This window comes from Prosopis cineraria, unplaced genomic scaffold (genome assembly GCF_029017545.1).
Source record: "Prosopis cineraria cultivar Desert tree isolate PC_DT_omini unplaced genomic scaffold, ASM2901754v1 PC6, whole genome shotgun sequence".
NCBI classification, from domain to species: Eukaryota; Viridiplantae; Streptophyta; class Magnoliopsida; order Fabales; family Fabaceae; genus Prosopis; species Prosopis cineraria.
In genome coordinates this window covers 10,100,033-10,244,211 of record NW_026555337.1, presented here as the reverse complement: position 1 = coordinate 10,244,211, position 144,179 = coordinate 10,100,033, and the positions used below count along the sequence as shown (strand labels likewise).

General features: G+C 29.7%; 3 protein-coding genes, 2 long non-coding RNA genes and 3 pseudogenes across 9 annotated transcripts; 5 read left to right on the top strand and 3 right to left on the bottom strand.

Annotated features, from left to right (window-relative positions):
- Positions 1-7,795: 7,795 nt before the first annotated feature.
- On the bottom strand, positions 7,796-23,188 carry LOC129313021 (probable LRR receptor-like serine/threonine-protein kinase At1g53440; annotated as a pseudogene).
- An 8,626-nt stretch (positions 23,189-31,814) lies between these two features.
- LOC129314377 (uncharacterized) lies at positions 31,815-36,161 on the bottom strand. Of its 4 annotated transcripts, none has more exons than XR_008594095.1 (4): positions 35,003-36,161; positions 33,079-33,195; positions 32,374-32,689; positions 31,815-32,259 (listed from the first exon to the last, which is right to left on the bottom strand). XR_008594095.1 is itself a non-coding variant. In XM_054957806.1 (3 exons), exons 1-3 carry the CDS (start codon positions 36,082-36,084, stop codon positions 32,668-32,670), a joined length of 1,221 nt encoding a protein of 406 aa, XP_054813781.1. In that variant the 5' UTR covers positions 36,085-36,161; the 3' UTR covers positions 31,815-32,667. The 4 variants fall into 4 exon arrangements, 2 of the variants coding, with proteins under 2 accessions (XP_054813781.1, XP_054813783.1); XR_008594096.1 differs by having other exon boundaries at positions 31,815-32,256; XM_054957806.1 differs by having other exon boundaries at positions 31,815-32,689.
- Positions 36,162-39,093: 2,932 nt separating this feature from the next.
- On the top strand, positions 39,094-39,891 carry LOC129312984 (uncharacterized). The gene is made up of 3 exons (XM_054955789.1): positions 39,094-39,285; positions 39,366-39,591; positions 39,665-39,891. Exons 1-3 carry the CDS (start codon positions 39,094-39,096, stop codon positions 39,724-39,726), a joined length of 480 nt encoding a protein of 159 aa, XP_054811764.1. The 3' UTR covers positions 39,727-39,891.
- Positions 39,892-49,760: 9,869 nt separating this feature from the next.
- Positions 49,761-52,385, bottom strand: LOC129313845 (uncharacterized). The gene is made up of 5 exons (XM_054957250.1): positions 51,176-52,385; positions 50,579-51,025; positions 50,386-50,466; positions 49,995-50,105; positions 49,761-49,903 (listed from the first exon to the last, which is right to left on the bottom strand). Exons 1-5 carry the CDS (start codon positions 52,383-52,385, stop codon positions 49,761-49,763), a joined length of 1,992 nt encoding a protein of 663 aa, XP_054813225.1.
- A 5,055-nt stretch (positions 52,386-57,440) lies between these two features.
- Positions 57,441-75,552, top strand: LOC129313844 (probable LRR receptor-like serine/threonine-protein kinase At1g53430; annotated as a pseudogene).
- Positions 75,553-98,580: 23,028 nt separating this feature from the next.
- Positions 98,581-106,365, top strand: LOC129313438 (uncharacterized). 2 transcript variants are annotated; one of them, XR_008593947.1, is made up of 5 exons: positions 98,581-98,694; positions 98,816-99,005; positions 100,015-101,649; positions 101,950-102,144; positions 106,154-106,365. It is a non-coding gene; the product is annotated as an uncharacterized LOC129313438 (long non-coding RNA). The 2 variants fall into 2 exon arrangements; XR_008593948.1 differs by having other exon boundaries at positions 98,604-98,743; positions 98,927-99,005.
- LOC129313439 (uncharacterized) lies at positions 103,111-105,515 on the top strand. The gene is made up of 2 exons (XR_008593949.1): positions 103,111-103,552; positions 105,096-105,515. It is a non-coding gene; the product is annotated as an uncharacterized LOC129313439 (long non-coding RNA).
- Positions 106,366-111,294: 4,929 nt separating the features above from the next.
- LOC129313437 (probable LRR receptor-like serine/threonine-protein kinase At1g53430) lies at positions 111,295-122,013 on the top strand (annotated as a pseudogene).
- The last annotated feature ends 22,166 nt before the right edge of the window (positions 122,014-144,179 follow it).

The following is a 144,179-nucleotide window of genomic DNA, read 5'->3' as shown; positions in this document are numbered from 1 at the left end:
TGATGACTTGTATGACATGATTTTAACATGAAACGAAAAATTAGATATGGTGAGATTCTTATCGAGAGGGAGAAGCCGAGATAGAGACGTGTTTTAGCATGGTTAGTGATAAGGATGAAGGGAAAAGTTAAACCGGATACTCCACAAGTTTCTGTTTTAAAAAAGTTAAAGCTAGTGCATCTGTTGAGCAAATGTTCATGATTAAGATGCAACACAACCCAATGATAATGCAAAACTACTAATTAAAAAAGATATTACAAAAATTATAAATTATAAATAAATTGGACCTGGTCAATGCAGATATACTTAAACAATGCAGATATTGCTTCTAGAACTATCATTGCATCGAATAAAAATAACTTTTTTGTTGTTTTACCATTCATCATCAAGTATACTAAGAACCTTAGTGTGTGTGTGTGTGTTTGAGTTCATAAACATCTGTAAACTTAGCTTATCCATTATGCAATGTTAAAGTAAAATGAAATAACTTAATTGTGTGAATGAGATGAAGTTTTTAATGTATTTTTAAATTTAAAATTAAAGGAGTAAATTGAAATTTTATATAAAATTAAAGGACTAAAAATATATTAATGCCTTACATTTAATGAAAATTATAATTGGTAATAAATTAAAAAATAAAAAATAAAACTCAGTCACTATATTAAATTTACTGCAATTACTTGTTTTCCGATGCTCGTTCATTAGAGCAATCGAAAGGAAAAAGGGAATACAAAATTCCGGTAAAGGAAAAACGGAAAAACATTTCTAAATAGAAATAAAAATCTTTTGAAACGAGATAAATTTCAAAAGTTGTTTGGATTTGAATTTCTCTCAAATATCCCGTTTCAGATGTCCATCTAAAACTACTTGAATTGTACTTTCAACTAAGGAAAAAAATACAACTTCCAGTTTGTCAAATTAATTTTTGATAAAAATATATATATTCAAATATAAATATCGTTATAATAATAATTGAATTTTATTTAATTGACTCGTATCAAATGGATTTTTGATAAGCTAAATTTTAGTTAATAGAAAACCAAACAGACATTAAATATTAAGAAGTAAGAAACATGAATGTGAAAAAATAATAAGCCTTCATCTTCTGGTATGAGAATAACTTTTGTTGGACTGTTTTTGAGAGGCTGTGAAGGAAGAAAAAGAAGGAGAAGAAGAATCACACAATAAAAGAAAACGCAAGACAGAGAGAGTAATTAAGAAGGATGTGGCAATGCAAAATACAGGAAAGGCAAACAAAAAAAGAAAAAGAAAAAGAAATAATATTCACACATATATAAGTTGAGTATCTATCTAAATGAGTTTCAACGTCATAAAAATCTTAACCGGCCCAAGCACATGTTTGATTCATAGTGAGGCAGGTTATTATTAAATTAATATATCTTTTTAACTCATGTTTTGCAATAATATGAATATAAAAATGAAAACACGCACGCATTGCATGATTATCAAGGTTTTATTTTATTATTTTGATGTATAAAAAAGTAAAATATTTATCACATGTCAAGAAAAGAAAATTCTGAACCAACTAAAATTGGTGCTGGATGATAGAAATTCTCGTCACTTAAGCAATAATTTAGTTGAGAGAGGCCTATCAATTACTCTTAGCACCCTAGATAAGTACGAGGAGTAAATTTTTACATTAAAAAATAAAATACTTTAGTAATAAAAATATAATTTTTACCTTAGGTCTTGAGTTTGAGTCCTAATATTTTTAAGCAATTGAATGCTTTTATGATTCTAATATTTTTAAACATTATATATAATTTTAAATAACTACCATTTTGATTTTTAAAAAAATCATCAATGACAAAAAAATTTAAATCCCCCTTTAAATTCACGTTTGCATCCGGTGCTGGGCGAATTGATGAGCGCATCGTATTTTCATCATTTGAAAGAGATTTCAATTTCAATATTATATACAGCCATTTAATCTTTCATATTTATCTCCTCTGAAGAGTCCACATGTGTGGGATGTTGTTTTCATTTTCCAATTTTTTTCCTCAAACTTCAAATAAAACACTGCTATAAAAAAAAAGTATATGGGAGCATCTATATTAGAACGTTTTTATATAAAAATATTTTAAAATTAAGAGGTGAAATACACTGAAGCGTTTCCTACAAAAGTACAAAACGCTCCATCATGGTATATACATGTAATTTATGTATAAGAGCTTTTCATAGATTATCATTGATCATCTCTGCATATAATTTCCAAGGACGAATAGAGAAATGTAAAGCTTTTCACTAACGTTTCCAGCTGCATGAGTGAACCTAGTCGGCCATGTCATTTGCATATTGTGGATAAAAATCCAAAATTGCAGCTTTTTGAACAATAAAGGGAAATATTCATTCAAATAAAACTCATTACTCAATTTCACCATCAAATCACGAAATAAAGTTTGTTTTCCCCACAGCTTTGAGAGAGATTCTCTCAGAAAGACTTATGGATCATCATCAAATCACGAAGGAAGAAAAGTTGAGGAATTATTTCAAAAACACCAATGGTTATGAAATTCACGTCGGCAGCTTCACAAGCGAAATGTGATTTATAAGTGAAGTGAAGTTGCCGTGCTTGATCATTCTTACATACTTCATACAAGAAAGAAAATGAAGCTCCTAATCTAATCCGGACAGCCAATATTGTATTTTGTATCAAGAGACTTAGATCTTTTCATTATAAAGAGAATGATATTGTTTCAATGATCTGAAACCCCGGTAATTTATGCCATGGTTTCATAATTTAGATTTCATAGATTATGATGAGCAAACAATGCATTTGAAAATATATATATATATATATATATATTAAAAATAGAAATTCAAAGATGAATTTAACTGTCAACAAAATAAACGATATTTAAGAACTCATAATTCATTATATTAAGAGATCAATATTTCAAAAACAAAAACAAAAATAAAAAGCCTTTTGTCAGCAATTTTAAAATTAAATAATGTTTAAGTCACTTGACCAGGTCCAATTTAAAATCATTAACTATAAGAGAATGTAATGTAAATCTAATTTTTTTCTCATTTAAATATGGTTAAGATTAGAAATTTATCTTATTTTTAAACAAAGATAATGATTTAACCACCATTCATTGATTTTAGTTAGGTAATTAAATGTGTCTTATAATAAAAATTGGAGGGAGCACTTCATAAAGTTAATTTAAAAAAAAAAAAGATAAGGACTATGACAACTGATTGAAAAAGACAATAGCAAACACCAACAAGCATTTGGTTCAAGAAGCCTAATCAGACATTGAGTTCAAGTCCTAACCATAGATATTTAGTCGAAACTTAAAGTGTGTACATCAACTAATTTACTACCCAAAAAAAAAAAAAAAAGACGAGTCAATGAGGGCAAAGGGGTATGGACTGTGCAGATTTAAAAATTTTAATGCGTAATTTTTAATTTTTAAATCTAACAAATTTACCTTTTTTCCCCCACAAAAATATACTCCTACCATTAAAAAATATAAGCCATTTTTGAAAAGGTGAATGTTAAAAAATGTATTTTTAGTGTTTCAAGGTGTAATTATTGTGTTTTTTCTCAAAAAGTGCCCCTAATAAATAAATAAATTTTATATTTAATGTAAAGTGAAATACCCTATTAAATAGAGATGAATATGAAAAGATGTTGTTAATTTTAAAATAATTATCTACTTTATTAGGGGTTAGATTATGTTAGAAATGTATTATATTTTTAAATAGATGGAGTAATTAGTATATCATTTAGATTTAGATTTAGATTTTATATTTATCAAAAGTAAAAAAATTGAAGGAAAAAAATCTGAAAATGAAATAACGTGAAATCTGAAGTTGTCCAGTTTTAATTTAAATGATTCCCAAGGTCATGATAAAAAGCATATGCTCATGAATCATGAATCATGAATCAAGCTTCAGAATGCTTTGTCATCTTTGTTCCTTTAATTTACTTTTTCAAGGGTTTATCATCTCGTTTATTTGGTCAAAATATAAAAATGAAAAAAATATGAAAAAAGAATCGAGCAATGATTAAATTAAAGTATATTATATATGTGTAAGTGGACCACCACTTAGAGTATACATTGGAGAACTTCTATGATTATATGTTTCGGAATCTCGCTTATACTATTTTGTGATTTAGAAATCAGGCTCAATTACTAATTTGACTATGGCTTGGATATGATTTAATTAATCCAAAAAATTAATTATCAATTAATATTTTTATTTAGACTAATCACAACTAATTAACAAAGGCATTACAAAAATTATAAGTAAATTCTGCAATGTTTAAGTATTATAATAGAAATATAAAATGGTAATGTAATACTCCTTCAGGTCCTAATTATAGGATAAAATTAATTAATTTTGTGATTTTTAAGAAATGATAAACTTAATGTTATTTTTTTGTGTGAATCATTATTATTAATATGTCAACATTTAAAAATATTTTATCAATATTTAAAAATTTAATATAAAAATATTTTGTGATAAAACGAATGGTGTTAGGATTGAAGGATTGAAAAAACACTTTATGAAATTATGTGAACAAAATAAAACCTTGTGTCAAGTTAAGAGATTAAAAATATATTTTAGCCCATTTTTATCATCTTTGCAACGCTTCCCCTATCTGTATACAATAGCAGGTATTGTTTATGTACTCTCAACACACCCGGGCTACTCATTCTGGTGAAACTTGCAAATGTATTTAGGCGACAATAAAATTTTTAGTCTCTTAAGTTTATATTGCTTATAGATATAGTGTATTAAGTTCAATTTTATCTATTTAACTTCTTAAGTTTATCTTGAATATCGACATGATAGCACTGTTAAAATCTACTGACATGTATATTGATAGCAGCTTTGCATATTAATACAAAAGTATAATTATTTAGGCAGGAAAAAATAAATTCAAAAAATTTTAAAAATAAAAAAACAAAACACAACGTAAGGGATTAAATGAATAAAAATTAAATTGATTTGAGAGATAATTTGTGTTCTTATTTAACTACATATACAAGCTAAATTATTAATATATTTTACACGTTAGATTAATTTGAAAGTCAATTTATATTTTAAAACTTGAAGACTAACAAGATGATTTAAGAAAATCAAAGGGGATTGGATCAAATTAAACTCGAGGGACTAAAATTTTTATTATCTTTTTATTTGCTATTATATATATAGGTTTGTTTTGTCTTGAAATTTTTACACGTTACCAAGGCTTGAGGAATTCAAAGTGAAGAAGCATCCAAATATGAAAGGAAAAGATTGAAGAGTTTAGTTCTTGTTTAATACCTGGAAAAATGATGCTTTTTAAAAAAGAAAATGGAAAATGCACTCATGATATGAGTTAAGCATTGGATCTACAATTCATGAAAGCATTGAAAGCAAAGAAGCATCCGAATACGAAAAGATAGAAAAGTTTAAAGCTTGAAATCACAAGCTCCATTATATGTTGTTGCAATCTAAACTTTGGTTGGATTGTTTCGAGAGCCTGTGAAGCAGGGGCGGAACCAGCTTTAAAAATCAGGGAGGGGGCAATTTTTAAAACAATAAATGTATTTTTTAAAAAAATTAATTTGATTAGTTAAAATATATTATTATATTAGTTATTAGAGGTATAATTACATAAATATTTCAAGAAAATTGAAAAAAAAACACAAGATACCATGTATCAAAATAACTAAATATAATATATATTTCTATTAAAATATATTCCCTTCAATCTTATTTATAAGTCACTCCAAGCATTTTTACTGAAATTAAAAAAATTTTAAACCCTATTAACTTTATTTAAAAATTCAACATATTTTTTTACTTTATCCTTATTAAGTATACATATTTTAAAAATAAAATACTCTAGTATTTAATATCATTCCCGACATTTTATATGAGCAATGTAAAAATAGACATAATATTCATTAAAGTATTTTATAAATAGGATCAAAATAAGTATTATCTTTCTGCCTTATATATAGGACCAAAGAAGCACAAAAAAAAAATATATACATATTGCATTATATAAATATAATACCTTAATTAAAAAAAGATATATGATGAGGTTTTTTTTTTTTGGGAGGGGGGGTTGCAAGTTGCAAACGCCACCCCCCTCTTATATTGTTTGAGGGGCTGGGGGTTTTTTTTTTGGGGGGGGGGGGGGGGGACGGCCCCTCGAAGGACCAACGTAGAAGGAAGAAGAAGAATGAGAGGCAGAATCACACACAATGGGAAAACGCAAGAGAAGATGTTGCAAATTGCAATGGGAAATAGGGGGAAGAAGAAAGAAATGAAAAGTAAAGTCAAGATTTTTCCAAGTCTTCTGCTTTATTAAAATAAGCTTTTGGCCACAAAAGGTACAAAAAGAAAAAGATAGCTATGAATAATTGAAACTAAGAAAAAAGAAATGTTTCACGGGTGACGTGACTTCTTAAGAGAGAAAAAATATATATAAATTATAATAATAAAAATCATATAAAAGTTATGAGAAGTTTTTGTGTCATTTATTTATTTTAAGATTGTTGTTTTTCTTTTGGACCGAGAAGATTGTTGTTTCAAAGTGATATTTAGAATGATCATATTCAATTAAAAAAATAATTTAGTTGTACTTTTAAAATTATAATTATTTTAAAATAATGAATGGTATTAACTAATAAAAATTTGGAAATTCTAAAAATAATTATAAAAGATAAAAAAGGTTAAAATTCACACACCAAAAAAGAAGAGAAAAAGAAAGATGACAAGAAAATGATAAAGGTCATGAGGAACAAACATCATCCAATTTTATCAAAACTATAGAGATTGAAAACATTGAAAAAATTACAAAGATTAAAAATAAAAATATACTTTAATTCTTTTTTTAGATTATCCCAATATTTTTCTATGTGGCTAGGATGACTGGGCCGCTAATCTTATTAATCAACAATGGATAAATCTATCATCAGTCCATATTTTCAAACCAACAGGTTGAGTCTAATAAAAAGATATATTCTCTCACAACACAGGAACCAAAGTTTAAATCTCCATTAAAAAAGATTCTTACATTTAATGTCTAATAGTGTCTCAAATAGAATTACCTTCAATAACAGGATATTTATGGGTAATAAAAATAGACTCCAAATAAATTGATTTAATTCCCTTTTAACTAGTTGAACCAAATGCTCCTAATAATGCGTTTCCTTTTTTTTTTTTTATATTCAATATACGGTTCGCTTTCAAGGTATTCAAATTGCAGCTTAAATTCACATAAGCTTGGTGCAATTTTTCTTTCATTTGTTTTAATATTTCTTCACATATTGTAATATGGTTCAAATATATAAAAAAATTATTTTTTATATTTCTCATGTAGTGCACAGAAAAAAGTATAACTCTTTTTAAAATCAATTTACAAATAATTTTATTTTAAAATATACATTTACTTTATTCCAAAACAAAAATATCTTTAACTTTCGTCTAAATTATATTTTGATTTTTATTTAAATATTTTTTATAAATAGGGTTCACATTTAAGTTATATAATTTTGGAAGACTCTGTCTATTCCATTCTCTTCAAGCTAAAATATAAGTGAAACTGCTTGTCCATATTTTATATTTTTTATATAATGTTATTCCTTGATTGTTCGAATATTTCATTTAATTTGTTTTCAAAATCTCAAAACTTGCAACTTTGCTGGTATAATGCTCCTATTATCCATCGCCAGAAAACTAAGCATAAAGGTATGAATTTAGCATTTCACATAAAAAATCCAATAGAAATATATATATATATATATATATATATCACAAGCTTGCATTGCGTAAACTATACATTATATTTAAACTCCAAACAGAGCAACCACAACAATACACAAGTCTTATCCTACAATATGGGTCGACTATATAGATTGTATGGCACTGTTATATTCTATCAACAACCTACTCTTTTATGAAAGATTATTGTAATTTCATGCAAATTTTCTAACCTACAATATGATCAAGCCATACATAGTTGGAATCGTGAAGAAACTTACTAGATGAAGAGAAATCTTATTACATGCATGGAAGATAAACAGAGGAATCAATCCATTTAACCATCCATTGCTTCAACTCTTTCCTCCACACTCTCGTGTGAGATTGTGGAAGAATAATTTAATGCTTGGTTATGACTGTCTTGTGATAGCATCTCAAAGGCATTGAATCTTGCATCTTGGCCACTCTCACGGCGTGTGATTATTGGTGCTTCAATCAGCAATTTTCCTTCAAGCATGCTAACCACGAAGGACATAGGTGGTCTGAGAGTTGGAGATGGGTTAGTGCATAGAAGTGCCACCTCCAGCATTCTCATGGCTTCTTGTGACGAGTAGTTTGAACCAAGACTTGGATCTACCAACTCAAGAAGGTTTCCTTGCTCTTGAAGAACATAGGCCTTCAATTACATGCAAGGCAAGTGTGTGTTCATTAGAAGTTCAATGAAACCATAAATTTACATAGATGTATCATTGATTTTGTTTGCTAGAAAAAGAGACAACGATGTCAGTAGATTAACTTAAAAAAAAAAAGTTATTTGTCCTAACAAAATTGATTAAAGCATTAAGAATGAGGCACTATATATAGAAAAAAAAAATTATATTTGAAGGACTAACAATATCATAGAAAAATTAAAAATATTCAGAAAAAATTGTGAATTTATTTAATGTTAAGAATACTTTTTATTATTATTATTATCAAGAGTTTACATATTAATTAGATTTTGGTCTTACGGAAACCGAAGAACTCTTTGATACAAAACTGGAAGGAGGCAAAACTTTTATATATATTGAGCATCAAAGATGCAAAGTGTAAGACTAACCCAGTCAAGAAGATAAACAAATTCTTCTTTTGGTTTGTAACTTGTGTTGCTTTTTCCACTAACAATCTCTAAAGCAACAACTCCAAAGCTATAAACATCTGCTTTGTCAGTTAAATATCCTTGCATATTCAGGAGCCATATAACCATTGATAAAAAAACATGTAATGTTAGTAGCTAATCAGATCAAAGTCATAAAATAAGTAATGTGCAAAGTCCAAAGAGAAAAAACCTATTGATAATAAGGGACTGTTTATTTTATGTTTATAAAAATAAAAAACATTGTTTGGGTAAGTGCTTTGGATGTCAATGTTTTAAAATTGTTCTCATTTTTTATTTTAAAAACAAAGAGAAGGAAACGACTTAGAATTGTTTTCTTTTTTTCTTTTTAATTTTTAAAGTATATTACATTTGACCATTGTAAATTATCTTTAAATATGACCAACCACCATTATAGGTCATCATCATTAACCATTGTCTACGACTACTTTAACTTTAAAATCATCTTCAAATTAATATAATTAAACATATTTTCATTTTGTTTTATTTTGGAAAACAATTTTTAAAATTTGGTTTACAAAACAATTTCTAAAAACAAAAAATGAGAACAATACAAAGCCTTTATAATATACCGAATTTGATCATTGATCTATTGAAAAGGTGCAATAAAATACTTACATTGTTCCTGGTACTCTTGTGCTAATATGAGTATTCTCTTCGTCATCAACTTGGCTAAGCCAAAGTCTGAGATCTTGGCATTCAAATCCTTATCGAGCAAGACATTTGTTGCCTTGATATCCCTATGCACAATTTTTAACCTTGATTCCTCATGAAGATAAGCTAATCCTCTTGCTATCCCCACACATATTTTCATTCTTGTAGGCCAGTCCAAGTGTAGCTTTTGCGCTTCATCACCTAACATTAGTATCAATTACATCTTAGTTCCAGAACCAAGGTGAAGAAAACTTCTAAATTCTATTTCATTTGTTATCTTTTTCATATAATATACATACTATATATGATAATTTTTATTATAGAGAATCCAAATTCTTACCAAAAAGTGCCTTAGCAAGACAATTGTTCTCCATGTACTCATATATCAACAACAACTGGTTTCCTTCAACGCAGCAACCATAAAGCTTGACAAGGTTTGGATGTTGCAAGCCAGATATGGTTCCAATTTCATTAACAAATTCACGATTCCCTTGCTTTGATTTAGATGAAAGTTGTTTTACAGCTATCACAACAGCATCTGATAATACACCCTGTAATTTAACCAATTGTTTAGTTATGGTTAAATATATAAATATGATAAGTCAAAAATTATTTACCTTGTACACCGGTCCAAAACCTCCTTCGCCAATCTTATTTTTTAGGGCAAAGTTATTAGTGGCATCTTGGAGTTGCTTTAAAGAGAAATAACCTGTTCTTAGATTTAGGAGTTCTACATCAAAGAGTTATACAAATATAAAAGCAAAATTAATCCATTAGTGAAACTATAGATCAAAACAACCACGATCAAAACATATCTTCAACTATATTATACTAAAGGATCAACTAATATATTAGCTTTATTATTTTAGATTTTAATCTTACGTTTGTCTTCTGACTCTTTGCCGCCTAAGAAGCCCATCCTTCGCAGGACAAATAATATTAATATGAGGAACACGAATGATCCAACTACAATTCCAGCAATGGCTCCCACAGAAAGCCTAAGTTTGAAGTCTACATGACAAAGCATTAATGCTTACGATTCATATCAAAATCAAAAGGGTCTTCATGCACTTAGCTCAAATTTGAGATTTGACTAACTTGGGGTGACTGAGATTGCAGATATGAGAGGTCCATGTACATCGACAAGATTATAAGGAATAGTTGTAGTTCCTTTCCCAGCCCAGTATAAATGGATCTCTAAGGTGTTGTCTTTTACATCAATGTCATATTCCTTGACAATGCTATGACCAACACCACCAGCTTCCCTCATAATGTTGAAATCACGCAAATATTTCTTCCTCTATCAAGATTTAGGCACAAAATATTCAGCGTTTTAGAACTTCTGTTAACAAAGACATGAAAGCGTGATGAAGCATTATGAAGTAGCAGTCCTTTTAGAATTCATATTTATGATCAGGGACAAAGAGAGTTTATGATATGGACCTTGTTTAATTAGCCACATATATAGTCATCCGTTGAAGAGGTGTATGAACATACATGCATGGCAGTGATTGGTGATATTGAGACTTACTTGAATTAGAACATCAAAGATGCGCCTTCCAGGGCTGGTGAAATTATGGTCATTAGAAAACATGATCTCAGCAAAGTACAACTTGACTTTGTAATTTCCATTAAGCATGCAGAGGCCATGGTACTTGAGAGACAACGGGGAAAGGCGAGCTGTTTGGTACAAGTCTGAGTCTAGACCAATAATGTTAAGAGAAGATGTGTTTTTTGCTATGTAATCAACATCATATGATGTCTCTAAGTCATCATAGAGATAAGATCACGGTAAGTACAATCCTGTGCTGCTATAAGCCCATTTATCATTATCACTACCAAAAAAGAATGAGATACCCCCTGGAGTTGTGTCGTCGTCATATTTATTCCCATCATGTTCCACTTCTGGTCCTCCACAATTTATGAACAATGAATGGTCTGCATATATACAGGATGATGATGATGAGAAGATTTAGATCATGATCTCTTCTCTCATAAGAATATATATATATATATATATATATTTGTATATATCACATGTCGTTGATATTTTAGTTTAAACACTCACATTTGGGTTTTCCTTCACAAGGAAGGCCCATTTTCAGGCAAGTGCGTCTGCAGCAAGATGAACAATAGTTTCAACAGATGAATCAAAAGTGTCATAGAATAACAATTGAAACGTACGGCATAGCCGTAAGCATATATAAATCTTACTTGGTGTTTGAAGATGCCAAGCTTGAAGCCAAGTTTCTGTGCGCGATAAAAATAATGTCTTATTGTTGCATAATTAATAATGCCTTTGAGAAAAGGAAATTAAACAAGTATAGAGCCAGAGAGGAGCTTACATATTAGTGAACTGATGACAGGTAGATGCGGATGCCTCTGAAAAATTGTTGTAAGATAGATCACTGCAAGTGCAAGAGAAAGTCAAAGTGGATTAATTACAAATGATGGAAAATTTAAGGACTAAAGAAGTGATTTATGGAAATTAATTTTAATAAAAATAGTAAGGGTCAAATGCCAAATCAGCTCTTAAACTATAGGCTCAAAAACGTCTAAGGTCCTAAATTCATTTTTAATTGATGCAATTTTTCCTTCAACTTTTAAAAATAAAGCAATATCTCACTGCTAACAAAATTTAATATTGACTGTTAGTTGAACAGAAAATGATAGAAAAAAATTTAAAAATTACACAAAAAAGACAAAAAGTTACAGTAAAGGACTTGAAAATTACAAAAAATGATCAAGAAAATTTTATTGCTATTTTTTTTTGTAATTTTTGAGATCATTTTTTGTCATTTTTAGGCTGACTAATGGTCAAAGTCAACTTTTGTTAATAGTAAGAGCCAAATAGCACCATTTTCAAAAGTTGAAAAGGAACACTATATAAAAATGAGTTTAGAGTTTTGGACATTCATGGATTTATAGTTTAGAAACCAATTTATTCTTTTATCCAAATAGTAATGAGAAAGAAATTTAAAACAAAAGGCATGTACTGACTAATATTTATCTTTGTTTTCTTGTATCCATTCAGGAATTTTTCCACTCAGTTGATTTTCAGTTAGAAACCTGCATGCAAGATTAATAAAGATCAAGTAAAAAAGTGTAATTAAGTTCCATGAAAATTGAGTTATATGCTTACGTAGAATGCTCCCTTACATGTACTTTAGGGAGGTCAAGCCACTCATGGTTTTTGGGATTTCACCGATCAACTTGTTGAAGCTCAAGTCTCTGCAATTAATACAAATATTGTTTCATAAAAAGTAACTGAAAAATGAAAGAGAAAATAATAGTAATAATAATATATAAGTGATCATGTCTAAATTAAGAATTATGCTGTCGATTGAGGATTCTGGATTGGCAATGTATGAGGATAAAGCAACTTACAGAGTTTCTAAGCTTTCAAATTTACCAATGTAATATGGAATGGAGTCATTGATGGAGCGGTTTCTCAACACCCTGAGAGCAAAAGACAGTATGAAAAACAATAAACTTCATTCAAAGTAGTTCATTTGTAATATACACATTTTTACATTGCAGAAAATGTTTCTCAACTTACAAATATTTCAAGGAAATCAAATTCTCCAAATTAGGAAATTTCACTGTCGTTGGTACATGCAATTCAGATATCATCCTGAATCAGAAATAACACCAAAAGCATAATCAATTCAGAGGTTTGTGATTTTAAATTTTAGAGTAAGTAGGCAAGCGTGCGTATGTGCGCGCGTCTCTCTTTTCCATCAGAAAAGGATTATGGATAAAACTTTTAAGAAAATAAATGCCATGGAAAGCTCACGAATTATAATGTAAGAAGAACTTACAGATAAGTCAAATTTTTTAACCGAGATATGGTTCCATTAGGAATTGGGCCTTCCATCGATGTTCCTTGCAGAGACCTTGCCCAGAAATAAAAAAAGTCAAAACAGAAATTTAGAAAATTAAAACGTGGTAAAGGAAAAACTGAAAATGCCGAATCCATTTAGCTTTTTTAATATTTTTGTTTAGTCTAATTTAACTGCCGGAATAAGAATCACTCCTTTTATTATAAATTATAAGACATTTTTGAAAGAGATTCAGCAAATCAAAATATAAAACATTTTGAGAAGATTAAGATTTCATTGGATAAGCTTATTTTAATATTACCCTTTCTATATCAATTTAATAATTAATTAGGTGTAGATTTAAGGTTTTAAGTGTATTTAATAAAGTTTATTAGTATATTATATTTTTTAAAAAAATTATCTTATAATTTGAGATCAAAGAAGTATTTCATTTGTTTACTAACCTGCTCTAACATGTATAATATCTCATCAGTTCAATTTTCTTTCTCATTTTCACTCCACTCCCGTCACTATTGATCATTTAACCATTTGTTCAAGTTTTGATTAATTTTCATGAAATTAAGAATAAAATTTCACTAAAGTAGTACTTACTTTGTCTCAAATTATAAGATACTTTGAGAGAGTTTAAACATTTCAAAATATAAAATACTTTGTCAAAAATAAGATTTTATTAATGACACTTTTTCAATAGAGAGAATGACATCCAATGATCTCTTAAAAGAATTATTCACAAATAGGACCAACAATAAGTTACCATTTGAGGAAAAACAAGTCTTTGATACCATTTTAACAATAAAAAATTATATTTCGCATTGGTTTTCGTTTCTGAATAATTCTCTTAGAAGTTCATTGGATATGATTCCCTCTTTTTAATATTACCCTTCCCATTTATTATCTCTCTTTAATATTATTCCATAAATAAATTATTAAATGAGGAATATTTTTGAAATTTTATTTTTTATTTTAAAAAGGTAAAATTATAAAATGTATTTAATAAATTTTATTAGTATATATTATTATTTTTTAAAATGTCTTATAAATTAAAACGGAAGGAGTATCTCTTCTCAAAAAGAAGGAAAAAAAATCATGATATAGGGAGTAAATTACACTAACAAATATTCAAGATTAGTCCAATTCCCAATAAAATTGGGTAATTTTCCCGATATATTGCTCCCATCTAAGGCACTACAAAAAACTAATGTTATGAGAGAGATTTAAGGATTTAAAAGAGATGAAAAAACATGGAACTGATCATAGGAATGTCAATTATGTCACTTACAGTCCTTCCAGTTCTGTCAGAACACCAAAACTTTCAGGTATTGCTCCTGACAAATTATTTCCAGAAAGAACCCTACAAATTTGTAAGCAGAAAACACGTCCAAAAGCATATGAAAAGTGAAAAACTATATGTTAGATTTGAATTCGATGAATTACTTGAGTCCACCTACTCAATGAATATATCAATCATAGCTATTAGATGTCATCAATATTTAAAAATTATCAAGATATATTTTTTTATAATATTTTAAATAACCATCACGATCAAATCACTCTTCACATATGCGATTCCTAATTTGGAATCTAGTACAAAATCTCTTATATAAATGCCATGTGAAATGCTCGTTCATGCCGTACGTAGTTACAATATAATGCAAGTAAAATAAAAGGCATCATTGTAACGTAACATATTCTTACAATCTGCGTAAATTCTTCAATTTTCCGAGACTAGGAGGAAGAGCTCCTTCTAACAGATTGTCTTCCAACACTCTGAAGAAAGCAACAACACCATAAAGCCATTTCTCAATTCAGAGACTTATAAGCTTATTCATGATTTGCACTTACAGATCCTCCAGCGTTGTAATATTGCCAATTTCCCCAGGGATTGGACCACTGATTTGATTACCTCTACAATATCTAAAACACATTTAAGAGAAAAATATATAATGCATTCAGTCAAATTGTTTTGATATGGTTCATACATTTTGATCAGTACACTTACAATTTAACAAGGGAGAGTCTAGCGAAGCTCCTTGGGATGGATCCATTTAGATAATTGTAAGACAAGTCACTACAACATATCAAAGTTAGGTGTCAAAACATCAATTTCTCATCAGGCACACTACAAATCTATCTTATCCATATATAAACCAATAACGATACAAAAAATTGTTAAGTTAGAGATAGTAATTAGAGACAGCATAGTTGTCATATCTAATAGAGATGGCATAAGAGACTAATTATATTTTTAGATACAGAATTAATTTTAAAAAATATTTTAAAATATAGAGATAGATTTAGAGATGGATTATATACATCTCTAAAAAAAAGTGTTGCCAAAATTTGTCTTGAATTCTGTCATTATTCATTAAAAATTTAATTTTAAAATAATAAAAGTGTTAGAGACACATTTAGAGATGAATAAATTTTATCTTTAAATTAGTCATCTCTAAATCCATCTCTAATACTACTTTTATATTTGTTTAAAAAAATTCAGAGATTGAATTTGAGACAGATTTTTTTTATGAATTTAGAGACAAAAATTTAGCCATTTCTAATTCTCTCTCTATTTTTTTAAACTTCATAGTTTTATTTTTATTAATTTAGAGACTATTGAGATTAATATGTTACAGATGACATTATTTTTGTTTCCCAATGCATCTCTAATTTAAGGTTGAGACAAGATTCATGTCTTTAATTTTAAAATTTTTGAATTATCAATAATTTTAATACATGTTTAAAAGATATTAAGATGAAAATTAATTTTAAAAGATGTAGAAACATTTCATCATTTTTCAGTGAGCTTTACACTAAATGCGAGAACAACAAAAATTCAAGGTTTATGTTCATAAATATTTATATTCAAAATTTATAAAGTTTTTGAAAATATTTTGCATGTTATTTAAATCTCTCTCCCCCCCTTTTTTCTCGAAGTTTAACTACCCTCATTTATTTCTAAACTCATATTTAGTATTTATTAATTTACTCTTTAACTATAATTGATTGAAATTTGTGTTTCTTTGGTGTTATTCATATTTTCCTGTACTTTTATAATATTTAATAATTTTTACTAAATGAAAAAATTATTTTGAAAGAGGTCACAAACAATATTTTATAACAAAATATTAAAATAAAAAATAAAATAAAAAACCCCAAATCATCTATGAAATTGAATATTGAGAAGAATTAATAAAAAAACTTATGTGAAATTACTATAAGTAATATTTATATGACTTGAATTAATTCTATTATATATATATATGAATAATGTTCATTTTTAGCATAGGACGGAGGGAAAAAATAATTTTGGGAGTATATAAAAATAATTATTTTTATTGATATATAATATAACATAAAATTATATAAATCAAATAATATTTGATTTGTTATAAATAGAAAAAAGTATTTGATTTGTTATAAATAGAACAAAGTATTAATATTATATATATATATAACATATTTATAGAATTTAGAATTCTAAATCTGTTCCATATTGAATAAATTGATAAAAATAATTTTTTAAAAAAAATTATTTTTAAATCTAAAAAGTAATAAAAAAATATATTTAAATTAAATAAGTGAAAATAATAGGGAAAAAAACAATCATATGTCCTTACAGTTTTATTGAGTTTTACTTTTAATCCTTTTAGTTTTTTTAGTGCTTTCAGTTTTAACAAGATTGGGTTATACTTGTTACTCAATCTCTATAGTTTCAATATTTTCGCTCTCCAAAATAAAACTATAGAGACTAAAAATAAAATCCAATAGAACTATAGGAACCAATAATTATATTTTTTTAAAATAATATAAAATATGTGTATTTTTAATAATATATTTTTTGATAAAGTATTTCTAATAATATATTGATATGTGTGTGAGCGTGCACATAAGATTAAATAATATATATTTAATTTTTTATATAATGATGGCAACAATTTCAATTCAACTTAGTTATGTTTGGACGAGGCACATGTAAAATGAATATATGATGTTGGGATGGATCTATTCAAATGGTTGTAAGCCAAGTCATTGTGACATATCAAATTAGTTATGTTTCATATCACAAAACAGAACATGCCAAATGTCAAACTCTTATGGGCGCGCGCGCACAAACAAGATCTATATATGTTGTACAGAAAGGAGTGCCTAAATCATATATCACTCACAGAGTATTCAGTTTCTCCATGTTGCCAAAACTTTCAGGTATTATTCCTGAGAAATTATTTTCAGAAAGAAGCCTGCAAAATTGTAAAAAAAGAAAACAAATGAAAATCAAAGCGATGTGAAAACCTATCTGTCAACAAAACTTGTGTTAGTTAGTTATAATCCAACTAAGATAAAAAGAAAATAATTTCTACATAAAATATTCTTACAAATAAATCAACTGCTTCAAATTTCCTAAACTAGAAGGAAGAGGTCCATCCAATCGATTATTTTCCAAATCTCTGCAAAAATAAGAAAAACCATAAAGCCATTATTTCTCAACAGAGCATCAATTTCAAATAATTGGGTACATAAAATATTCTTACAACCTGCTCAACTCTTTCAAATTTATTTCCAAGACTTGAAGGAAGAGTTCCTTCTAATTGATTACCGGACAACACTCATCAGAAAGAAAAGCAAAACCAGAAAACCAATAAATACAAGTTACATTACATCAAAATTATGTTTCAGAAACCAAAACTTATCAAGAATGGGTTCCTTCTGCTTGGTCAATATAACAAGCTGCAATGCAATTAATCATACTGAAACGGAAGCAAAACCACAAACCAAATCAGATTGAGATTGACATAGAAAACAAATCATAGAATTGAAATTTCATCCTCACAAATCCATACACATGGCAAAATGGGTATACCGACTCTAATTATTGTTATGAAAAATTGGAAATCAACAAATTTTTATATGAAAAATAAAAAAAAATTAATTTGTTTTTAGTGCCTACACAACCCAGCTCTAACGACACATGTAAGATCTAATCATAGTAGATAAGGATCTAGTGTATGTGATGATAAACTAAACCGCCTATCAGAAAAGACAAAAGTTGTGTACCTGATCTTGCTATAGTTATTATTAAGCTATAATGAGTTATATCCTTTGAAGTTATGCCACTTATGGTTGGAAGAATACAGTTAGAAAATGATCTACCCTATTTGGTCCTAGTGCCACTTAAGCACAAGATCTTGGATTCAAGTTTATGTTAATATAAAAAATACTTTTAGAAAAGTTACCCCCAATTAGATGGACAATACTTCAATCTAACATAGTTAGATAGCCATATAAAAAAAATCTACCCACTATAGTCTCACTGAGACTAATGATTCACAATTTAACCGCTAATCTGATTCACATATCTAGTCCATCAAGTATATGATCACTTAATAATAGGGTTTTAACTTTTCAAGGACCACCAATTCACCAGTTTTAGCAAATCACAAAATAATTATGTGAAAATGACAATTAAGGACACCATAAAATCATTAATTACAATTAGAGACCCTGGATATTGAAATCTCAATAATGAACCATATTCCTTACTTGAAATTAAAAATATATGAGTTTAAAATCAAGAAAAGATACTACTAAAATTACTATTATGAGTTAGAACTATTTTTAATCATAATTAGAAAAATCAGGATCATATTTGGGAATGTGTTATTTCCCAGTATGAAACTAAAAATCACTTGTGAAACTTTTAAAAAACACTTACAAATATATGATAGTTACTTAAAAATTTATCAGTCACTTAGAAATATGAAACCAATTACTAGTAAATTTTGCACTTGTCAATTATAGGTAAATCACTTAAAAATTCAAGAAAAGACAATGTAAAATTACTATTATGGGTTGGAACTATTATTAATCTCAATTAAAAAAAACCAAGATCGTAAGCATGGGTTAGGACTACTAAAATTACTATTATAAGTTGGGAGTATTGTTAATCTTATTCCAAAATGTAGATCATGATTTTCCCAACTTAAATTAACAATAGTCCCAACTCATAATAGTAATTTTAGTAGTATCTTTTCTTAATTTTAAATTTATATATTTTTAATTTCAAGTAACGACCATGCTCCATTAGTGGGATTTAAATAATTTAGGGTCCCAAATTGTAATTAATGTCCTTATTTGTTATTTTCCCAATAATTAATGTGAGCCCAAATATAAATTACCAAATTCCAACACTTAGATCACAAATTACCACATCAATTATTCTTAGGAGTGTGTGTACACGCTTAAATATTTATTATATCACTCACATAGTTTCCACTTTCTCCATATTGCCGAAACTTTCAGGTATTGACCCTAAGAAATTATTTTCAGAAAGATCCCTGCAAATTTGTAAAAAAAAAAAAAAAACACATCCTAAGTGAAAGAAAAATTAGAATTATAATAATGTCTAATTTTAAGTAGTTCCAACTCAAAATAGTAGTTTTAATAGTGTCTTTTCTTAATTTTAAAGTCATATATTTATAATTCCAAATAAGGACCATGCCCATTATTGATATTTAAATAATTCAAGGCCCCTAATTGTAATTAATGATCTTATGGGGTCCTTATTTATCATTTTCTCAACAATTAATGCGAGCCCAAATATAAATTACCAAATTCCAACACTGAAATCACAAATTAGCACATTTCAAACATCAAATTCTTGGGAGGAGGGTTGTAAACATTTATTATATCACTCACATAGTTTCTACTTTCTCCATATTGCCAAAACTTTCAGGTATTGACCCTGAGAAATTATTTTCAGAAGGATCCCTGCAAATTTGTAAACAAAGAACACATCCTAAGTGAAAGCAAATTAGAGTTATATTACTTATTAGAAAAATCAGACGAGACATCCTTCCAAATTTCAGGCCATAAGGAGTTGGGGGTGGCATACGCGTGCTGGCCCCTTCTCGGCCCAACAGTGGGCATTGTCTGCACTTGCTGGAGGTTGTTTTCAACCTCCAAAGGGTCGATCCATGGATCTAAAACAGATTATTCGGATCCGACACTATAAAACAGAGATTTTAAGCATTTCTCGAGCATCAACGGATGTTTAATTTTATGATGTGGAGAAGATTTATAATATGCTCCTATCATTGATTTGAAGCATAAGCAAGGAAGAAAATAATTACCACATTTCAAACTTGACAATCTTAGGCATATATACACATTTATTATATCACTCACAAATATTCCAATTTCTTTAGATTGCCAAAACTTTCAGGTATTGTCCCTGAGAAATTATTTCCAGAAAGATCCCTGCAAAATTTTAAACAAAAAACACAAATTAAAAGCAATATATAAACCTATCTATATGTTAACAAGACATGTGTTACTTAATTACAATCCAACTAAGATAAAAAGAAAATAATTTCTACATAAAATGTTCTTACAAAAAAATCAATTGCTTCAAATTTCCCAGAGTAGAAGGAAGAGGTCTTTCTAACCGATTACCTTCCAAATCTCTGCAAAAGTAAGCAAAACCATAGAGCCATTATTTCTCAACAGAGCACCAAATTCCAAATCATTTGGTACATAAAATATTCTTACAATTTTCTCAGCTCTTTCAAACTTCCAAGACTTGAAGGAAGAGTTCCTTCTAATTGATTACCGTATAACACTCTGCAGAAAGAAAAAGAAAAACCAGAAAACCAATATATAATACAAGTTACGTTACATCGATCAAAATTAATTACGTTTCAGATTTTAAAGATCAAATTCTCAAGCATTTTTTTTTTTCAAAAGAAAAATTATCACTCACAGTTCTTGCAGACGGGTAAGATTCCCAAACTCATTCGGTAAAACTCCATGTAGATTCATATTCTGCATTGTGCTGTCATAATATTAAAAAGCTTATCAATAAAATGCTTACAACAAAGAGCGGGAATTTAAAATAAATTCGGTTATAATGTGTTTGAACAATAATTTTATTGTGATGGCATGACCTTATAATTAATATTATAGTCATATATCCCCATGTCGTATATCAACTAGTTGTAAATAAAGAAAGGAACATACACAATAATAAATAGTTAAGAAAAGCGGTGCCAATTGTGCATGCAATTTGTGAATTTTTAGGATACTCTGTTTTTAAATATAAGAAAAAATAATCAATTCACATAGTTTAAAAAAGTCAGTTAAGTATAATAATTATGTCTAAAATAAAAAAATGGACTCAATTATCTCTGTAATTAATGAAACGTACAAATTTACCTAGTGAAAATAAACACTAACTTTATGAGGGACAATTTAAAAAGTATGACAAATGCTTTTTAAAATTTATAATTTTGTTTATAAATAAAAATAAGATATATATATATATACACACACACACACGCACATGCACGCACACATATATAATAGTTTTTTTTTTTAATTCGAAAATGGAGTTGTAATCTTGAAGAGTTTCATTGTATGTTTAGTCATTTGGTGTCTGCACGTCCAATTCTTAAACAAATGAATTGAAAATATGTAACCTTGATGTATGTCCTGTCAAATTGACTTAAGTTATTTTAATAGAAAAATAGACCAAATGTATACATTATTTCATAAAGTTTAATATGGGGTTAAAGCCACCCAATCTGGGATGTGAAAAGAGGGGGAGAAGAAAGGAAAGGAAAGAAAAAACAAAAAACATGAAAAATTAAGATCGTGGGCGTGCAGCCTGAGATTCTAAAAAAAGTATAAGCCCAGGTGAAAAAAAGGGTCAAATAAGTGATTTAGAATGAACAATTTAAGCAAAGGCAAAAAAAAAACTTAGAGATAATGACATTTAAAGCCGTTTTAAGAGAATTTATCACAATAAGGCTCATGGATATTGTCTTGTAAAAAAATATTATTATTATTAAAAGATTAACCTTATTAAATTTCTAAAGAAACCGAAAAAAATCTTCCAAGTGAAAACCAAGTGAAACCGACAACGAAAATCATCCAAAACATGATTAAATAATTTATAACTTGTACTCTGAACCCAAGATTTTCATTTTATAATCACAGCAAAAAAATCCATATTATAAAACCTTAAATAGTATATATACATACATATTTGTAACATGGCAAATTTTTCCACTTTCGAAACTGCAATTACAGAAAATATTGTCATTGTTGCTCCTTGTTGCATCAGTACTCATATTTAAGCCAGCTCCATCTATACAAGAACGTTGAGTCACCTTCCAATTCAAGTTCTTTATCTTCGATGATATTGCTCGTAGAGCTTTCACTGCATCAAACAAAAACCAGTTTTTTTTTTTTTTGGTTTTTTACCATTCATCATCAAGTATAATAAGAACCTCAGTATGTATGTGGTTTTTTAATGTTCATAACCATCTGTAAACCTTTTTCGTTATGCAATATCAAAGTAAAATGAAATAACTTAATTGTGTGGATGAGATGAAGTATTCATTATAATAATAATTGATTTTTACCAAACTAACTCTTGTCAAATAGATTTTTGATAAACTAAATTTTATCTAACAGAAAATCAAACAGACACTGACTATTAAGATGTAAGAAACAAGAATGTGAAGAAATAATAAACCCTCATCTTCTGGTATGAGTTGAGCATTCGATCCATAGTCCATGAAAGTGCTCAAAGCGAAGCATCCAAATAGGAAAAGGTAGAAAAGTTTAGAGCTTGGAATGGCAAACTCCATTTTCCAATAGTAACTTTGGCGAGAATTTTTTGAGAGGCTGTGAAGAAAGAAGAAGACGGAGAAGAAGAATCACACAATAAAAGAAAAGGAAAGAGTTTAAGAAGAATGTGGCAATGGAAAATAGAGGGAAGGCAAAAAAAAAAATGGAAACGCAAGTCAACATTTTTACAAGTCTTCTGCTTTAGAGGCAAAAGAAAAGAAGCTTTTGGCAAAACCAAGAAATAAAAAGCTTTGAATATATAATTGCAACTAAAATAGTGCATGCTTCATAGGTGATGTGACTTCTCCAGAGAAAAATTAGTTTTAATTTTAAATATTTGGTATATCAATTACCAATATGTATAAAACAGACACATGTATAAGTAATTATGAGTATCTATCTATTTATATAACTATAGTGAGTTGCAATGTCATAAAAATCTAAACCAGTCCAGTCCAAGCATGCAATAGTTTGATTCATAGTGAGGCTCGTTATCATTAAATTAATATATCTTTTTATGTTTTGAAATGATGTGAATATAAAAATGAATACATACACGCACACAAGTATAAAAGTGAAATATTTATCACATGCCAAGAAAAAATTATGAGCGAACTAAAATTGATGAGTGGTAGAGGTTTTTGTCACTTAAGTAAGTAGTTGGAGGTTTGAATCTCAATTTTGTTTATGTAATAATTTAGTTAGGAAAAATCTACCAATTACTTAGTATCTTGGGTAAGTATGAGGATTAAGTTTACAATAAAAATTTAAATATTTTAGTAATAAAAATATAGATAAATAATTATATGTGTGTTTTCATGTGGACTAATATTTGTCTATATTATCAATAAAAAGAGTTACATAGATGAAAAATTATTAAAAATTATGAGGAAAAAAATAAAAGAAGGAATATTGATTGAGCTTGAAACTCCTCAGTTTAAGCTAAAGAATACTTGATTCAAATGGTCATGAGTTGAGTTTGAGTTTTTTTATATATATATAGTTGTATTAAATAAATATGTTAAAAGTTTCTTTGAAATACTGAGGTTGTCATTGATAATATTGTCCATTGCTAACAAAAAAAAAAGTAAAGAAATATTAGAGCTTTCCACTTGCATTTCCAGCTAGATGAGTGGATTTGGTCGGCCATGTCGTTTACATGTTGTTGATAAAAATATGATGATAAAACTTTTAGTCTTTTAAATTTATTTTAATTATTGATTTAATATTTTAAATTTAATTTTTAATGATTTGGTTTTTTGTATTTTCTACCTAAATAATTATTCTTTTGTTCATTAATCAGTATGGCTGCCATAAATATTCCGTTAAGAGTGTAACCGCTTTTTAAAACAATAAAGATCAAATCAATAATCAAATTAAACTTAAGGGACTAAATTGATAATCCCTCTATTAAAAAATATATGGCAATTTTTAAGATGTTGGATGTTTAAAAATATAAATATTTTAAATTTTTTAAGGTGTAATTCTTATCTTTTTTTTTTCAAAAGTGCCCCTATTGAATAGATTACTTTATATTTTTTTTAGATAAAATATTTATTAAATAGGGATAAATATGAAAAGATAGAGTTAGTTTAAAGATAAGTAACTACTTTATTGGGAGTAAGATTTGGTTAAAATACCTTATATTTTAAACGGAAGGAGTAAAAATTAAAATTTGAAAGACCAAATAGATAACTCAAACAAATTTAAAAGACTAAAAATTGCATTATCCCAAATTGGAAATTGCAGTTTTGAACAAAGGAAAAGATATTCATTTAAATAAAACTCAGTCAAATTCATTAATATTACAATGACCCCTCAAATAATTCAAATAAACTTTCTAGATTCCCTCTCAAATTCTTATACCTGACTCCAAATAATCCCACCAGCAAGATGCCAATAACAGCAAAATTTGTTTTTCCCACAGCTTTGAGAGAGATTCTCTCAGGAAACCTGATCATCGAATAATGAAGGAATAAAGGTGTTTGGGCTAAAAGGTTGAGGAAATTATTTCAAAAACCCCAATTGTTATGAATTTCATTGGGAGCTTCACAGGTGAAATGTGATTTATAAGTTAACTGGAGTTTCCATGCTTGATCATTCTTTCATACTTCACTCAAGAAAGAAAATGAAACCCCTAATACAATCTGGCGGCCGAAATTATATTTTGTATCAAGAGGCTTAGATATTTTCATGTTAAATTGAATAATATTGTTTCAATGATGTGCACCCGCCTTATATCCTAGCAGCATGTAAGTTTTCTTGTAAGTAAAAAATCAGGGGTTCAATCTCACTTATAATCTCAAGTCATTAATAAATGTGTGCTCTCTAGTTAAAAAAAAAATTACATGCTTCTCTCTTGTTGAAGAAATATGGTTTTTTTTTTGTGCAAAAGAATTTTTATTAATACTTCATAAAGTTAATTAAGAAAAAAACAGAAATGGAATATAACCTTCGATGGAAAAAAAAACAAAAATACCAACAAGCACTTTATTTAATTAACATTGTATAATCTAAATTTAAAAATCTCTTTGAGTTGTAAAAATACAGAATTATTTGATGGTAAAGTTTTCACCTGAAAAGATGTTGATATGACTTAATTTAAATTAATCAAAACTTTAGTTTTGGAAATCAAATAATTTACTGCCAATTGGAAAAAAAAAAAAAAGGCGAGTCAATGAGGACAAAGTGGTGACAGGTAATGGTGCCGCTGGAGCACTGAGAAAGCTATGGCTTTTGAAAAAGGGGTTCATATTGCATGAATTTAAAGTTTTCAATTCATATTTTTTAACTTTCATATTTTTTAAAAGAGAAAAAAGATAATTAGAATATCATTTATATTTAGATTTCATATTTCTCAAAAGTAAAAAAAAATAAGAAAAAAATCCTGAAAATGAAATAACGTGATTTGAAGTGGTCAAGTACTTTTAATTTAAATAATAATCCCAAGGTCATGATAAAAAGCATATATGCTCATGAATCATGAATCAAGCTTCACAGAAGGCTTTGTCATCTTTGTTCCTTTAGTTTACCTTTTCAAGGCTTTTATCATCCCTGGTCTAGTCGGTCAAAATATAAAAATGAAAAAAAAAATGAAAATATTACATTAGCATAGTGCAATGATTAAATTAAAATCTATTATATATGTGAGTAAGTAGCTATATATTGATCAAGTGATATCACGAATTCGACCTCGTAACCAGCTCGTTTAGCTCAGTGGGGTTATGACCAGAAGGCCAGCCTCATTTTCATTTACACTCCCTTGTAGGATTTCAGACAGCCAACAAGTTCATTTAGGTTATGGTTCGTGCAAAAATAAAAGATATTTTAACTACCAAATAAATCATTATTTTGACCTCACACAGTAAATCACCTGAGTTCAGAGACTCCTCCCAACAAAAAAGGTTTGAGTCATTATTTTCTAAAAAGCGTGTATTTTTATATATTTAAAAGTGATATCAATCTATAATAAAAAGATGCTATTCATAACTCGGTTAGTTATGATAAATTTATTATGTGTTCATGTGAAATTTAAACTTACTATTACACATAGGTGTGTTACAGCCTTTAGTTATTTTTGGAGATTGGGATTATAAATTTATATTAAGAAAGTTAAAACCATTTGATGATGACTTGCATGACATGATTTTCACATGAAACAAAAAATTTGATACGGTGAGATCCTAATTGAGAGGGAGAAGCCGAGATAGAGACGGGTTTTAGTATGGTTAGTGAAAGTTTGATAAAACTGATGAAGGGAAAAGTTAAAGCGGATACTTTTAAAAAAGTTAAAGCTAATACATCTGTTGAGCAAATGTTCATGATTAAGATGCAACAAAACCCAAAGGTTTCTTGTCTTCAAGTTACAGCAAGCACCGACAGATTCATACATCTATACTAATCTTACCGGTTCAAAATATATATAGTTTTTTTTTTAAAAAATTTACATACCAAAAAATCCTTATTTCCATAAAGATATATATGATGAGTAAAATATACATTTACATATATACCTAGGTTAACAAATATTAGGAGTAGAATGTGAAAAAAAAAAATTTACATGTATTAAATTGCTTATATTTTGAACTAAGATTAATTGAGAGAAAATGTTTATATTTTAAAATGGAGGGAATAATTAAGAGCAATATATTACACAACATATATATTAGAGTCGCCACTTGGACGATAGTGAGTTGGTGCCAAAAACCAATAGAGGAATTAAGAAAGAAGAAGAGGTCATGTGAAAGTGATAAGCAAGGACAACATGATTGCAATTAGCAAAGTGGCCTTAGCTTAATTATAATGAGCATCTATATTCATTCACTTGGCCCTGTCTCTAATAATATCAAAATGTGTAAGTAGCTAGACTACCACTTAGGGTATCCATGGAAGAACCTCTATAATTAATTAATTATATGTTTCGTTTTTTTAAAAAAAAATGTTTCGGAGTCTCTCTCGTACAATTTTGTGATTTGGAAATCAGGATAAATTATTAATTTTACTATGGCTTGGATATGATTTAATTAATCCAAAATGTAATTATCAATTAAACATTTTTATCTCTACTAATCACTACAATTTAACAAAGATATTACAAAAATTATAAATTATAATAAATTCTGCATTGTTCAAGTATTATAATAGAAATCAATGATTTAAAAGCATCGGATGGTTGGACCTTCGACTAGAGCCATCAACAACTCGTTTGAATCAAAAAATTATTTTCATGATTGAGCCACATTAGACTAGAATTGAGCCGCCATTGAGTAGAAAACTTGAGTTGAGCAGGAACCTGAGCAGTTTTTTAAAAAACCAAACAATTTTAAATATAATATTAAAAAAGCCTTAAAAATTTTAAAAAATAAAAAAATTTAAAAATTAGATCCTAATAAAAACTAACTTTATTTTTAGACAATTCACATATATAAAATATGATTTGAGACTATTTTTTATAAATATGTTAACAATTATAGATATAAATATAAATACTTTTGGATCTATTTATATTTAATTCAATCAAGATTCACCTATATTTGACAAGTGATAAAATTATAATTTATAAGATTATTAATTTAAATTCATGTTATGTTATTTTATTAACATATTATAGATTTTTTTATATTTATTTTATATATACATTTAATATTATTTTTATTTAATTATTACATCATATGTTCAATTATTGGTCCAACCGATTTGGACCATGCAAACTGTAAATCAGTATCTTTTTCAATTCAATGTCTAATTCAGTTCTAAGAACATTGATAGAAATATAAAAAGGTAACGTGACAATCCTTTGGTCCTAATTAAAGGATAAAATAATTAGTTTTGTGATTTTTAAAAAATGATAGTTAAAATTTTTAAGCTTGTAAGAAATGAGACTTTGTAATTTCACCCTTCACTCTTCACTGAAACTAACAGCCACAGTAAAATGTTCCTAGGAATTAAAAATTTGTCAACTACTTGGTGCAGTTAAGAAAAAATTAACATTGAAAGAAAATATTAACCATTATATTTTGACCCTACATTTAAGAACAAATACAATTTTAGAACTTTTTTCTATAATAAGGAAAAGCTGAAATATAATGACAATAGCCATAGGAATAGAGTATCTATCTTGATCTCCCGCCATTATTCTGGCTTATCAAGTCAGATTTTAATTATAATTTTATGCCTTATAATGAATTTTTATATATATATTCCCTTCTTTAAAAATTTTTTAAGGAGTTGAATGTTTAAAAATATAAGAAATTTTTTAAAAGTACCTCTATTGAATAAATCACTTTATATTTATTTTAAGGTGAAATATTTTGTTAAAGAGAGGTAAATTTAAAAAAATAAAATTAGTTTGAAGACAAATAATTACTTTACTAGGATAATATTTAATTAAAATATCTTTTATTTTTAACAAAGGAAGTATAAAATTGATTAGAGTATACTTTTGATCCTCTAATTTTATATAAAAAAAATTTTATCTTTTAATTTTATAAAATATCTTTTTTACTCTCTTAACCTTAAAACCTGTTACTTTCACATAGTAATTTTTTGTACCAATCATTATTATTTTAAAAAAATTAAAGTTAATATGTCAACATTTGAGAATATTTTATTAATAGTTAAAAATTTAATATAAAATAATTTTATGATAAAACTAATGGTGTTATAATTAACGAATTAAAAATACATTTTATAAAATTAAATGACGAAAATGAAACATTATCTAAATTAAAAGTATACTTTAACATATGAAATTTTTATCATCTTTGTGATTCTTCCCCTGTCTATATACAATAGCAGATGTTGTTGATGTACTCTCACTACACCTACGCTACTCATTCTGGTGAAACTTGCATATGTATTTACACGATAATAAAAATTTCAGTCTCTGATATAGTATTTTAAGTTTAATTTTTATCTATTTGATTCCTTAAATTTGTCTTGACTACTCCCTCCATTTCTAATTGCAGGAGAAACCATCACTTTTTGCTTCTTTATATATATATATATATATATATATAAAAGCAAAATTACCTATTTCAATAGGCATTATTACACATTTTCTAAAGCACCCATCATAATTTACATTAATAAAAAATAATTAATACATGCTCATGTTAATTATCATAGGACATTTTAGTCTAATTTTTTTATTTTTAAATATAATTATTATGATTAATTAACTTTTTTAAATTGCGTGATACAATTTTTCTCTTATATATATATATATGTATGTATGTATGTATAAATGGAGGAAGTATCAATTTGATCTTTATTATTTACATACATGACAACACTATTAAAATATAATGAAATGGATAGGAGAATATTAATAGCAGACATGTAAGTTAATTAAACGGAGTCTAATTATTTTACTAAGAAAAAATTCAAAATTAAAAAAAAAAAACAAAACAAAACACAACATAAGGGATAAATTAAATTTATTAGAGAGCTAATTTTTTTATTAAGCTACATATATAATAAATGTAAGGGATTAAATCAAATCAAACTTGAGGGACTAAAATTTTTATTATTCCTTTATTTACAATTTATATATATATATACGTATCTATGTATATGTATATGTATATATTTATTTGGTTGTGAAATTTTTACACATTACCAAGACCCAAGTAATTCAAAGCGAAGAAGCATCCAAATACAAAAGAAAAAATAGAAAAGTTTAGTGCATGTTTAGGACATGAAAAAATAATGAAGAAAATAGAAAACGCACCCATTTTATTTTCTTTATAGATGTATACTTTTATTTTTTTATTTTTAGAAAGCAATGTTTCACATATCAAACTTGCACTTTAGTTTTAAAATTAAAAGAAATCAAGAGAGAAATTAATGAAATTGAAAAAAGTGCCATACTTTGTTGATACGAAAGCTTCCAATATATAGATAAATCAAATAATAATTAATAAATATCTCAATAATATCTAATGAATATAAAATATTCTCTAAATCTAAACAATATATCATAATAAAAATTAATGGCAAACTCAATTTATGAAAATAACTTTGGTTGGATTGCTTTGAGAGGTTGTGGATGAAGAAGATGGGCGTTGTAGTGGAAAATAGGGGCCAAAAAGAAAAGTAATAAAGCAAGTCCGAGCTTGTTACATGTCTTTTCCTTTTTAAGAACAAACTACAAAAGCTTTGGTCGTTGCAGCTAAGTAGTGGAATGAAGCTACTTTCTTTTTTATTTGTCAATATAATTGTCTTTTTTTTCCCCAAAAAAAAAAACTAATTGGTGGAATGCTTTATAAGTAAAGTGATACTTTCCATCTGTTAAAAAAAGAAAAAAACGTGACACTTTCCAATCTTATAATTACTCTCCCCCTAATATTAAATTAATTCATAATTCCTTACACGTGCTAGTATGAGTGAAAACTCAACGGGCTTATGAATTCATCCTTACCCAACTTACCCGGCCCAGCTCTTCCTTGCCTTACACCGGCCTTACAAGGAAGATGAGTCATCTTCGAAACTCTTCTCCGAAGTCACCTGGCTCTTGAAACTCCCATAACTTGGTGGTCAGGTCAACTCCTGCTATTGGTTCTTATTGTTTATGGGTTTAATTCACGCCATCTAGCTTTCTTCTTTATATGGCATCTTTCTTCTGCCTAATCTGATCAGTGCAATCCCGTTCAAGAACTGAAGAAAGCAGGAAATTCAGTAAGTTGGGCTTAGGAAGGCATCTCTGGGCTAATCCTGCATCTGAATCTACATGTACAGATTAAATTAAAAATGATAAAATAGTAAAATCAGTAACACATCAGCAACTCATCAAAGACTAGGAGTTTAATTAATCCATAAATGTATTCCACATCAACAGCGTTATTTGCACATCAGCTTTTTCTAGGGCTATTTTTATTTAGATTTCATATTTTTCAACATGAGAAATGAAGTCTCATTTTAATCTATGATCCCTTATTCATGATCACAAACAGATGCTCATCAATCATGAATCAAGCCACAGCTCACAAATCATTTTATCATCTTTGATACTTTGTTTTTTTGGTTAAAATATAAAAATGAAACATTTCTTCAAGCATGTCCGACAAAATTGGAAAGACACAGAAAAGATTAACATAACCCCACACAAGAATGACTCGTACAAATCGACAAAGTGTAAATATAAAACAGATGATGAAAAGAAACACAATGATTGCTTTAGTGGATTTAAAATAAAAAATAAAATAACATAAAGCTTTGTAACTTGCATGATTTTGGTAGGATTGAATTTTAGCGAATTATAAAAATGAAAAAAAAATAAAAGTGGTGTAAACAAAACACAATGATTCTTTTCTTAAAATGAACCCTTGCTTTGACATTATATTTGCCTCAATCTTAATGGTATATTGTCCCCAAAAAAAAAAAATCCCGTGGAAACGGGTAGACAAAAGGGCAAAAATTAATAACAAATTATAAGCCGACATGAAGCATCTATTCACGTTTGCAGGCGAGTGGTTCTGAACAGCAGCTCATCAACAATCAACTTGCTTCATGGTTTGATAATTTTCATCTCTTGACACTCGCTTAAAAGAATCAGCCAACAGAGCATACTTTCACCCCCATGGCCCATCAGAAAAATAAAGGAATTGTAATGCTTCCCTGTTCGGAAAAGCAATCTTCGAAAGGATTTGCAAGGCCCGATTTCACTTGCAACCAGCCAGCCAATAACAGATGAATCCCTAGAACTTGAAGGCTGTGACACATGTCATCACACGTTCTGTATATATCTAACTTCTTCAGATAGAATTGTGAGAAGAGGGGAAAACAAGGCAAATCAATTTTAGTTATATACCTAGAACCAGAAGCATTATCAGAAGGTTAGACTCAGTTTCATGGAAGAAAGTTTACCTAGTTATTGAAGAAGGCTGTGATTCATCTGATCACATGTTCTGTATATATCCAAACTCTTCAGATAGAATTGTGAAAAGAGGGGGAAGCAGAAGCATTATCAGAAGGTTAGACTCAGTTTCAGAACCTCCTTTAGCAACCGATTGATTGAATTGTTTACTTTATCAGGAACAACCAGCCCAGGATCCACTAAAGACATGGAATAAGAGCAAATGACCTTCATTGTCACAGCCAAATCCAAATTGTTTTTATCAGTCCGCCAAACACTTCGATTCACAAACTTGCATGAATCTCTCAGCACACATTTACGGCAAACCTGATGGAGAATGAAATTGTAAATTATGAAGATAAGCAATTACAGCTCTATAAAGTATTTACACACACACACACACACACACTCTTCATCTGAACCACAATATAAGTCATTATTACCTAATTTACGTTGTTCAAAAAAAGTTGGTTAACATTTCAATTTTCTAAAAATTTTCACATCTTTCTAGTTGTGCCCTTGAGTGTAATAAATACAACATCTGACTTATTCAACACACCTTCAATAATTACTCAATAAAGTAAGGATGTTCTTGAAAATATATATAACACCTATCCGATGCCCTACATTTTGGAGCAAGCAAAGCTTATAGAAAACAATTTATATTGTAGTTCGGAGGGAGTATACAGAAAGTATTTATGCAAGATGTGTCTTACAGTGTTCTCTGGAATCTTAAAATAGGTTCGCAGTCTTTTAGAAGCAAAGACTTGTGACCTGCCAGTAGAGGGGCAGCCAAACATTGCCACCTGTTCAAGTCACTTCCTGACAGCCATCTGCAAAATCCAATTTCATTTCAGCAAATATAAATAATTCCAGAGTCAACTGTTAAGGAAAGGAAAAAAGGAATAAAAAGAAAAGAGAAAAGGGTACCATGCAAACAAAAGGCTCCATGGAAGCAAGTTTACCTAGTTATTGAAGCACATAAAATGCAAATTGAGTAACTTGCCTGTTCACATAGGCAATGACAAATCGGGCAAAGATGCATATGGAACTCAATTTACTCAAGTTTGCATTATGAATTCGTTTTGCACATAAATAATCATGTCAACAAAGTATAGTGGCATTGTGCAATATATATCGCCAACCTCACTAAGTGGTGGGATAAAGTTTACTGCTACCATTGGAGGATCAAAATCACACTCCTTATAATCTAACAAAAGCTTACATTTTTTTTTTCCTTTGGCTCACAGATTAATCATTTCATTTTGATTCATATATTCAAGCTTTTTTCCAGCAAAGAAAAGAACAGCCAGTTCTGACCATCCCTACCAAACATATTGCTTCACCAATGATTAATAATTTAGTGAACAGATATAAAATCTACAGATTCTTTTGATATGACATGAACTCAACCAAAAGAAATAGCAAAATAAAATGCAGAACCCTTATTGGCTACAAGTGTAAAATACTACTAGAAATAATGTTCGTAGAAGCCTTATGCCATGGTCTGTGAAAGACCATACTAACAATGAAACGAAAATGTCCTAGAAGGCCAAACCACCACATCACATTAGAAGTGGTACCCATAAATGTACAAGTTTCTTAGAGTGTAAGAAAACTCTAATCATTTATGCTTGTTTATTGCCAAGAACCTGCAAGCATTTTGTTTCAAGACTCTTCACTACAATGACCTGGTACTTAGGCTGAATATCAGTTTATTAGATCAATGTGAAATTGAAAGCTACAAAGCCAGTGATTAGACATCATTATGGCAGCTTCCTCCTTCAACAGAGTAATTCACCTAATTTGTACAAAAAAATTAATTTACCTAATTTCATGCAAACAGGATAATATAACTTCTTTATATTTCCTTCATTGGTTGAATAATCAGAACAACACTAACAAATTGTCTAGAGAGTCACTAGCAGAAATCTAGACTTACAAATCTCAAAGAATTCAATTTGCGACATCATTGATCAGTAGATCTATATTCATCTAATTATTCTGAGGCAGAGTAAGTTTTGTGGATATTTAGCCAAAGCCAGAGGAAGCAAAAGTATCACAAAGAAAATTTAGAAGTTAAAATAAGAAAAAAGAAAAAGAAAACAAATAAACTCAAATTGATAGTTTCACAAAAAAAGTTCCAACAAATAAAATGAACATCAAGAACAAACATACTCAAACTATAATTCTTTAAAGGACAGGCAAAAAATTAAGAGGGAACCCTGAAATACCCATATTTCTGGCTTAAGACAAGCATTGAAACCCTATTCAACATCAAACATGTTTCGATAAGTCAAATAGTAGACCAGTTATACACAGAAAGTAAAAACAGCCCACCAAGAAGAGTGGAGTATGGCAACTCTTAAGCTGCCCACTATAGGTTTAGGTTAACTTTAAACTTCTAAAATCCAAACCTAATCACCATAGCGGAAAGAATTGACAATCAACATCTACATTCAACTGAGTAAACTTCAAGCATTAGAACATAAAAGAGAGTAATGCTGGTAACTAAAGAAAGACAAAAACTGTAAAAAAAATAAATCATGCTCATATTCTTCAATATGCATCTTCTCCATAACTAAAACAAATGTAGGTGTAACCATGCAACATTGGATGAGCAGAACAATGTTATCTTACTTGGAGATTTCTTGCTTGTCTTTGCCTAACTTTTGCGCAGCAGACAATGTATAATACCGGGCATAATCATTATCGAACCAGCTAAGATCAAACTTTTTACTCTTGACAAAGTTGGCGTCTCTAAAATACCCTTCTTTGTATAAATAAGACAGGAATAGTTCCATGTCCAACGAAACCTTCTTCGAACCAGTTGGCTCCCTCTGTTTCACTTCCTTATGCGTTTCAACAGGAGCGATTGCAGGACTAAATCTCCTCGAATAAGCTTCGTTCGATTTCTCCCCTTGACTAAACAAATCAAACAATCTCTTCGGCTCAGGTTTCTTCGGTTGCTCCCCCTTAACAACCTCCTCCTCCTCTTCTATGAATTTAACGTTCCCTGTCCCGGGAATCTTCAATTTCAACTTCGGCTTCTTCTTTTCGTCTTTTACCCGTCCTACTTCACTTTTCTCGTGCTCCGTTTCCTCCGACAAACTCACGGCTTCACTATGTGTTGGTTTTCCATGGAGCTCCCCCACAACGACCTCCTCTTCTTCTATGAATTTTATTTTCCATTCCACGGGTTTCTTCAACTTCTTTTTCCGCTTCTTCTTTTCGGCTTTTACACGTCTAACTTCACTTTTCTTATGCTCTGTTTCCTCCGACAGACAAACGGCTTTACCTTGTTTTGATTTTCCTTCCACCTCCTCCTCCTCTTCTTGCACGAATTTTACGTTCGATTCCCCGGATTTCTTCAATTTCTTCTCCGGCTTCTTCTTCTTGAGGCGTCCAACTTCACTATCCTTATGCCCAGTTTTCTCCGATAAACCCGTGGCTTCACCTTGTTTCGATTTTCCTACGAGCTTCCTGTAATCGATTCTCTGTTCTGAAGGTTCCTGAAAGAGAAAATGCAACGTCTTTATGCCATGCGTTGGGGCTGATTCTGCGAGGGTTTGAGAAGAAGAGGCGAAGGGTCTGGGCTGGAAAGGAGGGTTTTTGCGGGAGCAAAGAGGGTTTGAATAGACAATGTGGTCAAAAAAAGCGAGATTGTGCGGTTCCAGGAGGGAATGGAAGCGGCGAGAGAGGAGGGTTCTTGCTAAAGCCATGGATGGGGTTGAGCGGACTGAGCAGTGAAACACAGCATTTGAAGAACTAGGGTTTAAGGGGATTCCGAATGTCCTATCCCCTCCTCACCCTTAAAGCCGAGAATAAAACCCGATCTAAAGAACCGGACTTAAAAATTCTGTTTAAATATGATTTGGATTTAAAAAAAAATTAAAAATAATTAAGTTTGGCAACTTGATCTTAGTAAGCTTTGTAGAGAAAATACTTAAATTCAAACAACCTTTCAAACTCTATTATATTATGATTTTTTTTTTTATGAAACATGCATTTGAAGTTAAAAAAGACTTGTTCGCCTGAAACATTGATCATATACATATTATATTATTATTATTAAATTTAATTTATTTTAAAATTTATTTAATATAATTTAATAAATATCAATATATAGTATAATTTTTTATTTTTTATAATTATTATATTTATGTATTTATAAAAAATAGACTTCTTTTTCATCAAGATTTAAATTTTTTTATTAAACTTCTACATGTATGTTGTTTAATTTTTAAAATATTATAAGTATTTTTATTTTTTAAAATTTTAGAATGTTTTAATTAATTTATAATATTTAATTTTTTTTAATTTTTTTTAGAACAAGACTTATGAACTCTGTCTTGAACCCTTTAAATAAGAATCAAACTTTAAAATAGAGGTAAAAAAATAAAAAATTAAATTTAAAAGCTCATGCCCTTGTGAGTGAGGCCTTAAGGGTGATTCACTTGGAATTTCCAAATGAAATTGGAGAAAATTAGGCCATGTTTGGTAGGTTGGAATTGTGAAGATGGAAATGGAATTGGGATAGGAATCTGAATAAAGTGATGTTTGGTAGATATGAATTATAATTCTTGGGAATCCTAATTCTATGGAAAAAAGCTGAATTGAATTCCTTATATAAATCTATGGAATTGGGAGCAATTCTATAGAATTGTAATATTTAAGACACTTTTGCCCTCATACAAATTTCAAAAAGACAAATTTGCCCTCAAAAAAATAAAACCCTCACCTCACTCACACTCACGCTTGGTCGCGGCAGAGCGAGAGAAAGCAAGATTTGTTGCAGACCGAGAGAAGGCGAGAGCTGTGGTGAGATCGAAGACGAGCCGGACGACAAACGACGCGGTCTGGACAAATATTTTGGATTTCGCGACCAAGGTATGGGTATCAATCGACTTCCCTCCTCCATTCTTTTTCATCCGTGATTTTATATCCTTCGGCCGCCTCCCCTGTCTAAGCTAGGTTCTTTTCTGGGTATCAATCGAAGCTATGAAGCTAGGTTTGAAACTTGAAAGTTGTTTTTCCACCCTGATATACATATAGTGACAAATAAATAGAATATTTTAAATATTAGTGGGACTTCAGGTTGTCATAGGCTTCGGTTTGATGCAGAGACATCGTCTTGATTATATTTAACATTAACTAGACTGCATTATTTGCCCTAAAAAGAAACACGTTGTAGATTGCATTATTGAGGGAACCCGTTATTGTACATAGATGTTTCAAGTGTGTATATTTTGGAGATCTCGCAAGCTTTTCACAAGCTGTGCCTTGCTGAATCTTTCCCTTATTTTTTTGCTGAATCTTTGAATTTTGTTTCTTCTCTTGTGCCTTGCATCCTATAACTCATGTGTGAGTTGTCTTATCCTTTCATCCTTTGTAGATATTCCCGTTACAAATAAAAAAACAAATAGACTTGTCAATAGTTTGACCATAGATGCAACTATACTCTTCCCAAATAACCTGCTCTACACTGTACATCTGTTCTGCTCCTATTGGTACGTTATCCTCAATGGTTATAGTTAATTAGAATTAAACAAATCAAATGCCACGGAGTTGCTTCCCAGTGGGTGAATTGTCTAGTTATTTATTCTTATTAGGCTACACATAATATAAATCAAACAGACTTTATCAATGAAGTCCAGAAGTACGTAAATGCTTTAATGATTCACTAATATGGGTTTAACTCGAAGGAATATTGAGGGTAAGACCATAATGACAGCATGAAGGCTGAAAGAGCATTCATTAATTCCTTGTCTCATCGTGTCATCAAATTTCTGTAGATTCATAAAGTATGCATGCAGTATAGGCAAAAAGAATATTAAACTCTGAAATAAAGGACACTGGGGTCCATGTGCCCTGGTATGATACTCTTGAGCTGGGAACTTTGGGAGCCGATTAGCCATATACATTGCTGCTTCTAAGTATGACTCATTCCTTCTCGTTGTCCCTTCCTTTTCCAAAAACTGAATGGCCATAGTCTGTTATGCTTCCCAAGTTCCTCTGTTTTCGGTCTCCAGCTTCCATTTCTCAGATTGAAGCTGTACAAGGGCAGGAATCTCTGGCCATAGTCTGCTATAAACTCCATGGCTCTTAGTATGAACTCAAAATCCTCTTTGCTCATGTAATAAGGAAAATTGACTCTGGTCCATCCAGGTTTGACGCTAACATAACCCTATTCGTGGTATTCAACATTTTTCTTTACCAACAATGTGTGTTTAATTTAAAATGATTTACTAGAGTTTCATGATTTTCTAGTCTATTAAATATGGGCTTTATGTTAGAATTTTATACTGTTTTTGTTGCCTATAGAATTTTATACTGTTTCTAGTCTATTGAAGTGATATTTATTAGATGTTTTAGAATTTTTTATCCTGATATTTTAAAATTTATAACCTACAATTATGGATCCAGAAATGAGAGATGTGATAGTTCATTTGATGATTTGGTGGATGCATGTTCTTCACTCTATGTATCAATGTTTCTTTGCCATTTGTACCACTATTGCCTTGCGTAGGAATCGCATTAGTCGAAGGCCATATACGGTAGACTTCTATGCTAATAGAGTCCACTTACGAAACTTGGTGTATAACAGTGACATTACTTGTTATAACCAGCTTAGAATGAATAGAGCCACATTCGACAAGCTATGTCTTATGCTTGATGTCATAGGAGGTTTGAAACCAACCAAAAACATGCTAGTTGATGAGCAAGTGGCAATGTTCTTACATATCCTTGCACATCATTTAAAAAATAGAGTTATACGATTTTATTTTGGGAGGTCTGGTGAAACTATTAGTAGGTATTTTAATTTGGTCTTAACTTCTATGATGAAACTGAATCGAGACCTCCTAAAGAAACCTGAGCCAATTGCTGAGGATTCAATAGACGAAAAATGGAGGTGGTTTAAGGTAATCTCATATCTTAATTCATAACTTTTATTAATGATATAATTTATCTATTCTTTTAATTAATTATTTGTTATTTTCAGCATTGTTTAGGTGCTCTTGATGGAACCCATATTAAAATGAAGGTGCCTATGGCTGACAAAGCGAGATATAGAAATCGAAAGGGGAAAATAACTACTAATGTGTTGGGAGTTTGCTCTCCGGATGGACAATTCATATATGTCTTAACGGGTTGGGAAGGCTCAGCAGCTGATGGTAGAGTTTTGCGAGATGCTATTAGTCGTAGGAATGGTTTGAAAGTGCCTCAAGGTAATGTTAATTTATTTTTAAGTAATGATCAATGTAGTAATGAGCTTAAAGTTAATTTCTTTTATTCTTGTAGGCCAATATTACTTGGTTGATGCGGGGTATGCAAATTGTGAAGGATTTCTTGCCCCATTTTGAGGTCAGCGATACCACTTAAGTGAGTGGAGGGATGGACGGCAGCCTTTAACTCCACGTGAGTGCTTCAACATGAGGCATTCATCTGCGCGTAATGTTATTGAACGATGTTTTGGAATGTTGAAACTACGATGGGCTATTCTTAGGAGTCCTTCATTCTACCCTGCTCAAGTCTATAATCGGGTCATCATAGCGTGTTGTCTCCTTCATAATTTGATCCGTCGACAAGGAGATGATCCACTGGATATTGAGATAGAGGCATTGGAGACAACTACCAATGATATGGAGATACCTTATATTCAAACAATTGAGACATCAAATGCATGGGCTAACTTTCATGATACCTTGGCAAATGAAATGTTTGTTGAACTTATGAGTCATAGGGGTAGTATGTGAGCATTAGAAGAGACACCTAAATCTAGATGTGACTTGAATTCTAGTTGAATATTTGTGGATGTATGTTTTGTGTAATGACAACATTATAAATGGTTTTATTAGGTGATGTTTGCCTTCTTTGCAATATTGTGATGTATGAGATTTTATCTTCATAGCAATTGATTGTGTTATGGTATGTTAAAACTAATGATAATTTTTGCTGTTTAAGTAAGATCATGACAGGTGGCGATTCCACAAAGTCAACCCATCATGTCTGGACACCTGAGGAAGACTCTCTTCTTGTGCAATCCTTGCTTCAGCTTCGTGATGATGGGACCTTGGTTGCAGATAATGGGTTTAAGGCTGGAGGTTTAAAGAAGTTGCAAAGAATGATAGAGGAGAAGTCACCTGGATGTGGGATACTAGCTGTACCTCACATTCAATCTCGTTTGAAGACCTTGAAGACTAGTTGGCAGGTCATATATGATATGTTATATGGCTCAAACACATCTGGATTTGGTTGGGACCCTGACAAACAATGTGTCACAGCAGACAAGGAAGTGTAGGATGAGTATGTTAAGGTAAAACTTTACTAGAAAAATATTTTTTATTTCAGCTTTATACTTATAATAAATATTGATGCAGATTTGAATTTGTAAGCTTACTAGCTATTGATATTTTTATGTGATTTTATGTTTGTAGAGCCATAAAAAAGCTGCTCATTTCAAGAACAAACCCTTTCCTCTCTTTGATGCACTATGCTCTATATTTGGAAAAGATAGAGCTGTAGGAAAAGGGTCACTTTCAAGCAATGATGTGCATGAGGTTGAAGCTTATACAGAGTTTGATACAATAACTGCTAATGTTGATGAAGATACTGTGGATATTGGACTAGAGATGGATTCATCAATTACATTCTCTGACCATCCATCAGAAAACACAAATGTTGGCACTTCTAAGTCTAAGAAAAGGAAAAGAACTAGTCAAGATCGTGATGAGTTTTTGACTGAGGCACTTAAAGAGATGTTAGCAGCTACTTCCCAAGACATCAAGGATTCCTCTGCCCAATTAGGAGCTCGTTTAGACAAGTTGGCTCGAGAAGCAATGTTAGATGCACGAAGAGAGGCTCTATATGATGAGTTGTTGAAGGTTGAAGATCTTACTGACAATGAGCGCACTGATGCATATCTTAAAATGATAGGTGATGATAAAATTCTTGTTGGATTTCCTAACCTACCAGATAAGGCTAAGGCAGCTGTGGTTCGCAAAATACTTTATGCATAAATGTGTTATGTATGCTGCTTCTTTTTGGGTATTATAGTGTAGCTAAGTCTACATTGTAAACCATGATGGATATATTTTTTTGGCTCTGTCATGGTTGGTAGCCTTTTTGATTACATAGTTGTGGCTGCCTTATATATAGGAAGTCTGATTGTAAAGTGCTCAAGTCTACTTCTTTAGTTCATTTTTTGGTTTTGCCATGGTAGGTAAATTGTGCATTGGAAGATATGGCAAAGAAATTGAGTCAGACATTTTGTACAAATGCTACTTATGTGATAAATAGTTAACTTTATCCTTAGTGACATGAAAACGTTATAATATGGATACAAGATAGTATTATATATAATATTTGTATATAATTTATATATTTATAATATTTTTTGTAAAATATTTTACTAGATATAATATGTTGGTATAAGAAGTAGAATTGATTTGTTTGACATTTTTCTTCTAAATCTATGTGTTAGTGTATTTATTTTAAAGTAGAAGGGATGGGAATCATTGTCAATTTTATTTTTAAGAAAATGTTCCCTCTGATGATAAAACTTTTTGTTTGGCCCAAGCTAGTGAATAATAGTTATCGATATAATCTATGATTTATATAATATTTCATTAATATATAAAATACATAAAAAAATTGGTACACAATTAAGTTTTTATTATGTTTTATTTTAATTTTTATATAGGGGTATTTTTGTCTTTTAAGTATAATTCCATTTCCATGTCTTGCATACCAAACAAAAGTAATGTAAGGATTCCATCTAATTTTTCTGACATACCAAACATACTTTTATAATTCAATTCTATTCCAATTCTGATTCCGATTCCAATTCCAATTCCATCAAAAACTATTCAATTATACCAAACGAGGCCTTAAGGCTTCCTCTTATTAGGTCTTCGTGTTGGGTATTGATCTAAGTCCACCAAATTCTTAAAGTCCAACTCATGTGTGGTTGAATTAAATACCTATAGGTGAGGATGTACAAAAATCAATCCATGCCAGGATTCATCCTAACCTATGGTGGGCTCAATATGCATACTCGATCATTGGGTCATCTGAATATTCTGGCCGAGTTTTGGCCATAACCCGAAAACTATTTTAAAAGTAATTTTAAAATATGAAAATAATTTTATCAACCTATGAAAAAATATAATTATGATTATTTCAATACATTTTTTTATAAAAATAATATTGGAATTTAAGGTGATAATTTTTAAAATTATATATAATTAACAATTATCAATTATGTTTAGGTGATATAAAGTTAAAAAATTTTCAAATTTTTGAAAATATTAGAAAAATTGAAATCATAAAAATATCCATAATCAACATAAAACAACATAATACAAGAGAAATATATAAGTAGATCGGATGTATCACGTTATTTGTAATATGTCAAATTAAAATGTTCCAAGTAATCTAAATAAAATTTTATATGACATTTTTTAAATTGATTTTATTTTTATAACATAATGCATACTTAATTTTTTTTTCTCTCCACTATTATTAATATTAGAATCAATTTATATTAAATTAAATATCATCTAAATGTTATGTTTTTATTAGACAGACTGCAAATGACATGATATACTCAATTCACCTAAGTATTTCTCACAATACATAAAAATATTAAGTAAAATAATTAGTTTTAAAAAAATGAAAATAAAAATAAAACCTTAGTCCTTTAATTTATACAATGTTTCATTTTGACTTCTTAATTATAAAATATCTTTTCAATTATTTAACTTTAATAACATTAGTTTCATCAACTAACAATTGTTACAATCAACTTTTAAATATTGATAATATATTATCAGACGTTGACATATTACATTTATTTTTTTAAAATAACCATAATTAGAATAAAAAATAATCATTTAAAATTAATGGTGTTGGGGTTAAAGGATTAAAAATATACTTTATAAAATAAATAGGTCAAATTAAAATCTCACATGAAATTAAAGAATTAAAAATATATTTTAACAATAAATAAATAAATAAATAAATATATATATATATATATATATATATATATATTTGACCTTAACTTGGTGTCTTGCCCAAAACTCAGCCCAACAAGCCTGATTGCCTTAGGCAAAACTAGGCTACCATGTCACATGCACATTTCATAGAGATTAGGGAGAGCTTGTCATTCTTGTGTCTAACCTATTTGGATCTAAATTAGTCAAAGTTCGAAGGATTTTGAATATCGGTTGCACGTAGGTAAAAAGTAGCAGCAATTTCAAAAACATTTACCCTTCCTTTAGACAGGGAGAAAAATTCCTAAAATAGTAAAAATAGGCAATGCCAAGTTTAACAAGTTTTCTACAAAATTAGTTGGGCTTTTTCTAAAAACAAGTAAATATTGTTGGCCCATTCAAGAATTTGAGCCCAACAACACTGATTGGTCCCCCAGGGGGGTCCCTGCTATGAGTCCTTACAATTCACCTCTAAATGTTTCCTGGTTTTTTTTTTTAAAAAAAAATCTAAGGGTTCCTTCCGCCAATTTATTATAAAAATTAAAAACTCTACCCAAAAAATATAAAATTAAAAACATAAAACTTCTATTGGTATTGTATTGATATTAAATAATGTTGTAAATAGCCCAGTGGTTAAACATGGATCTTCTTTAGAGACGAGACTTTATGGTTTTGGGATTGATGATATACTCTCACAAGATACTGTGTTTTTGTGTGTGTGTATATAATTTTCTTAATTTGTAATATCAACAAAAAATCCGTTATGCTATTATAATTTGCAAATTATCTTCTCATCAAATGACATGGTGATTACCAGCCTGTATTGGTCCTAGTAGAAGAAGTTACTATCATTTAAAACATAAAGAAATTGGATTTTCTCCTCTGTAAAGAAAAGCAGAGGAGAAACCAGTGCAAATTTGAACTGCTACATTAAATTTAAAATTTAAATTTAATAATTTTTAAAGATATAAATTTAATTTGAAAAGTTTGAATTTGCAGTGCAATGTAGAAAAAAACACATCTCAAACACAAGGTTTCATGTTTATTTTCGCCAGAGGCTTTGGAAACTACCATTTTGCCCCTAATTTTTTAGTTTTTAAAAAAAGTCAAAATGAATTCACGCATGCATCTATCCCCTAGAACCTCATTTCCAATGCAAAGTGAAAGAGAGGAAGCTGAAACCCTCACTCTCGGACCTTCCTCCACCGTCTTCAACTTGTCGCCAACTGCTAGAGTTCCGAATTGCGAGTTCTCCCTCTTCCCAACTTTTCGTCGTCTTCTATGTTCTCTACTCTGTCTCCTCTATTTTCGTCTACGCTATTAGTGGTGCATGAAGAGCTAAGTTTCCAGAGCTGGAGGTTCTGTTCGCAAGCTCTTCTTCTTCCTGGTTTAGCACTGTCGACTCCTTCCTCCTCCATTTCTCACGAGATGAAAGCGGGCAGCTGTAAAAACATATCATCAGCTGTAAAAACACTAAAATGTTACTTTGCTTTCAGACTCTGATCACAGGAACCACCGCGTTCCTTCGCATTGCATTTCCTTTTCAATCAATGCAGGTTACCTTCGCGTGGACAACTTTGCATCAAGAACTTACATAGCTTAGTAAGTTCAAGGAAATTGTGGTAAAAAATATTGGGAACTCACACTTGCTAACATTCACATCGAGGATTCGCTTTCTAGCCAAAAAGAAAAAAAGAAAAAGAAAAGAAAAGAAACATTGGGGATTGACACTTGTGAAGGGCATGACATTCTGAGTTACGCGAACTAGTATATTATATTTACTGAGTAAGCGACTTCACTTTCCATATTTTTAAAAAATAAAAGTGAAGTAGGCGTTCACATGTAACCACCTTCCCAGTGAATTATTTCAAAAACAAAAACAAAAGAAAACTAATTTACTCAAATGAATTCCCACGCAATCGCCTCCTCTAAAAGCTTGATTCCCACATACACGGTTTCTTTTTATTTTGCTTTAAAATGATCTATTTTTGTGGGGGGGGGGGACAAACTCGGTTCCATTTTCCACGTTTTTTAAAAATAAAGGCAAAAGCAATTACATTGTTTGATTCGAGTGAAGAAAGTGGAAAGATTTTGCTCTCATTTCCTTCTTTGGTTATTGAAAATAAAAGGGGGGGGGGGAGGGAAAATTTTCTCAAACATTTTATCTCCCTCCCCTCTAAAATGGGGAGCTATGAAAGGAAGGGTATAATTTTGTTATATTATGACTAATTTACTCATAATATATATTCATAATCCAAAAATGCCCCTCCCCAAATAAGATGAACACGACTTCTTTTTTTGCATATCCCTTCCTCTGTACCTTCAAGAAGATATGGACTGTTCAAATTTAATTCGAATGGTTTATATTTAATATCTTTATTTTTTGTTTTTATTTTATAGTTATTACAATAAAAAAATTATAAAAAAATTTAAAAATATGATCATCAATCTGGGTAGTCCAATTTTAATATGAATTATCCAAATTTAATGTTAAAAATTTATAATTTTTATTAGTTCACTATTCAGATATAGTATGGACAATGTATATTTTAAATTTTTATTATAATATTTTTAAAAAATATTTTTTCAACAGCATGTTAGAAGATTATCTTTTCTTTTTGGCAATCTTTTAAAAGATTATCTTTATTTTTAATGTCATATTACTAAAATAAAAGTTTATTAAAATTATAAGAAATAATTTTAATATTGCATGTGTTACAAGTTCTAATGGCCCCATTTCATATTATATTATACATATATATATATATATATATATAATGCCAAGCTTATTATTAAAAGTTGAATGCATTTTTTTATCCTTATTTTTTAAAAAAATCACAAGTATAATTTATTAAATATTTATAAAAAGTAAGGAAAGATAATTTTAATAAGATAAATATATAATTATTCATATGTAATTATTTTTTCTCCCCTCTCTCTTCTACCACAAACCAAACAAAGTCCCTGCCTTCCTCTTCATTAAAGTCCCTTTTTTTCCCTCTCCATTAAAGTCTCTGCCTTCAACCAAACTAGATTCCAACATACACGGTTCCTTTTTCCCTTGCATTGGAATGTACGCTAAGGCTTTACTTTTCTTGAGGTCACACTCTAGTTGCTATTTTTTTGCTTTTTATTATTAGTGTGTAATACTTTTTTATATCAACAAAATGATCTCTTTTTGACAAAAAGAAATACGCGATTTCATTTTCCATATATTTTAAATAAAGGCGAAGGCAATCATATGGTAACGGCCTTCACATTGAATTATAAAAAGAATTCATCATGGATTTAAATTTAAATTTAAAATCTTATAATTAAAAAGAATCCATCTTCAATTTGGATTTAAATTTCGGTAGTATTAGAAAATTTAAATTCACAGATAACAAAATAAATGAGATGAAAAATGAAAATGGAAAGACATGAGAAGATTAGAATAGCTAGACCATTAAATAATTAGAATAAGATGCAAGAAGGATTTAAAATTAATTGACATAATGGTTTATAACATTATGTTAATTTTAACTATATGTGTTGGTTGTTTTCATATATATTGTCGTTAATTATAACTATAGAATAAGTGCTTTAAAGTATTTTTATTTATATTATTTCATACTATATGAGATTTGAAAAAATAGTTTATGTATATAAAAGTTATTTCATACCATCATATTTTTTTTTTATCTTAAATTGATTATATATCCAAGAGTGTTCAAAGTGTTATTTTTCATAACCTAAATATTTATAATATATAAGACTTCTCATATGTGTGCCATGACATAATCACTTCTATATATTTATTTCCATGCTTATTAATATTTGGATTAACCACTTCATTCATGGCATATTATTGAAGGTTATTAAAAATAGAAATATGAATGAGCATAAAGAGGAAGCCATTAAAGTTATCTTTAACAAGCTTCACTCAAAAATGAAGAACATAAAGATAAAGACAAAGATGATCTTAAGTGAATGAAAACATACAAACTTCAATCCATCATAGCTTTGGTCTTGATAAGTATAATATTTTTTGGCTTTTTAATCTGTATGTTAAACTTATTGTTTGGTATGAAGCTTCTTTCATATAAAAACAGACTTGTAAAGCTTTCCAAAAACATCTATTTAGCATATAAATATATTATTATATCTTTTGTTGAAGAAAAGAACCTGAAACATAAGCAGGGCGAAGGGATCACAAACAAAGTGATTTTGTGGGTGCAAAGGATCACACGCAGTGTATAATATACAAATTCATTTGGTATGAAGTTTCTTTTATATAAAAATAGACTTGTAAAGCTTTCCAAATACATCTATTTAATTCAATATAAAATTTATATGAAATAGTTATGGGTTTTCAAAATTGGTTTTTGAAGCTTCCAGACCTGCAGAAATTTGTTCTTGATCTTTGCTCACTATTTTGCTCATATCTCTTTATATACATTGCATTTTCTACTGGGTTTTATCTCTTTGGAAACTAGACATCTAGATATTTCCAAGCATAGGTCATTTGCCTAATTAGATGTAAATTGAAAGAGTTATAACTTTTAGAAATTGACCCATACTTTCTTGTCATCTATACCGATATAAACTGTTTATTCCCATATAAGTCATCATTGGTTCATAACTTCTTCATACCAATACATTAGCTTCACACCCGTTTGTCCATTTTATACCCCTATGTCTGCGCTTGTTCAATTCATACCAGTATTTTTGCCTTATACCTGTATATTGACATCATACTGCTATGGATATTCATCCTTAAGTATAACTTTTGTTTATTCATCCTCATACCGATATCTTGCTTCCATACCGGTATAACCCATTCTTATCATTCTTATTCTCTTTTACTTGCATATATTTTCATTGTGGTATGAATGATTCCTCAGGGTATATTTTTTACACACTGGTATATCGCTTGAGCTATCACTGTCTTTTATGTAAAGACATTCCGATATATTTTCTACATACCTATATGTTGTTCCTCAGTAAGATTTCATATTCATATCGGTATCACTCACTCGTACCAGTATATTTTTGAAGATTTTAGCCTTATTTCTATTCCTTTTATAGAGCAATATAGAGCAATTCGAAGCTTACTCTAATCTTAATTCTTTCAACTTCCAAGTGTTGTGTTCATTTTTTTACCAATCTAGAATTCCTTTTAAGCACAACCATGTGTTAGATTAAACACTTATCCAATCTTTTAATTGATCATTATACCGATATAACTTTGCTCTACCAATATTCATCTTAAATGTTATCTAAGCATTAATATGCATGAAAGCCTTTGCATTTGCTTTTGGATGTAGCATAAACTTGTCAGAAAAACTACCATTTTCTACTATCCTTTTGGGTAATAATACCATCGTAAAGCTACAAACCTACACTTACATCTATAATGTTGAAGATTGAAGAGCAATGAAAAATTGATTGTGCCAAATGAACACTCCATAAGATGCAACAAACAACTGAATGATTCTAGTGGATACTTCATGGATACAACTGTAAATACGATTCATTTATGAAGATGAAAAAAAAGGAGGAGCAGCCATCAATTGTATTCAATTTTTTCAACCACCCTATGCTATTATCTTATATGATTGTATCTCAATATATTTATCTAATCAATGAGTGAGTTTGTTTTAGGATCACTTTGTGATAAAAAAAAATTCTCTATTATTTATTTAAACAGACTCAAGATCAGGGGATATATCTTAAGTGGGTGCAAAAATTATCTCTATAAGAAATAGAGAAATAGACTTGTGAGTTTGAAAAATTATAAGTGGCTTCACCGGTGTTCAAATTGAGCTTGTGAGATTTTTATAAAGGAGAGTGAGACAAACATTGAGACTAACATTGTATTGTGACTTCACAAGTTTGAACTTGTGGTTATAGTGAAAAATCTCAAGAGATTCCTAAAGACTAGACATAGGGTAAATGGATTGGACTGAGTTGGGATAAATTCCCTGTATATTGCTCTTTATTTCTCTCATTTTCATTAGCTCTATTTATCCTCTCATCATTCATCTTCAAAGTTTTTGAAATTAAGAGCTCTAAACAAAAAATTGAAAGATACTCAATTAATTCCCTCTTGGGCGGCTATCATATCTTACAAAAAATGCAACAAAAAAAAAAACATGAATTTAGATTTGGGAATCATAAATTTTATGCAAGGTACGTAAAACCGGACCGGTCATTGAACCGGTCATGACACTGGGTCACGGGTTAGTGGTTCAATTAGGGTTGAACCGGGGTTGAACCGGTGGCAAACCGGTCATGATTAAAATAATACAATTTAAATAAAAAAATATTAATTATAAGAACATTCAACCAAATACAATACTTCAAATATCTATCCTTACAATGACAACCTTTCTATCATATGATTAACATGTCCATGGTAACTAATATTGACCAACACCAAAGTCATCATTAACTTCATTCAAATCTCCAGGCATTGAGACATTAGGACTGGAATGAGAAAAACCAGAACCACTAGCAACATCAGGCAAAGATGGGGGCTCTTGAACATTCATATATTCATCACCTACAATACAACAAATAGAAATTAATACTAATGAATGGCATTTCAAAAAATTCATATACTTGTATTAAACATGATAGTAAATTTAATAAACCTTCATAATCCCTCTCAAGGATTAATGGAGTAGCTATGGTTTCATTGTGAATGACACTTTCAAGATTTGCAACTTCTTGAGAATCAAACTCAGGAGCTGGCTCTTCCTCTTCTTCAGCCACCCAAAAGTCAATTTTGTCAATTGATTCATAATCAATTGGATCATAACTTTTATTTTTCCTCAATTGACTCCTTGAAAAAAAATAAAATAATCAAATATGATAAACAATAATAAAATTCATATTCAATTATAAATTATAAAAGCATTGCCATTTAAAACTCTAATTTTTACCTATGCTTCAATCGCAGATTATAATTTGTAAAAACTAAATCATTCAATCTTTGATGTTGTAATCTATTTCATCTTTTGGTATGGATGCGTTCAAACAAACTCCAATTTCTTTCACAGCCAGAAGAAGAAGAAGTTTGGCTAAGAATACGCATTGCAAGAGTTTGCAATTCTGGAACAGAACCTCCATAGAATGACCACTATTCATCTGCAAATAAAAGACACTTAGTTAGATGTTAATCATATAATAACTAGAATTACCATGGACATGTTAAATAATAAATATGAATACTCACAAGGATCTAATTTCTGAGCTGCTCTTTCACATGAAGTTTTGTCAAAAGATTCTTTACGATCACGATACAAGCTCAATTGCTTCATCATTACAATATAATCAATTTCTTCACTTTCATTTGACTCAAACACATCAAGCATTGCATCCATTAACCTTCTCTTGTGAACAAAATTCTCATCATACAAGAATGCAGGATTCAACAAATATGCCGCTGCATGAAGATTTGTCTTAAAGTGCTTATCCCATCGAGCTTGAATAATGCTTGTGTAAGGCTTGTAATAATCTCTCTTATTGTTGAATGTTGCCTTAATTGCTTTTTTTGCCCTTTGCATGCCTTCATAAACATAAGGCAAAGAAGGCTTCTCATCTGAATCCACAATTCTCAACAACTTTATAAGAGGAGATACAACCTTCACAATTTCTAAGCAATCACCCCAAAAGCCATTATCTAATATGATGGCAGTAACAATTATTCCAGCTTAAGTCTTTGACAATTTGTGATCCACAAAGTGCTTATCAGTCACCAAAGCTTGCAAGTCATGCTTATGCATATATATGCTATGCAACGTAATAAATGTAGTAGCAAATCTTGTTGCACCAGGACGTACAATTTCTTTCCAACCCGATATTTTCCTTAGCCATGACAAGATCATATGATTATAAACAAAAACAGTTATCTTTGATGCCTTAGTTGCAAGTGCTGACACATTGTCCAAGCTTGCTATATCTTTTAAAGTAAGGTTCAAACAATGAGCAGCACAAGGTGACCAATAAATATTTTTATATTTTTCCTTAATCAACTTGCCACATGCTACATAATTTGCAGCATTATCAGTCACTACATGAACAATGTTCTTAGGACCAACCCACTCAATCACTTCACAGAACAACGAGAATAAAGTCCTAGCATCTTTTACCAAATCTGATGCATCAACAGATTTCACAAAAACCATTCCATGTGTAGAATAGACTAAGAAATTAATCAAAGTTCGCTGCCTCACATCTGTCCAACCATCAGCCATGAGTGTACATCCAGTGTTTTTCCATTTAGCCCGATGACTCTCAATAAGTAATTGACATTCTTTTTTCCAATCTGTCAACAAATTGACTCTAAATTCATAAGCATTAGGGGCTTTAAACCCTGGCCCAATAGAAGCAATAGCATCTATGGCTTTTTGAAATGAAGGGCAATCTAATGCATTAAATGGAATGCAATTGATGATAGCCCATTCAGCAATAGCCATTTTTGCATTGTACTGTGCTTCTTTTGTTGCAAACACACTTTTGATGCCAGGCTGGGAACCAGGAGTTGTCCTAGGGGCAAAATAATTCTCAACTGAAATAGTAGAAGCTTGCCTCTTATTGGCACCTCTCTCAGGGACTATCTTAATTGGAGTAGGAGCAATTGGATCATTAGTTTCAAGGTCCCCTATGTCTACTTGTTCTTGTTCTTGTTCTTTTCTATCATCAACCTTCCTTTTTCTCCCACCTTTCAAAGACTCTACCATTCTGTGACGTACATCATGAGGAACTTTTTTACAAGAAGCTACTTGACCACTTACACCAGCAAGATGTTGCTTCATTCTGTTAATCCCACCTCCTCCATAGCTTGATGCACAATAAAGGCAAGTATATATATTTTTCTTGCCTTCTTTTCTTAAGGCAACATGTGCCCAAGCAGGATCAGTTTTTCCACGCATAGATGGGGCCTCATATGTTGAATCATTACCACTAGGAGGGGGATCATTGGAATTGGAGGTAGGATTCTCATTTCTATCACTACTACTAGGATTACTTCCAATATCCATGATCAATGCAATAATTATATTTTAACCTGCAAGCTAAAATAATGACTAAGCTTCAATTTCATTTTTCCACACAAATGCTGATTAGTCATATTCAGTGTTGACTGCATAGTTTTCAAGTTTGGCCACAAAGAAAGAAGGAAAAATAAGAAGCTAGATATGCCCTATCTATAACATAGTGCAATCCGTAGTTCAAAATTAAGATAGAAAATCACAACATTTTTAAAATGCACACACAGTATGAACCTGAGCAGAGGATAAAACATGTGCCTTGAGATTGCAATCTATATAATAGCAATTCACGTGCAAAGATCTCATTTTCCCAACCAACATATATAACCCCCAAATCATCAACAAGATAAACAGATCACAGAGCAGGAAAAGATCAGAAAGCGCCATCAATAATCCCTATTTAATTTTAAAGGGCTTGGACATGATCGATCTACAAAGTCATGAAGCATAGGCTTGAGCTGTCAGATTCAAAGTCCTCTCCATACTTACTTGAAATATTAAACAGAACCATAAACTGACATTATATTGTCAAACAAGATCAAACACAAAATCATTACCAGAAGAAAGCCTAGATCCGAAGCCAAGATCAAACATTATATTATCAAAGCCACAGATGATTATGAAACTAAACTAGTACATACATATAGCTTCATTTCCGAAGCAATATAAAAGCACAAATTAACAGTAAAGAAACCTTAAAACTAGAAAAACACAAAACACCAGAAAGTTTCACACATACAAAATGATCTGCCGAACAAGCAAGAAACAAATCACGAGCAACAGAGTCGACCACTTAAGCTGAATCACGAAACAAAAAACAGAGTTGTGCACGATCAACAGTGACTAACCTGAAGCAAAATGCGAGCTGCGTACACCGAGCTGTCACGAACTGACCGGCTGAGATTTCAGATCGATCAGGCTAAGAGACGATAGTCGTACACTGAGCTAAAGGAGAGACCGAACAGCAGAGATAGAGAGAGAGAGCTGGAGAGGACGGATGGTCGGAGACAGGGAAAGGCGAGAGAGGAGGGTCGAAGAGTCGGACGCTGATTAGGGCGAGAGAGAGGACTGAGGAGAGACGGTAAGACACAGACGTAAGTCACGAAAGGGAAAGGCGGAAAGCTGGTGCTGTCTGGCTTCCGTCCGCGTCTGGGCTTCATACCATGGGCTCTGGATTTGGACCGAAAGAAAATTAAAAAAAAAAGAAATCCCCCAAAACGACGTCGTTTTGGGGATTTTTGTCTGAAAAATCATGACCCGGTTAACCCAGTCAACCCATCGGGTTATCCGGGTTACACTGGGTTGACCCCGGGTTGACCGGGTTACACCGGTTCACCCCCTCACCGGTTTAGGAGTAAACCCAGACCGGACAAGGGACCGGGTCACCGGTTTCCGGGTTGATCCGGCCGGTCCGGTCCGGTTTTCAATACAATGATTTTATGGATTCAAATGATGTATTTGATTCAAATTTAAATTCAAATCCTCATGCACACAAAAGCAATATTATTAAAATCAATTCTCACGTTATCACTTTTCCTAATTTCTATTTTAAAAAAATCGACATTTTTTTAATACAAGAAAAAAAAAAATCGATTCTAACCTATATGCGATTTCAATGTCACATGTGCTGCATATCGTTTTGTTTACCAACCACATAATGGCGCCTTGATAATTCGATCGGTCGTCATGATCGTGTCTGCCGCTTTTAATTTGTTGTCCAAAAAAGTCACTTTTGATTTGATGACCAAAAAAGTCACTTTTGATTAAAAATCTAAAAGTTACAATATCAGAATTTTTTTTCGATAAAATATCATAAATCATTCTTACACAGAAAAATTATTAAATATCGGGTGTACCACATCATTTATAATTTATTTAATAAAAATATAACATTCATGTAACATTAAATATAAATTAATTCTGACATTAATGATAGTAAAAAAAATAAAAAATTAAATATACATGCTATTATAAGAATAAAATCAATTAAAATAATGTCACGTAAAATTTTATTTAGATAACTTAAAATCTTTTAATTGCATATATCACAAATAACGTGATACATTGGGTCTATATGAGAATTTCTCCCTAATGGAACTATTCATGAATGATGACGATGATGTGTCAATAGTGGCTTAAATCATGAATGCGGATCATTTGGAGCACAACGACGTATTTAATGGCATTATTTTATTTTATATTTTTCTTATAAATATTGCATCTAAATTTTAAATTTTCCAAATTAAAAATCTTGAAGTCAGACTGAGTCTTGAGCCCTAACAAAAGCGACCACTTTCAAAGTGCTCGGAGCATTATTTTCTATTGGGATTGACATTGTCCTAATCTGTTTTGCCCTTTTTGTTTTTGTTTTTGTTTGATTGTCCCTCTTGATAATAGAGAAAATGAAAAATGACTGTTCATGACTTGTTATCAATAAATGTTTTTAAAATGTTTTACATTATATATAAATATAATTAATTTAAATTTATGAATAAATAACTTAATTTTGAAATTTCTGAAAAAAGAGGCTTTTATTTTTGACATATTATTTGACTCTTAATATTATGAATTATGAGTTCTTAAATACATTTTATTTTTGTTGACAGTTAAATTCATATTTGCATTATATATATATATATATATATATATATATTTTAACAATTGGATTCTTTGCTCTTTTTAATATATGAAGTTCAAGTTATGAAACCAAAAGGCATAAAATAACTCAAGCTAGTGCAGGGCAATGTGCATACTGAAATATTTTGCCAAAACGAATGTTCATGAAATATCGCAAAACTGATAGTTCTTTTTTTAAAAAAAAAATTGACATGGCATATAAGTATAAACGCACCCATATTTATTTAACAATAGAGAAGCATATGTAATTGGGAAATTTTAATCTTTTTTATCAATTATTTACATTATACTTTGAAAAACTCAAATTATTATTATTATTATTGGCAGAAAATTTTTATTATCTAATATCATACAACATTTTTAAAAAAACTAGTATTTCAACTATTTAACTTAAATATGAACATTGATTATAGATATTATTTTTAAACAACAACGATATTAAAATAGCAACTGATATGAAAAATTGGTAATGACTCAAAATTCTTTTATATTTTAAAATAATTTATGGAGGGAGAGATAGCGAGGGGAGAGAGTTTTTTTTTAATTAAATGGAAAAGTATTAAAACCTACATTATTTTATTATAAAATTGAGTTTCATTTTTTTCTTAAAAAAATAATATGACAGACATGAAAACAAGGTCTCGAACTGGGCCAAAAAAAAAAAAAAAACAAGAGGAAAGAAAACAAGGTTTCGAACAATTATATATCCAATCAACCGTTAGTTGTCACCTTCCTTGTTTAAAAAAAATTCTGGATTTGAATCTAACATTAACATGTTTATGTGTCGTGTGTCTCCTTTTTCTTTGAATCAAAGAGTAGGGAAAAACATTATTTTTATATTCAAGGGGGACAAATTATTTATATCGTATTTCTGTTATCATTGTTAGAAAAATAACAAAAGGGAAATTAAATGATATGTAAGGATCAAAAGATGGAATTGTCATATTATTTAAATATAAGTATAAGGAGTAGGCTTGCCAATAATATATAATATCCATCTTCAAATATTGAGGTACTTAAGTGACTAGAACTTTTGACACTCACACCAGCTTTAATTAGTAGATTAATCATAATTAGAATCAATAAATTTGAAAATTTAAAATAAGAAAAAAATGTTGTTTAGCAATTTAATCCAAATAGTGAATTCACTAGTATGATTTTCTAGTAAAATAAAATAATGAATCTCACGTGTAAATTAATATTTAAGAAGTAACAAATAATTAGAATAAGAATATAAAATTAAAAACATGAGTATCAAACTATTAGAAATCATGAAAACGGTCAAATAACATTGCAAATACATTTGGTCTTTATTTCGATATTCTTAAATCGTTTGATCCTCAAATGTCATTATTCCCAATGATTATTTCATTATTTTTATTTAAATGTAAACATATATTTTATTTTATTTTATTTTCTTTCAACTGTCCCATAAATTATGTCTTCTTGTCATTTAAGTAAGCTAGACGCATTTTTTTGATTGCTTGGAGTTTCAACAATATAAATTATACTATATATATATATATATATATATATATATTCACAATTTAAACATGTGATTATTCTGCTTATTATGTGTTTGGACTAAATATGAAATGTCGCTTAAATAAGTCACGAGACTAGTTGGGCTGAATATTCGAAATGTCAAGCCCAATATAAACAAAAGAGGCCGGCCTTGAATCTCAATAAAGTCCACAACACATAAACATGCCGAAATCTCATCAACTTCAAATATTAAACCGTTGGCGCGAAGACACGATCCTAAACGATGCTGAAATCCATGCCTAAGTAGTTTGGTGAAATGGATTGTTGGTCAAAATGGAGAGACTGTGTCATAAGTTTCGCATAATTCCTGATTCTTCAGTAGAACATGTTAAGACTCAAAGAAAAGGCTTCTGCTGTTAGACACTATAAATAGAAAGAAGGAAAAAATAGAGAACTTAGCCAACACTTGATCAAGAGTGGCATAATTTACATTTACTAGCCCTTTTCAATTCTTAGTTTTAAGTATGTAATTTCAAACACTTCAATAGAATTACACACTTGTTCTACCAAAGCCTATTATCTTTTTACATCCGAGCAAATTGTGGTAAAGAAATTCGGGACCCTTTCATTATTTATTGAGACTTAGCGTCTCTGACACGTCTGGTATTTGTTGTTCAACCACAAACATTATAATTCTTTAATTCTTTTTAGGTCAAAAGTTTTTTTAATTCGAAAGTAGAAGACTTGTAAAAATCTTTTGACTTACTTTTATTTTCTTCCTCCGACCCACTTTCCATTATTATATTAATTAGTTGCAATATTCATCTTCTTCCTCTATTGTTTGCATCTTGTTATTGCCTCTGCTACTCCTTCCTCTTCGTTCAAAATCTCTCGAGAGAATCAAACCAGACTGCAACAACATAAATGGAGCGCAGGATTTCAAGCTCTATGCTTTTCTCTCTCTTCATATTTGGATGCTTCGCTTTGAAAGCTTTCACATGCTATGGATCCAATGTTCAGCTCTTACCTGAAGATGAATGTAATAACTTAATTTCAGGTTTGGGGTTACTAATACCTCGTCTTTGCAATATTATTTTCATTTTTCTTTTGATAATTAGCTTATCTTCTATATAAAATGAAAGGTATTTTGGTATTTTGTACTCATGAAACAATACGATTTTATATTCTTTTACAATTTAATTTCTCAAAGAAAAATATTATGGAATTGTATAGTTTCGATTTTTTCTTTGAGAAGGTGAATTATAAAGAACAATAGAATATTAGGGCCAGCTTGGTTTTTATTTTCATTTTTTTTTTTAAATTATTTTGTAATAAATTTTTTATAATTGTTTTTCAAAACAAAACAAACGAAAATCCACTTGATTATGTTAATTTTAAAAATAATTAAATCTAAAATACTTACTCAAATAATTTTTTTACTTTTTTATTTAAAAAAAACAAAAACCAAACGGGTCTTAGTTTCTTAACCTACTGTGTGTATTATTTTATTTATTGTATTGTTCCATCTCTTTCATTTTTTGATGGAGTTTCCTCTGTCTCTTTTTGGATATTTTGTTTTGGATTAAAATCTTTTAAAGTTTTCTGTTCAAAGTTTCGTGAATTTGAGTAAAATTTATCGTTGATTAAATCAAGTGGCAAAAAATGTCGTGTGATAAAAAATGAGTTAAAGAGAAATTTTACTCTTAAATGATAAGTTTATGAGCGTTTATAACCTTAAACTTATTTTTAGTGTAATAGTTCTCTCCAACAACAATGTCCCCAACCCATAGTTTAAGGGATAAAGAATTGGAAAGTATCTTTTTCCTTTCGTATGGGTCATCATCAATTAATATTACATTCTGGTGAAAAAAACCTAACTAATATTACATTTAAACTACTCAATAACTCAATTAATGTACCGTTTTTATTAGGTGATCAAATAGTCAATTGTTTAATCAACGGCTAATATTATTTAAATTCATAAAATTTATACAGCCAAATTCAAGAGGTTTTTTTCCTTTTGTTTTCCCTTTTTCTCTTATTGATTGCTCTAATGAATATACATTATTGAAAAACAAATAACTGCTGTAAATTTTAATATATAGATTTATTTATATTTATATTTATATAAGGAAGGGAGTGATAATATTAGTTGATAAGTTTCGCTTTCATTGTTATTACAATAGATTGTAAGGGCAAATTAATAATTTTAAAATTGTTAACATAATTACAAATAAAAAAATTAAGTATTTTAAAATATTTAACAAATATTCTTAACGGTGCTAATAACTGAATTAGAAGGTAGGTTATGGAAGGAAAAAAAAGTTTCTATAATTTTAGCACAATAAAAAGAAATTTCCTGTGTTTTACCCTATTTTTAATGAAGACTTCGCAGACTGTGTCAAAAATCTACAATTATTCTCATTTGCTTCGCATTTTGTTCTGTGTTTTTTGTTGGTGTTTAAGAAATAATTCTTTAATTCTTTTTATTTAATATCTTTGGGATGCTCATCTTGATTAATCAATAGATGTCTTGTCCAAACGAGCGTCACTAATGCCCAAATATGAGTGCATAAATCATGCTTCTCCTAAAAAGCATAGGAAATTGGACTTTATAAATGCTCTATGTACTATTAGGTGATATATAAATATATAAAGTATATATAAACAAAAATATAATTTTAATTAATTTCATTAATTTATTTTCAAACTCTTCTTTTTCTAGTCAGATTAATTGTCTACTCTCTAACCTAATTTTAAAATCTTTAAATAATTAAGTATGTTGATATTTGAATAAAGAATTTAAATACCTTGTGTTAAAATTAATGAAATTTTAAAAAATAGACATAAAGTATATTAAGTAATTTATTATATTAAATCCTTATTTTATTTATGGCCAAAAAATCTTATTCCATTAAGTTTATTTAATTTCACTTTCAACAAATATGTTTACCAAACAAAAATTTAAAATATAAATTAAAAAGTAAAAAATATATGCACTTATTTTATTGGATAATATGAATGATTTTAAACAACATTTATATTTAAAGAGAGGTATTTTGATCCAACATATGTGACTTAATAGTAAACTAAAGGTTGAGTAAATGAAAGTAAAATTTTAAAAATAAAGGGATGTTTATGTTTTCTAACGATTTATACTAGATGAGATTCATCTAGGTTTCAAAAATAGAAAGTAGATATCTGTAATTAAGATAAAATAGAGGGAAGACCAGAATATTTTGCCTAAAAAAAAAAAATCTAACTGGGCTTTATGTACGTACTCTTTTCTTGAATTTTCCCCCACTAAGTGGGAGTATGTGGAGGAAGCCATCAATATAAATGAGCATCAGTATTTATGTTGAAAGTCAAACATATGGGCCACGTGAAGTACTTGACAATGCTTTATGAATAAGGTTTCCAGATGTTTATGAACCAACATAAAATACAGTTATTGATGAGGTTGTTAGTTGATGGTGAACATTTGGGGGAAAAAAAAGAAGAAGCTGATTTTTTTTTTTTTGGATGCAGTGAAAGTTCTAGAAGCAATAACATCGAAGATAGAGAACTCGAATTGGAACGTGACCCCAAGTTCTTGTATGGATGCAAACTTCAGTCGGAGTTTTGCCTGCAATTGCACTTTCCAAAGTCAAAGTGGAACCATTGCCATGTTACAAGCATGTAAGTGTGTGTACATATGATCTACGTTTTAATAATCTGGATTAGGACAACTTTGATTCATCTGGAGGCTATAAGTTTTTAATAATTTAATCATGTTTAGCAAGATTTCGTATTGTCCATTTTGATTTGGCAGAGTGGGGAAAGCATGCTTGTCAGTTCCAGCTTAAGCACAGAAGCCTTTTCTTCCAAACCCGATTATTTCTTCACACTCGATCTTTATTAATTAATAATTAGACTTAGGCCAAGACCCGAAACCTTGTCATTATTTTTTAATTTATTTTTATTTTTAAAAATTAAACTTGTAAGTATAATATTACATATATATGCTCTAATATTAAAATATTCTAAAATTTAAAATAAGTAATACAGATCTTAATTTTAAAGTAACAAATAAATTTAAATATTTAAAGTATATTTAAGGTTTAAAAGAATTTTCATATAAGAATATTTCAATTTCAAAATGCACAAAAAAAGGGTTTAAAAGAGTAGTTTGATGGACCCGACTTACATTTAAAGCTCTATATATGCCAGGCTTCATGATCATGTCATTTTACCGAGTGCAGTGTACATTAAAGTGCATAAACCATGCATGCCCCCTTTCTTCTTCATTATTCAAACACATATTGGTGCTAATTATAACAGATTTTTTTTAAAAAATTAGCTCAATGTAAACATTTTAGTGATATGCATTTTTTATGACAGCCAGCTGGGGACTTTCAATCTATCTAGAGTTTTACCAAGTGAATTTGGGAACTTTACCCATCTGCAAAATCTGTAAGTGATTAATTTTTGTACTTCTATTTTTGGTTTATATATGCATAATATATGCTCCCTTCATTAAAAATGTAAGACATTTTTGAGGAGTTAGATGTTGAAAAATGTAAGATATTTTTATTATTTATGTAATAATATATATTTTTTAAAAATAATTTAATAAATAAATAATTTTATATTTACTCTTAAATGAAGCACTCAATTAAATAATTATGATAAATATAGAAAGATTATGTTAATTTTTAAAAAATTAATTAATCTATTAGAAGGTAAAATTCAGTTAAATATCTTATTTTTAATTTAAATAAAATAAGATGTTTAAAATTCCATTTGTATCACTAGTATGATGTTTAAAATAAGAAAAAATTGTTGTTTAATAATTTAATCCAAATAGTGAATTCACTAGTATGATTTTCTAGCACAATAAAATAATGAATCTCACGTGTAAATTAATATTTAAGAAGTTACAAATAATTAGAATAAGAATATCAAATTAAAAACATGAGTATCAAACTATTAGAAATCATGAAAACGGTCAAATAACATTGCAAATACATTTGGTCTTTATTTCGATATTCTTAAATCGTTTGATACTCAAATGTCATTATTCCCAATGATTATTTCGTTATTTTTATTTAAATGTAAATATATATTTTATTTTATCTTATTTTCTTTCAACTGTCCCTTAAATTATGTCTTCTTGTCATTTTTAGTAAGCTAGACGCATTTTTTTGATTGCTTGGAGTTTCAACAATATAAATTATACTATATATATATTATATATATATATATATATTCACAATTTAAACATGTGATTATTCTGCTTATTATAATTCTTTTTAGGTCAAAAAGATTTTTAATTCCAAAGTAGAAGACTTGTAAAAATCTTTTGACTTACTTTTCTTTTCTTCGCCCAACCCACTTTCCATTATGATATTAATGAGTTGCAATATTCATCTTCTACCTCAATTGTTTGCATTTCATTATCGCCTCTGCTACTCCTTCCTCTTCATTCAAAATCTCTCGAGAGAATCAAACCAGACTGCAACAACATAAATGGAGCGCAGGATTTCAAGCTCTATGCTTTTCTCTCTCTTCATATTTGGATGCTTCACTTTAAAAGCTTTCATATGCTATGGATCCAATGCTCAGCTCTTACCCGAAGACAGGTAATAACTTAATTTCAGGTTTGGGGTTACTAATACCTCGTCTTTGCAATATTATTTTCATGTTTCTTTTGATAATTAGCTTATCTTCTATATAAAATGAAAGGTATTTTGTCCTCATGAAACAATACGATTTTATATTCTTTTATAATTTAATTTCTCAAAGAAAAATATTATGGAATTGTATAGTTTCGATTTTTTCTTTGAGAAGGTGAATTATAAAGAACAATAGAATATTAGGGCCAGCTTGGTTCTTATTTTCATTTTTATTTTTTAAAATTATTTTGCAATAAAGTTTTTATAATTGTTTTTCAAAACAAAACAAACGAAAATCCACTTGGTTATGTTAATTTTAAAATAATTAAATCTAAAATACGTATTCAAATAAGTTTTTTTTTACTTTTTTTGTTTTTTAAAAAAAACAAACGGGTCTTTTTTCTTAACCTACTGTGTGTGTTGTTTTATTTATTGTATTGTTCCATCTCTTTCATTTTTTGATGGAGTTTCCTCTGTGTCTTTTTGGATATTTTGTTTTGGATTAAAATCTTTTAAAGTTTGCTGTTCAAAGTTTCGTGAATTTGAGTAAAATTAATCGTTGATTAAATTAAGTGGCAAAAAATGTCATGTGATAAAAAATGAGTTAAAGAGAAATGTTACTCTTATATTATAAGTTTATGAGCATTTAAAAACCTTAAACTTATTTTTATTGTAATAGTTCTCTCCAACAACAATGTCCCCAACCCATAGTTTAAGGGATAAAGAATTGGAAAGTATTTTTTTTTTCTTTCCTGTGGGTTATCATCAATTAATATTTCATTCTGGTGAAAAAAACCTAACTAATATTACATTTAAACTACTCAATAACTCAAGTAAAGTACCGTTTTATTAGGTGATCAAATAATCAATTGTTTAATCAACGGCTAATATTATTTAAATTCATAAAATTTAATTTTATACAGCCAAATTCAAAAGATTTTTTTTCCTTTTGTTTTCCCTTTTTCTCTTATTGCTTGCTCTAATGAATAAACATTATTGAAAAACAAATAACTGCTGTAAATTTTAATATATAGATTTATTTATATTTATACAAGGAAGGGAGTGATAATATTAGTTGATAAGTTTCGTTTTCATTGTTATTACAATAGATTGTAAGGGCAAATTAATAATTTTAAAAATGTTAACATAATTACAAATAAAAAAATTAAGTATTTTAAAATATTTAACAAAATATTCTTAATGGTGCTAATAACTGAATTGAAACGTAGGTTATGGAAGGAAAAAAAAAGTCTCCATAATTTTGCCAAAATAAAAATGAATTTCCTGTATTTTACCCTATTTTTAATGAAGACTTCGCAGACTGTGTCAAAAATCTACAATTATTCTCATTTGCTTTGCATTTTGTTCTGTGTTTTTTGTTGGTGTTTAAGAAATAATTCTTTAGTTCTTTTTATTTAATATCTTTGGGATTCTCATCTTAATTAATCAATAGATGTCTTATCCAAAACTAATGCCCAAATATGAGTGCATAAATCATGCTTCTCCTAAAAAGCATAGGAAATTGGACTATATAAATGATCTATGTACTATTAGGTGATATATAAATATACAAAGTATATATAAACAAAAATATAATTTTAATTAATTTCATTAATTTATTTTCAAACTCTTCTTTTTCTAGTCAGATTAATTGTCTACTCTCTATCCTAATTTTAAAAGCTTTAAATAATTAAGTATGTTGATATTTGAATAAAGAATTTAAATACTTTGTGTTAAAATTAATGAAATTTTAAAAAATAGACATAAAGTATATTAAGTAATTTATTATATTAAATCCTTATTTTATTTATGGCCAAAAATCTTATTCCATTAAGTTTATTTAATTTCACTTTCAACAAATATGTTTACTAAACAAAAAATTTAAAATATAAATTAAAAGGTAAAAAAAATATGCACTTATTTTATTGGATAATATGAATGATTTTTAAACAACATTTATATTTAAAGAGAGGTATTTTGATCCAACATATGTGACTTAATAGTAAACTAAAGGTTGAGTAAATGAAAATAAAATTTTAAAAATAAAGGGATGTTTATGTTTTCTAACGATTTATACTAGATGAGATTCATCTAGGTTTCAAAAATAGAAAGTAGATATCTGTAATTAACATAAAATAGAAGGAAGACCAGAATATTTACCTAAAAAAAGAAAAATCTAACCGGGCTTTATGTACGTACTCTTTCTTGAATTTTTCCCCACTAAGTGGGAGTATGTGGAGGAAGTCATCAATATAAATATGAGTATCAGTATTTATGTTGAAAGTCAAACATATGGGCCACGTGAAGTACTTGACAGTGCTTTATGAGCAAGGTTTCCAGATGTTTATGAACCAACATAAAATACAGTTATTGATGAGGTTGTTAGTTGATGGTGAACATTTGTGGGGGAAAACAAGAAGAAGCTGATTTTTTTTTGGATGCAGTGAAAGTTCTAGAAGCAATAACATCGAAGATAGAGAACTCGAATTGGAACGTGACCCCAAGCTCTTGTATGGATGTAAACTTCAATCAGAGTTTTACCTGCAATTGCACTTTCCAAAGTCAAAGTGGAACTATTTGTCATGTTACAAGCATGTATGTGTGAGTACACATATATATATATATATGATTTACATTGCTAATAATCTGGATTAGGAAACTTCGATTCAGCTGTAGTCTGTAAGTTTATATAATTTAATCATGTTTAGCAAGATTTCGTATTGTCCAGCATAAAGTGGGGAAAGCATGCTTGTCAGTTCCAGCTTAAGCACAGAAGCCTTTTCTTCCAAACCCGATTATTCCTTCACACTCGATCTTTATTAATTAATAATTAGACTAAGGCCAAGACCCGAAAGCTTGTCATTATTTTTCTAATTTATTTTTATTTTTAAAAATTAAACTTGTAAGCATAATATTACATATATATGCTCTAATATTAAAATATTCTAAATTTAAAATAAGTAATACAAATCTTAATTTTAAAGTACATAAATAAATTTAAATATTTAAAGTTTATTTAAGGTTTAAAAGAATTTTCATATAATATTTCAATTTCAAAATTCACAAAAAAAAAAAAGGATTTAAAAGAGTAGTTTGATGGACCCGACTTGCATTTAAAGCTCCATATATGCCAGGCTTCATGATTATGTCATTTTACCTAGTGCAGTGTACATTAAAGTGCACAAACCATGCATGCCCCCTTTCTTCTTTATTATTCAAACACATATTGGTGCTAATTATAATATATTTTTTAAAAAGAATTAGCTCAATGTAAACATTTTAGTGATATGCATTTTTCATGACAGCCAGCTGGGGGCTTTCAATCTATCTAGAGTTTTACTAAGTGAATTTGGGAACTTTACCCATCTGCAAATCTGTAAGTGATTAATTTTTGTACTTCTATTTTTGGTTTATATATGCATAATATATGCTCCCTTCATTAAAAATGTAACACATTTTTAAGGAGTTAGATGTTAAAAAATGTAAGATATTTTTAGTATTTTAAAATGTAATTAATATATATTTTTAAAAAATATATTTAATAAATAAATAATTTTATATTTAGTCTTAAATGAAGCACTCAATTAAATATTATGATAAATATAGAAAGATTATGTTAATTTTTAAAAAATTAATTAATATATTAGAAGGTAAAGTCAGTTAAAATATCTTATTTTTAATTTAAAATAAAATAAGATATTTAAAATTCCATTTGTATCCCCATATAAAATTCCATTTGCTCTTATTTAACATTTTAATTTAAAATCTGGAACATATGCATTTTATTTTTTGGTTGATTCAATTACACATCTAAGCCTACAATTATTTAACATTAATTATGAAAATAAATTTGGTAAAACTTATATAATAAAATAAAATTTCAATTATGGTCTCTAAGAAACAACAATGATATGTTCTTTAATTTTGCAATCTCATAAAGTTAGTTAATTTTAATACTTTAAAATTATAAATATTTATATATTTTTTAAAAATAATAGTAAGTATATTTGTGCCCCCATTAATTTATTTTTCTGGGTTTGTGATTGGTATGCTTGACAATTTGATTTTTGAAACGTAACTTTGATATGTCGCAGTGATTTGTCTGGCACTTATTTGTATGGATCAATTCCAAGGAGCTTTGCTAGACTTCCTCTTGTTACGTTGTAAGTGATCAAAACGTTTTAAATATCCGAACACCACGATAAAACACCACATTTTTCTTCGGAACAATTCATCTACATATAATCTTGAACTATTTGACTAAATATGTATCTATAATCTATGCATTTTTGATATTTTCATCATATCTATATAAGTTATTGTTTTGCGTCAATGCATCTATACAATATTATTGAACTATTTGACTAAATATGCATTATTCTTCCCTTAAACTTATGCTCCAGACAACTTCAAAGAAATCGAATCAGTTGTCCAATCCCAGAGGAAATTGGCAATATTACAACTTTGGAGAAGCTGTAAGTGTAATTGAATATGCTTTGAGTTTCTGAAACTTGTTGCTGTCTTGACAAATGGTTTTATGGTTTTGTTGCTTTGTGAAGAGAATTGTACGATAATCAGTTAGAAGGAACTCTTACTTCAAGTCTCGGAAAATTGAAACAGTTATACAGATTGTAAGTATTTTATGTACCGATGATTTTCTTTTTATCTTAGTTATTAAATAAATGGTAACTAACACAAGAGCTTGTTGAAGATGTAGGTTTTCATATTGTTTTTGGATGTGTTTTATATCTACAAATTTGCAGGGCTCTTTCTAAAAATAATATCTCAGGAACGGTACCTGAGTTTTGACAATTTGAAGAGCCTAAATGATACGTGAGTGATATAATATGAATAATTTAGTCAATCCTTTAATTTCAGTACAAGAGATGTGTATGTGAATAGAATCTGATGTTTGAAATGTTGGAATTTGAGATCTAAAACGTGACTTGGACATGTTGCAGTGATTTGTCTAACAACTATCTGAATGGCTCAATCCCAGCAGCTTTGCTAGACTCCCTCTTGTTTCCTTGTAAGTAATTGAAAGGGAGGATGACGATAAAGTATTAAAAAAAAGATTTTTATGATAGTTAGGTTAATTATTGAAAAGAATTTTTTGAAAAATAAATTATAAATACTGATTCAAAGAATTGTACACAGGAATTTCAATTGCAAACTAAGAGTTATGTTTAGAATTTAAATGTCTTATTTGTACTTGAAATTATTGAATTTATAACTATTTGAATCAATATTTTTGGGTTATTCTTTTAAATTTTTTTATCAAGAACCTAATTGTTATTATCCTAATCGAAAGTTGTGAATATCCAAAATTTATTTTCATCATCTATGTTTTGCATGCATGCATCTTTACAAGCTTCAACTCTCGACGAATACATTATTCATCTCATAAATTATGCTTTAGGTACCTTTCAAGTAATCGAATAAGTGGTCCAATTCCAAAAGAAATTGGTGATATTACAACTTTGGAGCATCTGTAAGTGTAAATCAGTTTTAGTTTTTGAAATTTGGTGCTTTTTTGAGAGATGGCTTTATATATGGTTTTGCTTCTTTTTGCAGAGATTTGGAAGATAATCTGTTAGAAGGACCTCTTCCTTCTAGTCTCGGAAAACTGAAGCAGTTGAGCACATTGTAAGAATATTTTATGCACAAATTAATGATTTTCTTTTATCTTATAGTCGGATTGTAACTAACACAAGTTAAGTATGTTATAGATAGGTTTTCATATTGCTTTTGGATGTGCTTTCTGTTTATAAATTTGTGCAGGGATCTTTCTGGAAATAATTTGTCAGGGACAATACCTGAAAGTTTTGGCAATCTAAAGAAATTGAAATATTTGTGAGTGATATAATATGATTCAGGCATTCCCTATGTATTGTGCTAAACCCTTAATTTATGAGTTCTAAAATCTCACCTAATATTGTCTACAGTTATTTAGAAGGGAACAATTTGTCAGGTGAATTACCCAATTTTATTGGAAACTGGACTGAACTCCAAGAATTGTGAGTGTATTTTACTCTAACTCATCAATATACTTGTTGAAAAATAAACAAGCTCAGTAGATTTTGATCGTTTCATGAGAGCACACACATAATAATAACCAATTTGAATTATCTAAAATACTTGCGTGCAGGGACGGACCTACGTTGGCCGTCCTCCACCCCACCAAAAAAACAACCCCAGCCCCAGCCCCTGGCCCTCAAATACTAAGCATATGCTAGTGTGATGCAATCCCCCCCTCCAAAAAGTCACGCTGTATCCTAATATTTTTTGGTTAAAAAAAAGCCACACTGCATCCTATTATTTATACAAATATACTTATAAGTATTACATGTATGTAATGCAATATGCTTACATCTCTTTTATTTGTACTTCTTTAGTTTTATTTATAAGATAGAAAGAAAATATTTGTTCTAGTCTATTTACAATACATGTCAATAATTATTGTATATATTTTGACCCTTTTGCTTATACTAAATGCTAGGAAGATTATTGAAAGTTAGAGTATGTTATTTTTAAAGTATGTATATTTAATAAAAATAAGTTAGAAACTTATTAAATTTTCAGACAAAATTAATGAGGGTTAATATTTTTCTTAATTCTGATAAAAATGCTAAGAGTAACTTAGAAATAAAATTGAAAGGAATATATTTAATGTGAAAAAGAAAAAGCTCAAAAATCCCCGCTGACATCGAGTTGGCTCCCCTCCTCCCACTCTTCCTTCCTCCTATCCTTCCTCCACCTCCTATTAAATCTCAATTGTCTAGATTTAATTTGAAAGGTTCATATTTAATTTTTTTTATTTTATATTTATTAAGATAAAATATATAAAAATTATAAAAAATTTCAATAAATTTACTCACCAATCTGACAGTCCAAATTTAATGTGAATGTCCAGTTATACTTTGAACAATGTAAATATTCTCTAAACAGTGCAATCAACTTATTAAAAATTTTTAATATTAAATTCAAACCATTCATATTAAATATGGACTGTCCAAAATGGTGGGCAAATTTATTAAATTTTTTAATATATATATATATATATATTATTTTAATAAATACAAAATAAAAATAAAAATATAAAAAATAAATTTGGATGGTCCAGATTTTCTTTCGCGCAGTGGAGGTGCTAAACTGGGGTTCCGGGGGGGGAGAGAAACTGTGTCACGCTGACAGAACCCATTTCTTCTGTTCTTCTTTGCCATTAATTGGCGAAAAGAATGAGGCGAGAAGGAGTTCAAATCAAAAGTTGCCACCATAGCCGCGTCCAGCCCACATCAACCTTGTGCGCTTGATTGGGTATTGTAATCCACCACAACCCTAGGTACTTTGTCCTCTATTTATTGCTCTGAGTTCAAAAAATCCTCTGAAAACCCTCCTTCATGTCAGGGACTTCCAAGTGGTTGTTATTGTCAGTAGTATTAATTAAGAGTTTTCAGTTTGTACCCATTTCAATTGATCCGGTATAGTCTCGATCATATTAGGACTTGTTTCGTCCTGGCCCAAAAACAATCGGAATGGAACTTTGAGATGACGGAATAGGAAAGGGGTTCACAATAGGATGAAACATGAGATTATGTCCCGTCCTGAATATTTATATTGAGGGACTCAGCGACTAAAAAGCTATTTAATCATTTCATGGGATTCTGGAGTAGTTAAGGTTCTTTAAAGGGACTCTAATAATTTTCCCAATCTTAAATTTATCTCTTGTCATTGTCTTATTAAAAGTTGAGCTCCTCATCGTGATTGTGGCCGCTGATGCCAGAACCCTAATGCGTATATTCTCATCTTCAAATAACACCACCAAACCTGAACTCCCCAAGCTCTCCTTCCGCGTTGCCATTGACGAGCTATCGAAGCTTGTGGGCTACCCTGCGAAGCTTAGAAGTGATGAAAGACCATAGTGTACAAACAGTCTGCATCACCAACGTTTAATGATATTGAAGACAATGATGAGGTGATCTGATGATCATGAGTGAGATTGAACGGAAGAAGGTGGAAGGCTGCGAATATATATATTTTAGGTTACCTATACAATGTAAGCAAGATAAAAAAACACATCACATGACAACTAAAGCAGGCCCCATATTAACAGACGTGTCTTCCCTTCTAATGGCAAGGTGTAAATTACTACGTCTTTTAAAGTTTAGGAGTGACAATTATCAAAATGGAATTTTGGATTTTGGTGCACATGAAGTTAAAGGCAAAAATGATCTTTAATCCTAACTTGTTTACCACTTTATTTTTAAATTCCTTTTTGACAACTTTTTTTTGGCAGGTATTTGCAAGGAACGTCTATGGAAGGTCCAATTCCTTCGACCATTTCTAAGCTAACAAATTTGACAGTTTTGTGAGTATAGTTGGTCCTCTGGAAACCGTTTGCATACTATTAATTCAATGGCGGTGAAATTAATTTAATCTTCCAAAAAAAAAAACATTTTTCCTGTTATTGAAGATGCTTTATTATTGTTATCATTAATTTTGAATTTCTAATTCAGGAGAATATCTGATTTGCGTGGACCAACAACAATGAGATTTCCTAAACTGGAAAATTTGAAATCATTGAATTCCTTGTAAGTTGAGAAACTTCTTCTTGTGAAAATCTGTTTATTGCACCTGAACTAGTTTATACTTTATTGTTGCATACTTTGTTTTACTCTTAGGGTGTTGAGAAACTGCTCAATCCACGACTCCATTCCAAATTACATTGGGAAACTTGAAAGCTTAGAAACTCTGTAAGTTGCTTTATCCTCATACATAGCCAATTAATCTAGAATCTTCTGAAGGATATCCTCAATTTAACCTTTAATTGAGAACCTAGTTAATTTCTATTTTACAGATAATTACTCATATCGTTATTGACTATATTTACTAGTACTATTTTTTACTCTTTATTCTTCCGTTATTTTTATGAGACGATATTTGATTTGTGTTACATATGGATTGCAGAGATTTGAGCTTTAACAAGTTGATTGATCAAATACCAAACAACATGAATGACTTGGAGCTATCTTACATGTAATGGAGCAGTTGTTATACAAGTAGCCATTACTTAATTTCTTTGAACTCAATTACTCTTTTTTAATTGATTTTTTTATTAATCATATGAATGCAGGTTTCTGACAGAAAATTATCTAAGTGGAAAAATCCCGAATGGATACTCCAAAAGAAGTATAACTTGTTAGTAACAACATTTTGGTTTTAATTTCTTTCCCATTACAATATAGTTCAATGCGATTAATTTTAGATTAATTAATTACTGTAAACCCTATTTATAAAAATTTCTTTACCAACCTCTCATTATTTTGTGAGTGCGATAATTTTGCTCTAATATCTCTTTCAGGGATTTATCTTACAACAATTTTTCAGTGTCTTCTGTTACTATTCCCAATTGTCAGCATGGTACCATGTGAGCGCTCTCTCTCTCCCTCCCTCCCTCCCTCCCCCTGCCATTATTTTTTCTCTAAGTCATTATTTGTGTTACACAGAAACTTGGGTTCGAGCATGTCATCTTCAGCAAGCACCTCGTATGATTATGCCATCTTGTTTTAATTGTTCCACGCCACTTTTAAATAATGCATATATTGAAACTTTTATTCATATTGCAGAAAAACTTGCCTTAAAAGGGACCTTCCTTGCGGAGGAAAATCCAAGTGTAAGTTTAAATTAACATTGTACATCTTTTTTTTATGCGTGTTTGAGAATTTCCCTTATACAATATCATTTTTAATTGCTTAAACAAAAAAACTAAATCAGCTACCAAAACAAACTCATTGTGAAAGTTAATTTCAAGGCTAAATGTCCATGTCATGTGATGGTATACATTAGCAAGATCGTGATCTGAAGAATTAATACTTTGGCTTCTACTGGATGAGATTTTTTATTTTGTCGTTATCACTAAACAAATGCAGATTATTCATTGTTCATCAACTGTGGAGGATCAGGCATGACATATGAGGGGAATACATACGAAGACGACACCAATCCAGATGGTATCTCATACTTTTATTCTACTGATAAATGGGCCTATAGCAGTACAGGAGTATTCTTCCCAAGTAATAACGCTGATTACAAAGCAACAAACAAATCTTCTCTCAACATTACTAGTCCAATCTACCAAACAGCTCGCCTTTCCCCGTTGTCTCTTAAGTACCATGGCCTTTGTATGCATAATGGAAATTTACAATGTCAGACTTCATTTTGCTGAGATTATGTTTTCTCAAGACCAGAATTTCAGTAGGCTTGGAAGGCGCATTTTTGATGTTTCACTTCAAGTAAGTCTCATCATTCGAACCTAATTTCTTCTCTAGTTATTAGATAATCCAATTGAGATAAATAAATATTGTGGGATGTCTCACCCATCAAGTAAGCTCACCACCATGCCTAAACATAGTCCATATCCGTGGTCGGACTAAAATGTCTAGTGAATCAGCTGATCAATCTCTCTTTCTCTCTGTTAAACGAACTCTTAAAGGATTTATTGTTATATAATGCTTCATCATGCTTTCAACTACTTTTGCCATGATAACAAAAGTTCTGAGAGTTTGAAACTTTTGTATGTGTATATCTTAGCAGGATATGAAATGTTTGAGTGATTTCAACATCATGGAGGAAGCTGGCGGTATTGGTAAGAGTGTTGTCAAGGAATTTAATGTTGATGTGAATGATAACACCTTGGAGATCCATTTATACTGGGCTGGAAAAGGAACTACAACTATTCCTAAATATGGCATATATGGACCTCTCATATCTGCAATTTCAGTCACCCCAAGTAAATCAAATCTCCTATTTAAGCTAAGTGATGACCCTTTTGATTTTGATATGAATAATAAGCATTTCTACATTATTTGTTGTAGACTTTGAAATTCCTTCAGAAAGGCTTTCTATTAGAGCCATTGCAGGGATTGTGGTTGGATCATGTGTGTTCCCTATCCTAATACTATTCGTCCTTCGAAAGATGGGTTTCCTAGGTGGCGAAGATTCGAAAGACAAACGTAAGATAAAAATCTAAAATAATAAAACTGATTATGGCATGCAAGTCAAGAGCATCAACACTGATTTTTGTATATTAATGTGATTACTGCTTGTTTCTTGCAAATTCAATGGGTTCTTCTTTTATTTATGTAACATATGCAGATTTCCTAGTTCTTAAAACGGGTTATTTCTCTTTAAAACAAATCAAAGATGCCACCAATAACTTTGCCCCAGAAAATAAGATCGGTGAAGGAGGTTTTGGACCAGTGTACAAGGTAATATTTGACCAATCATATTTATACTTACATTTAACTAGGATTAAATATTTGACCAGTGTACAAGGCAATATTTGACCTATCATCAGTGATGAAAATTGAGACTAAGCAATTGATTGAATTGCAGGATGTACTATCAGATGGTGTTGTGATAGCTGTGAAGCAACTTTCATCCAAATCAAAGCAAGGGAATCGTGAATTTGTTAATGAAATTGGAACCATATCTGCTTTGCAACATCCAAACCTTGTCAAACTTTATGGCTGCTGTGTTGAAGGAAACCAATTGTTGCTCATATATGAGTACATGGAGAACAACTGTCTTGCTAGTGCTCTTTTTGGTAAGAATTTGGAACAATAAGAAAGATAACAAATGAAATAGACTTTAGAAGTTCTCTTTATTTTGGTTGTTTTTGGACTAAGATGTAATTGATACAAATGTTAGGTGATCAAGGGAGGAAGCTACACTTGGACTGGGCTACAAGAATAAAAATATGTGTGGGGATAGCAAGAGGATTAGCTTATCTTCATGAGGAATCAAGGTTAAAAATTGTGCATAGAGATATTAAGGCAACGAATGTCTTACTTGATAAGAATTTGAATGCCAAGATCTCAGACTTTGGCTTAGCTAAGCTTGATGAAGAAGAGAATACTCATATTAGCACAAGAATAGCAGGAACAATGTTAGTATTCTCTTGCATTTTTTCACTATATCAATTCTCAAATTTTGTATAGTATTAATATTAATAGGTTTTTTCTTCTTAGACTTTTTGCTAGCATTTTACTTGTTTTATGACTAGGTCTAACTTTTAACATTACATGTTTTTTATTAGTGGTTATATGGCTCCTGAATACGCAATGCGGGGATATTTAACTGACAAAGCAGATGTTTATAGTTTTGGAGTTGTTGCTTTAGAGATTGCTAGCGGAAAAAGCAACACAAGTTATAGACCAAAAGAGGAGTTTGTTTATCTTCTTGACTGGGTTAGTTATACTACTTACACTTAGCATAAGTGATGTTCAATATATACAAAAGATTTGTGTCCTTTCAATTTTCTATCGAAGTGCTCATCCGTTTCAGTAACATCGAAGTCAAATTAATAAACACACATGTTAATAAAATTCATTTTAATGTTAAATAAATTTGCAATTTTTCTGAATACTCTTATTTTGTCTACAATATTGTTAGTCCTTCAAATACACAATTGTATTTTCTATATATAGTCCCTCATTCTAAATGCTTAACTCAATTTTGTTAGGATAAATCACTATTTTTCAAGTCAATTTACTGACATCATTATCTCTTTTTCTAGCAAAGCAAAACTAATGATACATCGTCATAAACTCATGTTTATATTCAATTATTGATTAATAACTCATTCTAAATGCTTAACTCAATTTTGTTAGGATAAATCACTAACTTTCAAGTCAATTTACTGACATCATTCTCTCTTTTTCTAGCAAAGCAAAACTAATGATACATCGTCATAAACTCATGTTTATATTCAATTATTGATTAATAACTGCATGCTTTCATGTAATTGAAGGCCTATGTTCTTCAAGAGCAAGGAAATCTTCTTGAGTTGATAGATCCAAGTCTTGGTTCAAACTACTCCTTAGAGGAAGCCATGAGAATGCTAGAGTTGGCACTCTTATGCACTAACCCATCTCCAACTCTCAGACCACCCATGTCCTCTGTGGTTAGCATGCTTCAAGGAAAATCACCAATTGAAGCGCCAATAATCACATGCCAGGAGGGCGACCAAGATACAAGATTCAAAGCCTTTGAAATGCTATCACAAGACAGCCATAGCCAAGCCTTTAATTCTTCCATAATCTCATGTGAAAGCGCGCAAGAAAGAGTTGAAGCATTGGATGGTTGAATAATGGATCAATACCTCTTTTTATCTTCCAAGTAACAAAGGTTTCTCTTCATCTAGTATGTTTCTTTACGATTCCAAATATATATGGATGGTTTTGTCAGATTGTAGGTTGGAAAATTAATTTGCATGAAATTGCAATAATTTTCCATAAAGGAGTAGCTATTATTAGTAGAGCGTGATAAACATGCACATGCAAGTTTTAAAAAATAATAATGTGAAGTGTGAAAAAGAACAATTTTCGTGTGCTAATAATTACTTGCTATATTTTGCAGTTTAAATGTAATGTATAATTAACGCAACACAACTTTGTTTTATATTTATATAAATCTTATTTTAATTGTGTGGTGATTAAGTCAGTAAAGAGCAAGGGAGATGCCGCATGGAGCCAAGGATTAATCCCGCTCAACCCTTTTAATTTGTCACGTGTGAATAGCTTGGCCAAACAAAATGATTTAACTGTGAACTGGTTTAAATTAGATTCACATTGCACTGTTTTTTGAAAAAAAAAATGAGGGTATACATTGCTTCAACTAAAATTTAATACCAAATGTGCTTAGAGGAAAAGTTTTGAAACGAATTTGCCCAAAACCCATAAAACAAATGTGCACAATGGTAGAATGAATTTAAATATAACAATAGTAAGTGACTGCTATGATAGAATCAAAATTCAAAGTTAAAGGTCTACTGTAATAATAAAAAGAAAATCATATATTATTAAAGTATAACATCACACTACCATAATAGAAAAAAATTACTATGATAGAAAAGATTTAAACTCCCTAAATTAAAAAAGACACCAATTTTTTACAAATACCGTTTAATTTAAGAAAATATCAAACAGCTTTTTTTCAGTAAACCAAGTTGGGATCGAAAATAGATTTAATAACAAATGGCTTAGAATACATTTGAAGCCAAAAATATACAATTTATCTCAAAAGGCCACACCATCACATACTAAATAATATTTGCACTCAAGAATCCATAACTAAATAATTCATTTATTTTCCTCTTCAAAAGAGGGCAATCAACCAAAAGTCAAATTCCACAAATTAATATGCTACAATAAGTTACTTTAAACCAAACTATTAACTATTTCTAACACTACAAATAAACGAGTTGTTTCTAACATTTCAAAACAGTCAGCTAATTCTTATAACACTTCAAGAGAACCTTTATAAAATTGTTTTAAAACCCATCCAAAGCATTCTAGTTAAAATAGAGCAAGATATTGAAATTATATGTTAAACATAGTCCTATAGGTCATGGCAATATAAATGTAACAATGACAAAATAGTAACAAGCAGCAACATAAAATGTAAAAACCTTGAGCCATACACAAGACTCAAACCCTCTTGCTTCCTCCCTTGCATGGTCTTGGATGTATTCTCACCATCAGATCTAAGGTCTTAGTAATCATAACTTATTTAGATATACACTAGAAAATTAGAACATTGAATGTACTTTCTTAAATTAAATCAGAATGGTTTATAAATATAATCACTCTTCAATATATTATTATTCATTATAACCTTTCAGTATCTAGTTCTTGATCCATTTACAGTTTACTATTTTCAAAACACACGCACATACATTAGTTATCTCAAACTTTTTTGCAACTAATAGTGTCCACGCTCCTTTTCTCGAGCCATTCACAAACATTTTGACATTATTATTTATTGGACAATTACAAGTTATAAATATCAAAGATATCAAGCCTGGCAACGATTGATACAAATGCTCCCGTACAACACCTTTCATCCTTATTTTGCTAACTGGAGCCATAGGTTAATGTACTAAGATTCATCCATTTGATTGGGTTACTCCAAGCTCCAAATCAAGAGGCATCAACCAGTCGAGGACTTTGACCCTCATGATTGGATTATGGCTCCCCTCTTTTTAGAGAAATTGAGAGGCATCACATTGTATTAACTTTCCAACTTATGTTATCAATATAATTCTATTAACTCCGCAGTAAACCATGTGCATCTAAATAAGCATTCACATCCAAGGCATGCATATGCTATTCCAAAAAAAAACATATAAATATGGTTCCAATACTAGATTCAGAATTTACACATCTTTTTCAATGTTCATCAAGTTAATAATAATAGGTTCAACTCTAAGAAACATCTCAAAATACATCAAAAAAGGGATTCTGACCTAACATCTTGGACAAAAAAAAAATTCATTCTATAATGCCATAAGAAATGAAACCACCACCACCACCGTAGCGGGATCACTGACACAGTCAAAAAAGGGATTCTGACCTAACATCTTGGACAACAAAAAAAAAAGATTCATTCTATAATGCCATAAGAAATGAAATATTACAATTTTTATATATCTCAAAGTGGTGCAAGGAGAGAGTATTTTATATGTATCCATATAGTTTATCAACTTCTGAGGGTGTATTTTGTATTGAGTAAGCCACTCACTTTCCATATTAAAAAAACGATAAAGGTGAAAGCGTTCACATGGCAAACGCTAAACACCTTCCCAATGAACTTTTTTATTAAAAAAAAAATTATTCAAATGGATTATTCCCATACAAACGCCTTCCCTAAAAAGCCGATTCCACCAGACGCGGTTTCATCATGAATCATAAAAGAATTAATTTATTGAGATCGATTCTCACATGATCACTTTTCATAATTTTTTTTTAAAAAGAAAGAAATCGATTCTAACTTTTGCGATAGTTTAGAATACGCAGTATCTTTAATATTATAATTTAAGTCCTTTTAACTTTTTTTTTGGGTACATGATCTGTTGCCAGCTAAACTTGAATAAATAAATAATCTTTAATGTTGTGCACTGTTGCCTGAATCTTTTAAATTATAAAATAAAACAACCGGATTCGGATCCAAATTTACAATATATAATACAAAGATAAAGAAGATGAAAGAAAACAAAGATGACAGCCATTTGTTGCTTAATAATTCGTGAGTGATGGGCATGAAAGTCACTTTTGATTAAAAACAAAATGTTATAATAGCATAATTCATTCTAATATCATGATTCATCAGTGATGATCACGTGACAATAGTGCCTTAAATCATGAATAGATGTGGATGAGTGGATCATTTAGTGTTTTGAACAAGATGCATCCAATTTGTTTGTAATTAAAAAAATGAACAACTACAAATTCAATGTCATTTCACTTTTATATTTTTTTTATAAAGATTGGATCTTAATAGAAACAAATTTCTGATTATAATTTTTTTTAAAAAATAGACTGATATATAAAAAAAACTTCTCTGACTTTGGTTTATTTCGTATCACCATCTTGACCTTTAAATATTTAAAATTAAAAATAACTTTGGGTTTATTTCATATCACCATATTGACCTTTAAATATTTAAAATTAAGACCGTGAAGTTTCATATTTTGACTTTCAATTTCCCCCGTTGTTGAATGTAACAGTTTATGCAATTTTTCTTTTTTATTTTAAAGAATTGAGTATATGCCATATTATACTCTAACAAATGACACTTTGTTTTGACATGAAATTTTAAGTGTTTTAATTATTTTAGTAAGATTTAAAAAAAATACCTGAAGCCACTTGTCATAACAAAATAGCGCTTTTACGGTAATCACAAAATGGCCTTATGCATTTTTTAAATCTTCATAAAATAATTAAAATTCCATGTTTATGTCCAGTTCTGTGTTAGAGAGATATGGCATATGCTCAATGCTTAAAAAAAAAATGTGAAATGGCATGAACCATTAAATTTAATAGCAATTTTAATGACAGGAGAATTGCTGGACAAAATATGAAATTTTAGGGTCTTAATTTTAAATATTTAAGGGTTAGTATGGAGATAAGTACCTCATTCAAAGTTTAGGCAAGTTTTGTATATTTTAGTCAAAAAAATATTATTTAAGAATTTAAAAATTAAAAATTTTAAAGTTAGAATGTGATCACTAACCCATTTTGTCCATTACTCTATTTGTCCTCATATGTTCGTCCCTCTTCCCCTACTTCTTGTTTTGTTTTGTTTGGGGTTGGGGTAGCTAGGACTCCTCTCCTGTGGTAATCCCTGGATAATAGGGAAAAGACCTGTCAATCAGTAAAATAAAATGAAACGAAAAAGTTGAATTAAAACATTATGTATTATTAATTGAAATTGCTGAAAAATGAGTGTGATCACTTGTAATAAAAAAGATCTGCTAATTTTTTTTTGCATTATATACAAAATTAAATATGATAAATTTAAGTTTATGAACCAATCAAGGTTGAGTGTAGCAAAAAAAAAAAAAAAGGCCCAAAATGAGATGAATTAAAATTTGAATTTCTACTATAAGTACTATTCATATTTAATACTTGATTGTATATCGAGCACATATGTAAGTGTTCAGACGAAAACATATATAAAAGGAAAACAAGGTCTCAAACGAACAATGTCCAGGGAAAAAGAAGGAACCATGTAATAAAGCAGTCGATTGGCAAATTTGTCCGATGGAATAGAAAATCTTATCTCACTTCAAAGCGTAAGGAAAACATTCAAGGGGAACAAAATATTTTTATTGTATTTCTGTTACATTGTTAAAAAAAAATAAATACAATGGCGTTTAAGCTGTAAGGATAAAAGAATTAAAATAACCAAATTATCAATAAATTTAAAAATTTAAAATAAAAATCAAATGCCTTTTAGTGATTTAATCATGAATTTATTAGTATACCTTTCTAATAAAATAACGAATCTCACTTCAAATTAATGATTAAGCTGTTGCAAATCAGAGAAATAAGAGTATCAAACTAGAAACATGATTAACCATTAAAGTCATGAAAATTAATTCTTTTCCTTCATAAATAGATGAATCTCATTGCAAATTGAGAGTCAAAAAGTTGCAAATAAAGAATGACCAGTGTACCAAATAATGTTGTTATGAAGTTGTAAATTAAGAAATAAGGTTATCAAACATTGAAGACCTTTGATCTTTTGTTACTGTAATTTCAAACCATGTGGTCAACAAGTGTTATTTCTCCTAATAATTATTTCATATTTAAATGTAAACATATATTTAATTATTTTATTTTATTTTTAGTTTCTCAACTGTCTCTTAATTATGTCCTGCTGTTTTTTTTTAAAGTAAGCCAGATGCATTTTTTTTTAATTTCTTGGAATTTCAACAATGTTATACTATTCACAATTTAAACATGATTCTGCTTATTATAATTTTATATTCCTCCTTATTTCAAAAAGCTTTCTTTTTTTTTAATTCCAAAGTGGAAGACCTGTGAGACCGTGTCATAACGACGGCAGGCACCCCGGCCTGCTATGAGTGCTCATCAACTCATCAATTCAACCTCTAAAGATTTCCAGTACCAAAAAAAAAAAGAAGGAAAAACTAAGGATTTCTTCGGCCACTTTAGTATAAATTAAAAATTCTACCCAAAAAATATAAAATCAAAAACATAAAACTTCTATTGGTATTGTATTGATGTAAAATAATGCTGTAAATAGCCAAGTGGTTGCATTTGGATCTTCTTTAGAGACGATACTTCATGGTTTTGGGATTGATGATATACTCTCACAAGATACAGTGTTTTTGTGTGTGTAATTTTTTAAAATCTGTACTATCAAAAAATATTTGTTGTGCTATTATAATTTGCAAATTATTTTCTCATCATATGACATGGTGATTACCAACCTGAATTAATCTCAGTAGAAGGAGTTATTATTATTTAAACACAAGGTTTCATGTTTGAGTTCAAACCCTCTTGGTTATAAAGGGATTGGTGGTGCATGAGGAGCTAAGTTGCCAGAGCTAGAGATTATGTTCGCAAGCCCTTCTTTTTGGTCGGCACTGTTGACTCCTTCCTCCTCCATTTCTGACGAGATAAAAGGGGGCAGTAGTAAAAACAAATCATGATCACTCGATCAATCAGATACTCAGACTACCAGATAGAAAGTCTCGCGCAGCGTGCGACCCTTTTTGATCCAAGCCAACGAAAATATTACTTTGCTTTCAGACTCTGATCACATGAACCACCGTGTTCCTTCGTATTGTATTTCCTTTTCAATCATGCAAGTTCGAATTGGCCCCATGTCATTATATATATATATATATATATATTCAATGCCATAGCTTATTGTTGAAAGCTGAATGCATTTTTTATCCTTATTTTTTAAAAATTCACAAGTATAATTTATTAAATGTTTATAAAAAAAATAAGGAAAGATAATTTTAATAAGATAAGGGTATAGTTGTCCATATACAATTATTTTCTCCCTCTCTTCCCCAAACCAAACAAAGTACCTCCCCTCCTCATCATTAAAGTCCCTTTTTAACCTCTCCATTAAATTCTCTGCCTTCCACCAAACAGGATGTGAAAGGTAGATTCCAACATACACGTTTTCTCTTTCTGTTGCAAAGGATTGTACAGTAAGGCGTTGCTTTTCTTGAGGTCGCACTCTAGTTGCTTTTTTTTTTTTTGGCTTTTTATTATTAGTGTGTAATACTTTTTTATATCAATAAAATGATCTCTTTTTGTGAAAAAAAAAAACATGGTTTCATTTTCCATACATTTTAAATGAAGGCGAAGGCAATCATATGGTAATGGTCTTCATTGAATTGTAAAAAGAATTCTTCTTCAATTGATGGATTTAAATTTAAATCTAAAATCTTATAACTAAAAAGAATTCATCTTCAATTTGGATAGTATAAAAAAAATTTAAATTCATAGATAATAAAATAAATGAGATGGAAAATGAAAATGGAAAGACATGAGAAGATTAGAATAGCTAGAACATTAAATAATTAGAATAAGATGCAAGAGGAATTTAAAATTATTGGACATAATGGCTTATGACATTATGTTGAGTTTAAGTTTTGATGATGGCAAATATAATTGTATTAACATAGTTAATATATTTGAGAATATTGTTGGCAAAAAAAATGTTTGAGAATATAGATCAGTTAATTATATGTATTAATTGTTTTCCTATATATTGTATAATTATAATTATGAAACAAGGGCTTTAATTTTTTTTTAACTTATATTGTTTCATACTATATGACATTTGAAAAAATAGTTTATGTGCACAAATTTTTTTTATACCAATATATTTTTTCTTATTCTAAATTGATTATATATCCAAGAGTGTTCAAAGTGTTATTTTTCATAACTTGAATATTGACAATATACAAGACTTTTCATATGCATGGCATGCCATAATAACTTCTATATTTATTCCCATGCTTATTAATATTTGGATTAACCACTTCATTCATAGCATATTATTGAAGGTTATCCAAAGAAGAAATATGAGTGAGAATAAAGAGGAAGTCATTAAAGTTATCATTAGCACATGCTTCACTCAAAAATAAAGAACATAAAGATGAAGAGAAAGATGATCCAAGAAGATCTTAAATTAATAAAAACATAAAGCTTGGATCCATCATAGCCTTGGTCTTGATAGAATAATATCTTTAGGCTTTCTAATTTTTATGTTAAACTCAATTGTTTTTATATGCATTTAATTTAAATCATGACATTCATTTTGGTTCTAAAATAAAAAGTGACTTATAACCTTCTTAATCTTGTTTTTAATCATTTATATATCACAAGTTTTGGAAATGTTTTCTCGTAAAATATTGTTTGAGAACTAACTTCATAAAGTTTCTTGAAAGTTTAATTACTCAAAATGGAGTTATGTTATTAACACTTAGAGAAATTTGGTTTAGATTTTTTATTAGTATTTTCTCTATATCTCTTAATATACAAATCAATTTGGTATGAAACTTTTTTCACATAAAAATAGACTTGTAAAGCTTTCCAAAGATATCTATTTCATTTAACATAGATTTTATATGAAATAGTTATGAGTTTTCAAAGCTTCCAGAGTTGCAGATATTCATTCTGGACCTTTGCTCGTATCTCTCTGTATACGTTGCATTTTATAATGGGTTTTTTCTTCTTGGAAACTATACATTCAAAGATTTCCAATATAGGTCAATTTCCTGATTCGGATGTAAATTGAAAGAGTTATGACTTTTAGAAGTTAACCCATACTTTCTTTTCATCTATACCGGTATAAATTATTTATACTCATATGAGTCATCATTGGTTCATAACTTCTTCATACCGATACCTTAGCTTCATACCCATATGTCAACTTTATACTCAGATGTTTGTGCTTGTTCAATTCATACCGGTATCATTGCCTCATACCCGTATATTGACTTCACACCTCTATAGATATTCTTCCTTCAGTATAACTTCTGTTTACTCATCCTCATGCCAATATCTTTCTTCCATATTGGTATAACCCCTTCTCATCATTCTTATACCAATATATTTTCATTGCAGTATGAATGATTACTCGAGGTATATTTTTGACACACCGGTATATCACTTGAGCTATCATTGTCTTTTATGTAAAGACATTTCGGTATATTTTCTACATACCTGTATGTTGTTCTTCAGTAAGAGTTCATATCAGCATCACTCATTCATACCAGTATATTTTTGAAGATTTTAGCTCTATTTCTCATTCCTTTTAAAGAGCAACTCGAAACTCACTCTAACTTTAATTCTTTCAGCTTCCAAGCAATGTGTTCATTGTTTTACCTATCTAGAATTCTTTTTAAATACAACCATATGTTAGATTAAACACTTATCCAATCTTTTGATTGATCAGTATACCTGTATAACTTCGCTCTATCAGTATTCATCTTAACGGTAATATTTTAGAGAATTAATGTGTGAAAGCCTTTGTATTTGCTTTTGACTGCAACGCATAAATTTGTTTTAAAAAGCTACTATTTTCTACTATCCCTTTTGGGTAATAATGCCATCACAAAGCTACAAACCTACACTTGTATCTACAACGTTGAAGATTGAAGAGTAACAAAAAATTGATTGTGTGAAATGGACACTCTATAAGATGCAACAAATAGTTGGATGAGTGTAATGGATACTTCATAGATACAACTATAATTACAAATTATTTATGAAGACGAAAAAAAAGGGAGGAGAAGCCATCAATTGTATTCAATATTTTCAACTACCCTATGCTATTATCTCTTATATTATTGTACCTCAATGTATTAATCTACTTAATGAGTGAATTTGTTTTAGGATCACTTTGTGATCAAAATTTTTCTATTATCTATTTGAGTAGACTTAAATCAAGGGATATATATTAAGTAGGTTCAAAAATTACCTTTGTAAGGATGAGAGAAGCATACTTGTGAGTCTGAAAAATTATAAGTGGCTTCACAAGTGCCTAGATCAAACTTGTGAGATTTTTTGTAAAGGAGGGTGAGATAGATATTGAGTTTGAGATTGTACTGTGGCTTCACAAGTGCTCAGATTGAATTTGTCGTTATAGTGAAAATTTTTAAAATGTTCCTGAGGACTGGACGTAGGCTAAGTGGATTAGACTGAACCAGAATAAATTTTCCATATGTTGTTCTTTATTTCTTTCATCTTCATTAACTCTGTTTATCCTCTCACCATTCATATTCGAAGTTTCTGAAGTCAAAACCTTTAGGTGAGAAATAGAAAGATATTCAGTTTACCCCTTCTTAGGTGGCCATTATATCTTACAAAAATTACAAAAAAATTATAATAAAACATGAATTTAGATTTGAGAATCATAAATTTTTATGGGTTCAAATGATGAATTTGATTTAAGTTTAAATTCAAATCCTCTTGCATACAAAAGCAATATTATTAAAATCAATTCTCACATTATCACTTTTCCTAATTTCTATTTTAAAAAAAATCGATTCTTTTTTTAATACAAGAAAAAAAAATCGATTCTAACATTTGATTTGTTGACCAAAAAAGTCACTTTTGATTAAAATTATAATTATAATATCATAATTCATTCTAACGCAACGATTCATGAATGATTATGATGACGTGTTCGATACCGACTTTAATCATGAATGCGGATCATTTGGAGCACAACTGCGTATTTAATGTATTATTTTATTTTATATTTTTTAAAATATTATATCTACATTTTAAATTGGGAGAATCACACTGTAGGACTCAAAAGAGCAAAAAATTGTACTACAGGCTCAATATATTCTGCTATTGCATTGCAGACCCAAGGGCTCTTGTTGCAATTTTTCTTGGGAGCAAAAATATAATTTTTTCCTTATGTGGTTTGAAAACTTAGATCATGTACAACATAATGTCTATTGATACACAACACAATATCTATACATATCTAATTGATCAGTAGGTTTAATAAAATGTATAAGTGAAGTAGATAATATACAACACGATGTTTATGGATGTACAATATGATGTTTTTGCATTCTCAATTAAATATCCATGCGTGGACACACATGGACATTGTGTTAAGAATTTATGAACACCATGTTATGTATTTATGGATATTGTGTTATATATACTCTACGTGACTTTATTTTAATTAACATATAGATCAACTGGGCATGCATAGATATTATGTTGAGAATTCATGAATATCGTATTGTACATTCATGAATATTATATTGTACATGTTTTTGTGTGATGTATATTTTAACCTACAAATCAACTGGACACGTATGAACATTGTGTTATGCATGAATTGAATTTTTAAATCACATAAGGATAACATTATACTTTTTCTCCTGAAAAAATTGCAACAAAGATCCTTGAACCTGTAGTACAATATCAAAATATATTGGATTTAAAGTGAATTTGTTTTTCTATTTTAGGGCTTGCAATGTGATTCTACCTTTCAAATTTTCCAAATTAAAAATCTTGAAGTTAGACTGCGAGCCACGACAAAAGCGACCACTTTCAAAGTGTCCGGAGCATTATTTTCTGTCGGGAATGACATTGTCCTATACTGTTTCCCCACCCCCCCTTTTTTTCTTTTTGATTTTTTGTTTTTGTTTGATTGTCCCCCGATAATAGAGAAAATGAAAAATGACTGTTAATTACTTGTAATCAGGAAGATTTCTTAAAATGTTTTACATTATATATATACATACATATAATTAAATTTAAATTTATAAATAAATAACTTAATCTTGAAATTTCTGAAAAAAACGGCTTTTATTTTTGAAATATTTAACCCTTAATATCATGAATTATGAGTTATTAAATATATTTTATTTTTGTTGACAGTTAAATACATATTTGCATTTTTTTATGTATATGTATATATATATTTTTTACGATAGGATTCTTTTCTCTTTTTAATATATGAAGTGTAAGTTATGAAACCATGGCATAAAATAACTCAAGCTAGTTTAGGGCAATGTACATATTGAAATATTTGGCGAAAATAAAAATTGTTCATTAAGGAAATATCGCAAAACTGATAGTTCTTATTTAAAAAAAAATGACATGGCATATAATTATAAAGGAAACCATATTTATTTAACAATAGAGAAGCATATATAATTGGGAAATTTTAATATTTTTATCAATTATTTATTATTACACTTTGAAAAAATGATCAAATTATTATTCTTATTATTGTTGGCTGAAAATTTTTAGTATTTAATATCATACACTATTTTTAAAAAATTAATATTTCAACTATTTAAATTAAATATAAACATTGATTATAGATATTATTTTTAAACAACAACAACATTTAAATAGCAACTAATATGAAAAATTGGTAATGACTCAAAATTCTCTTGTATTTTAAAATAATTTTAAATGGAGGGAGAGATAGCGAGGGGAGAGATTTTTTTTTTAAATGGAAAATTATTAAGACCTACATTATTGTATTATAAAATTGTAGCTTCATTTTTTTCTTAAAAAAAGAATATGATAGACATGGAAACAAGGTCTCAAACTGGGCCAAAAACAAAAAACAAAAAACAAGAAGAAAGAAAACAAGGTCTCGAGCAATTATACATCCAATCGACCGTTAGGTGTCACCTTCCTTTTTAAAAAAAAAAAAAATTCTGGATCCCAGTCAATCGTTAACATGTTTATGTGCGTGTATGAGTGTGTGTGTGTCTCTCTCTATTTTTTTTTTTTATATGGAAGGAATATGTTCGAGGTAATTTTTTTATATCGTATTTCTGTTCTCATCGTTAGAAAAATAACAAAAGGGATATTAAATGATATGTAAGGATCAAAAGATGGAATAATTGTCCTATTTTTTTAAATACTCCCTCCATTTCTATATATAAGAGAAAAAAATGTATCATACAATTTAAAAAAAATTAGTTAATCATAATAATTATGTTTAAAAATAAAAAAATTGGACTAACATGCCCTATGTTAATCAACATAAGTATGCATTAATTGTTTCTTATTAATGTAAATTATGAAGGGTGATTTAAAAAATATTTAATAAATGCTTATTGAAATTATGATTTTGCTTATATAAAAAAAAGTAAATAATGATAGTTTTTCTTACAAATAAAAGCGGAGTAGTATAAATATAAAGAGTAAGCTCGCTAATAATATATAATATCCCTTTCCAAATATCAAGGTACTTAAGTGACTAGATCAACTTCTACTACTTACGTCAACTTTAGTTAGTGAATATAATTAATCATATTTAGAATCAATAAATTTGAAAATATAAAATAAGAATAAAAATGTTCTTTGGTAATTTAATCCAAATAGTGAATTTCATGTGTAAATTAATATTTATGAAGTTGCAAATAATTAGAATAAGAATATAAAATTAGAAACACGAGTATCAAACTATTAGAAATCATGAAAACGGTCAAATGACATTGAAAATACATTTGGTCTTTATTTCGATATTTTAAAATCGTTTGATCCTCAAGTGTCATTCTTCCTAACAATTATTTCATTATTTATATTTAAATGTAAAAATATATTTAGCTATTTTTTTTGTCTTGTTTTCTTTCAACTGTCCCTTAAGTTATGCCTTCTCATCATTTTTAGCAAGCTAGACGCATTTTTTCTTAATGGCTTGGAGTTTCAACAATATAAATTATACTATATTATAATTCTCTAATTCTTTTTAGATCAAAAAATTTTTTTAATTCCAAGTAGAAGACTTGTAAGAATCTTTTGACTTACTTTTCTTTTCTTCCCCCACCCTCCCTTCCCATTATTAATTAGTTGCAACATTCGTCTTCTTCCTCAATTGTTTGCATTTTGTTATTGCCTCTGCTCTTCCTTCCTCTTCATTCAAAATCTATCTAGAGAATCAAACCAGACTGCGAATCATAAATGGAGTGTAGGATTTCAAGCTCTATGCTTTTCTCTCTCTTCATATTTGGGTGCTTCATCACCTTGAAAGCTTTCATATGCTATGGATCCAATGCTCAGCTTTTACCTGAAGATGAAGCTAATGACTGAGTTTCAGGTTTCGGGTTACTAATGCCCCGTCTTTCCAATATTATTTCATTTTTCTTTTGATAATTAGCTTATTTTGGCATTTTGTACTCATGAAACAATGCAATTTTATATTCTTTGACAATTTCTCAAAGAAAATACTATGGAATTGTATAGTTTCAATTTTTTTTTCTTTGAAAAGGCGAATTATAAAGGACATTAGAGTATTAGGGGCTGTTTAGTTTTTATTCTAATTTTTTATTTTTAAATTTTTTTATAATATAGTTTTTGGCATTATTTTTCAAAACAAAACAAATAAAAATTTTCTTGATTATGTTAATTTAAAAATAATTTTAGACTAAAAAATAGGCTGCTAGCTAGTGATGGCTGCAGACAATTAATGATAGTGATTTATGATAGAAATTGATGAAGTTAACTATATTTTTTAACAATCAAACATAGCGTGCTTTGAAAATTAAAAATAAAATGAAAAAAATTTTAAGATATATTTTTTATTTTTAAAAAATAAAAAATGAGAATAGTTTTAAAAATAATTAAATTCAAAACACTTATCCAAACAAGTTGTTTTTTAAAATTTTTTATTTTTAAAATATTTTTTAAAAAAAATTAGAAACCAAACAGGCTTTTAGTTTCTTAACCATGTGTGTATATGTGTTATTTTATTTATTATATTTTTTCGTCTCCTTCATTTTTCAATGGAGGTTCCTCTGTCTCTCTTTGGATATTTTGTTTTGGATTAATTTTTTTTTTCAAAGTTTGATGTTCCAATTTATGTTAACTTGAATAAAATTAATCGTTGATTAAATCAAGTGGAAAAAATTTTCATGTGATAAAAAAATGGGTTAAAGGGAAATTTTATTCTTAAATTATAAATTCATGAGCATTTGAAATCTTAAATTTATTTTTAATGTAATATTTTTCTCTAACAGCAATCCCCAACCCATAGTTTAACAGATAAAGAATTGAAAAGTATCGTTTTTTTTTATGGGTTATCATCAATTAATATAAAATACCATTTTTATTAGGCGATCAAATAATCAATTGTTTAATCAACAGCTAATATTATTTCAAATTCATAAAATTTAATTTTACATAGCCAAATTGAAAAGATTTTTATCCTTTTGTTTTCCCTTTTTCTCTTATTGATTGATCTATTGAATAAACATTGGAAAACAAATAACTGCTGTAAATTTTAATGTATAGATTTATTTATATTTATATAAGGAAGGGAGTAATAATATTAGTTGATAAGTTTCGCTTTCTTTGTTATTATAATTTCTGACTAGAAAAAGAGGAGTTTGAAATAAATTAATAAAATTAATTAAAATTATATTTTTGTTTACATATACTTTATATATTTAGTACATGGAGTATTTATATAGTCTAATTTCCGATGCCTTTTAGGGTAAACATGATTTATGCACTCATATTTGGGCATTAAGGGCGCTCTTTTGGATAAGAAGACATTTATTGATTAATTAAGATGAGAATCCCAAAGATATTAAATAAAAAGAACTAAATAATTATTTCTTAAACACGAAGAAAAAACACAGAACAAAATGCAAAGCATGAGACTAATAGTAGATGTTTGACACAGTCCTTTTTATTTTGCTATAATTATACAGACCTTTTTTTTTTTTGTTTTCAAAACTTGCATTTCAGTCCAATTGTTAGTACCGTTAGGAAATCTTGTTAAAGATTTTCAAATATTTGTAATTATGTTAACATTTTTAAAATTATTAATTTTCCCTTATAACCTGATTGTCAACGCTTTATCCTAATTTTTCAAACTTTAAATAATTAAGCATGTCAATATTTGAATAAATAATTTAAAAACTTTGTGTTAAAATTAATGAAATTTTGAAAAATAAACATAAATTATATTAAGTAATTTATTACCCCCTCTATTCAAAAATATAAGGCCTTTTTTGAGGAATTGAATGTTTAAAAAATATATTTTTAGTCTTTTGAGGTGTAATTATTGCCCTTTTTTTTCAAAAGTGTCCCTATTGATAATGAATTTATATTTATTGTAGGGCATTTAATAGGGGTAAATATGAAAATGTAGGGTTAGTTTAAAAGTAAATAACTACTTTATTGAGGGTGAAATTCAGTTAAAAATGCTTTATATTTTTGAACAGAGAGAATATATTAGATCCTTATTTTATTTATGGCCAAAAAATCCTTATTCCATTAAGTTTATTTAATTTCATTTTTAATAAATATGTCTACAAAACAAAGAAATTTAAAATATAAATCAAAAACTAAAAAATATACGCATTTTTTCTTGAATTTTGTTTCCACTCTGTGGGAGTATTTGGAGGAAGTCGTCAATATAAATGAGTATCAGTATTTATGTTGAAAGTCAAACACAGTGGGCCAGGTGAAGTACTTGACATTGCTTTATGAATATGGCTTACAGATGTTTATGAACCAACATAAACTACAGCTATTGAGATTCTTAGTTGATGGTGAATGACCAAAAAAAAAAAAAGAATTTTGTTGGATACAGTGAAAGTTCTAGAAGCAGTAACATCGAAGATAGAGGACTGGAATTCGAAGGTGACATGGAGTTCTTGTATGGATGCGAAGTTCAATTAGAGTTTTACCTGCAATTGCACTTTCGAAAGTCAAAGTGGAACCATTTGCCATGTTACAACCATGTACGTGTGAGTACATATATATATATATATATATATATATGATCTGCATTTTTAATAATCTGGATTAGGAAACTTTGATTCAGTTGTATATTTAAATCTTGCATAGCAAGATTTCGTATTGTCCATTTTGATTTGACATCAGCCGTTTCATTCCAAACCCGATTATTTCTTCACACTCAATCTTTATTAATTAATAATTAGACTTAGGCCAAGACCAGAAAGCTTACCATGATTTTTTTAATTTATTTTTATTTTTAAAAATTAAACTTGTAAGTATAATATTACATATGTATGCTCTAATATTAAAATATTCTAAAATTTAAAATAAATGACACAGATCTAAAGTTATTAAAGGTTTAAAAGAATTTTTATATGAAAAATATTAATTTCAAAAATCATTAAAAAAAAAGAGTTCCAAAAAGTAGTTTGATGTACCCGACCAGCATTTAAAGCTCTATATATATGTTAGGCTTCATGATCATGTCATGTTACGTAGTGCAGTGTACATTAAAGTGCACGAACCATGCATGCCCCCTTTCTTCTTTATTATTCAAACACATATTGGTGCTAATTATAACAGATTTTTTTTTAATTTAGCTTAATGTAAACATTTTAGTGATGCGCTTTTTTTATGACAGCCTGCCGGGGGGCAATCTTTCTAGAGTTTTACTAAGTGAATTTGGGGACTTTACCCATCTGCAAAATCTGTAAGTGATTAATTTTTGTACTTCTATTTTTGGTTTATATATGCATAATATATGCTCCCTTCATTAAAAAAAATTTAAAGCATTTTTGAGGAGTTAAATATTTAAAAAATGCAAGACATTTTTAATATTTTAAGGTGTAATTAATATATATTTTTTAAAAAATATTTTTAATATTTTAAGTTATAACTAATGTGGTTTTTTTTGCTAAAAATACTTTTAATAAATAAAATATTTTATATTTACTTTCCATTAGGATAAATGTCAAAAAATTGTGTTAGTTTAAAATTAATTGATTGGCCCGCCGATCTACGTCGAGTGCTGTGCCAGCGTGCCCCACGGATAGGAGAAAACTTCACATTATTTTCTTTGCAAATCGCACCATGGCCGCCTCTCTTCTCACAAAAATTGCATTTGTGTCCCCTGTGGAATTCCATTGGCTCTTATTTAACATTTTAATTTAAAATCTGGAACACATATTTTTTTTTGGTTGACTCAATTATATATATATATATACACATAAGCCTACAATTATTTAACATCAATTATGAAAATAAATTTGGTAAAACTTACTCTCTCCGTTAAAAAATGTAAGGCGTTTTTAGTTTTTCAAGATGTAATCATTGCCTTCTCTTTAAAAGTGCCTCTATTGATAGTGACTTTATATTTATTATAGGGTGTTTAATAGAGGTAAATATAAAAAGATAGGGTTAATTTAAAAGTAGATAACTACTTTATTATTGGAGGTGAGGTTTGGTTAAAAATGCCTTACATTTTTTAACAGAGAGAGTATATAATAAAATAAAATTTCAATCATGGCCTCTGAGAAACAACAATGAAATGTTCTTTAATTTTGTAATCTCATAAAGTTTGTTAATTTTAATATTTTTAAATTATAAATATTTTAATATTTTTAAATTATAAATATTTATATTTTTTAAAAATAATAGTAAGTATAGTTTTGCGCACGCTAATTTATTTTTCTGGGTTCGTGATTGGTATGCTTGACAGTTTGATGTTTGAAATGTAACTTCGATACGTTGCAGTGATTTGTCAAGCACTGATTTGTATGGATCAATCCCAAGGATCCGCTTTGCTAGACTTCCTCTTGTTACACTGTAGGTGATCAAAATGTGTCAATATCCAAACATTATAACAAAACATCACATTCTCTTGGAATAATTCATCTATATAATCTAGAATTATTTGACTAAATGCATCTATACAATCCATGCATCTTTGATATTTTCAACATATCTCTATTAATTATTGTTTTTCGTCCATGCATCTATACAATCTTGAACTATTTGACAACATGCATTATCCATATCTTAAACTTATGTTTCAGATATCTTAGTAGAAATTAAATCACTGGTCCAATCCCAAGGGAAATTGGCAATATTACAACTTTGGAGGAGTTGTAAGCGTAATTCAATGCGCTTTGAGTTACTGATACTTTGTTTTTGTATTAACAAATGGTTATGCTTTTTCTACTTTGTGCAGAGTATCGTCCAATAATCAATTAGAAGGAAACTCTTCCTTCAGGTCTTGGAAAATTGAAGCAGTTATACAAGTTGTAAGAATAATTTACGTACGGATGATTTTCTTTTTATCGTAGTTATTAATTAAACTGTAACTAACACAAGTCTTGTTAAAGATAGATTTTCATATTGTTTTTGGATGTGTTTTCTATCTACAAATTTGCCGGGATCTTTCTGGAAATAATATCTCAGGGACAATACCTGAAAGTTTTGGCAATTTGAAGAGCCTAAATGATACGTGAGTGATATAATATGATTAACTTACTCAAGCCTTTCAGTATAACATATGTGTATATGAATGAGAATTTGATGTTTGAAATGTGGGAATTTGAGATCTGAAACGTAACTTGGACACGTTGCAGTGATTTATCTGACAACTATCTGAATGGTTCAATCCCAATGAGTTTTGCTAGACTCCCTCTTGTTTCATTGTAAGTAATCGAAAGGGAGAATGATAATAAAGTCTTAAGAGAAAAGATTTATGATAATTAGGTTAATTATCGAAAAGAATTTTTTGAAAAATAAATTTTGAATGTTAATTCAGACAATTGTACAGAGAAATTCTGATTGCAAACTAAGAGTTGTGTTTACAATTTAAATGTCTTATTTATAATTGAAATTTCTAAATTTATAACTATTTGAATCAAAATTTTTAGGTTATTTTTCAGCAAATTTTATCAAGAACCTAATTCTCATTATCCTAATCGAAACTTGTGAATATCCAAACCTTATTTCATCATCCATGTTTTGCATGCATGCATCCATATAAGCTTCAACTTTCGACGAATGCATTATTCATCTCACCAATTATTCTTTAGGGACCTTTCAAGTAATCGAATAAGTGGTCCAATTCCAAAGAAATTGGTGATATTACAACTTTGGAGTATCTGTAAGTGTAAATTAGTTTTAGTTTTTGAAATTTGGTGCTTTTTTGAGAGATGGCTTTATATATGGTTTTGCTTCTTTTTGCAGAGGTTTGAAAGATAATATGTTAGAAGGACCTCTTCCTTCTAGTCTCGGAAAACTGAAGCAGTTGAGCACATTCTAAGAATATTTTGTGCACAAATTAATGATTTTCTGTTATCTCATAGGTGGATTGTAACTAAAACAAGCTAAGTATGTTATAGATAGGTTTTATATTGCTTTTGGATGTGCTTTCCATTTCTAAATTTGCGGGGATCTTTCTGGAATAATTTGTTGGGGACAATACCTGAAAGTTTTGGCAATCTAAAGAAACTAGAATATTTGTGGGTAATATAATATGATTCATCCATTCTCTATGTATCGTGCCAAACCCTTTATTTTATGAATTCTAAAACCTCTCCTAAAATTGTCTGCAATTATTTATATGGGAACAATATGTCTGGTAAATTACCCAATTTTTTTTGGAACTGGACTGAACTCCAAAACTTGTGAGTGTATTTTACTCTAGCTCATCAATATACTTGTTCAAAAATAAACTAGCTCAGTGGATTTTGATCGTTTCATGAGAGCACACACATAATAATAACCAATTTGAATTATCTAAAATACTTGCCTGCAGGGGCGGACCTAAGTTGGAGCAGCCCCCCCCCCCCAACCAAAAAAAACCCACAACAACCCAAGCTCCTCAAATACTAAGTATATGGTAGTGTGATGCAATCCCCCTCCAAAAAGTCACACTGCATCCCAATATTCTTTGGTTAAAACAAAGCCACTCTGCATCCTATTATTTATACAAATATACTTATAAGTATTATATGTATATAATACAATATGCCTACATCTCTTTCATTTGTCCTTCTTTAATTTTATTTATAAGGTAGAGAGGGAATATTTTTTTTCAGTCTTATTTATAGTACATCTCAATTTTTTCCCCAATTATTATAAATAAAAAAAAATCTCTTTTTTCAAAGTAAATTAAAGAAAGTACTTATCTTTTTCTCTTTTCAATTTAACAAAGGTATAATTGTCTATTCATTAAAACATATGCTAACAACCTCTTCTCTTATATTTAAAGATAAAGAAAGATTCTAGAAAACCTTTTAAATATAGGGATGGAGGGAGTAAACCCCCCCCCCCTTTTCAATGGTTCTCAGGATTTTCTAAGTCTTCGAGGAGTTTTGAGTTTTTTTCCAGGTCATAAGAAATATGATAATTGAATATCGAAAGTTATTTATATCGAGGGACCCAGGGACTCAAGAGCTATTCAATCATTTCATGGGATTCTGGAGTAGTTAAGGTTCTTCAAAGGGACTCTAATAATTTCCCAATCTTAAATTAATCTTTTGTCATTTTCTTATTAAAAGTTGAGCTCCTCATCGGGATTGTCGCCGCTGATGCCGGAACCCTAATGCATATCTTCTCGTCTTCAAATAACACCACCAAACCTGAACTCCCCAAGCTCTCTCTGCGCGTTGCCACTGACGAGCTATCGAAGCTTGCGGCCTACCCTGCGAAGCTTTGAAGTAATGAAAGACCATAGTGTACAAAGTGGCATCACCAACGTTGAATGATATTGAAGACAATGATGAGATGATCTGATGATCACGAGTGAGATGTAACGGATGAAGAAGTTGGAAGGCTGCGACTATTGTTTTTTTTTTTTTTAAGTTATCTATGCCATGTAAGCAAGATTAAAAAAAAAACGTCACGAGACACCTAGAGCAGGGCCCATATTTAACAGACGTCTCTTCCCTTCTAATGGCAAGGTGTAGATTGCTATGTCTTTTAAAGTTCAGGGGTAACAATGCATCAAAATGGGATTTTGGATTTTTTGGTGTACTTGAAGTTATAGTTTAAAGTCAAAAATGATCTTTAACCCTAACTTGTTTACCACTTTTTATTTTCTAATTCCTTTTTGAGAACTTCTTTTTGGCAGGCATTTGCAAGGAATGTCTATGGAAAGTCCAATTCCTTCGACCATTTCTAAGCTAACAAATTGATTGATTTCTGAGCATGCCTGTTCCTTTGTAAACCGTTTGCACACTATTCAATGGCGGTGAAATTAATGTAATCTTCAACCGAAAACAAAAAAAACGTTTTTCCTTATTGAAGATGCTTTATTATTGTTATCATTAATTTTGAATTTCTAATTCAGGAGAATATCTGAAATTGTTGTTATCATTAAATTTCAATTTCTAATTCAGGAGAATATCTGATTTGCGTGGACCAACAACAATGAGATTTCCTAAACTGGAAAATTTGAAATCATTGAATTCCTTGTAAGTTGAGAAACTTCTTGCGAAAATCTGTTTATTGCACCTCAACTAGTTTATACTTTATTGTTGCATATTTTGTTTTACTCTCAGGGTGTTGAGAAACTGTTCCATCCACGACTCCATTCCAAATTACATTGGTAAACTTCAAAGCTTAGAAACTCTGTAAGTTGCTTTATCCTCATACATAGCCAATCTAGAATCCTCTAAAGGATATCCTATATTTAACTTTAATTGAGAACCTAGTTAGTTTCTATTTTACAGATAATTACTCATATTGTTATTGACTATATTCACCAGTACTATTATTTACTATTTATTCTTCGGTTATTTTTATGAGACGATATTTGATTTGTGTTACACATGGATTGCAGAGATTTGAGCTTTAACAAGTTGATTGATCAAATACCAAACAACATGAATGACTTGGACGGCTATCTTACATGTAATGGAGCAGTTGTTATACAAGTACCCATTACTTAATTTCTTGGAACTCAATTACTCTTTTTTAATTGATTTTTTTATTAATCATATGTATGCAATTTTCTGACAGAAAAATCTCTAAGTGGAAAAATTCCTGAATGGATGCCGCAAAAGAAGCATAACTTGTTAGTAACAACGTTTTGGTTTTAATTTCTTTCCCATTACAATATAGTTCAATGCCATTAATTTTAGTTTAATTAATTACTGTAAACCCTATTAACAAAAAATTCTTTACCAACCTCATTATTTGTGAATGAGAAAATTTTTCTCTACTTTCTCTTTCAGGGATTTATCTTACAACAATTTTTCAGACTCTTCTGTTACTATTCCCAATTGTCAGCATGGTACCATGTGAACTCTCTCTCTCTCTGCTCCCATATTTTTCACTCTTAAGTCATTATTTGTTTACACCGAAACTTGGATTCGAGCATGTCATCTTCAGCAAGCACCTGATATGATTATGCCATCTTCTTGTAATTGTTCCACACCACTTTTAAATAATGCATATATTGAAACTTTTATTCATGTTGCAGAAAAACTTTCCTAAAAAGGGGCCTTCCTTGTGGTTGGAAAATCCAAGTGTAAGTGTTTAAATTAACATTGTGAATCTTTTTTTTTTTTAAATGCATGTTTGAGAATTTCCCATATAAGATATCATTTTTAATTGCTTCAACAAAAAAACTAAATCAACTACGAAAACAAGCTCATTGTGAAAGCCAATTTCAAGACTAAAATGTCCATGTCATGTGATGGTACCCATCAGTAAGATAGTGATTTGAAGAATTTGATACTTTGGCTTCTACTAGATGAGATTTTTTATTTTGTTGTTATCACTAAAAAAATGCAGATTATTCATTGTTCATCAACTGTGGAGGATCAGGAACGACATACGAGGGGAATACATACGAAGACGACACCAATCCAGATGGTATCTCATACTTTTATTCTACTGATAAATGGGCCTATAGCAGTACAGGAATATTCTTCCAAAGTAATAATGCTAATTACAAAACAACAAACAAATCTTCTCTCAACATTACTAGTCCAATCCACCAAACATGCAACGATCTTAAATTTTTAATTAAAATAAATTTTCTCCAATTGATATTTAATTTATTTATTTTAATTTTATAACAAATGAAGATTAGTAGCTTAGTAAAATTTATGCTAGTTATTATATGGAGGTCTAGAGTTTGAATCTTACTTAAACTAAAATATTAGTTTTATTTTTTGGTATATGGGAAATTACAAAAGTGCCTTTGCTTCTTATTATAAAATATTATAGTAACAATAATAAAAATATAGTGGGGGTCTTTTTGAAATTTCCCTAGCAGAGTTTGGGTCTTATTTTGTAATTTTTCCAATGCGCTAATCATTTCAAATATCTACTTCCTCCTTTGTCGGTAAGAGTCTCGGAACAGGGTGGAGAGCGTTCGCATCTGTCTCTGTTTTCTTTCGTCTCATTTCCCATCGCATAGGCTTCAATCTTTTCGTTGCTGTGCTCGTCTCCTCACCGCTGGTAAGAGTCCGTCTCTTGCCTCGCTGTTCGTCCATCTCTGTTGGGTGGAGTAAGTGAATCTCTTCCCCTGTTTCTGTTTTGTTTGTGGCTGACGGAGGTTTATGGGTGTGTGCGTGCCCAGTCTTTCTTTTTCTTCCTCCTCAGCTGCTGGACTTGCGTGTGTGTGTGCCTAGAAAGCTCAAATCCTTCCTCTTTCCGGTCTGATATTCTGCTTCTCCTTCCCCTTAAGCAGATGAGTAGAACTCATCTCTTATCGTTCGGTGTAGTCAATGAGCTGAGGACTGGCTGTTACTACTGCGCTTCTATTTGGGGTAAGACGTTGATGCTTTCTTTTTCTCCTTTGGATTCAAAAGCAGCGTGATCATCCTTTCTCTTCTTCCTCTAGCCGTAGAGTGCGTTCCTGCTCCTTAGGTTTGCTGTCATAATTTTGAGGAAATTAAACTATATTTGGGTTGGTGCTGCGTATTACTGTTTTAACTTGGTGATGAGCTGAATATGAATGATAGAGTTGATGTGGTAGTTAGTTAGATTTGTTGAAGGCCTACTGTGAACTGAACTTTGATGAATGCGCTCAATATGTTTGTAAAAATGCTTGAGGGAATGATGTTAAATTATCATAATATAACTTGAAGGAATATATGTGAGTAGTGGCTTTAGCTAAAGATTGAAATTTTAAAATATCGAATGAGGAGTAGGGATTACATAAGATTTTTATATGACACTTTATTAACTTTGAAGGAAGCATGATAATAATGACATGATTTATTCTGATTTGTGATTAAGGATGGGTTACAAGGAAGTATAATGATGGATTAAGGTTTGTCAAATAATTTAATTCACTCAAGAATACTTGAAATGGAATACAGTGCTATCTAAATTACTGCTTTCAAATTATGAAGTTGTTTATAATTTAGTTTATATTATGTTTTAAGGTATTTGAACATGAAAGTTGAAGGAGATATGACTATTTAATTTTCATATTAGAACCATGAGGAGTTATATATGCTACTTGAAAAGTATGTCTTCACATACATTGTAAAGTTGATATACCTAGTGGAATTTTACAACATCTAAAGGGAAATTATTAGACTAAATGATGATCAAGATTTTGTTAAACTTGGAATAAGAGTAGTATTAATGGGTTGGTTGAATGTTTCCTAATGTTGTTAATTATTTGATAGAAGTTGCTGAAGGATTATAAAAGATTTAAGAGATTAATGAGAAATTTTAGGACTTAGCATAGATTTTGAATGTTAGTTTTTGTTTGTTTATTATAAGAAAGAAAATTTGTGATATAAAATGTGTTGGTTTATATGCTAGACTAATTTGGGGGCATCATTGGAGTAAGCAAGAAATTGAGGGAGTCTGAATATAAAATTTTTGAACGCTCAGGTGAGTGGGTAGCATTTCGAATCAATTTCTAAAAAAGTGTTTAAGATTCCTTTAGTTAAATTTTACTATTATTCATTTATAAATTATGCAAATATTCTTGTTTATCCTATTCTTCCAATAATTGTTTTATTAACGCATATATTTTTATCTTATTGATAATTTATATTGTTGATAAGAAATGATTGAAACAAATTATGATAAATGATGTTATTTCTCAAAAATACTTTTAAATACTTAATTCTATGTAAATATAAACATTTGCAATGCAACAACTCATATATGGGAAAAATGATAAAAATTTTGGACAAATGAAAATGATAGTTGAACAATGTTTGAAAGAGAAAATTTTAAAATTGTTTTATTGCTTCGTACATGTTTGATTTTTTTTTTTTTGAGGAGGACTGAGTTCAGAATGCTGGATGCCAACAGCAGTTCCGTTAGCTCTTGGCATGCCATGATACACCTAGCTAGGAGGGTTTTTATAGAAGGTGCTAGCCCCATATAATGGCCAATGAACGTGGAACAGAGGGATGGTTATTTGTGAGTATTGTATTCACACTTGTTTTCGTAGGCTTCATGCCTATGTTTGTTTCATGGCTTTCAGCTGCGCTTGATTGGTTACTTATCCTTGTGGACTGTGTATCTATGCTTGTTATTCGTTCTAATAAGACCCTCCTAAATTTAAGTTAAAATTTATTATTTCTCAAGTAATTCTCTAAAAGTACTTTATTGTACTACACTATTATTAAAAATTTATATTTTATGGAAGAAATTAATAAATTTATGCAATTATGTTAGCAATGTTTAATTTTCATGATTATATTATTGAAAAATTATTATTTATTTTTTAGTTTAGTTTATGATTCATTAGTTCATTAAGTCACTTTGAGCATATTTTATTATTTATTATCTTCATATATTTTTGTTATAATTTTTATTGGAACGCTACTCATCGGTTATTTCTTTAGTCTTAAATATGATAGCTGACCCTGCAACCTCCAGTAGATTACTAAAGGGCCATTTTGTTTTTTGTTTTTTGAAAAAGAGGAGGCATATTGTGATTATTGTTGGGTAAAACTCTCTATTGTATTTTGTAGTCATAGCCTAGTGCTCCACATACACCATACTTAAGTCCTAGTCTTATTTTGTTGTTATGTAAATTGCGGGAATGGAGTTAGTCACCTTGTTGGTTTGGTTGACAGGTTTTGTTATTGTGAAAATTTTGAAAGGTCCAAATTATAAGGGAGCTCTGTTAAAATTTTTACAAAATGCTTAAAGCTTTATGAACTTTATTGCTATGTATAACTTACATATAATAATTTAGTTTAGTTTTTTATTAGTCAAGACTTATGGAATATGAATTTACCTTATATTTTATGCCGATCACATCTTTAGTATCAGGGTGTGAAAAAATAGCTCACCTTTTACCTTTGTCTCTCACTACCATGGCCTTTGTATGCATAATGGAAATTACAATGTCAAACTTCACTTTGCTGAGGTTATGTTTTCTCAAGACCAGAATTTCAGCAGGCTTGGAAGGCGCATTTTTGATTTTCAATTCAAGTAAGTCTCATCATTGGAATCTAATTTCTTCTCTAGTTATTAGAAAATCCAATTGAGAGAAATAAATATTGTGGGATGTCTCACCCATCAAGTAAGCTCACCACCATGCCTAAACACAGTCCATATCCATGATTGGACTAAAATGTCAAGTGAATCCGTTGATCAATCTCTCTTTCTCTCTTATAAATGAACTTTTAAAGGATTTATTGTTATATAATGCTTCATCATGCTTTCAACTGCTTTTGCCATGATAACAAAAGTTCTGAGAGTTTGAAACTTTTGTATATGTATATCTGACAGGATATGAAACGTTTGAGTGATTTCAACATTATAGAGGAAGCTGGCGGTGTTGGTAAGAGCACTGTCAAAGAATTTAATCTTGATGTGAATGATAACACCTTGGAGATCCATTATACTGGGCTGGAAAAGGAGCTACAACTATTCCTGAATATGGTGTATATGGACTTCTCATATCTGCAATTTTAGTCACCCCATGTAAGTCAAATCTCCTATTTGAGCTAAGTGATGACCCTTTTGATTTTGATATGAATAATAAGCATTTCTGCATTATTTGTTCTAGACTTTGAAATTCCTTCAGAAAGGTTTCTACTAGAGCCATTCCAGGGATTGTGGTTGGATCATGTGTGTTCTCGATCCTAATTATACTATTTGTCCTTCGAAAGATGGGTTTTCTAGGTGGCAAAGATTCAAAAGACAAACGTAAGATAAAAATTTAAAATAATAAAACTGACTATGGCATGCAAGTCAAGTGCATCAACATTGATTTTTGCGTATTAATGTGATTACTGCTTGTTTCTTGCAAATTCAATGGGTTCTTCTTTCATTTATGTAACACATGATGCAGAGTTCCTAGATCTTAAAATGGGTTATTTCTCTTTAAAACAAATCAAAGATGCCACCAATAACTTTGCCCCAAAAAATAAGATTGGTGAAGGAGGTTTTGGACTAGTGTACAAGGTAATATTTTACCTATCATATTTATATTTATATTTAATTAGGATTAAATATTTGACCAGTGTACAAAGTAATATTTGACCTACATCAATGATGAAAATTGAAACTAAGCAATTGATTGAATTGCAGGGTTGTAATAACCCAAAAATATTAAACAAAATTAAAATATATAATAATATTTTAAATATATAATAATATTTTAAATATATTTTTATTAACTTTAAAATAAATTTAACACGATGAAATTGGTGGTTGTTGTAAGGACTTAAAAAAAATGAAGTAAACTAAAATTTGTAATTAAATAGTTCAAGTTTTTTTTAATTAATTATGAGATCAATTTATCAAATTTTGGATGGCTCAATGACAATTTTCGTTGGTAAGGGAGATTTTTCTTTAATTTTAAAATTACTAAATGACCCTTAAAGAAAAGACTACACCTATCAGATATTTTTCCTCTCTCTTCATTTGTCCTTCTAGTGTGTTCGAATGGAAAAATTTCAGGGGAGAGAGAATCAGATATTGAGAGTGGGAGAACCGTCTTCTTCTTCCTCCTTCCCATTCCTACGAATCAGAGAGATCGAGTCTGGCTTCAAACCAGGAAAAAAAAAAAAAAAACCACAGCCACCTAGTTCAGTTCGCCACCAGTGCCTGCGTTTATCAATAATCTGCCACTGTTGAGATCAGAGCCACAAGTTCATCGTCTCCCTGCTTCACCGCCGGTGCCTTACTTTCCCTCCCTTTCGTTCAACATTAAAACTCAGATCTTCTCCCCTATTCTCCGTCACCGCGGTGTTTCTGTGACTAGGGGGAAACTTCGAACTTCTCCCCCTCCTCTGTCCGCGATGTCCGTTGGCGTGTACGGGCCTTGAGTTTCGGTTCCCTATGTCAGATTATTCTTTTTCCTGGTTTAGCATCAATTTCTGTATTGGTGAGTTAACCTTATCTCCCTTCCCTACCTCACATGGTCTGTGTGCGTATGATTGTGTTGGGCTGCTGAAATTGGAATTTTCTTTCTCCTATTAAAGATGCTGATTGCGTGCAATGGTGGATCGTATGGCATTCTTTTCAGAATTTGGACTGACTGTTATGAAAGAAATTTGAAGAGGAAAGAGTTTGGTATTAGCTTGAACTTTAATGCAAACAGGGTGTTTGTCAGAATGTTCGATTGAAAAATTTTATTCAAAAGAGTGGCTAAACTTGACTGGGTTAATCACAGTTAATTTTATAGTTTAGGTTCCCTGTTTTTCTGACGTTAATATGCTGATAAGCTAACGAGTGTATCTGTGAGTATCATATGTCTGTTGGCAAGATTTGTTTTTACTAAATTTTTTTTTTTCAGTAATTGGTTAAGGATCAAGATGGATGATAGGTGGTAATTTGTAAGTTGCATGACCATGATAAAGTTTTGAAGTGTTTCTTAAGTAGCTTGAACATATATTTTAAATGCAATTGACGCTGGGTGATTTATCATATTTATCTATATGGGGGAATCTATTAAATGGGTGAATTTAATTGGTGCCCTTATAATGTGATCGGTAAATGGAAGTATTGACAATAGATGTTATTGGAAGGAGATTGGAAGAGAGAAGAGGTTGATATTTTAGTTGAACACTAGTGCTTACAATGCGTTTGGTAAAGTATTTATTGAAGGAATTTTAATTTTATAGTGGTAATAATATATGTGATGCTTATATTGTTGTTAAAAAAAAAAAACTATAGAAGACACTTATTCTTTATAATGAAAATTAGAGTTGAAATTTGAGATTTTGGAAAAGATAATTTGATTGGTGAATCGAGGGTCAAATTGTTGTATATGTATTCATCCTTATTTTAGAACACTGTGGAGTGTTGAAGTTAAGATTGATGTCTTTTATTGTATTTTTCTAAATCATTTTATGTTGAATATTTTTACTGATAAAAGCATATGAGAGGGAATGACAATGATATTAATTGGATACTAGGAAATTAGAGACAAATCATTGATGTAAGAGTGCCAATTAAGAGAAAGCTTTATAGTTGGGAAATATGTCAGGTAAGTGGATAGCGTCCCAACTGATTTTTTTAATCAAAATTTCTTTTACTGTAATATTATGTTTTTCTGAAAATCATTTTAATAGCATTAATGCAACTATTGAATATTTGTTGATTAATATTATTTTATTTTGAGAAATTAGCTTTACCAAATTTGAAATGTTATTTGATCAATTAAATCAAGTTTGGACTTTGATTATGAGATTTTTATTTTATCAAATATTGGATTGATACAGAGAATGATTCATGCGAGTTTAACTTTGAAAATTTAATTTTTTTTATTATTCAATAAATGCACGTATGAGCATTAGATATGAAATTTTATTCTAGCAAGTTTTAATGTTTAAAAGTATTCATGCGAGTTTGATTTTGGGAATGATAACTGTATCTTGAAAGTGATGATTTTCTCACATGTTTGAAAATAGTTTTTTTTTTAAAAGGGATTTTATACGGTACACTGGTTGCTAACAGTAGTTCCGTTAGCCCTTGGCGCGCCATAGTACACCTAGCTAGCAAGGTGCTTATAGGAGGTGCTAGCCCCGTGCGATGGTCAACACACGTGGAATGGAGGGATGATTATTCGTGAGCATCGTACTCACGTTTGTTTCATGGTTTCAAGCCGCGTTTGGTTAGCATTACCCTTGTAGAATGTGTGTCCACATTTGTTTCGTAGCTTCGGCTGCGTTTGGTTATTTTTACTCGTGGACTGTGTGTCCGCGTTTGTTTTCGTAGTATAAGCCGCGTTTGGTTATTGACCCTCGTGAACTGTGTGTCCACGTTTGTTAATTATTTTGATAAGTCTCAATAATTATGAATCCAATTATTTGATGATTTTATATTCCATTGATTTTATTCAGTAATTTATTTATAAATATTTATTTTATTTATGTGTTTTCTTGAAATCAGATGATATTATTATTTGCTACGATATTTCAATGATTTGAGATTTTATTTAAATTTTTATATAGACATTTTATTATGAATTTTATTAAATTTTTACGGAAATTTTTGTTTCTTTAATTTACATTACTATTTTGAACTGTTCATTTTATTTATGTTTTATTATTCATTGTTGGGGCGTTATTTACTGAAAAAAATATTTTTTTCTCAGATAGCTTGTACCTCTATCAGATCATTCAAGGAATTTTGTTACTGCATTGAAGTTGAGATGCCATTTTGGTTATTCTCAATTTTTTTTATGCATGTAATATATTAATCTATATATTGTACTTTTATAAATAATTGTTATAGGTGCTCCTTATAGCCTATGGTTGAGGTCTTATTTTGTAGATATTTTGTCTGCTAACTGAGCTCCTAGATTTTATAATATTTCTTTAAAAATTTGAATGGTGAAATTTTGGGAAATCCTATTGTCGAAGGAGATAAGACTTCATATTTAAAATAAAATAAAATGGAATATCCTTGAATTAGGTTTAAGGGATATGTGTTTAGGTGCATATCTCGTGCCGGTCACTCTCGTTTTTTAGGGCATGACAAGGGTGTACTATCAAATGGTGTTGCGATAGCTGTGAAGCAACATTCGTCCAAATAAAAGCAAGGGAATCATGAATTTGTTAATGAAATTGGAACTATATCTACTTTGCAACATCCAAACCTTGTCAAGCTAATAATTAGTTTCTATATTTTGCAGTTTAAATGTAATGTATAATTAACGCAACACAACTTTGTTTTATATTTATATAAATCTTATTTTAATTGTGTGGTCTTTAAGTCATCAGTTAACAGCAAGGGAGATGCCACATGGAGCCAAGGATTAATCCCGTTTAACCCTTTTAATTTGTCACGCGTAAATAGCTTGGCCAAATATAAAATGATTTAACTGTGAACTGGTTTAGATTAGATTCACATTGCACTGTTTTTTAAAAGAAAAAAAATGAGGGTGTAAATTGCTTCAACTAAAATTTAATATCAAATGTGTTTAGAGGAAAAGTTTTGAAACGAATTTGCCCAAAACCCATAAAACAAATGTGTACAATGGTAGAATGAATTTAAATATAAGAATATATAGTAAGTGACTGCTATGATAGAATCAAAATTCAAAGTTAAAGGTCTACTGTAATAATAAAAAGAAAATCATATATTATTAAAGTATAACATAACACTATCATAATAGAAAAAAATTACTATGATAGAAAAGATTTAAACTCCCTAACTTAAAAAAGACACCAATTTTTTACAAATACCGTTTAATTTAAGAAAATATCAAACAGCTTTTTTTCAGTAAACCAAGTTGGGATGGAAAATAGATTTAATAACAAATGGCTTAGAATACATTTGAAGCCCAAAATATACAATTTATCTCAAAAGGCCACACCATCACATTCTAAACAATATTTGCACTCAAGAATCCATAACTAAATAATTCATTTATTTTCCTCTTCAAAAGAGGGCAATCAACCAAAAGTCAAATTCCACAAATTAATATGCTACAATAAGTTACTTTAAACAAAATTATTAACTATTTCTAACACAAAAAATAAACAAGTTGTTTCTAACATTCCAAAACAGTCAGCTAATTCTCACAACACTTCAAGAGAACCTTTATAAAATTGTTTTAAAACCCATCCAAAGCATTCTAGTTGAAATAGTGCAAGATATTGAAAATATATGTTAAACATAGTGCTATATTTCATGGCAATAAAAATGTAACAATGACAAAACAGTAACATGCAGCAACATAAAATGTATAAACCTTGAGCCATGCATAAGGCTCAAACCCTCTTGCTTCCTCCGTTGCATGGCCTTAGATGGATTCTCACCTTCAGATCTAAGGTCTTAGTAACCATAATTTATTTAGATATACAATAGAAAATTAGAACACTGAATATAATTTCTTAAGTTAAATCAAAATGATTTATAAGTATAATCACTCTTCAATATATTATTATTCATTATAACCTTTCAGTATCTAGTTCTTGATCCATTTACAGTTTATTATTTTCAAACACAAACATATATTAAGCAATAACAGTTTATAGTAATAGTTATCTCAAACTTTTTTACAACTAATAATATCCACGCTCCTTTTCTCGAGCCATTCACAAACACTTTGACATTATTATTTATTGGACAATTACAAGTTATAAATATCAAAGATATCAAGCCTGACAACGATTGATACAAATGCTCCCGTACAACACCTTTCATCCTTATTTTGCTAACTGGAGCCATAGGTTAATGTACTAAGATTCATCCATTTGATTGAATTACTCCAAGCTCCAAATCAAGAGGCATCAACCAGTCATGATTGGACTATGGCTCCCCTCTTTTTGGAGAAACTGAGAGGCATCACATTGTATTAACTTTCCAACTTATGTTATCAATATAATTCTATCAACTCCGCAGTAAACCATGTGCATCTAAATAAGCATTCACATCCAAGGCATGCATGTGCTATTCCAAAAAAAAAACATATAAATGTGGTTCCAATACAAGATTCAGAATTTACACATCTTTTTCAATATTCATCAAGTTAATAATAATAGGTTCAACTCTAAGAAACATCTCAAAATAAAAACAACAACAACAACAACAACAACATCAACAACAACGGCTTATACATACCTCACCCAAAAAGAATAATAATAATAGCGAGATCAGTGACACCTAGTCAAAAAAGGGATTCTGACATAACATCTTTGACCAAAGAAAAAATGATTCATTTTATAATGCAATAAGAGATGAAATGTTACAACTTTTATACATCTCAAAGCGGTGCAAAGGAGAGACTATTTTATATGTAGCCATATAGTTTATCAACTTCTGAGGGTGTATTTTGTATTGAGTAAGCCACTTCACTTTCCACATTAAAAAATAAATAAATAAAGGTGAAGGCGTTCACATGGCGAACACTAAACACCTTCCAAATGAGTTGATTTTTTTTAAAAAAAAAAACTAACTTATTCAAATGGATATTCTCACACAATCGCCTTCCCTAAAAGTCGATTCCACCATACGCGGTTTCATAATGAATTATAAAAGAATTAATTTATTGAGATCGATTCTCACATGATCACTTTTCATAATTTCTTTTTTTTATAAAAAAAAATCGATTCTAACTTGTGCGAAAGTTTAGAATACGCAGTATCTTTAATATTATAACTTAAGTCCTTTTAGCTTTTTTTTTTTTTGGTACATGATGTGTTGCCAGCTAAACTTGAATAAATAAATAATCTTTTAATGTTGTGCACTATTGCCTGAAGCTTTGAAATTATAAAATAAAACAACTGGATTCCGATCCAAATTTACAATATATTTAATAAAGATAAAGAAGACGAAAGCAAACAAAGATGACAGCCATTGTTGCTTAATAATTCGTGCGTGATGGGCATGAAAGTCACTTTTAATTAAAAACTAAAAGTTATAATATCATAATTCGTTCTAACATCATGATTCATCAGTGATGATCATGTGACAATAGTGCCTTAAATCATGAATATATGTGGGTCATTTAGATTAAAAATGGACAACTACTCCCTGCTGGCATCACATTTAGTGTTTCAAACAAGATTGCATCCAATTTGTGAGTAATTAAAAAAAATGAACGACTACAAATTCAATGTTATTTCATTTTTATATATTTTTATTTTTTTTATAAAGATCGGATCTAAATAGAAAAAATTTTCTGATTATAATTTTTTTAAAATAGACTAATATATAAAAAAATCTCTAACTTTGGTTTATTCCATTTCAACATCTTGACCTTTAAGTATTTAAAATTAAGACCTTGAAGTTTCATATTTTGACTATCAATTACCCTGTTGTTAAATTTAACAGTTTATTCAATTTTACTTTTTTATTTTAAAGAATTGAGTATATGCCATGTTATACTCTAACAAATGACACTTTTTTTGACATTAAATTTTAAGTGTTTTAATTATTTTAGTAAGATTTTTAAAAAATACCTAAAGCCAATTGTCATATTAAAATAGCACTTTTACGGTAATCACAAAATGGCTTTATGCATTTTCTAAATCTTCATAAAATAATTAAAATTCCATGTTGATGCCAAGTTCTATGTGTTAGAGAATATGCTCAATTCTTTAAAAAAAAATGCGAAATGGCATGAACCGTTAAATTTAATAGCAATTTTAATGACAGGAGAGTTGATGGATAAAATATGAAAGTTCAGGGTCTTAATTTTAAATATTTAAAGGTTAGTGTGGAGATAGGTACCTCATTCAAAGTTTAGGCAAGTTTTGTATATTTTAGTCAAAAAAATATTATTTAAGAATTTAAAAATTTTAAAGTTAGAATGTGATAACTAACCCATGTTGTCCTTTACTCTATTTGTCCTCATCTATTCGTTCTTGTTTTTGTTTTTGTTTTGTTGGGTATTGGGGGTAGGTAGGATTCCTCTCCTGTGGTAATCCCTTGATAATAGGAAAAAGATCTGCCAATCAGTAAAATAAAATGAAACAACAAATTTGAATGAAAGCATTAAGTATTATTAATTGAAATTGCTGAAAAATGAGTCTTAATCACTTGTAATCAATAAGATCTGGTAATTTTTTTACATTATATATAAATTAAATATGATAAATTTAAATTCATGAACCAATCAAGGTTGAGTGTAGCAAAAATCATTAACTCCTTATAACGAGTTGAATTAAAGTTTAAATTTCTACTATGAGTACTATTCATATTTAGTACTTAGACTGTACATCAAGCACACATGGATGTGTACAGACGAAAACATATATAAAAGGAAAACAAGGTCTCGAACAACTATGTCCATAGAAAGAGCAGGAAACATATAAATCAGTCGATTGGCAAATTTATCTGATGAAATAGAAAATTTTATCTCAGAAAACATTTTTTTTTCCTTACATTCAAGGGGAACAAACTATTTTTATCGTGTTTCTGTTATCATTGTTAAAAAAATAGTAAATAGAATGTCATTTAAGCGGTAAGGATAAAAAAATTAAATTACCCAAATTATCAATAAATTTAAAAAATTCAAATGCCTTTTAGTGATTTGAATGTGAATTTATTAGCATGCCTTTCTAATAAAATAACGAATCTCACTTCAAATTAATGATTAAGTTATTGCAAATCAGAGAAATAAGAGTATCAAACTAGAAACATGAGTAACCATTAAAGTCATGAAAACTATTTCTTTTCCTTCGTAAATAGATGTATCTCATTGCAAATTAATAGTCAAAAAGTTGCAAATAAAGAATGACCAGTGTACCAAATAATGTTGTGGTTATGAAGTTGTAAATTAAGAAATAAGAATGTCACACATTGAAGACCTTTTTCAAATCTTGTGGTCAACAAATGTTATTTCTCCTAATAACTATTTCATATTTAAATGTAAACATATGTTAAATTATTTTATTTTATTTTTACTTTTTTTCAACTGTCTCTTAATTATGTCTTGTTGTTTTTTTTTTTAAAGTAAGCCAGACACATTTTTTAATTGCTTGGAGTTTCAACAATGTTATATTATACTATTCACATTTAAACATGCTTCTGCTTATTATAATTTTCTATTCCTCTTTATTTAAAAAATTTTGTTTTTTTATTCCAAACTAGGAAACCCGTGAGAATCTTTTGACTTAGCTTACTCTTCTTTTCTCCCCCCAAGTACTACATTTTCCATTAGTTGCAATTACATGGTTCTTCTTCTACCATCTTTTGCTTCTTCTTCTTCCTCCTTCTTCACACCTCTCAAAACAATCAAGTCAGAGTAATTTTCTTCAGACTGCAACAAAATATAATGGAGTGTGCGATTTCAAGCTCTACACTTTTCTCTCTTTTGATATTTGGATGCTTCACTTCGATAGTTTTCACGGGCCATGAGTCCAATGCTCAGCTCATACCTGAAGATGAAGGTAACATAATTTCAGGCTTGGGTTCACTAATGCTCGGTCTTCTCAATATTATTTTTATTTTTATTTTTTTGATCGTTAGCTTAGTTTCCTTATAAAATTAAAGGCATTTTCGTATTTTACAGTTATAAAATAGTGAAGTTTTATATTCTTCTGCAATTTTTCATGGAGAGAATACAATGGAATTGTACAACTGCTGTAATTTTCAAACTTGGTCCTTCATTTTCTCTCCATGAAGTGAACAGATTCTAAAAATTGAAATCCACTTTTTTTATTAACAGGTCACATCAAGATTTAATTAGGCCAACATGAGTTTTCTGCACTCGTTTGGGCATTGGGGACGCTCTCCTGGATAAGAGAAGACATTTATTGATTAATTAAGAGGAGAATCCCAAAGATATTTAATAAAAAGAACTAAAAAATTCTTTCTTAAAGACAAACAAAAAGAACAGAAATAAATTGCAAAAAATGCAAAGCATATAAGACCAATTGTAGATTTTCGACAAAGTATGCAAAGTCTCGATTAAAAAAAGCAACCGGTCTTTATATGCGCACTTTAATTTTTCTTGGATGTTTTCCGCTAATCTTTAATGGGAGAATTCTTGCTCATTTTTACCAAATGTCTTTGCCAATTAATGGTTTTTTTCAGCAATTTACCCTATATTTATTTCATATGATGTTTGGTTTAGCCCATGGATAATCTGTTTGAGTATTCTTATTTAGAGATTCAGAAGATCAGATCTGTTGTAATTGAACTATTTAGGTCTCATTTGATTAATAGAAACGAATGAAATGAAATGGATTGAAAAAATCAGTACAAAAATGAATTAAATTAAAATTCCCTCTCATAATAAGCACAATAAAACTCATTAATGTATACTATAAATAAATGTGAAAATTATCACACCCTCCAAAAATCTTATAAATTATAATTTCTAACCCAATGAACTAAATTACCCCTCTTTTTTATAGATGTGGTTCACCATCTCTTTTGATTATCTCATTTTTACTTTATTTTTTCAATCCATTCATTTTTAGTAACCAAATAGGACCTTAGATTTAGTAGAACAATCTTGATGATATATATGAGCTTGACAATATGTGAATACATATATAAGGTTGATCATCTCATTTTTACTTTTATTTTTTCAATCCATTCCTTTCTAGTAACCAAACAAGACCTTAGATTTAGTAGAATCATCTTAATGATATATAAGAGCCTTGACAATATGTGGATACATATATAATTTAAGGTTGATGAGAATATTAATAAGTATGCATATTAAATATGGATGAGAAAGAAGTCATTAATATAAATATGTGAATACATATATAAGGTTGATCATCTCATTTTTACTTTTATTTTTTCAATCCATTCCTTTCTAGTAACCAAACAAGACCTTAGATTTAGTAGAATCATCTTAATGATATATAAGAGCCTTGACAATATGTGGATACATATATAATTTAAGGTTGATGAGAATATTAATAAGTATGCATATTAAATATGGATGAGAAAGAAGTCATTAATATAAATACGAGGATTAGTGTTCATGTTGAAAATCAAACATGTACAGCGAGCCACGTGAAGTTCTTGACATTGATTTTATGGATAAGATGTTTATGAATATACATAAATCCTCTTGTTGGTGAATGAAAAAAAAAAAGATTTTTGTTGGATGCAGTGAAAGTTCTAGAAGCAATAACATCGAAGATAGAGGACTGGAATTGGAAGGTGATCCCAAGTTCTTGTATGGATGCAAACTTCAATCAGAGTTTCACCTGCAATTGCACTTACCAAAGTAGAACCATTTGCCATGTTACAAGCATGTATGTATATATCTTCATTTCTAATCTGGAATTTTTTGCAGTGAAGAGATATTCATAAAAAGAAAGGGATATAAGCTGGAAACGTTGATTCAGTGTAGTCTATAGAAGTTTTTAATAATTTAATTATGTTTCGAAATTTTTTTATTGTCTATTTAGATTTGGCATCATTAAGTCACATCAAGAGGCATTTATGTTTAATTTATAGGGGAGAAACTGGCGGGTTGACTTATGTGGACAGGAGGCACAAACCATTTTATTTGATTAAAGTATACTTTTAGTCATCTAGCTTGAGTTTTAATTTAATTATTTAATTTTGTAGAGTATCTTTTTAGTCCTTTAATCCTAATATTGTTAGTTTTAAATGATTATTTTGTGTATCAATCAGTGTTATTTTGAAAAAATTAAACTTAATATCTCAATGTTTGAGAATATTTTGTCAATATTTGAAAATTTAATATAAAATTTATTAGGATAAAACTAATAGTATTCATGTTAAAAGACTAAAAAGATATTATGAAGTTAAGGGATTAAAATCAAATGTTGTGTAAAGTTACAGAATTAAATGTATACTTTAGCACATTTCATTTCAAAATTGATCATTTCTTTGCACCTTGAATCTTGTTAGTTCTATCTTAAAATAAATTTTTATCTCTACCTCTAATAAGAACCAAAAAAATTATTGTTTAATAATTTTTCTAGTATTCAATAATGACAGAAAGGTAAGAATGAATATTAAAAAATAATACCTTATAAATAGGAAATTAATATTCTCTCTATGCCTTATAAATAAAACTAGAGGAATATATTAAATACTATAATTCTTTATGGTTAAAATAAATATAGGTTTAAATAGGCGGCTGAATCTAAGCCTATTTTTTGAGGCTTTTATATAAAAAATCTCAATTTTCAAAACTTAAATTAAAAAATAATAATAGGATGAAATGATTAGCCCATTGAACCCATCCACATTTCCGGTTCTATAAATATTAGGCTTGGCAATCATATCATTTTACTTTATGCAATGTACATTCAAAAGCGTGAACCATATATGCTCGCAGGTCCCGTTTCTTCTTTATTATATATTTTGCGTCCCTTCCTTATTTACAACAACTAGTTGATTTGACCTTGGGATATATGACTATAATATTATTAATAGTAAAGTCTCGCGGCATCGCAACAAAATTATTGTGTTAAAACAACACATATTGGTGCTAATTATAACAGAATTTCTTTGAAATTTAGCTCCAATGTAAACATTTTAGTGATATGTTTTTCTTTTTCATGACAGCCAGCTGGGGGGTTACAATCTATCTAGAGTTTTACTAAGTGATTTTGGGAACCTTACCCATCTGCAAAATCTGTAAGTGATTAATTCTTACATTTCTATTTTTTTAATATATGGCATAATATATATGTGTATATGTGTGTGTATATAAATATGCTCGGCAATTTCACGTTTGAAAGGTAACTTTGATATGTCGCAGTTATTTGAGTGGCGCCAATTTGTATGGATCAATCCCAAGAAGCTTTGCTAGACTGCCTCTCGTTACATTGTAAGTGATCTATGTTCTGCGTGCATGCATCTATACAATCTAGAACTATTTGACTAAACGCATTATTCATCCCTTAAACTTATGCTTCAGACAACTTCAAGTAAGTCAAATCAGCGGTCCAATCCCAGAGGAAATTGGCAATATTACAACTTTGGAGGAGTTGTAAGTGTAATTCAATACGCTTTGAGATTCTGAAATTTGTTGCTGTAATGACAAATAGTTTTATGGTTTTGCTGCTTTTGTAGAGTCTTGTACAGTAATCAGTTAGAAGGAACTCTTCCTTCTAGTCTAGGAAAATTGAAGCAGTTACGCAAATTGTAAGAATAATTTATGTGCAAATGATTTTGTTTTTATCCTAGTTAAATTGTAACTCACAAATCATGTTACAGATAGGTTTTCATGTTGCTTTTGGCTGTATTTTCCATCTACAAATCTGCAGGGATCTTTCTGGAAATAATTTGTCAGGTACAATACCTGAAAGTTTTGGCAATTTGAAGAACCTAAATTTTACGTGAGTGATATAGTATGATTAATTGACTCCATCCTTTCAATATAGATGTGTATATAAATGAGAATTTGTGGTCTGAAACGTAAGTTGGACATGTTGCAGTGATTTATCTAACAACTCTATGAGTGGATCAATCCCAAGGAGCTTTGCTAAACTCCCTCTTGTTACATTGTAAGTAGTCGGACAGTAGAATGACAATAAAGTTCCAAATGAGATAATTGATGACAATTAGGTTCTTGACAAATTTTCGAAAACATAAATTGATGCACATATTCATTAAGGCAATTACAAACATAGACATCTCAATTATAAACTGGGAGTTACATTTAGATTTTAAAAATATTATTTTCTATTGGAATTACTTAATTTCAATTGTTTAAATCGATATTTGCAGTTATTTTTTCAATTTCTATTGGGACATAATGCTATTAATTCTCTCTTTTAAAACTTAACTGTCATTCCCGTCAATCAATTGTGAATAGCCAAACCTTATTTTCATCAATGTTTTGCATTCATGCATGCATCTATACAAGCTTCAACTTTTTGACAAATGTATTATTCATCTCGGAAAATTATGCTTCAGATATCTTTCACGTAATCGAATTAGTGGTCTGATTCCAAAAGAAATTGGTGATATTACAACTTTGGAGTATTTGTAAGTATTGTGAATCAGCAAGCTTTCAGTTTTTTAAATTTGGTGCTCTATTAAGAAATGGATTTATGGTTTTGCTTCCTTTTGAAGAGATTTGGAAGATAATTTGTTAGAAGGACCTCTTCCCTCTAGTCTCGGAAAATTGGAGCAGTTGAGTTCATTGTAAGAATATTTAATTTATGCAGAAATTATTTTCTTTTATCTTACTTGGATTGTAAGTCATGTTATAGATGGGTTTTTAATTATATTGCTTCTGGATGTGTTTTCTACTTATAATTTGCAGGATTCTTTCAGGGAATAATTTGTCAGGGACAATACCTGAAAGCTTTGGCAATCTGAAGAAATTGGAAGATGTGTGAGTGATATAATACAATTCAGCCATTCTCTAGGTTGTGTTAAACCCTTAGAAATTTTCTGAATTCTAAAATATCTTCTAATATTTTCTGCAGTAGGTTAAATGGGAACAATATTTCAGGTAAATTACCCAATTTTATTGGGAACTGGACTGAACTTCGATCATTGTAAGTGTATTTTACTCTAACTCACTAATATACTTGTTGAAAAATAAACTTGCTTAGTGAATGTTGATCCTTTCATGAGAGGCACATATATTAACAAACAATTTGAATTATCTAAAGTACTTATGTGTTAAATTAATCCAAACAAGTGAAAAGGCTAAATGGGCTAGGTTTTTTTGAAATTTTTCTTTGTTTTGTTTACCACTTTTTATTTTCAAAATTCCTTTTTTGACAACTTTTTTTTTTGGCAGGTATTTGCTGGGAACGTCGATGGAAGGTCCAATTCCTCCGACCATTTCTCAGCTAAGAAATTTGACTTATTTGTGAGTATGCTTCTTCCTTTTGTAAACTGTTTGCACACTCTTCTTCAATGGCCGTAAAGTTAATTTAATCTTCAAAAAGAATCTCTTCTTGTTTTTTTTTTTGGGGGTCATTGAGGATGCTTTATTATTGTCACTATTATTATTTTGAATTTATAATTCAGGACAATATCCGATTTGCGTGGACCAACAACAATGAGATTTCCTAACCTGGAAAATTTGACATCATTGGCTTCCTTGTAAGTTGAGAAGCCTCTTCTGCTAAGAGAAAATCTGTTTATTGCCCCTGAACTGTTTTTAATGAATTTAATTTTTTTTTATACTTTTTTTACTCTCAGGGTGTTGAGAAACTGCTCCATCCATGATTCCATTCCAATTTACATTGGTAAAATGGAAAGCTTACGAGAACTGTAAGTTGCTTCATCCTTATATATTGCCAATCTAGAATCCTCTAAACAGCATCCTCAATTTAACTTCAATTGAAAACTTAATTATTCCTAATTTAGACATAATTACTTCTATCATTATTGACTATATATTATTGGAACTATTATTTTCTCTTTATTCTTCCTTTCGTTATGGTTATGAGGAGATATTTAATTTTGTTACATATGGATTGCAGAGATTTGAGCTTTAACAAGTTGACTGGTGAAATCCCAGACAACATGAATGGCTTGGGGCTATCTTACATGTAATGGAGTACTTGCTATACAAGTATCTATACAAGTAATAGTTTTTGTATCTATACTTGATTTTTTTTATTAATCATGTGTGCAGGTTTCTGACTAGAAATTCTCTAAGTGGAAAAATTCCTGAATGGATACTGCAAAAGAACTATTACTTGTTAGTACAAATTTTTTATTTTAATTTCTTTATCATTACAATATTCCAATGCTATTATTTGAAATTAATTATTTACTGTAAATCCTATTAACAAAAACTTCTTTATGGCAACCTCTTGTCATTTTGTTTTATAATTTCACTCCACTTTTCCATCCAGGGATTTATCTTACAACAATTTTTCAGAGTCTACTGTTACTATTCCCAATTGTCAGCATGGTAACATGTAAGCTTCTCTCTGATCTCTCTCTCTCTCTATAGATCCCCCCTCCCCCAAATTTTTTTATCTCTAAGCCATTATTTGTGTTACACAGAAACTTGGGTTCAAGCATGTCATCTTCAGCAGGCACCTCGTATGATTATGCTTATGGCCATACTATTTTGATTATTCTACATGCCCCACATTTAAATAATCTATATAGTGAAAACTTTTATTCATGTTGCAGGCTAACTTGCTTAAAAAGGGGCCTTCCTTGTGAAGGAAAACCCAAGTGTAAGTATTTAAATGCGTTTTTCATGCTCAAATGTTTGAGAAAACTAAATCAGCTAAAAAAGCAAACTCATCGATTATGAAAGTTTCATCACTAATTGGGTTTTGACCGGATGACATTTTTTCTTATGTTGTCATTACGAATGCAGATTATAAATTTTCATAAATTGTGGAGGATCTGGATTAACATATAAGGGGAATACATATGAAGACGACACCAATCCACAAGGTACCTCGTACTTTTATTTATCAAGAGATAACTGGGCCTATAGCAGTACAGGAGTATTCTTCCTAAGTTCTAATGATGCTGGTTATAAAGCAACAAACACACCTTCTCTCAACATTACTAGTCCAATCTACCGAACAGCTCGTCATTCCCCTCTGTCTCTCAAGTACCATGGCCTCTGTATGCGTAATGGAAATTACAATGTCAAACTTCACTTTGCTGAGATTATGTTTCTCAAGACCGAAATTTCAGTAGGCTTGGAAGGCGCATATTTGATGTTTCAATTCAAGTAAGTCTCCCCTGTTGGATCTAATTTTTTTCCTCTAGGTATTAAATAATCCAATTGAGAGAAATAAATAAGATCACCACCATGTTTATCTGTCTCTTCAATGGAGGGCTAAATTGCTAAAGACAGTAATCTACATCCATAGTCAGACTTAAATGTTAAGTGAATCGAATCTTTATCTCTTGCAAATGAATCGTACTCTTAAAGGATTTCTGTAATACAATCAATAATGCTTTGTCAAGCTTTCAACTGCTTTTTCTATGGTAACAAATGTTCTGACAAAGGTTGAAACTTTTGCATGTACATCTTGACAGGGAACAAAAGTTTGAGCGATTTCAACATTATGGAGAAAGCTGGCGGTGTTGGTAAGAGCATTGTCAAAGACTTTAACGTTACTGTGAATGATCACACCTTGGAGATTCATTTATACTGGGCTGGGAAAGGAACTACAACTATTCCTCATAATGATGTTTATGGACCTACCATATCTGCAATTTCAGTCACGCCCAGTAAGTCAAATCTCATTTATTGGTAACTCTTTCTAGCTTAAGCTAAGTGATGACCCTTTGATTTTGATATGAATAATAAGCATTTCTACATTATTTGTTGTAGATTTTGAAATTCTTTCAGAAAAGCTTTCTACTGGAGCCATTGCAGGAATTGTGGCTGGATCATGCCTGTTCCCCATACTAATACTATTCATCCTCAAAAGATGGGTTTCCTAGGTGGCAAAGATTCCAAAGACAGACGTAAGATCAAAATCTAAAATAAAAAAGATGGTATATTGATTGATAATAATTTGGTAATGACTTTTTATACGTAAATATGACATGCAAGTCAAATGGATAAGCACTGATTTTTGTATATTAATGTGATTACTACTTGTTTCCTGCAACTTCAATGGGTTCTGCTTTCATTTATGTAACCTTTGATGCAGAATTCCTAGATCTCAAAACAGGTTATTTCTCTTTAAAACAAATCCAAGATGCCACTAATAACTTTGCCCCAGAAAATAAGATTGGTGAAGGAGGTTTTGGATCAGTGTACAAGGTGATTTTTTATGTATTATGGCTATATTTAACTATGATTAAATAACTGATTTTAACAATATTTGATTTTATGCTTAAGAAAGATCGATGATGAAGATTAAGACTCAACAGTTGACTCAATTGTAGGGTGTACTATCAGATGGTGTTGAGATAGCTGTGAAGCAACTTTCCTCCAAATCAAAGCAAGGAAATCGTGAATTTGTTAATGAAATTGGAACCATATTTACTTTGCAACATCCAAACCTTGTCAAACTTTATGGTTGTTGTGTTGAAGGAAACCAATTGTTGCTAATATATGAGTACATGGAGAACAACAATCTTGCCAGTGCTCTTTTTGGTAAGAATTCCATCGGATTCTTTGCAATAAAAATTAACATATATAGTTCTTGTTTAGAAGATAATTTTGGAGGTGACTTAGTATCCCAAGATACAAGACATGTTTGACAAACTTACCATATAATTAATAAGGCTTTATTAAATATACTCATCCTTATTCCTTATTTATTATATTCTCTCTCTTCTCTCTCTCTTTAAGGTTATTCAATAAAAGGTATTTTTGAAAATTTATATTTTTGTTTTGAAAAAAATTAGAATGTAAAGTATATTTAATTGGCTTTATTAGTATTTGTAATTTTGTCTAAATCTATCTTAAATGGAGATAGCATGTATTTATAAGGAAAAGATGACAAATGAAATCATTTTAGTTGTTTTTTTTCAATTTCGTTTGTTTTGAAAATATGTAATTGATACTAATGTTAGGTGGTCAAGGGTTGAAGCTACACTTGGACTGGCCTACAAGAATGAAAATATGTGTAGGGATAGCAAGAGGATTATCTTATCTTCACGAGGAATCAATGTTGAAAATTGTGCATAGGGATATTAAGGCAACAAATGTCTTACTTGATAAGGATTTGAATGCTAAGATTTCAGATTTTGGCTTAGCCAAGCTTGATGAAGAAGAGAATACCCATATTAGCACAAGAATAGCAGGAACAATGTCAGTATTCTATTGCATCTTTTCATTATGTCAATTCTTAAATTTGGTATTAGTATTTATAGGCCTTTTCTTCTTAGACTTCACTTGCATATTAATTATTTGTTTTATGACATGACTAATGATTTATTAACATTACATGTTCTCTTTTCAGTGGTTATATAGCTCCTGAATATGCGTTGCGAGGATATTTGACTGAAAAAGCAGATGTTTATAGCTTCGGAGTTGTTGCTTTAGAGATTGCTAGTGGAAAAAGCAACACAAGTTACAGGCCAAAAGAGGAGTTTGTTTATCTTCTTGATTGGGTTAGTGACATTATTTATATTTAACATTAATGATGTTCAATATATACCAAAGATTTGTGTCCTTCCTAATTTTCTATCAAAGAGTTTCATCCATTTCTATAAGATCAAAATCAAATTAACACACACACTTGACAATAAAAAGCATTTTTAATATAAGATAAATTTACAATTTTCCCAAGTATTTTTAATTTGTCTATGATATTGTTAGTCTTTCAATTATACAAACCCTTTTCTATACATAGTCTCTCATTCTAAATGCTTAATTCAATTTCTTCAGGATAAAAAACTATTTTTCAAGTCAATTTACTAACAGTATTATCTCTTTTTCTAGCAAAGAAAAACAATGATACATCTTCATAAATTCATGGCTTAATTCAATTTCTAATAACTACACACTTTCATGTCATTGAAGGCCTATGTTCTTCAAGAGCAAGGAAACCTTCTTGAGCTTGTGGATCCAAGTCTTTGTTCAAACTACCCCTCACAAGAAGCCTTGAGAATGTTGGAGGTGGCACTCCTATGCACTAACCCGTCTCCAACTCTCAGACCACCCATGTCCTCTGTGGTTAGTATGCTTGAAGGAAAATCACTGATTGAAGCACCAATAATCACATGCCAAGAGGGTGACCTAGATGCAAGTGCAAGAATCAAAGCTTTTGAGATGCTATCACAAGACAACAATAGCCAAACCTTCGTTTCTTACACAATCCGACATGAAAGTTTGGAGCAAAGAATTGAGGCAACGGATGGATGAATGGATTGTTTCCTCTATTTCTTTTCTCTATACTAAAGATTTCCCTTCATCTAGTTGGTTTTTCTACAATTCCAATGGATATATGGTTTGATCATATTGTAGGTTGGATAATTAATTTGTATGAAATTGCAATAATCTTTCATAAATGAGTATATATTGTTAGAAGTAGAGAGTGATAAACATGCACATGCAAGATTAAAAAAATATAACATGAAGTGTGAAGAAGAATTTTCTTGTGCTTATAATTAGTTACTCTATTTTGCATATTAAATGTAATGTATAATTGATGTGACACAGCCTTGCATTTATATATATATATATATATATGTATGTATATGTATATTTATTGTTTTTAAGGAGAATCATATTTGAGGACCTGGGAAGACAATTATTTACAAATAAGGACTAACATGGAATGAATTGTTACTAAAATAAAAACATATACTTATTTTTTTCTTAAATGGAACTTGTTCTCAGTCTTGTTTGTAAATAACTTTCTTTTTAGGTCCTTTGATGTGATTATCCCTTGTTTTTATTGTATTTACTAATGCGCAATGTTAAATTCATGCATGCCTAGTTTTCTGGTAAAGGATGATAGGATATTGGGAGCATTATTCAAACGAAGTTGCAAGTTTTGAGGCTTTGACCTAGAAACAAATTAAAGGAAATATACAACCATCCAAGGAATAATGATTTAGAAATATCTAAGATATTGCCACCTCCCTTTTAATATGTTTATATGTTTTTAGTCATTCAAGGGCTTGGAAATATTTATAGACTAAAATCTCTTTATTAGTTTAAGATATAGAAAATATTTTAATATAGAATTTTAATATTAGACTAAATTAAAATATAACATTTTGTTTTTGGAATAAATTAAATTTATATTTTAAAATATATTTTGTAAATAGATGTGGAAAAGAGAATTAGATGTTTGAAACGTGAGAATTTGGGATCTGAAACGTAACTTGGATATGTTGCAGTTATTTATCCAACAACTCTAAGCATGGATCAATCCCAAGGAGCTTTGCTGAACTCCGTCATGTTATATTGTAAGAAATCGAAAGGAAGAATGGCAATGAAATTCCAAAAGAGATAATTTATGATAATTAGGTTCTCAATAAAATTTTTTGAAAAATAAATTGCAAATATTAATTTAAGCAGTTACAAATATAAACTAAGTGTTTCATTTAGAATTCGAATCTCTTATTTAATATTGAAATTATTTAATTTGCAACTATTTGAATCAATATTTGCAAGTTATTTTCTAATTTTTTTTATCAAAAACCTAACTGTCATGAATTCTCTCTTTCAGGACTTAATTGTCATTCTCCCTAATCAAAACTTGTGAACATCCAAACCTTACTTTCATCTACGATTTGCATACATGCATCTATGCAAGCTTCAGCTTTTTGACGAATGCGTTATTCATCATTTCGTAAAATTATGCTTCAGATGTCTTTCACGTAATCAAATCAGTGGTCCAATTCCAAAAGAAATTGGTGACAGTACAACTTTGGAGGAGCTGTAAGTGTAAATCAATAAGCTTCGATCAGTTTTTGAAATTTCTTGCTCTTCTGAGAAATGACTTTATGGTGTTGCTTCCTTTTGCAGAGATTTGGAAGATAATCTGTTGGAGGGATCTCTTCCTTCTAGTCTTGGAAAATTGTAGCAATTACGCGGATCGTAAGAATATTTTATACACAAATGATTTTCCTTTTATCTTAGTTAAATTGTAACTAACACAAGTCATGTTATAGATAGGTTTTCATATTGCTTTTGGATGCCTTTTCTGTTTATAAATTTGCAGGGTTCTTTCTGGAAATAATTTGTCGGGCACAATACCTGAAAGTTTTGGCAATCTAAAGAATTTAGAAGAATTGTGAGTCATATAAAATGATTCAGACTTTCTCTATGTTGTGTCAAACCCTTATAATTTTATGAATTCTAAAATTCTCCTAATATTGTCTGCAGTAGGTTAAATGGGAACAATATGTTAGGTAATGTCACACCCTAAAAATAGAGGGTGACCGGCATGGTGTGAATCACTCACACGTTCCCGTAAGCCTCAAAATGAACATTTATTTCATTTTACAAAAGAAAAGAACAAAATTTAATCAAATCACCTGAGAATTAAAATAACTCCTTTAAACTCATTATCATAAGAAAGTATCGACGTTTTTGTAGAAATTTCAGCAGAACCTCCCCTGTAACTAAGATCTCTTGAAAATTCTACAACGAAATTTTTTACAGATAACAATATAAATCAGGAGCGTAGCTCCTTCCAACCAACAACCAATATACAGACCAAAAATAAGGTTTATCAACAACCTATGTGGAGCATCTACTCTTTCTTTCAAATCAAAAAGACATACAAATTATATATTTACATTAAAAGCAACAATACCAATCAAAATGTCCACCCACTGTAGCTAGTTGCCCTTTAGAGGTCGATGGTGGGATTAGCTCAGCTAACAAATTTGAGACCAAAATAATTTTTTCAGTGAATAGCATTCCCATGGTAAAATTCTTAGAATTTAAATCAATAAACTTCAATAATGGTGTCAACTAATTAAAAATAATTCTACAAAGATTTATAAGCCTATAAGTTATATCCATAATTGTAAAATAAGAGTAAATTGAAAACAATTTATGTTATCATGCTTAAAGAAAACAATTTACTCACATATTCCTTAAAGTGGTAAAATTGTTAGTCAAATCATGTAAATTTTAAAAACACATTAATTAACATTTAGAATCTTGAGAACTCAATACAACAGGTTACAAACGTAAACACACAGTCCATGAGAATAAATAACCAAACGCGGCTTATGCCACGGAAACAAATGTGGACACACCAGTCCACGAGGGTAAGTAACCAAACGCAGTCGATGCTACGAAACAAACGTGGACACACAGTCCACGAGGGCAAATAACCAAACGCGACTTAGGCCACAGAATCAAATACGGGTACAAAGCCCGCAAAATGCCAAACGTGAGAATAAAGCTCACGAAACAAACTAGCTAGTGTTTAACCACAGCGCTCTACGAGCTAACGGAACTGCCATTAGCAGCAGTGTTCTGTTTCTAGTTCTCTTAAAATCATGTTTTAAACATGCAAGAAAAATAATTATTATTGAAATAAATTATCATCCTTACTACCAAACTCACATAAACTGTTTTCAAATCTTAATATTTGTCAAACTCATAAACTTGCACTAATTAAGTATCTAATAAATTTTAAAGTTTAACAACTATACAAAAATGATTTCATCCATCTTGAAATATATTTTTCAAGAATCAATAAATACACATATCATAACTCATTTGTCCTTCATTGATATTTCATAATTTTCAAAATTAATATAATCTATAAGAATAAAATATTTCAAGAAAAAGGCTATTAAAAATAAAAATAAATTAAATGGAATGCTATTCACTTACTCGTCAGAACTTCAAACTCTCAAGATATCCTTTCCTCTAATTCTGGTCAGGGCCCCATTCTTCCTCATGCCCTATCAGAATAAAAATAAATGAAATTTTTAAACCTAACTCCAAATCAACCATTATCATTTAAAATTCCCAAAACCAGCATCATATTTATAGTTGATCCAAGTGTTATCATTAACATCACTAATCCCAACTGATTTATTTTAGTCAAACCATCCATTCCTAATTCCATAGCTTGCATACTAACATACTTCTCCCACAAAACATTATCCTTCATACTTACAACCTTTCCCATTCTTGAGGTAATAATTTTTTCATAGGTTTTGTACCAATTACTTTAGGTGCATAAATTCTAATTATTTAAATTATATATCCAAGCCACTCCCTTCCTACCTTTCCTTAATAGTTTCTTTACCCATAACTCAATTCAAGTTAAATTTATTTATCTCATAGGATTATGACCCACACACACACACACACACACACATAGCAAATTTTTGAACAAACTTCCAACTTAAATTTGAATCTTCTCCCTCCTATAACAGCACAGCACAACAGTAACAAAAGGCATGCATAATATTTTTTTTTCTCAGCCACGTACAGCCATAGACAGCCATAGAGGAGCCAAATTTTTTTTCTACCACTTTAATCACCAATTCACATATATACAAAGTAAAAGAAGCCTAAACGTGAAGCCTTCTCACCTTGACTCATCACAACAAAAACAAAGATGAAGGAAATTGAAACAGCCGGCTGAATAGGGGAGATATAATCCGAACACTGTCACGATTCACAGCAATGAAAGGAGCTTGACTCCACAGCACTAATACAAGCTTACAATAATAGCTCTACTCTAATTTTGATGCTTTGTGATTTCCCAGCTCAGAACACATGAACTGAATAGCACGTAGAGAGAACGCAAAAACAGGGAGCACATAACAGTAAAGGAGAGCACAAAGCTCACGGTTGAGCTAGGAAGGAAAGACTCATGAATCTAGCTCCAACGACTAAGTCTCATGCCAGCAACAACCTAAACAGACGACAGAAACTGAGCAGCGACCGAACCCAATAAAGACAGCCAGAAATAGAACAGAGAATGATAATAAAGATAGGGAATACAGGGGAAACAAACCAGAGCAACTTATAGCTTCAACTGCACCAGCCACCACCGTGAACAAAAATGGATGAGGAGTTGACGATCACTGGAATGAGAAAAGGGTCAGAGGTGCAAAGAATAGATTGAGTCGGTTATATTCTCGTACTCTCTCTCTCTCTCTCTCTCTGTTTTTCTGGAATGGTTGAGGAAGGGAAGGAACCTTTTATCATATTTGGAAAAAGGTAATTTTGTAATTTCAGAGAAGCAAAATAAAATAAAATCCCATTTTTATTGCATCAAGGATTCGAACCTGGAACCTTTAGGTTGTTTGGCATACACACTTCCATTTTACCCATACTTCTTATTGTTATAATTATCCCAAACATAGCTAAAATATATTCATATAGTTAATTAATATACATATATATATATATATATATATTTTTAAGGCTATTACATTCTTCTCCCCTTAAGAAATTCGGTTGTCTGAATTTTTTTTTTAAATTCATGCTTATCTTAATCCTCAAATAGGTGTGGATACTTAGCATGCATATCAGATTCGATTTCCCATGTACCTTCTTCTTGAGAATGGTTATGCCATAGCATTTTCACCGAAGCAATTTCTTTCGACCGCAACTTCTTAACTTGTTGATCCAAAATAGCCACGGGAACTTCTTCGTAAGATAAGTCTGGGGCTACTTGAATCCCTTGAGTCTCAATTACATGAGAAGGGTCATATAAATATTTTCGTAACATTGACACATGAAATACTGGATGAATACCAGACAATTCAGGCGGTAACGCCAAACTATAAGCAACTGCACTAATTCTTTCTAAAATCTCAAATGGGCCCACATTCCTTGGGTTCAATTTACCTTTCTTCCTAAATCTCATTACTCCTTTCATAGGAGACACCTTAAGAAATACTTTGTCTCTGACCATAAATTTTAACTCTCGACGTCGGTTATCCACATAAGACTTCTATCGACTCTAAGCTGTTATTAATCTTTCTCTAATCATTTTCACTTTCTCAATAGCATCTTACACCAAATCCGGTCCTAAAAAGTTAGTATCGCCAACATCAAACCATCCAATAGGAGACCTACATTACCTACCATAAAGTGCTTCATACTGGGCCATTTGTATGCTAGATTGATAACTATTGTTATAAGCAAACTCCACCAAGGCCAAGTAACGATCCCAACTGCCACCAAAGTCTAAAATATAAGATCTTAACATATCTTCAAGTATCTGAATAGTTCTCTCAGACTGGCCATTGGTTTGCGGGTGAAAAGCAGTACTGAGATCCAATTGAGTGCCTAAAGCTTCTTGGAAAGATCTCCAAAATCAAGAAGTAAATTGAGGACCTCTATCAGAAATTATGGATATTGGAATCCCATACAATTGCACAATCTCATCAATATACAATTAAGCATATTTATCAACATTATATGTTGTCTTCGTTGGAATGAAATGAGCTGATTTCATCAGTCTATCAACAATAACCCAAATAGAATCATACCCCTTAGCAGTGCGAAGTAACCCTGTGACGAAGTCTATTGTGATATTTTCCCATTTCTACTCTGGTATTTCTAACCTTTGGTGTAGCCCAACTGGCTTCTGGTGTTCTGCCTTAACTTACTGGCATGTCAAATAGTGTGAGACAAAATTTGCCACATCCTTTTTCAAGCCATCCCACCAATACAGTTGTTTCAAATCTTGATATATTTTAGTGGCTCCTAGATGCACGGTATATGCAAAATGATAAGCCTCTTCCATGATAAGTTGCTTCAAGTTTTCCTCTTGTGGTATGCAAATTCTACCCTTACACTTTAATATTCCTTCCTGGTTAATTTTGAACTCAGTGTTGCTTCCTGCTATGACTGCTTCTTTTAACTTGTATAATTTTGGATTTGAGAATTGAGCACTCTTAATCTGATCCATTAAAGAAGAACGAGCTCGTATATGAGCCAAAAATCCTCCCTTATCAATAATATCAAACTTGACTCCACTCTACTCAAGTTTATGAATTTCTTGCATTAAAGGCCTCCTTGTCAAAGTCATATGTGCCAAGCTAGCCGTCAACTTTCTACTTAAGGCATCAGCCACCACATTCGCCTTACCAGGATGGTAGAGAATTGTACAATCATAATCTTTAAGTAATTCCATCCATCTCCTTTGTCTAAGATTAAGATCATTCTATTCAAAAATGTACTTAAGACTCTTATGATCTGTGTAAATTTCACAGGTCTCCCCAGAAAGATAGTGACGCTAAATTTTTAATGTAAAAACAACTACTGCCATCTCTAAGTCATGAATTGGGTAGTTCTGCTCGTGTTTCTTAAGTTTTCTTGAGGCGTAAGCAATAACTCACCCATGTTGCATTAAGACGCATCTTAGACCCACACGAGAAGCATCATAATAAACTGCATATCCTCTATTGCCTGATAGTAAACTTAGGACTGGTGCCAATATTAAACACTCCTTCAATTTTTGAAAACTAACTTCACACTTGTCATCCCATTCAAATTTCACATTCTTTTAAGTTAGTCTTGTCAGTAGGGCAGCTATTTTAGAGAAATCCTTGACAAAACGACAGTAATATCTTGCAAGACCTAAGAAACTATGAATTTATGTAACTGTCGTGGGTCTTGGCCAATTTTGCACCACTTCTACTTTACTTGGGTCCACTTGAATACCATCTTTAGAAATAACATGTCCTAAAAAGGTAACCTTATCAAGCCAAAATTCACATTAAGAGAACTTGGCATATAATTGTTGCTCCCTGAATGTCTGTAAAATAATCCGCAAATGATGTTCATGCTCCTCTGGATTCTTTAAATATATCAAAATATCATCAATGAAAACTATCATGAATTTGTCAAGGAATGGTCTAAACACTCGATTTATCAAATCTATGAATGCTGCCGGTGCATTAGTTAACCTAAATGACATTACAAGGAATTCATAATGACCATATCAGGTTCTAAATGCAGTCTTAGGTATGTCCTCCTTCTTGATCTTTAACTGATGATAACCCGAACGCAAGTCTATTTGGAAAAACACTGAGCTCCTTGCAACTGATCAAAAAGATCATCTATTTGAGGTAATGGGTACTTATTTTTCACAGTCACCTTATTAAATTGTCGATAATCAATGCAAAGTCTTAATGACCCATCCTTTTTCCTCACGAAAAGTACCAGTGCTCCCCAAGGAGAAGTGCTAGGTCAGATGAATCCCTTATCTAACAGTTCTTGCAATTGAGTCTTTAGTTCTCTCAACTCAGAAGGTGCCATTCTGTAAAGTGGAATAGAAATTGGTTGAGTGTCCGGAACCAAATCAATGGCGAATTCGATTTCCCAATCAGATAGCAGTCTAGGTAATTCTTTTAAAAATACATCAGGAAATTCTCGAACAACAGGGATTTGATCCAAACTAACAATGGATTTATCAATGTCCTTTACCACTGTTAAAAATCCTTAACAACCCTTCTGTAGTAATTATTGGGCTTTTAAAGTCAAAATAAGATTAATGGGTCTTTCTATAAAACTCCCTTGCAACACAAAAGGAGTTTCACTTGGAATATCAAATTTCACTGCTTTCAAGTAGCAGTCAATGGTAGCATAGTAGGAAGCTAACCAGCCCATGCCCAAAATAACACAAAATCAATCATATCAAGCATCATCAAATCAATAAGGGTTTCTCTACCCTCAATAGACACTTCACAAGACTTATACACATAAGAAACAATTAAAGATTCCCCTACTGGGGTACCAACTACAAGTGAATTATCAAGTTCAGTAGGTTCTTTGCCCAACCTCTTAGCAAAATAAGCAGACATATGTGAATGAGTTGATTTAGGATCAAATAATGCATAAGCTTGATTAGAACACACAATTATAATATCTGTAACAATAGCATTTGAAGCTTTAGCATCCTATCTTGTCATAGCATAAACTCTCACCTATCTCTGCCTTGAAGAAGATTGTCTCTGCTGACCGTTTCCCCTTCCAGACTTACCCCTACTGGCTGCCATAGAAGTAGCTCTAGCTAGCGGGATTGATGATGATATAGGACAGGGAGTAGGTTGGATTGATCCCTGGCTTGACATAGGCTGCAAATATGGACACTTTTCTCAAATAGCCCATTTGCCCATACTCAAAATATACACTAGATACTCTATGGCATGGTCCCGAATGGTATTTCCCACAACTATCACAAGGGACTCTAATGTAACTCGATTGATTCGGAACTGACTGGGCTCAAGGTCTAACATTACTAGAATTTAGTCTCATGATGGGAGTGCTTATTGATGGTGAACCAAATAATCTAGGCCTGGACTGTGAGGCACGAAAGTGAGATTGACTTGAAAATTGATGACTCTTGGAAGAAGAACCGAGAAATTTCTCATCATGCTCCCTTTTACGTTTCTTAGAAATTACTTCTTCTACCTTTTGTCGATTCTTGATTCTCAATGCGCTATCAAAAATTTCAACATAGGTGATATCACGACCCAACATAGGTGCTATGTTGTCATGTATATCTACAGGCAATCCATGCACAAACCTGCTAGTTCGTTCCCTTTCAGTCGGGATGATATGTGAGGCAAACGAAGATAATTTAATAAACTTCTAATCATACTCTGCTATTGACATTCATTTACTGCACTTTAAAGTCAGAAACTCTTTAACTTTTGTGTTTCTAGTACTTTGAGGAAAATATCGATTCAAAAATGTAGTCTTAAATTCTTCCCAAGTCAAAGAAGGTACTCTAGTTGCATGTAAACCTGGGACCATTTTTGCCTAAGTACTTGCGACTCCTTGAAGTTAGAACACTGTAAATTCGACATACTAAATATCAGGGCATCTCAAGGCCCTACATCTCTTCTCAATTCCTTCGAGAAACTCAATTCGGTCCTCCCGCACATTAGTTCTCGAAAAAGATGGTGGATTTAGTTTCATAAACTCCGACAGCTTAACTATAGGATTTTCCTCTAGGTATTATTTGTTGAAGGGATTGTCTGTTCTTCAGATTGAGAACTTACTCAATTACTTCTAGAAGGAATATCTTGAAGGGGCCTAAGGGTTTGGCCACCCCTAGCCCTAATCCTACTCTGACGCCATCCTCTACCTCTTAAGGGCACATCATTTGTCGAAGAAATTTTACCAGAGGCCCTACTACTAGTGGAGCTCCTGGAGATACTCAACGTCTAGGTGGCATATTTCACTATATACAAAAACAAAAGAAATATTTAACTCAAAATATAATTTTATATAGAAAAAAGTCAATAATAAGAAACAAACAACGTTCGAAAACTTCCTATAGAACTCTCAATGATGCCTCAATTATAATTATGCCTAAGTTTATAATGATAATTGAGATCTCACTGAAAAGTTCTTGCTCCACATAGCTATTTTAAAAAAAAAACCCTAGCTCTGATACCAAACTATCACGCCCTACAAATAGAGGGTGACCGGCACGGGTGTAAACTACTCACACATTCCTATAAGCCTCAAAATGAACATTTATTCCATTTTACAAAAGAAAAGAACAAAATTTAATCAAATCACATGAGAATTAAAATAACTCCTTTAAACTCATTATCATAAGAAAGTGTCGACGTTTTTGTAAAAATTTCGACAGAACCTCCCTTATAACTAGAATCTCCCAAAAATTCTACAACAAATTTTTTTACAGATAATAGTATAAATTAGGAGCGTAGCTCCTTCCAACCAGCAACCAATATACAGACCAAAAATAAGGTTTACCAACAACTTATGGGGAGTATCTACTCTTTCTTTCAAATCAAAAAGACATACAAATTATATATTTACATTAAAAGCAAAAATACCAATCAAAATGTCCACCCACTGTAGCTAGTTGCCCTTTAGAGGTCGATAGTGGAATTAGCGTCAGCTAACAAATCTGAGACCAAATTAATTTTTTCAGTGAATAGCATTCCCATGGTAAAATTCTTAGAATTTAAATCAATAAACTCTAATAATGGTGTCAACTAATTAAAAATAATTCCACAAAGATTTATAAGCCTATAAGTTATATCCATAATTGTAAAATAAGAGTAAATTGAAAACAATTTATGTTATCATGCTTAAAGAAAACAATTTACTCACATATTCTTTAAAGTGATAAAATTGTTAGCCAAAATCATGTAAATTTTAAAAACACTTTAATCAACATTTAGAATCTTGAGAACTCAACACAACAGGTTACAAACATAAATATACAGTCTACAAGAATAAATAACCAAACGTGGCTTATGCCACGAAAACAAACGTGGACACACCAGTCCACGAGGGTAAGTAATCAAACGTAGCCGAAGCTATGAAACAAACGTGGACACACAGTCCACGAGGGCAAATAACCAAACGTGGCTCAGGCCACAGAATCAAATGCGAGTACAAAGCCCACAAATGCCAAACGTGAGAATAAAGCTCACGAAACAAACTAGCTAGTATTTAACTACAGCGCTCTACGAGCTAACGGAACTGCCGTTAGCAGCAGTGTTCTGTTTCGAGTTCTCTTAAAATCACATTTCAAACATGCAAGAAAAACAATTATTATTGAAATAAATTATCATCCTTACTACCAAACTCGCATAAACTGTTTCAAATCTCAATATTTGTCAAACTCATAAACTTGCACTAATTAAGTATCTAATAAATTTCAAAGTTTAACAACCATACAAGAATGCTTTCATCCATCTTGGAAATATATTTTCAAGAATCAATAAATACACATATCATAACTCATTTGTCCTTCATTGATATTTCATAATTTTCAAAATTAATATAATCTATAAGAATAAAATATTTCAAGAAAAAGGCTATTAAAAATAAAAATAAATTAAATGGAATGCTATTCACTTACTCGTCAGACCTTCAAACTCTCAAAGATATCCTTTCCTCTAATTCTGGTCAGGGCCCCATTCTTCCTCATGCCCTATCAGAATAAAAATAAATGAAATTTTTAACCTAACTCCAAATCAACCATTATCATTTAAAATTCCAAAACCAGCATCATATTTATAGTTGATCCAAGTGTTATCCTTAACATCACTAATCCCAACCGATTTATTTTAGTCAAACCATCCATTCCTAATTCCATAGCTTGCATACTAACATACTTCTCCCACCAAACATTATCCTTCATACTTACAACCTTTCCCATTCTTGAGGTAATAATTTTTCATAGGTTTTGCACCAATTACTTTAGGTGCATAAATTCTAATTATTTAAATTATATATCCAAGTCACTCCCTTCCTACCTTTCCTTAATAGTTTCTTTACCCATACTCAATTCAAATTAAATTTATTTATCTCATAGGATTATGACCCATACACACACACACACACACACATAGCAAATTTTTGAACAAACTTCCAACTTAAATTTGAATCTTCTCCCTCCTATAACAGCACGGCACAACAGTAACAAAAGGCATGCATAATATTTTTTTTTCTCAGCCACGTACAGCCATAGACAGCCACAGGGGAGCCAAATTTTTTTCTACCACTTTAATCACCAATTCACATATATACAAAGTAAAAGAAGCTAAACGTGAAGCCTTCTCACCTTGACTCACCACGACAAAAAACAAAGATGAAGAAATTGAAACAGCCGGCTGAACAGGGGAGATATAATCTGAACACTGTCACGATTCATAGCAATGAAAGGAGCTTGACTCCATAGCATTGATACAAGCTTACAGCAATAGCTCTACTCTAGTTTTGATGCTTTGTGATTTCCCAGCTCAAAACACATGAACCGAATAGCACATAGAGAGAATGCAAAAACAGGGAGCACATAACAGTAAAGGAGAGCACAAAGCTCACGGTTGAGCTAGGAAAGGAAAGACTCGTGAATCCAGCTCCAACGACTAAGTCTCACGCCAGCAGCAACCTAAACAGACAACAGAAACTGAGCAGCGACCGAACCCAATGAAGACAGCTAGAAATAGAACAGAGAATGATAATAAAGATAGGGAATACAGGGGAAATAAACCAGATCAACTTATAGCTTCAACTGCACCAGCCACCATCGTGAACAAAAATGGAAGAGGAGTTGACGATCACTAGAACGAGAAAAGGGTCAGAGGTGTAAAGAATAGATTGAGTCGATTATATTCTCATACTCTCTCTCTCTCTCTCTGTTTTTCTGGAATGGCCGAGGAAGGGAAGGAAGCTTTTATCATATTTGGAAAAAGGTAATTTTGTAATTTCAGAGAAGCAAAACAAAATAAAATCCCCTTTTGATTGCATCAAGGATTCGAACCTAGAACCTTTAGGTTGTTTGGCATACATACTTCCATTTTACCCATACTTCTTATTGTTATAATTATCCCAAATATAGCTAAAATATATTATATAGTTAATTAAATATATATATATATATATTTGTTTTTAAGGCTATTACAGGTAAATCACCCAATTTTATTGGGAACTAGATTGAACTTCAGACATTGTGAGTGTTTCTTACTCTAGCTCTACCATATACTTGTTGAAATATAAACTAGCTTACTGGATTTTAATCATTTCATGAGAGTCACACATAATAATAGCCTATTTGAATAATCTAAAGTACTAAGTTGCTTTTTGATATATTTTCTTTGTTTTGTTTACCATTTTTTGTTTTATAAATTCCTTTTATGACAACCTTTTTTTTTTGCAGGCATTTGTAAGGAACGTCTACAGAAGGTCCAATTCCTTTGACCATTTCTAAGCTAACAAATTTGATTGATTTGTGAGTATATTCATTCCTTTGTAAACCTGTTGCACACTACTCGATGGCTAAGAAATTAATTTAATCTTCAGTCAAAAAAAATCTTGTTATTGATGATGCTTTCTTACTACTACTTTGAATTTCTTTTGTTTTTGTTTTGTGTGTGTGTGTGTGTGTGTGTGTGGATGAACCTACTACATTGAAGTAATCTTACCACCATGACTAAACACAATCCATATCCCTAGTCAGACTAATCTCATCAATCTCTCTTTCTCTCTTATAAATGAATTGAACTCTTAAATGATCACTTCTATATATATACTGCTTCTTCATGCTTTCTACTATTTTTTCTATGTTAACAAAAGTTCTGAGAGGTTGAAACTTTTGTGTGTATATCTTGATAGGGTAAGAAATGTTTGAGTGATTTCAACTGGTCAAGGAAATACAATTAGATTTATATTAAAATTTTTTTACACCTTCAACAATATTCACCTGTAATAAAAGTTTCAATAGTTTTATAGAAATTTTAGCAGAACCTTTCATGTAATTAAAATCTCTCAAGAATTCTATAATATAATATTTTAATCAAATATCAAATCAATCTAGAGCAAAGCTCCTTCCAACCAACAAAGAAAATATATAACTGTAATGACCCTAAATTTTAAATTAAATTAATTTATCTCCCAATCAATATTTTATTTAATTGTTAAAATTTTATAGCAAGTGAAGAGTGAAAGTTTATTGAAATTTATACTAGTAATTTTCTTGAAGATTAAGAGTTCAAATTCTACCAAGTAAAAGTATGATTTTTATTTAGTCTAGATTATAAAAAAAATTTAATGCCCTTTCTTGTAATTTTTTTCTTGAACCACTACTAGTAACTTTCCCAATTTCTTTTTAATCAGATTTTAATCCCCACCGTACCCCCTCTGCCATTCGAACATCAGATCACTTTGAGAGAGAGAGAGAGAGAGAGAGAGAGAGAGAGAGAGCCGGTTCTATCTTCCTTCTCACATCAGCTTCTTTATTTGTTGATCTTCTCCTTTCCACTACCAGTAACTTGCCGCCGGCCTTCTCACCATCAATGCCATCTGCTTCAGCAGTGTGGAAATCATTGGATTTCCACTTTGGTTTGCTGCTCTGTTTCATTTTTGAATTTTTCAACTTCATTCTCGGCGTGTAAGGCAGGTGCGTGAATCAGCTTCCACTCCCTATCCTTCTTAGCTGTTGGGCGTCCGAGTATGTGTGGTTAGTAAGCTCAAATCCTTTTTTTTTTGGTCTATAATTTCTGCTCTTCCTCTTCGTTGAACAGCTGGCTCGAAACCTCCTTTCTCTTTTTCGGTGTGGTTCGCGAGCTGAAGAGTGGCAGTTCCACTGCACTTTGGTTGTAGGTAAGACACTGGTTCTTCCTTCTTCTCCTTCGGTTTCAATAGCAATGTCTCCCTCTTTCCTCACCGAAGGCGCATCTTTGTTTCTCTTAGTGCTGTCATAATTACTTTTTTAATGTGAATGGAATTTCGGTTGGTGCTGTGAACATTTATGTTGTGATGCTAAGTTGAAGGTTGATATAGTTAGCATGGCATGAATGATATATCATTATCTTGAATTAGTTTTTTGGTTAAGTAAGGTTTATGAAATGTGAGTCTACCTCATATTTCACGTCAGTCACACCCTCAGTACTAGGGTGTCACAATAACAGTATAAATAATCTAACCATAGACTATGTGGAGCATTTAAAAATAAGTTTACAAATAAAATTTTGTAAGTAAAACTTTACATCAAAAGAAAGTTTAATCCTTAGTTCCTCCACTTTTTATCAGTAATAGACTTCTCAATGCTCAACAGGTGGTATAGCATCAGCTACACTATTTAAAGCCAAAATTATTTTCAATGAATAATGTCCCAATAATAAAGTCAAAAGAAGATAGATGAATATTTTCATGTATTCTAGTACCTTTTATATTAGGAGGAGAAAGAGATAGTATTAGTAATCAAGCAAATTAGACAAATATGTTTTTAATGAAACAACTAGGATGTTATATAAATAAAAATATTAATGATTTAGAACGTTTATTTAGTGAAAAAGAAATAATAAATGTGTTACTAGAAGAATTACAAATAATATTGGAAAAAAATCCTAAAAAAATTAATAAGACTTGAAGAATATGCTAAACCTATAGAACAAAAAATATATAAATTAAAAAAGATTGTTATGAACAACTAAGGGAAATAAAACATGATACAGAACAATTAAGAACTGAACAAAGTTTAATAAAATATAATATTTATAGAATAATGGATGCTTTAGGAATAAATCTAAGAACTAGTATAGAAGAAGAATGGTCATACGTAAATATGATAAGAATAGTTGAAAATGATAATATACCAGAAGAAAAAAATAAGAAATCAAGATATGGATGAAAATATAAAACAAACAAGGATAGTAACTGAAAAATTAAAGGATAGGAAATAATGGATAATAATATATGATTTATATATGAACAAATTGAAAAATTAGAACTAGAAATTTATGATAAGAAAAATGAAACTAATTATGCAAAAAATAAAAAGATAAAAGAAGAAGAATTAGAATTAACAGAACAAGAAGAAATAGAATTTGAAGAAAGTTGTAGAGCTGTAGAAACATGTTAAGAAATTATAATTATAAACCAACAAAGAAAAAAACTAAAACACACTGAAAATAAATATAACATGGCTAAAACAATAGATAAATTAGATGATGAAATTAGAAGTTAATTAGAAGAATTAGAATTGGAATTAGACAAGTTACTAGAAAATGAAGAAAAAGAAAGAATAAAAGAATTAAAATAAGAATATCAACATTTAATAAATAATAACTATAAGGAAGAATTTATAAATATGCAAAATTCACAAATAGTTAATTATGAACCCTAACCATATAGAATGCCTCAAAATTTTAACCCTCCAAATTTAGATAGAGAAGATTATAATAATATGAATATAGGATCAAGTAAAATATCTAAAGAAAGAAGAGATGAAAGAATGTTAGAACCATATGAACATGAATCAAATTATGAAACAGAATTTCATAAATCTTATAAAGAAAATAATTTTAATAATATACCTTTTAAAGCCACTTTTATTACACCTAAAAATAATGAATTTGTACCAACACCTTTAGCATAATATGAAAATAGACAAATATTAAATTCACGAATATGGCTAGATTTAGATTGTAATATAGATAATAATAAAATATTATAAGAATGGGGAAAAGCAACATTAATAGCATTAATAGGAAAAAATATAGATGTACAAACAGCAACTATGTTAATAGAAACAACCTTTTTAGGGAATGTGTAAAATTGGTGGAAAAGTAAATATCAAGAATTCAAATAAAAATTAAGGAAACCAGATAAAAATTATAGTAATAAAAGAGAATATTATGCTATGATTATAGAAAATTATCAAAAAGTAATAAGAAATAAATTTGTAGGATTAACACAAGATATAAATGAAATAAGTAAACAAAAAGATACTATAAAAATATTACATGAAATAGAAATATGTTCTTTAGAACCAAATATTTAAATACTTATATTTGTGAATATAAAAAATATTATTATGAAATAATATTAGGAGACTTAAAAGAAGAAATATTTTATTTAGATTTTTTTTATAAAAAATTACCAAAATTATTATCAGATGCAATATTAGAAGATTATTATAAAACATATGAGATAAATTCACAAGGAGAAGAAATAATAAATGATTTAAATCAAGGACCAATAAATATATTAAATAAAGTAGATAGTATGGGAAGAAGAGAAACATTTTTAAGACAATATATATCAAATAAATGTAAGATTGCTTGGAGAAATATGAAATATTATGAAAATAATAAAATAAAACTAAGATGTGGAGAATTAATGAAAGGACATAAATGAGGATGTAAATCAGAAATATATAAAAAGAAAAAAAAAGAAGATTAAAAATAAAATTTAAAGAATATCCAATAGAAAAATATTATAAAAATATAGGAGATATAAAACCAAGAAAATTCTTTAAAAGAAAAGGAAAAAGAAGAATTAATTATAATAAAAAAACCCAAGAAATGTAAATGTTATAATTGTGGAGAATTAGGACACATTTAACCAAATTGCACTAAAGAAAAGAATAATAAAATAATAAAAATAATGAAACAGGCTTAGAAAGAAGATTTAGAACCTATGGGATATGATGAAAAATTATCTAAAATAAAAAATAAATTAGAAAAATCAGATATAGAAATTTATAAATTAAAAATAGTAAGTAATGAAACTAAAACTGATAACAGTGAATCAGAAAAAGAAAATAAAATTTGTTATATATATGATGAATAGTATAGAAAATGAACCTAAAATAGCGATCAAAATGAATATGATAAATATAAAGAAGTTATAGAAGTAGAACAAAGAATAGTTTAAAAGAGAATGACTTTTAATTAAAAACAATATGAAAAAATAAGGGATACTAAATTAAATTTAAAAACTGAAGAATTAAAAAAAATGAAAGTTTCATGAATAAAGTAGGAAAACTTATGAAATCTAAAAAACAAGAAAAATATGCTTGTGTAATATTAGAAAAGAAACATCTTATTGAATCAACTTTAACAAAAGGAGTATTAAGAATACTTTTAATAAGTAAAGGTCTAATAGATGCAAAAATTAATAAATTACCATTTAAAGATGAGGTAACTGAAATATATATTGTAGGAGTACAATTATTGGTAAAAGCTTATTTTCAAAAAGGAAGAAATACACCTATAAAATTATTAATAACTGATGGAATAATAATAAGTAGTGTCAAAGATAGTATATTAAGAATATTAACAGGAAATATAATATATCAAAACTTAAAATTTATAATAAATACTAATTTTTGTATATCTAGAGCAAATGAAAATATAAATAAAACTCTACTAATATATTATAAACTAGGAGGAATAAAATTATTACCAGGATTAAGAACAATAAGTATAATAGCAATGATAGGATTAGTTTTTACAAATGAACATAAAATTTATAAAAAAATAAAGAAAAATTAACTATTGATAAACATTTATGCCAGTATTACAAGAAATTAAATTAGATCTAACAAGAATAACAATACCTGAACAACTGAGGTTAGAATTAAATAATACTATGCAATATTCTGAAGGAAATAATTCACAAAGATAAATAACAAATGATATTATAGGACAAAGATCATTAAGAATAAATAAACCAACTTTAAATATAAATATTAATCAACCCACTAGAAGAAGTCTAGGTTTAAAACACAAGACCTAGTAGAGGAATATCTAGAGAACAAAGATTATCTAGATCATATAGTAAAAGACCTATAACCTCAATTTAGATTCATTAAGACGTGAAACACCAAAAGAAAATAATAACTATATATTAATAGAAGTAAAACAAGAAGCATCAGGGATTGAAGTTATGATTTTAGTAGACCCAGAAAAAGAAAGAAGTACAATACATTAGAATTAACAAATAATAACTTAAAAGTAATAAATGAAGGAAATAAACATCTTCATTAATAAGAATAAATAAAAGAGATGTTATAAACATAATATTTTGGGTAATAAATGATAATAATAATCAATATAAAATAATATTAGGAAAATATTTCTTGGAACAAGTTAAACCCTATAGAGTACAAAAAGAAAGAATTATAATAAATATAATCATCAAATAATAGTTATCCAAAAAATAAAATTGATATGACAAAATTATATTACATATTGATAAAATTCAATTATCAAAAATATAGATCAAGAAAATATCATGCTTTAGTAGATACAAGAGCAAATATATTTGTAGCAAAAGCAAATGTATTACCAAATGAATTATGAAAAAATATAAAATATTAAGAATGCAAGGAGTAGGAAAAGAAATAAATTGTATAGAATTAGAAGAAAAAAATATAATGATACAAATAGGAGAGTATGAATTGAAAATTAAAAATTAAATCAATACAATGATAATTCATATGATGTAATATTAGGAATTAATTTTTTTGAACAATATTATCCTTTACATATATTTAAAAAGACAATAATATTTACAACACCTTATAATCATCAAGCACGGAGAATTATAATTACAAAACCTTATAGTAGAAGAGATAAAAAAATTAAAAAGAAAACAATATTAAGTACAATTCTTACCTAATAAAAAAACCTTTATATAATAATGAAGTTATAAATTCAATAAAAATGTTAAATATTGCAAAAGAAGTAAAAAGAAAAACAATTAAACAAATATTATTAGAAAATTATAGTGATAATTCTTTAATACATTGGGAAAAATATAAACCTTTAGCAAAAATAGAATTAAAAGATTATAGTAAAGAAATAAATTATAAACCTTATCCATGGACAGAGAATGATAAAAAATAATTTGTAATATATATAAATGAAATGAGACAATATAATTTAATAAGTGAAAGTAGATCTGAATATTTATCACCTACAATGATTGTACTAAAACATAGTAAAGAAAAAAGAAAAAAATCTAGATTAGCCATAAATTATAAAAAATGGAATGAATTAGTAATAAGAAATAGATATCCAATCCAAAAAATAAATTTATTTAATCTAATAAGAGGAAAAAAAAATATATTTAGTAAGTTTGATTGTAAATCTGAATTTTTTCAAATAAAATTAGAAGAAGAAAGTAGAAAATATACTATTTTTAGTACATCTAAAGGATTATATGAATGGAATGTATTACTAAGGGGATTTCATAATAGTCTTAGTATATTTTAGAAATATGTGACAAAATTATTATTACCAATTAAAGATTTTACTATATAATATATATAAATTATCTCTTAATATTTTTCAAAGATAAAGAAGAACATGAAAAATACTTAGAACAATTTATAAAATTAATAGAAGAAAAAGAATTAAATATATCATCTAAGAAAGTTGAATTAAGAAAAGAAAGAATAGGATTCTTATGCCAATATATAACTAATAATGGAATAGAATTATAAGAGCATATTAGTAAAAAGATTTTGGAATTTAATGAAATAAAAAACAAGAAAGAACTTCAATCATTTCTAGGATTAGTAAATTAAGCTAGAAATTATATTCCAAATTTATCAAAAGTAACAGATAAAGTTAGTAGATTAGCAGGAGAAAAAGACAATATGGACATAGGATAAAGATAAAGAAAACATAGTAAATCAATAAAAAATTTTATGTCAAAATCTACCTAAATTAACTATTCCAGTAAATAGTGATGTAATATGAATAATTTACACAGATGCTAGTGAAAATTATTGGGGAGTAGCTTTATATCACATCAATAATAAAGAAGAAGTAATAACTAGATATACAAGTGAAAAATTTAATAAATCTCAAACTAGATATTATTCTAATTGGAAGGAATTTTTAGCAATAGTTAAAGCTGTACAAAAATTTAAATTATTTATAGTTAATACTAGATTTATTATAAGAACTGATAATACTCAAGTAAAATATTGGTTGAATAACGAAATAAAAACAACTTAATTATGTAATAAAATGTTAATTAAATGGTAATTTGATATGTTATATTATGATTATGAAATTGAATATATCAAAGGTAAAAATAATCTTATTGCAGATTATTTATCTAGATGGAGCCAAATAGAAGAGAGACAAGTATGATAACAAATAATTGTGGTGGTTCTCCAAAAGAAATAATAACCCTATTAGACTAAGTAATTTTGAAGGCAAATATTCTGAAAATGAACATGAGCTTGATTGCTGAACAACTAAATACCAATATTCAATCATTATCTAGAACAGTAGCTCATCTCATAAAAGAGGTGAATATTTTGACAAGTAAAGTAGAGGCCTTAGAGAAATCTAAGGAACCATTATCTTTAAAAAAACAAGTAACTAATGTTTCAACCCAAACATCATATTCCCAATTCTGGCCTCATAGCCTAACTAGATCTAACTCAATAACTCCATTTACTGAAATAGTAAGATAAGCCCAAAATCTAAAGCTGAAATAGAAACAAAAACACCTCAAAATAATCCTTCAACTTCTACCTCTTCAAGGAGAAGAAGTCCAAGTCTAGTAACCTCACCATTTTTTAAAAACACTAACCAGTATAATTTTCTCAAACTCCTCATCAATAAGACCAACCATTTTCTCCTTCCAAGAACTAATAATATCAAATATGTTTTTCATTATTTCTTTAACAAAGTCATTATATATTGAGAAACTAACCTAGAACTTGTAAAAACCCTCTTTAACTATGGTTTTGTATACTAAATATATCCATCTAATGATATGTCAGAAATATCCAGACTTCCAGATTCCATCAAAGTAGCTACCAAACACTATTTTAGAATTGTAACTCAATATCGAGTTTATATTCGGTGTTATTCAACAATAGCTGAAATAACTCCAAAAAAATTTTATCCTCCAATTAATCTGATCAAATTTAGAGTAACAAGAAGACCCTTTGAGTATGAAGAAGATGAAAAAGAGGACATTATGAATGATGAAGACCTTCAACATAAAATCTCAATAATCAGAGCACAAGAAGTGAATATTATTCTCTAAGAACTCACAGGACAGTAACATCTGATGAAGCTCAATAGGCTTACTTCACTGGACCTACCACATGTATATTCTCAGTAAGGAGAAATAGTAGCAGGAATTCAAGAAACTTTAATAATTGGTATGACAAACTAAGAAATAATCAAATGGAAAATGATGAAGGAACTAAAAAGAAAATATGTCAAGTATTGTCTGAATATGTAAACCACAAATGTAAGTATTGTGAAGAAAGAAAAATTTAAGAAAGATTATGAAAACCCTTCTATCAATATAAACATTCTGGATTAACTTTGCTGACATGTAAAGACAAGAAGAAGATGACAGAAAAGTAGCTGACAAGACAAAAGTAATTGTTGACAATTGAAGACAACTAGGGGTGGCAGACATGATGGCAGACAAAGAAAAGTTGTAGCCGAAAGTTAATTTGTCTCTTGTAATTATTTCTTTATCTTTTATAATTAGTCAAAAGTAG

Bases quoted from the DNA above. Each gene is read 5' to 3' on its own strand.
- LOC129314377 (XM_054957806.1), bottom strand. From the start codon at position 36,084: ATGGCTTTAGCAAGAACCCTCCTCTCTCGCCGCTTCCATTCCCTCCTG. The intron at 33,196-35,002 runs GTAAGATAACAT...TGGATTTTGCAG, and splicing joins GACAAGCAAGAAATCTCCAA to ATGGCTGTCAGGAAGTGACT. The intron at 32,690-33,078 runs GTAAGACACATC...ATTCTCCATCAG, and splicing joins TTAAGATTCCAGAGAACACT to GTTTGCCGTAAATGTGTGCT.
- LOC129312984 (XM_054955789.1), top strand. From the start codon at position 39,094: ATGTTCTTACATATCCTTGCACATCATTTAAAAAATAGAGTTATACGA. The intron at 39,286-39,365 runs GTAATCTCATAT...TGTTATTTTCAG, and splicing joins AAAAATGGAGGTGGTTTAAG to CATTGTTTAGGTGCTCTTGA. The intron at 39,592-39,664 runs GTAATGTTAATT...TTATTCTTGTAG, and splicing joins TGGTTTGAAAGTGCCTCAAG to GCCAATATTACTTGGTTGAT.
- LOC129313845 (XM_054957250.1), bottom strand. From the start codon at position 52,385: ATGGATATTGGAAGTAATCCTAGTAGTAGTGATAGAAATGAGAATCCT. The intron at 51,026-51,175 runs GTGCAACAAGAT...CCATCATATTAG, and splicing joins GAAAGAAATTGTACGTCCTG to ATAATGGCTTTTGGGGTGAT. The intron at 49,904-49,994 runs GTTTATTAAATT...GTTGTATTGTAG, and splicing joins CCTTGAGAGGGATTATGAAG to GTGATGAATATATGAATGTT.